This window comes from Carcharodon carcharias, chromosome 2 (assembly GCF_017639515.1).
Source record: "Carcharodon carcharias isolate sCarCar2 chromosome 2, sCarCar2.pri, whole genome shotgun sequence".
Classification (NCBI taxonomy): domain Eukaryota; kingdom Metazoa; phylum Chordata; class Chondrichthyes; order Lamniformes; family Lamnidae; genus Carcharodon; species Carcharodon carcharias.
In genome coordinates this window covers 198,886,273-199,030,451 of record NC_054468.1, presented here as the reverse complement: position 1 = coordinate 199,030,451, position 144,179 = coordinate 198,886,273, and the positions used below count along the sequence as shown (strand labels likewise).

Sequence of the window (144,179 nt, the reverse complement as noted above, 5' to 3'; positions counted from 1 at the left end):
TCCCCTCCTTGAGGCTATGATGGGACGTGGGCAAGACTCACGTCCGAGTTTTCTGTCAAGAGTACGCGAAGGGGTCGACAAAGAGACGCAAATCCAGGGTCGAGGAGTTGGAGAAGGAGGTGCTCGACCTGGAGGCACGTTTCCGTCAGCCCGACGCGGACCCGGCCCTGTGGTCGGTGTACGATGAGAAGAAGGGCGCGCTGCGGGACCTGCAACTGGTCGGGTCTCGGGGCGCGTTCGTGAGATCGCGGATCTGTTTCCTTAAGGGGATGGACCGTGGCTCTCCCTTCTTCTACTCGCTGGAAAAAAGGCACGGGGTCCGTAAGCAGCTCCTTACGCTGCTGGCCAACGACGGATCCCTTGTCTCGGATCCGGAGGGCATCAGGGCCATTGCCCGAGATTACTACACTGCCCTGTTATCTCCGGATCCGTCCAGTGAGGAAGCTTGCAGAGTTTTGTGGGAGGACCTGCCGCAGGTCGGCCCGGAGTGCGCCGGAAAGCTCGACTCCCCTATAAGTCTGGGGGAGCTGACTGGCGCACTCAATGGTCTTTCTAGGGGCACAACCCCGGGACTAGACGGGCTGACCGTGGAGTTCTTCAGGGCGTTCTGGGACGTCTTGGGGAGCAACTTCGCGGGGGTCCTGGGGGAGAGCATTGCTACCGGGGAGATGCCCCTTTCGTGGCGCAGGGCCGTGATTGCCCTGCTGCCGAAGAAGGGGGATCTCCGCCTTCTTAAAAACTGGCGCCCGGTCTCCCTCCTCAGCACGGACTACAAAATCTTCACCCGAGCCGTGTCTTCTCAGCTCGGCACCATGCTGGACCACATGATCCACCCTGACCCGGTCCTACACCGTCCCGGACCGAACCAATTATGATAACATCCATCTGGTCCGGGACATCATCCACCATTCCCAGAGGGCTGGTCTGTCGAGCGCCTTCCTGTCTCTCGATCAGGAGAAGGCGTTCGACAGTGTGGATCACGAATACTTACTCGGAACTCTGCGAGCTTTCGGGTTCGGGACGCATTTTGTCGCCCGGATCCGACTTCTGTACACCGCCGCGGTGTGTCTAGTGAAGGTTAACGGGTCCCTGATGGCGCCCCTTCGCTTTGGGAGAGGGGTACGTCAGGGCTGCCCCCCTGTCTGGCCAGTTGTATTCTATTTGCGTGGAGCCTTTCCTGCGCCTCTTGCGGAGGAGGTTGTCGGGATTGGTTCTGCGCGGGCCGGGCATCGGGGTGGTCCTTTCGGCTTACGCCGATGACGTGCTCCTTATGTTTAGTGACCCGGCTGACCTGCAGAGGATGCGCGAGTGCCAGGAGGTCTACGCTGCCGCTTCTTCTGCCAGGATCAACTGGGGTAAATGCTCTGGACTCCTGGTCGGTCAGTGGCAGATGGATCCCCTACCCGAGGAGCTCAGGCCTTTCACCTGGAGCAGGACCAGCCTCTACCTGGGGGTCCATCTCTGCCCCGCTGAGGAATCCTGGCCGGCAAACTGGCAGGAACTGGAGACGAAAGTCACCGTTCGCCTGCGGAGCCGGACAGGACTGCTCCGAGTGCTATCTTACCGAGGTCGAGTTCTGGTCATAAACCAGCTGATCGCCGCCATGTTGTGGTATCGGTTGGTCACTTTGACCCCTCCCCCGGACTTTGTCACAAGAATCCAGAGATTGTTAGTCGACTTCTTCTGGGACAAAAGATTGCACTGGGTCGCTGCCGAGGTTCTGTGTCTCCCGCTTAGGGAGGGTGGTCAGGCGCTAGTGTGCCTAAGCACACAGGTGGCGACTTTCCGCTTTCAGACCCTGCAGCGATACCTCTACGTCGAGCCTCCTAGATGGTGTGCCCTGACGACGTATTTCTTCCGTCAGGTGCACGGCCTGAATTATGACGTGCAGCTCCTGTTTATAGAACAGCTGGGCCTCGGTGGCTCCTTGCAGGCGTTGCCCGTCTTTTACCAGGACCTGATCAAAGTCTGGAAAGTGGTCACCTCGCGACGCAGCTCTCTCCCGTCAGGAGTAGCGGCTATTGTCAGAGAGCCGCTGCTCAGGAATCCGCCCCTCCGTCCTTTTCAGTGGTTGGCGGAGAGGAGGGCTGTGGCCGCAGGGGTGACCAGGATCGGGGACGTGCTGGGTGGCGGAGGACTGGGCTGGATGCTCCCGCAGGAGTTGGCGCGACGCGCGTCTGTGAATGTCCAGGTCGCAGCCGATGCCATCCAAGACCTGAGAACGGTCGTGCTCGGACCCGACGTTATTTTGGGTCTTGAGGTGGCCCAGGTGCGCGGTGGTCTTCCGTCTGAACATTCCCCTGTTCGGACAGAATTCCACATTGACCCCAAGCCCCGAACCCTCCCTCGGGTGCTGGTGCCCCGCAATATGAGCCGCCTCGGGGACATGCCCTCCGTGCCTTTTGGCACGGCAAAGAGGGGCTTTTTGTACGGACTGCTGCTGCACACCTTCCATTTTCTCGCCCTTGTCCGTCGCCCGGACACGCCCTGGCGTGCCTTGTTGCCGTCCGGCGGCGGAGGCCCCCGATGGGAGGCCCTCTACGGAGGTGTCCTCCCCCTTTCTATCGGGGACCTGTGTTGGAGGGTGTTGCATGCAGCAGTCCCCTATAATAAGAGGATGCATAGGTTCACGGACTCTCAGGACACGTGCCCTTTTTGCGGTCTTGTGGAGTCCGTGAACCATGTATACATAGGGTGTTGTAGGCTGCACTCCCTTTTTAGTTACTTGAAAAACCTTTTATTGATGTTTTGTTTGCACTTCAGCCCCACGCTCCTGATCTATGGGCACCCGATGCGGAAGGGGGTCGGGAAGGAGGAGGACCTCCTCGTGAACCTGCTCCTGGGCCTGGCCAAGTTGGCCATTAACAGGTCCAGGCAGCGGGCGATCGACGGGGGAGTCCCGCCCGATTGTTTGTCCCTCTTCCGCGGCTACGTTCGCTGCCGGATGTCCTTGGAGAGGGAGCACGCGGTGTCTGCTGGCACTCTCGAGGCCTTCCATGCTCGGTGGGCACCGCGGGGACTGGGGTGTTTTGTTAACCCCTTTAATCACATTTTGATTTAAAGTTTGTAAGGTTCCTTTAAATTTTTGTCCTTTGTTTTACAGCTGACCTGAATTAGGGGCTGTGCCTGATTTATCCCAATTTTGTTGATTTGGTTTTCATTTATAAGATTATCAAGAGTTCAAATCTCACAATGGCAAACTATGCTTTATTTTGCATCAGAGCAACCCAAATTATAACCGTGCTAAAACCGCTGGTCCAGTAGTGGGAAAAATGGTTGCTCTGGAACAAACATTGCTGAACAATGTTTTGTGAGCAATTTATTCATGAAACAGGAACCTACAGTGCAAACATTCCAAAATGGTTTACTATTGTGACGGTTTCAACAGCATTTCTGTGGCAAATCAAAAAATGTAACATTTTGTTTATTCAGAAAAAACCTGTAGGGAAAGTTAAATACAGCATTTTCATCAACATTTGGGAATGGACAGGGAAAAGAGTGCTATGGTAAAATGCTGTCCCTCCAGTATCTTACTTACTCCAGCGATTAAAATGTTATTTCAGTCAGCAATTGAAACTCACTTTCATTGGCAAAACAGCTGCCAATTTCTTGTTCACTAATATGCTTGATGCACCCTCACAAAAAAAATGCCTTGCTTCTTTTACAGTTTCATCATTGAATGTACTGTCTGTGACCTAGTGTGCTTGCTCAACCATGTAGACCACGAAGATCCCAGGTTAGACCCCAGTACTGAGTTTACATAGGGGAGGATTTTCCCCTCATCGGGCAAGCCTGGGAGCAGCTGTGCCACAGTCCACCGCCTGCAATCGGGCCCTGACCGCGATTTAACGCTGGCTGGCCAATTAATGGCCAACCAAAGTAAATTGTGTGCTGAAGCACTCAGCTGCCTGGGTAGGGGGCAGGGGGGGAGAAGGGCAAGCGCGGAAGTCACTGCATATGCACGGGTGCACTCAGTGAAAGCTCCCTGAAGGCACAGAGCTGCATCGGGAGCTGGGGATTTTTAACATTAAAAATAAAGAATGGAAAGATAAGGGAAACATGGGACATGTTAAAAATGAGTTTTAAAAGCTTTTTAAAAAATCAGTGATTGAAACCTCATCCCTGTGGATGAGGTTTTGCAGAAAATGTGAAGGTGGCTTGGCCTATTCACCCGCCTACCAACCGAAATGCTGGATGGGCCGCAAAAAATTCAATTTAATTAACTGATTAAGGGTCTTGATAGGATTCTTAATTGTCAGCGGGTGCGCTGCCGCCTCTCGCATGCGCCTGCTGAGTGAAATATCACGAGAATGCGCGCTGACATCGGGACGCTCACCCGACATCATCACGCACTACTTTGCTCCCTTTCAGTTCGGGCACATGTGTGGGAAAAATTCTGCCCGTAGTATGGCACAGAAACAGGCCATTCAGCCCAACGAGTCCATGCCGGTGTTTGTGCTTCACTTGAGTCTCCTCCCATCTTTCCTTATCTAAATTTATCATTGTAACCATCGATTCCCATCTCCCTCACATGCTTGTGAAGATTCACCTTAAATGCATCTTCACTTCAACCATTCTCTGTGGTAGTGAGTTCCACATTCTTAGCATTTTTTGGGTAAAGAGGTTTCTTCTGAATTCCCAATTGGATTTCTTATATATTTACGGCCTTTATTATGCTCTTACCCGCAAGTTAACCAATGCCAGTGAGGGAACTGGTATTGGTGTGCTATGGTGAACGCCTGTTAAATCATATCCTGTCATTTGTCTGCAGCCTCATGAGAGAAGAGTGGAAAAGGAAAGAGAGTAGAAATTTCTTTAGTCCCATTCTCAGGGCACAATGGGCAGAACACATATCCCAACCAAGATACACAAAGCCAGCCTGTAATTGGGCCTCGGGCCTCAAGAATGTTGTTTGGCCACCTTTTTAAAGAGAATATCAAGCTTCCTTGCTTGCTGGAATTTGGCCAGAATTTAAGTCCTGGATGGGGGCCAACCAGGAGTACTGTGGAGATGGTCTGCTCCTCCTTGCTCCGCAAGAATGATTTTTGAAGTTTAGAAATAAAAGCCTACTCTCTGTTGGCAGTGGTTACTTCAGTCTCAGTGGCTGCTGAGGGTTCCTGAGGGAAGCAGGCCAGGCTGTGGCTCTGGCTCCTCTCATCACTATCCAATGTCCCAAAGGGGTCAAAGACAGGTACCTAATGTTCATTCATCTAATGCCTCTTTTAGACTGCCACCAGAAATGCCTGAAAAATGGCCTAAATCAATACTGGAACAGACATCATTCAAGCGTCTTTTGGCCATGGGATGTTGTTCTTGAAATTACTTCTCATTGTGCCCATTTTATAAAAATAAAGATAGACACAACAATGGCCAATTTCTTTGTCAACATAAGAACATAAGGACATATGAAATAGGAGCAGGAGTAGGCCATTTTACACCTCAAGTCTGCACTCCACCATTCCATAAGATTATGGTTGATCTGATGGTGGCTTTAACTCCACTTTCCTGCCTGCCCCCTTAACTCTTGATTCCCTTATAGAGCAACAATCTGTCTAACTCAGCCTTGAATATATTCAATGACCCAGCTTCCATTTTCCTCTGGAGTGATGAATTCCAAAGGTTAACGACCCTCTGAGAGAATAAATTCCTGCTTATCTCGATCTTAAATGGGAGACCCCCTTATTTTTAAACTGTGGCCCCAGTTCAATGAGGAGAGATGCTTGCCTTATGAGAAGAGATTGAGCAGTTTAGGCCTATACTTGCTAGAGTTTAGAAGGATGAGAGGAGATCTAATTGAGGTATATAAGATGCTAAAGGGGATAGACAAAGTAGACGTAGAGCAGATGTTTCCCTTGTGGGGCATTTTAGAATGAGAGGCCATAGTTTTAGGCTAAGGGGTGGTAGATTTAAATCAGAGATTAGGAGGAATTATTTTTCTCAAGGGGTCGTGAATCTGTGGAAATCACTACCTCAGAGTGCAGTGGTTGCCGGGATGCTGAATAAATTTAAGGAGGAGATAGACAGATTTTTAATTAGTAATGGGTTGAAAGGCTATGGGGAGAGGGCGGCAAATTGGATTTGAGGCTGAAATGAGATCAGTCATGATCGTATTGAATGGCGGGGCAGGCTCGAGGGGCTGAATTGCCTACTCCTGCTCCTAGTTCTTATGTTCTAGATTTCCCCACAAGGGGAAACATCCTCTCAGCATGTATCCTTTCAAGTCCCCTCAGAATCTTAAATGTTTCAATAGGATCACCTCTCATTATTTTAAACTCCAATGTGAATAGGCCAACCTGGTCAATCTTTCCTCATAAAACAATCCTTGGAATCAACTGACTGAACCTTCTTATCTCCAGTGCAAGTATATTCCTCCTTAAGTAAGCAGACCAAATCTGTACATGGTACTCGAGGTGTGGTCTCACCAATGCCCTACAGTTGTAGCGAGGCTTCACTACTTTATCCCCGCCCCTTTTTAAAGGCTGACATTCCATTTGAGTTCCTAATTACTTGCTGTACCTGCAAGCTAACTTTTTGTGATTCGTGTGCAAGACAGCCAGATCCCTTTGTACCTCAGCATTTTGCTGTTTCTCGCCATTTAAATAATATTCTGCTTTTCTATTCTTGCTGCCAAACAGACAACCACACATCCTCCCAGTCCATCTGTCAAATTTTTTCCCAATTGCTTAACCTAACTCTATCCCTTTGCAGACTCTTGTGCCCTCCTAACTTGCTTTCCTGGTTGTAGGCTCTTCGTTCAAGTATGTCCAAGCTGTAGTGATTTCAAAGGTTACATGTTTTACAGCTGAACCTATGCTAAAGGATTTGATTACAATGGAGGAAGGGTGTGTGTTGTTGCCCTCACCCTCTCCGCTGCCTTTGCACGATCCCAGAGGCAAGGAGGATCCAAGACATCTGCGTTAGTTTGGTAGCTGTGATAAATGGCCAGTACAGGGTGATTCTCTACTTTCACCCTTTTCTGCAGTAAACAGGGTTGTTAACGGAGCAAGGCAAGGAAGTAGGCCCCAAGACCTATCTCAGCCAGTCCTGGGATTGAATCCATGCTGTTCGTTGTATTCTGTACCATATTCTTAGCCAAATGAGCTAACTGGCCCTTGATTTGCTACCCTATGTTGGAGGGAGCAAGAACCTATATATTTCCATTGGATTATAGTTTGAATTGCCAGATTGCTTCAGAAACTTCAGAGAATACATTAGAGCATGTTTTCAATTATGTAGAACTTTGTCAGTTCAATGTGCCGTACTGAATGAAGTAAATGGTTACTTGCAGTTGAAACTAAAAGGATGCTGTAGCATTTTGATAGGTGTAGGGGCTCCTTTTTCTAGAAAAGAAAAAAACTGTGAAGTGATCAGAAACAGGTCCTTAAACTTATAAAGTGCTTTGATGGGAAGGATGTAGGAAATGTGGCCCTGATAATAACAAGGAGGCAGGAAGGCAGCAGTGGGGAGATAATAATGATTGGAAATTGGAACTAACCCGGCTGTCAGGCTAGTAGGCCTGTGGTGCTAGGCCATGGGGGAAGTCATTCTGTGGCTAGTCAGATCACGAGGTGAGGAGGGAGGGTTTTGGACAGATCACTGGCTGTGGGATGGCGGGGGGGGGGTCACCATGTTGGTCACCAAAACGTTAAGGGAGGGGGGCATTCTGGTGACCATTGCTCCCCCGGCGGTCAACGGCTAGGGTACACATGCAAAAGAAGCAAAGGTAAGAGGGAAAAATGACTCCCAAGCTCAGTCCTCCTCAGGCTATCCTGGAAATAAGGAACAAAAGGCATCTCATAAGGGATGCGGGGCAAACAGTCAAAATAAGGGACAATACCTTAAGGTATGGGACAATTGGTCACCCTAGGCAGATGAGCTTTCAAGGTACTCCTGTAGCACAGAAAACTCAGCAACAATGCTGGCCGATGCAGAGAAGTTAACCAATGAATAGACCAAGTACTTTTGATTCACTGAGGATAATTTTCACTGAAGTGTACAGTACTATTATCCGGGATGTGAATTAAAAAATTCTATGCAATCCTGTGGGTTTCCCACTCCGTTAGTTAGGTTAAAAATATTCCACACAGATTTTGGATCATAAGGGTGTTTGGCATAGCAAGAGTTAATGTGGGACTGGAGAACAGTACTGCCCAGAGTATGATGTAGAGTCACATGACAGGAGACAGAGTTGTATGGAGAGACCCGAATAGAAGTCAGCATGAAGTTAGCTCCTAATCTGGGCTATCCTTTGTACATATGTACACAGTTATGTGTTACCAATAAACGCTAATGTTCAATCATACAAGTCCCTGAACCACTTTGTGAGACCTACTGAATAAATACTTACAACATGGTGGCAGTCAATGAACGAACCCAGAACCAAATGAGCTGGTGAAGGATCCAGAATCTGAAAAACTAAAGGAACAGCATCCTCACCTGAATGGAGTGCACCTGAACCAAATACACAGATAGAAATCACCTAAAAAGAAGCTCCATTGCAGACATGAAGCTGAAGGGCAGAGGAAAAATCCACTGTGCAGCTAAAGAACTCCAGAGCATATGGAGGTCCATGAATTGCAGAATCTGTTTAAGAATCCCTGTTTAAGAAGGGAGTGAGGCAAAAGACGGGAAATTACAGGCCGATTAGCCTGACCTCGGTCATTGGTAAGATTTTAGAGTCCATTAATAAGGATGAGATTTCCGAATACTTGGAAGTGCATAGTAAAATAGGGCAAAGTCAGCATGGTTTCATCAAGGGGAGGTCATGCCTGAAAAATCTGTTAGAATTCTTTGAGGAGGTAACGAGTAGGTTAGACAAAGGAGAGCCAATGGGTGTTATCTACTTGGACTTCCAGAAGGCCTTTGACAAGGTACCGCACAGGAGGCTGCTCAGTAAGATAAGAGCCCATGGTGTTAGAGGCAAGGTACTAGCATGGATAGAAGATTGGCTGTCTGGCAGGAGGCAGAGAGTGGGGATAAGGGGTTCCTTTTCAGGATGGCAGCCGGTGACTAGTGGAGTTCCGCAGGGGTCAGTGTTGGGACCACAACTTTTTTCTTTATACATTAATGATCTAGATGAAGGAACTGAGGGCTTCCTGGCTAAGTTTGCAGATGATACAAAGATAGGTGGAGGGATAGATAGTATTGAGGAGGCGGGGAGGCTGCAGAAGGATTTGGACAGGTGCGGAGAATGGGCAAAGAAGTGGCAGATGGAATACAACGTGGGGAAATGTGAGGTCATGCACTTTGGTAGGAAGAATAGAGGCATAGACTATTTTCTAAATGGGGAGAGAATTCAGAAATCTGGAGTGCAAAGGGAATTGGGAGTCCTAGTCCAGGATTCTCTTAAGGTTAACTTGCAGGTTGAGTCGGTAGCTAGGAAGGCAAATGCAATGTTGGCATTTATTTCGAGAGGACTAGAATATAAAAGCAGGGATGTGTTGCTGAGGCTTTATAAGGCTCTGGTCAGATCACATTTAGAATATTGTGAGCAATTTTGGGCCCCATACCTCAGGAAGGATGTTCTGGCCCTGGAGATGGTCGAGAGGAGGTTCATGAGAACGATCCCAGGAATGAAAGGCTTAACATATGAGGAACGTTTGAGGACTCTGGGTCTACACTCGATGGAGTTTAGAAGGATGAGGGGGGATCTGATTGAAACTTACAGAATACTGAAAGTCCTGGATAGAGTGGAAGTGGGGAAGATGTTTCTATTAGTAGGAGAGACTAGGACCCGAGGGCACAGCCTCAGAGTAAAGGGAAGACCTTTTAGAACAGAGATGAGGAGAAACTTCTTTAGACAGAGAGTGGTGAATCTATGGAATTCATTGCCACAGAAGGCTGTGGAGGCCAGGTCATTGAGTGTATTTAAGACCGAGATGGATAGGTTCTTGACTGGTAAGGTGATCAAAGGTTACGGGGCGAAGGTGGGAGAATGGGGTTGAGAAATTTATCAGCCATGATTGAATGGTGGAGCAGACTCGATGGGCCGAATGGCCTAATTTCTGCTCCTATGTCTTATGGTCTTATAATCAAATGACCTAGCAAGGTTGAGCAAAAATTCAGTTCTACAGGCTATTAATCAGTCAGAGTAGTCTGTTTCATTAATCACCACAGCCAGCCCGGGTTCATGCTGACTTCTATTCAGGTCTCTACATACAACTCTGTCTCCTGTCTACTGTCATGTGACTCCGTACATCATACTCTGGGCAGTACTGTTCTCCAGTCCTACGTTAACTCTTGCTATGCCGAACACCCGGGTTCAGAGCTGGCATCATACCACGTGGCAGCCGAGCTCTGTTTGGAAAAAAAATGAAATTTTAAAAACTCAGCTAAAGCGGGGAAATCACCTTTCAATTACCCTACTCTGAAAACGTTCTGTAGTGCCCAAATTAGAAAATTTGCTGCAAGAAGTCAATCCCTTTGAAGTTGGGTCCATGATTGCTGCAGCAGCCCGCCAAATCACGACAAGCGTGGGAAGAAGCATTGAAAAAACTGCAGTGCCATCTTTAAAAGTGAAACAGCATTTAATGCTGTACCTGCATGAGCTGAATAGCAAAACATGGTTAATAAATCAACCCTATCAGACCAATTTGGGCTGATACAAAGACCAGATCAGTTGCAGAATTGGAGGCTTTGGCAAAAAAGATTTTCAAGATATATGGTAGCTTCAGGTTTATATAAGATAGGCTGAATAAATAAATACACTACTGTAGTCAATAAGCCCGACTGCTGATGACATAATTACAAGGCAAGGAATAAATGAATCTTCAGATAAGTTTGATGAGATTCCGGAATCCATTGATACCTACTTTAAGAGGTAAGAAAATGTTATATTGTGCAAAGTTCAACAAGTGAATCCAAGAGCCTGGAGAATGTGTTGACTCTTTCATAAATGGATTATAAAGATTAGCTGAAGGTTGCGACTACATCAACCTTAAGTCAGAGCTCATGGGAGACCAAATAGTAGTCGAAGTGATGATGCCCTCTCAGACATATGACAGGCAAAAGAAGATTTGACTCTAGAAAAGGCAATCCAATTAGTCAGGCAGTCTGAAATTCATGAACAACTGATCCATTATATGAGATGAGATTAAGCCATAGCATAGAGCAACCCCAAATGTCAACTCCTAAAGCAAGAAAAAGGGCAGGGAGACTTCAAGCTATGGAAGACAATACTCAAACAGATGACACGATGGTGGGAGACCATGTCAACACTGTGGAGCCAAAAGATCTCACAAGTAAGAGCAATGTCCAGCAATCTGCGCAGTGTATCAACTGCAACTGGCTGGGACACTTTGGAAAGCTATGCAAGTTTAAGACATGGGGAAAACCCCAAAACAGTCCACGAGATTAAGGCACCACACCAGGAAGCAGCCCAACTATGTTTCTTGGGTGACATCAAGCGTTCTGGATTCTTCTTTTGGAATGTTGACATCTTTCTAAACAATTACCTCACCAGTTTCAAATTTGACACGGGAGCCAGTGTTACGGTCATCCCAGATAAGGAAGCATGACTGGTGAAGAATGCCTGATGCCACCTAAAGCACAGCTGTACGCGCAGGTGGCATTAAGCTCCTAGTTAAAGGTACATTACAAGCCACAATTCAATGCAAAAACAAATACAGGAGACGTTATTTGTACTCCACAATCAATAATTTTCCCTCTTGAGCAAGCAAGCCTGTGTCAACTTCAATCTCCTTCAGAAAATTGACGAGGTTAACCAGCAAGGGTCTGGTTCCAATTTTACAAAAGAGTTTTCAAAACTTTTCACTGGATTGGGGCGACTGAAGACCACATACAGTATTATATTGAGAGAGGATGCCAAACCCATGTGCATGTACACACCACAGAAAATACTGCACCCACTTATGAAGCAGGTGCAGCACAACTGGACGAGTTGATTAAAATGGGGGTCATCTCCCCCATCACTCAGCTGATGGAATGGTGTTCTGGGATAGTCCCAGCTCCAAACCCATACAGATCCATTCGCATTTGTGTCAACCTGACACAATTCAACAAAGCAGTGGTGAGAGAAGTCCACCCGATGTCCTCGGTGGACAACAGCCTGACCAAGCTCTCCAGAATCACAGTGTTTTCAAAGCTCAATGCCAACAGTGATTTATGGCAACTGCCACTAGGTGAGGATTGCTGACTACGTTTATCACCCCATTTGTCAGATTCTGTTTCAACCACTTGCCCTTCAGCATTACCTTAGCACCCAAAATTTTTCAATGCACAACATCAGCCATCTTACAAGGCCTGGAGGATGGGGACCTGATGGTGTAGTGGTATTGTTGCTGGAATAGTAATCCCGACACCCAGGGTAATGCTCTGGGGCCCAGGTTCAAATCCTGCCACAGCAGATGGTGGAATTTGAATTCAATAAACTTTTGGAATTAAAAGTCAAACGATGATCATGAAACCATTGTCGATTGTTGTAAAAACCCATCTGGTTCACTAATGTCCTTTAAGGAAGGAAATCTGTTGTCCTTACCTGGTCTGGCCTACATGTGACTCCAGACCCACAGCAATGTGACTGACTCTTAACTACCCTCTGAAATGGCCTGGCAAGCCATTCAGCTGTAACAAACCACTACAAAGTCACAAAAAAAGAATAAAACTGGACCGACCACCCGGCATTGATCTGGGCACCAGAAACAACAATGGCAATCTCACCCCTGGTAACCCAGCAAAGTCCTCCTTACTAACATCTGGGGACTAGTGCCAAAATTCAGATAGCTGCCTCATAGGCTAGTCAAGCAACAGCCTGACAGTCATCCTCACGGAATCATACCTTACAGATAATGTCCTAGACACCACCATCACCATCCCTGTGGCAGCACAAAGGTAAACAGTTGGGAGGGAGTTGCCCTGGGAGTCGTCAACATCAGCTCTGGACCCCGTGAAGTCTCATGGCATCAGGTCAAACATGGACAAGGAAACCTCCTGCTGATTACCATGTACTGCCCTCCCTCAGCTGATAAATCAGTGCTCCTCCATTTTGAACACCATTTGGAGGAAACACTCAGGGTGGCAAGGGCGTCGAATGTACTCTGGGCGGGGGACTTCAGTGTCCATCACCAAGAGTGGTTCAGTAGCACCGCTACTGACCCAGCTGGCTGAGTCCTAAATGCTAGACTGGGTCAATAGCAGGTGGTGAGGGAACCAACAAGAGGGAAAAACATACTTGACCTCATCCTCACCAACCTGCCTGCCGCAGATGCATATGTCCTTGAAAGTATCGGTAGGAGTGACCACTGCACAGCCATTGTGGAGACGAAGTCCCGTCTTCACATTGGGGATACTCTCCATCGTGTTGTGTGGCACTACCACCATGCTAAATGGGATAGATTTTCATACAGATCTAGCAACTCAAGACTGGGCATCCATGAGGCGCTGTGGGCCATCAGCAGCAGCAGAATTGTACTTGAACACAATCAGTAACCACATGGCCTGGCATATCCCCCAGTCTACCATTACCATCAAGCGAGGGGATCAACCCTGGTTCAATGAAGAGTGCAGGAGGTCCTGCCAGGAGCAGCACCAGGCATACCTTAAAATGAGGTATCAACCTGGTGAAGCTATAATACAGGACTACTTGTGTGCCAATCAGCATAAGCATCAAGTGATAGACAGGGCTAAGCGATCCCACAACCAACGGATAGATCCAAGCTCTGCAGTACTGCCACATCCAGTTGTGAATCGTGATGGACAATTAAACAACTCACTGGAGGAGGAGGCTCGACAAATATCCCCATCCTCAATGACAGGAGGAGCCCAGCACATCAGTACAAAAGATAAGGCTGAAGCATTTGCTACAATCTTCAGCCAGAAGTGCCGAATGGATGATCCACCTCAGCCTCCTCCGGCGGTCCCCAGCATCACAGATGCCAGTCTGAAGGCACTTGATAGTGCAAAGGCCATGGGCCCTGACAACATTCCAGCAATAGTCCTGAAGACTTGTGCTCCAGAACTTGTCCAGCCAAGCTGTTCCATTACAGCTACAACACTGGCATCTACCTGGCTATATGGAAAATTGCCCAGGTATGGCCTGTACACAAAAAGCAGGACAAATCCAACCCAGCCAATTATCGTCCCATCAGTCTACTCCATCATCAGTAAAGTAATGAAAGGGATCATCAGCCGTGCTATCAAGCGGCACTTGCTTAGCAAAAACCTGCTCACTGATGCTCAGTTTGGGTTCCACCAGGGCCATTCAGCTCCTGACCTTATAACAGCCTTGGTTCAAACATGGACAAAAGAGCTGAGCTTCCAAGGTGAGGTGAGAGTGACTGCCCCTGACGTCAAGGCAGCATTTGACTGAGTGTGGCATCAAGGAGCCCAAGCAAAACTGGAGTCAATGGGAATCAGGGGGAAAACTCTCCACTGGTTGGAGTCATACCTAGCGCAAAGGAAGATGGTTGTGGTTGTTGGAGGTCAGGCATCTCAGCTCCAGGACATCACTGCTGGAGATCCTCAGGTTAGTGTCCTCGGCCCAATCATCTTCAGCTTCCTCATCAATGACTTTACTTCCATCATAAGGTCAGAAGTGTGGATGTTCACTGATGATTGCACAATGTTTAGCACCATTTGCGACTCCTCAGCTACTGATGGCAGTCCATGTCCAAATGCAGCAAGACCTGGATAATATCCAGGCTTGTGCTGACAAGTGGCAAGTAAAATTCGCGCCACACAAGTGTCAGGCAATGACCATCTCCAACAAGAGAGAATCCAACCATCGCCTCTTGATGTTCAATGGCATTGCCATCACTGCATCCCCCACTATCAACCTCCGGGGGGTTACCATTGACCAGAAACTGAACTGGACTAGCCATATAAATAATGTGGCTACAAGAGCAGGTCAGAGGCTAGGAATCATGCGATGTGTAACCCACCTCCTGACTTCCCAAAACCTGTCCACCATCTACAAAGCACAAATCAGGAGTGTGATGGAATACTCCCCAGTTGCCTGGATGAATGCGGCTCCCATAACACTCAAGAAGCTTGACCTTGTCCAGGACAAAGCAGTCCACTTGATTGGCACCACATCCACAAACATTCACTCCCTCCAGCACTGACGCACAGTAACAGCAATGTGTACCATCTACAAGATGCACGGCAGGAATTCACCAAGGCTCCTTTGACAGCACCTTCCCAACACACGACCAGTACCATCTAGCAGGACAAGGGCAGCAGATAGATGGGAACACCACCACTTGGAAGTTCCCCTCTAAATCACTCACCATCCTGACTTGGAAATATATCACCGTTCTTTCACTGTCGCTGGGTCAAAATCCTGGAACTCCCTTCCTAACAGTGCTATACCACATGGACTGCAGCGGTTCAAGAAGGCAGCTTACCCCACTTTCTCAAGGGCAAGTAGGGATGGGCAATAAATGCTTGCCCTACCAGCAAAGCCCACAGCCCATGAATGAATAAAAAAAAAAGCTACCATTTGGATGATGTTTTTGTCCATGGTATGGCTGCTAAGGAGAACAAGTGGAGGCTCATGGCTGTCTTAGTATGCTTGCAGGAAGCAGGGCAGACACTGAACAAGAAATGTGAGTTTCCTTAAGACCTCTATTCAGTTCTTAGGTTATAATGTGAGCAACAAAGGCCTCATGGTAGACCCACGCAAAACAAAGGTAATCAGCAAGTTCCCAACTCCATCATCTATTCCAGACCTCCAAAGATTCCTGAGCATGGTGAACCAGCTGGCAAAATTTCTGCCCGACCTGGTGCAGGTCACAGAGACCCTGCGGTACCTTCTCAAAAAGGGCCAGGCATGGAGCAAGCCTTTAGTCACATCATTGGTATGCTGCTCTCACCTGATATCCTAGCTCACTACAACCCATTCCTGCCCACTAAATAGCAGTGGATGCCTCCTACACAGACCTCGTGGCATATTTATTCCAGAATCAAGTGGATATATGTCACTGACCAGTGTATTGCGCATCTAGAGAACTATTTGTCACAAAGATACACTATGCAGTTATTGAAAAGGAAGCTCTCACAATCATGTGTCCTTTAAGAATTTCTCTGACTAAATTTTTGGCCTGTAAGTCACCATTGAAACGGATCATAAACCCCTGGTTTCACTGTCAGATGAGAAGGAATTTGCAAAGCTGACCCCCAGAATTCAGAGATTCTGCTAGTGTCTCATGCACTTTGTATATATGGTGTATGTTCAAGGGAAACATCACATGACTGCAGACACTACCCGGGGCCACAGTCGACCTTCCTGCAACACGTGATGTCAACCTGGTCGATGAGCTCGAGTTGTATTCCCAATTGGTGAGAAAATAACTGCAAAGCAAAGCAACTGAGTCTACTACTCCTCCAAGTGTGACCAGAACAAGATCTGGAAGAATTGTCAAGCCTCCAGACTGTCTGAATTTATAAAGTCAGAGACTTGAGGGGGGTGAAGGGGTAGCACATAAAGAAAGATTGTACTGTAAATATGTTGGTAAAGACTTGAATTGAGGTGTAGTATAAGGGTCACAAATAAAAACAGAAAATGCTGGAAAAACTCAGGATGGCCTAGCAGCATCTGTGGAGAGAGAAACATAATTAACGTTTTGAGTCCGTATGACACTTCTTCAGAGCTGAAAAAAAGCTCAGTGCTGCTGGAGTGAGAGCGGGAGGAGGATGGGCGATGACGTTAACTCAGGTGTGGGCGAGTGGTGAGAGAAAGCTCCCTGAAGACAGAGTGCTGCCTCAGGGAGCTGCAGACCCAAAAATGTTTCAAAGTTTTAAAAAGCAGAAAAAGAATGGGCAGAATTTAGCCCTAGGCTGGCGGGCGGACAGCCGAACCCCGCTGCTGAAACGGGGCCCACCGCCATTTTGAGTGGGCGGGCCAATTAAGGCCCACCCAGCGGCCTGCCCAACAGGAAGTGCTATGTGCTCCCTGTTCCGGGGGGGGGGAATCCCCAACTGTCAAAGTGCACTCTTTCACACTTGTGGGCGAAAGAGCACACTGCTCCCTGAAGCAAAATCCTGTCTCAGGGAGTTTAGTGAAAGGTAAGTAAAGTCAAAAAATAGAGACATTTCAAAATTATTAACATGTGCCCCTCATGTGACAATGTCACACGAGATGGGATGTGTTAATAACAAACTCATAAAATTTATTAAATTTTTGCAAAACAGTAATGAAACTTCATCCCGCCAGTGGAAGAAGTTTCATTAATAATCTACAGGCTGCTGGGGCTCCTGGCCTGCCCGCCCACCTTAAGGTTGGCCGGGCAGGGCATTTAACTATCTTAATGAGCCTGTCAATGGCCTTAATTGGCCATTGACAGGTTGGCTGGCGAACAGCTGATTTTGCTATCCGCCCGCCTTCCTTAAGATTTAAATGGCCCAGGATGACGTCGGGGATTCCTCCCGACATCATCCCGGGTCATCTTCCCCTCAGCGAGTGGGCCCCGCCCCAAATCGCCGAGGGGAAAATCCTGGCCAATGTCTGAGCATCACAATCAGGCATTTGATAAAAATGCTGCCCACAGCATTTTATTTCATTACGGAAAGATCTTTCCGCACTTGGATGAGGTTTCATAAAAAATGTAAGGGCTGCCTGGCTGATTCGCCCGTCTGCCAACTGTAATGTTGGATGGGTGATGAAAAATAGCAGACAATTCGCCGTTAATGGGCTTAACTGCCCTCTTAATTGTTAACAGGTCGCTTCCAACTTCTGTGTGCGCCTGCTGAGCAAAATATTGCCCAAGTGCACAATGACGTTGGAATGCTCGCCCGATGTTTTCTCACGCCCGATCGGATCGGGGGCGCGCCTGCCCGAGCAACATAAAATTCAGCCCATGTTTGTGGTACATTTTTATTTTCTTGCCCTGATGGCGCAGAAGTGTTGAAGGTGATGACAAAATGGAGGCAACACACCTTGGTGAAAATATGTCATGAAGCTATCTGGTATCACATGGTGAATGATAATGTAATAAAATGTATATTTTTAGTAGTTTACTAGTTTTTGAGCCATCCAGTATGTTAGAAAGCATTTAGCTGTCATACAACTTTACGATGCCAGCAACCACAAAAATTAACATTTGTGCCCCAATGGTGCATACCAAATACTCCATGTGGTGAAGGCAATGTTTTTATTTTTCTTCTCTTTGCTAAAATTGCCTTTCAGGAATTCTGATGTGCCAAGATAATTATTCTGAAATTCAGCTGCAGCACAAATAAACTTAGGAGATTTAAATCACTTGGACCCCATTTATGCCCTTCTAAGGCTCTTCCAATTCTGGTCTCTTGTATATCCCTGATTTTAATTGCTCCACGATTGATAGCCATGCATTCGGCTGCCTGGGCCCGAGGTTCTGGCATTCCTTACCTAAACCTCTCTATACTCTACATCTGTTTCCACCCTCTTGGGGTGTCATAATCAAGGCAACCCATCTCACATGCAAGAGGCAATTGCTTTGTTGTTGGAGAATAGCAAACCACATGAGACTGAAACCTCAAAAGTGCAATGCTATGGAATTGTATTTTATGCACAACCCCCCGATTCCCCTCTCATCAGACGATGCTGAGTTTGCACAACAAGCGTGCATTAAACTATCAGAAATCGACATGCAAAGTGATCTCAGATAGGGTTACCTAGTGTGTGAAATGCTTAAGAGAGCAAATGGAAGCAGTCACATGCTAAATTTTCTCAAGTAGCAGAAGCTGCTGACCTATTCACTATGTTTAATAGATAGGTAAGACCCATTGTTGAATAGGCAATGCCTGTTTGTAATGCTGGACTTAGCAAAGAGCATGTGAACAAGCTCAAAAGTGTTCAGAAACAAGCACGCAAACTGATCCTAGGTAACATGTACCAAAGCTACTTTGACATAATCAAACAACTGAATATGCATTCCCTTGCTGAAAGGTGGGAAAAGGTTTGTTTGGATAGAAAACTCTGGAATGCCACCTCCCATTGCCACTATTTCTTGCCACAGCCAGACAAAAATAAATGTGCGATGGAGTTAAGGAGAAAATATACCATTCTGCAAATAAGATGTAGAACAAATAGACAATCAGACAGCCCAATTCGCTACTTTATAAAACTTATAAGTAGTATGTAAATGTTGAGAATTTAGTGAACTCAACCTGACAGCATGTGGGAACTCCTGGATGCCAATTTCCAGGGCAAACATGTCTGTAGTAAGTGTTTGCGGCTCGAGGAACTTTGGTTCAGAGTCATTGAGCTGGAGGCCGAGCTGCGGACACTGCAACACATCAGGGAGGGGGAAAGTAACCTGGATGCTTTGTACCAGGAGGCAGTCAGAACCCTGAGGATGGGGTCTTCTGATTTTGTCAATGGTGAGGGACAGGATGATGTAACTGTGAGTGAAGTAGGTAAAGGGACCCAGAGGGCAGGACTGCCAGAACCTCAGCCTTTGCAGTTGTCCAAAAGGTTTGAGGTTCTCTCAACTTGTTTGGATGAGGATGAGGGCTGCAGGGTGGATGAGCTGACTGACCAAGGCACCATGGCACAGGAAGCCTTTCAAGCAGGGGCAGTAAAAAGGAATATTGTGGGAGCAGCAAGGAGTATAGTCAGGGGGATTGACACTTCTCTGCAGCAAAGAGCAAGTGTCCAGGTGGCCGTGATGGCTGCCCAGTGCCAGGGTTGGTATATCTACTCAGGACTGGGGAGGAACTTACAGTGGGAGGGAGAGGATCCAGTCATTGTAGTCCCTGTTAGTACCTGTGACATAGGTAGAAATAGGAAAGAGGTTCGACATAGTCAGTATGAGGAGCTAGGCATTGAAGTAAAAAGTAGATCCTCAAAGGTAATAATCTCTGGATTATTACCTGAACCACGTGCAGATTGACATAAAATAAGAGAGATGAATGCATGGTTCAAAGACTGGTGTGGGAGAAGTTGGTTCTGGTTCGTGGGGCACTGAGACCAGTACAGGGGAAAGTGGGGCCTGTACCATTGGGACGGTCTACACCTGAACCGTGCTGGGACTAATGTTCTAGTGAGCCGCATAACTATGGAAGTAGAGAGGGCTCTAAGTTAAATAGTGTGGGCAAGGGATTAAATTTGAGAAGATGTTTTAAACCAAAGAGCACAGACAAGGCAAGGGAAAAGGGTATTAACGTAGGAAAAGATAAACAGACTATGACAGGAAGGGACAGAGTACTAATCTAAGAGTAAATCAGCAGATAGTGCTAGAAGTTGCAAAATTAATAATAGGACAAAACTAAAGGCTCTGTATGCATGTAGCATTCAAAACAAAACATATGAACTGATAGCCCTAATAGAAATAAATAAGTACGATCTGATAGCCATTACAGAGACATGACTGCAGGATTACATAGATTGGGACCTGAATATTGAAGGGCACTTGAAATTTAGGAAGGACAGGAAGCTAGGAAAAGGTGGAGGAGTGGCTCTCTTAATTAAGGATGGTATTAGCACAATAGAGAGGAGTGACCTAAGTTCAGGAAACCAGGAAGTAGAAGCGATTTGGGTAGAGATGAAAAATGATAAAGGCAAGTCACTTGTAGGAGTGGTGTACAGACCCCCTACCAGTAATCATATGGTAGGACAGGGTATAAGGGAGGAAAGAATGGAAGCTTATCAGAAAGGTATGACGATAATCGTGGGGGATTTTAATCTACATATAGACTGGAAAAATCAGATGGACAAAGCTAGCAAAGCTGAGGAATTCACAGGATGCTTACAGCATAGTTTCTTAGAACAGTACATTCTGGCACCAACCAGATAGCAGGCTATACTAGACCTGGTATTGTGCAGTGGGGTAGGTTTAATTAATGACCTCATAGTGAAGGCACCCCTAGGTGTCAGCAATCATAATATGATTGAGTTTTACATTCTATTTGAGGGGCAGAAGAGTGGGTCTAAAACTAGTATTTAAACTTAAATAAGGGCAATTATGAGGGTATGAAAACAGAGTTAGCTAAAGTGAACTGGAAGATTAGGTTAAAGGATAGGTCCATGGAGATGCAATGCAGACATTTAAGGGGATATTTCAGAATACACAGAATAGATACATTCCAACGAGAAAGAAAAATTTCAAGGGGAGGACCTAACATATGCGGTTTACTAAAAAAGTTAAAGATAGTATCAAGCTTAAAGAAAAAGCATATATTTGTGCAAAGATGGGTGGCAGGTCAGAAGTCTGGACAGAATATAAAAAAAAAGTACAGCATGACTAGAAGATAGGGAAGGAAAAATTAGAGTAAGAAAGAAAGCTAGCTGTCAATGTATCAGCAATTACATTGTCAAGTCCAATAACAATCATCTTGTTGACTGGCAATTACATTGTATAGCAATTACATTGTTAAAACAGGTGATGAGCATTGGCTCACCCATAAATGGGTACAGCTGTGATACTCCAGGGGCGAAAGAAACTAGGAATCTGTCACTTTGTTGAGCTGGCTGAAGAATAAACTTGCTTGAGATATAAGACCTGCTTTAGACTCATTCTTCCCTTATGTACAATTTTTGGGGTTAACACTAGCTAGAAATATAAAGACAGATAGTAAGAGTTTTTTAATATTTTTAAAAGAAATGAGTTAATGAAGTGAGTGTTGGTTCCAAAGAAAGCAAGTCTGAAGAATTAATAATGGAAAATAAGGAGACGGCAGATGAATTGAATAGGTATTTTGCATTGGTCTTCACTACAGAGGATACAAGTAACATCCCAAATATAGCTGTAAATCAGGAAATGGAAGGAAGGGAGGAACTCCAGAAAATTATAATCACCAGGGAAATGGTACTGAGAAAATTGTTAGAGCTCGGGCTGAATTCTCGAGTCCTGATGGGCTTCATCCTAGGATCTTAAAAGAAGTGGCTAGGGAGATAGTTGATGCGTTGGCTTTAATTTTTTAAAATTCCCTAGATTCGGGGAATGTTCCATTAAATTGGAAAATAGCGAATATAACTCCTTTATTCAAAAAGGGAGACAGAAAGCAGGAAAATATAAAAGCAAAATACTGCGGATGCTGGAGATCTGAAACAAAAACAAAAATTGCAGGAAAAGCTCAGCGGGTCTGACAGCATCTGTGGAGAGAAAGACAGAGTTAACATTTTGAGTCTGTATGACTCTTCATCAGAACTTAAGAGAATTAGAAATGTGGGGGATTGGGACAGATGAAGCTGGATAGAGGGGCAGTAATAGGTGGAGGCAAAGGAGCGATTGCCAAAGATATCATAAACAAAGGGGTCAAAGGGGTGTTGACGGTGGTAATATTAGCTAAAGGATGTGCTAATGGTGACATTAAGGATGGAAAGCAGGATGAGCAAGTGACAGATGGCCCTAGTGGGGGTGGGGTAGGGGGAGGGGGATCGAAAGAGGCTAAATGGTGGGTATAAAACAAGGAAATAAATTTTTTAAATAATAATAGAAATTGGTGGGAAAATTAAAATATATTTTTACCAAAAAAAATTAAAAAATAAAAATAAGAAAATATATAATAATTATTAGAAAAAGGGGATCAAAAAGGGGTGAGGATGGAGGAGAGAGTTCATGATCTGAAGTTGTTGAACTCAATGTTAAGTCCGGAAGGCTGTAAAGTGCCTAATCGGAAGATGAGGTGCTGTTCCTCCAGTTTGCGTTGAGCTTCACTAGGACATTGCAGCAGGCCAAGGATAGACAAGTGGGCATGAGAACAGGGTGATGTGTTGAAATGGCAAGCGACAGGAAGGTCTGGGTCATGCTTGCGGACAGACTGAAGGTGTTCCAGTCTGCGTTTGGTCTCTCCAATGTAGATGAGACTGCATTGGGAGCAGCAAATGCAGTAGACTAAATTGAGGGAAGTGCAAATGAAGTGCTGCTTCACTTGAAAGGAGTGTTTGGGCCATTGAACGATGAGGAGGGGGGAGTAAAGGGGCAGGTGTTGCACCTTCTGCGGTTGCATGGGAAGGTGCCGTGGGAGGGGGTTGAGGTGTAGGGGGTGATAGAGGAGTGGACCAGGGTGTCCTGGAGGGAACGGTCCCAACGGAATGCCGACAGGAGGGGTGAAGGGAAGATGTGTTTCGTGGTGGCATCACGCTGGAGTTGGCGGAAATGGCGGAGAATGATCCATTGAATGCGGAGACTGGTGGGAAAATATAGGCCAGTTAGCTTAACACCTGTTGTGGGGAAATTTTAGAAGCTAATATCAAAGATCTTATATGTATGCAGGGCACTTAGAAAGATTGAAGGCCAAGTCAACATGGTTTTGTGAAAGGGAAATCATGTTTAACCAATTTACTGGGCTTCTTTGAAGAAATAACATATGTTGTGGATAAGGGGGAACCAGTGGATGTACTGTGCTTAGATTTCCAGAAGGCATTTGATAAGGTGCCACATCAAAGGTTATTGTGAACAATAAAAGCTCATGGTGAAAGGGATAAGATATAGCATGGATAGAAGACTGGCTAGCTATCAGGAAACAGAGGCATAAATGGGTCATTTTCTGGTTGGCAACATGTAATGAGTAGTTGCCATAGGGATCAGTGCTGGGGCCTCAACCTTTTACAATTTATGTAAATTACTTGTATGGTATGGTTGCTAAATTTGCTGAAATCACAAAGATAGGCAGGAAAGTGAAGAGGACATAAGGAGGCTACAAAAGGATCTAGATGGGTTATGTGAGTGGGCAAAGATCTGGTAAATGGAGTATAATGTGGGAAAATGTGAAATTTCCCATTTTGGCAGGAAGAATAAAAAAGAAGCATATTCTCTAAATGGTGGGAAATTGCAGAGCTCTGAGATTCAGAGGGATCTAGGTGTCCTAGTGCACGAATCACAAAAAGCTAGTTTGCAGTACAGCAAGTAATCAGGAAAGCTAATAGAATGTTATTGTTTATTACAAGAGGAATTGAATGCAAAAGTAGGGAGGTTGTTCTTCAGTTATATAGGGCATTGGTGAGACCACATCTGGAGTACTGTGTACAGCATTTTATTTTTATTCACTCATGGAATGTGGGCATCACTGGCTAGGCCAGCATTTATTGCCCATCCCTAACTGCCCTTATTCAGAGGACATTTTAAGAGTCAACCAGATTGCTGTGGGTCTGGAGCCACATGTCGGCCAGACAAGGTAAGGACAGCAGATTCCCTTCCCTAAAGAACATTCGTGAACCAGATGGGTTTTTACAACAATTGGCAATAGTTTCATGGTCGTCAGCAGATTTTTAATTCCAGATTTTTATTGAATTCAAATTTCATCATCTGCCGTGGTGGGATTCGAACCTGAGTCCCCAGAGCATTACCCTGGGTCTAGTCCAGTGACAATGCCACTAGGGGTCACTGTTTAAAAATAAGGGGTCACCCATTTAAGCCAGAGGCGAGGAGAAATTTTTTCTCTTGGAAGGTCATGAGTCTTTGGAACTCTCTTCCTCAAGAGACGGTGGAAGCAGAGTCTTTGAATATTTTTAAGGCAGAGCTAGATAGATCCTTGATAACGAAGAGGGTGAAAGGTTATAGGGGATAAGTGGGAACATAGAGTTAAGGTTATAATCACATCAGCCATGATCTTATTAAATGGTGGAGCAGGCTTGAGGGGTCGAGTGGCCTACTCCTGCTCCTAATTCATTTGTTCGTAAGATACGACCTATGGACTTTAATATAAAATGCAGAGTGCAGTGGACCTTTCATTTTCATTCTGTGAATTAAGGAGACCTACATTTTGCAAAGTATTGTAATTATTTGGATGCTGAAATGTTCATAACTGCAAGCTTTTTATTATTTTACACTTTATTTTGTTATTTTAATGATTGTTTACGGCTATATTATGAATTCCGTTTACTTGTTTTATTTGTATCATCATCACAATTCAGCAGCCACTGCCATGATGGTTTTCAAATAAGCCAATTATTTATCTATCTTTAAGGTGTTCCTTAAAACCTGTCTCTTTGACCAATCTTTTTTGTCACCTGCCCTAATATCTTTATGCAGCTTGATGTAAAATTATGGGCAGAATCTTCCGGTCGGTGTGTGGGGGCGGGCCAGACACGCTACAGTGTAAAATGATGCACAGTGGCAATATTTTGTTCGGCGGGCACATGTTGGAGTCGGCTGTGCACCCGCCAAAATGTAAATGGCCTATTAAGGCCATTAAGAGCACTGCCCGTCCCACCTTAAGGTCCAAGCGGCCTTCGAGTTTTTCAGGAAAACTCATCCATGAGCGGGATGAGGTTTTCTGAAGCTTTTATTAAATAAATAATTTTTCATAAATATAAATACATGCGCCCACTCATGTGACACAGTCACATGAGGGGACATGTTTAAATAAATTTTAAAATCAATTCTTTTATTATTTTTATATCCATTCAACCTCCTTGAGGCAGCTCCGTGCCTCAGAGAGATTGCTGCGCTCTTTCACACGCATGCGCGCTGGCCCTGACTCTCCCTCCTTCCCCTGCCTGCACAGGTAGCACTGAGCACTACCGGCCTCATATTACGCTCAGCGGGCCTTAATTGGCTCACTCACGTAAAATGTTGGTGCGCAGCCAATCATGGGCGGCGATCAGCTCCATGCCTGCCCCTGCCCACCAGAGGAAAAACCCTAACCTATGTTTCATAACACTCCTGTGAAGCATCTTAGATTTTTTTTTTTACATATAAATAGAAGTTGTTTGTGTTGTTGTCATTTAAAGAGGTCATGTTTCCGGTTTAGGAGCAAGGTGAGGTGGTGAGAAGGAGGAAGAGCGAAGCACTGAAATAGGCATGTACTATTTTCATTGCGATGAGAACACATTGCAACAGATTTTTCAGGCAAGCACAAGAATGATTTTAATATTATAGAAACTGAGTAAAGTAAATATAATCACCTATACCATTAGTAATATATAACAGTCACTTTCATGTTTTGTATCTTAACTTCATAACAGAAATCAAAGTCAGACCAAATTTCCAAAAAATCTGCAGTAAATTCTGTCAGGACCATCATAGGATGTTCCTACTTGTTATCACTGTCAGTATTGACTCAGTGGTAGCACACTTGCCTTTGAGTCAGAATATATTCCTGGGATTTGAGCACATGGTTTAGGTTAGGTCCAGCACTGAGAGAAAAGTGCACCATCAGAGATATCACCTTTAGGGTGAGAGGTTAACCTGACTATTATACTATGCCAATGGACATGGCCTGAAAGTTAAAATAGCCCAGGTCTCATTCCTGGAGCATTGGATGAGTTTCCAGCTCACCTCACCACCCACCTCATGACCAGGATTTTATGGCCCCACCCCGGCGTATCTCTATCCGGCAGATGAGGCGAGCCATTTAAATCTCCATTCAGTTCAATGGGACCATAATGTCCCGCTGGGTGGGAAGGGTCGTAAAATCTTAAACCATATCTACCAACAGTTAATACCAGGCTTTAGTTCAAATTGGAATCTGAAAATAATTTGCCTCATTTCAAATCATTCCCCTTATCTTCAGAAATCTGTAGAATAATTTTAGATGAAGGGTTAGAATAACTGAGTATTAATTGCTTTCAGAAGTACTAAAGCAACACAAGAAAGCAAATGAGTTATTTATAAACTCTCTCCTGATGTTCCTTGTGGTTTCATTGAGTAACTCAAATGGAATGGAATGAGTCATTTTCAGTCTTACTTCCTCCTTATTTCAGTACTCATTAGCCACAAGAAATTAAGTTTTATTTCATCCATGCTAATGGGATTAGCATCCTCATTTCACCAGTGGATAATGTCTTGGTTTAGATTTACTTGCATTATACCATTCTGCAGCATTAATTAACATTGGGTTTCAATCAAACTTCAGATAGAACCAAGATTTCCTGCTGGAGAGGGCCAATTGTGCACAGTTTGGCCAAGCTGTTAACAGCCTTTGAAAAATTCACCTTAGTCATCTTATTTTGGGGGTTCTAACTTTTGCTGGCATACAGTTACAAAGATGTTGGCAGCTCAAGTGTACCTATTGTGTCTTTCTTTTTCATGAACTGGAACATGGCCTGTCAGCAGACTTGTGAACTGCAGACAACATCAAAGCTGAACCCAATCTGATGTTCTCCTCATACCTACGCACATATTTTACAGCAGCTATCACTGAGCAGCTTAGGATAAAGAAGGGGCAGATAACCGTCACTTATAGTCTTAATCCTGCATCGTCTAATATAAAAGGTTTAGTCCCAGGATCTGAGGAGCAGCCTAATAATAACTGAACTATATCATAGAAGCAAACAACTCAGTAAGGAAGTCCTTCAGCCTATCGGGCTTATGCAGGCATTGGGAAAGAGCACTTTGTTCCCACTGTCCATTTTTTCCCCATAGTCCTTTAATCGCTGATTACCTTTATTATCAATGTTGTTTGATTGCCAATACCACACTCTCCCCCCCGCCTCCACCCCATCACCCCCACCAGCCCAATCCTGATCTACCGCTATCAAAATTCCTTTTAATTTTGAACACACCTATCAAATATCCCCCAATTTTCTTTTCCCCAAAGAGAAAAATTCTGGCTTCTCCAGTCTCTCCACATAACTGAAACCCTGTATACCTGGTACCATTCTGGTCAATCTCTTCTACAGCCTCTCTAAGGCCTTACCAACATTCCTAAAGTGTGGTGCTCAGAATTGGCACATAGGAGCAAGAACTTGATTTTTCTCTTCTCTCCACGCCAAACACATGATAATTCACTAGTAGCCCCCCTACCATCACCCTGGCTAAGAATCAGCAAACTCAACAAAGATCTGGGGCCAGTCCTGGAAATGTACAGTTCATTAACCCATTGGGAGATACACTTACCCATTGAGTCCCAGGGAGAGCTCAGGGCATATTTAAACTACATAAATAGTAATAAATGAAAGGAAATAACAATCAGTCAGAAAAGTCCCTTAATGACATCAACACAACAAGTTCAGAGCTGAAATCAAGAGGACATGTTGAAGCAAGGAATGATTAGTTGCTGGGATGGTTTTCCAAGTTGGGTGGTGGAGCCAAAAACTTTTGAATAATTAAAGTTGCAGTTGAATTTTGTGCTGGAACGACTGCAGTTTTCCATGGAGGGTTGAGCCAGCTACTAGCCTCTTTAACACTTAACTTTGTGAAGAGAAACAGTATCAATGGATACAAAAATATGATATCTAGGAGGTACTTTGAACTCCTTTGGCATTATAAATTTGCTGCTATATGTCTTCTGCTGGCCTAATTGGTGAAAGGACTGCCCTATGTGGCACAGACCAAAGGTTCCGAGTTGGATATCTAATCTAGGTTGAGCTGAGCTAGCAGATCGCTTCAGGGCAGCCAAGAGGGATGGAAGTTCTCTGCTCCTGGTTGCTATGCAGAGTCATTTTCCTTAGAAGTGCACACATGGACGTTGAGTGAGGAGAGGATGAGGCATTATGTAATGTGTCCAACAGTAAGTTGGCTTGTTGGTGCTCTCTGCCCAGGATCAACCTTTGAAGAAAGCCTCTTGGGTTTTGGTTTCTGGCATCTATAATCTGTACTCAAGCAAAACATCTTTGTGGTTTGAAGAGCAGAATGGCCTATTCCAGTTCCTGTGTTCAGGACAGGAAGGGAGAAAACTGGTAAAGCATAAATCTGTTGCCTCATTCAAAGCAGCAGAGTGTATTTCGCTCACAATGGAACATTTCTGTTTAAATACTAAATAAATTAAACATTAAATGAATTGCTTCTGCTTAGGGCAACACGGAGACCTATCAAATGAGACCACCATTTTGCTGGCACGTGCACAGGTAGCTATGCCTTTGGTACAGAAGATAAACATTGTCACCAGTAGGAGACACTTCCATCTTTCTCTCCATGGATGCACTGAGCAGTCAGCTTATTTATATAGGTCAGTCATACATGTAAACATTGGGGAGGGAATGTGGATCCCTCTTAATAGTTTTTGCATTAAGCAATGTCCTCCTTTCCCCTTCTTCAAATCTTGAATTGTTCCTGATAATTCCCCAGGATCTTATGTGATCTGAAAACAGTTATTTATTTTTAAAGTTAGTTGTCTATACAGACTTCTCTAGCTTCTAAGGTGGGTCAAGTGATCATTAAACAAAATCTGAAAAAATGTTCTTTAAGTAAGTGTGCATAGGGAAGCTGTTGCTTCAGCTCTGTGAAATCTATCTTGCAATATAAAGGGAGTGATTGCACAGAATTAGCCATGGTCTAAATTTCAGATCCAATCTTTAATAGAAGTTGCTTTTCGACATAAACAGGCTTGAGACTGACTAACTGGGCATGGACCAGGAATTAACTTTGGGACTTTCTTGGTCTCATATGGCTCAGACTCACACTGCATAGTGCTTTTATTCACTAACCAGCCCTTCAACCATTTTATTCCAACCTTAACGACTCAATAATTGTTAAACCATATTGATTCTCATTTTTCCATGATATGAACAGATGTAATCCCCAAAATATTGATTAACCCCCACTTTTAAAAATGGGATTTGCCTTTTTCTGTCACCATGAACCAGTGAACCAGCTGATGAATAGTTTGTTCTTGTTCTACTTCCTGTAAAAAGTCCAAGCTCTCAGTGACTTCCTCCTTCATTGTAGCCCTCGATGCCATTCCATGATGCACTTTGCTCATGCCAAGCAGTTAACCTAATGTATTATACACTATCTTGCACCACAGTAAGGTACTCACTTCAAGAGGCTTAGGAAGATGTTGGGATGAGTATTGCATGTGTGGGCTATAGGATAAGTGCCAAGCCACCAAGATGTGATTGGCCTGAGGCTTGGTCCTTTGTAACTTTAGAGTGTCATTAATATTTAAAAGGTGGGCAGTCATCCTCATCGCCTAAAGAATCAAGCATTCCACTCAGATACACCATGATTTTTCCTTAACATTTTGGACCAGAACTTCCGAGAGGTAGCAGTCACATTTGGATTGCTACTCTGCTCCTTTTTACTTATCTTTGTTGGGTGCTGCACATTTTTCACCCAGCCTTCCATGTGAGAATATTGTAGTGCGGCAGGTTCCTGAGATCTTTGACCTAGGGCAGCAACTTCGGGGGAAATGAAGCCATGCCTGCTTTTTACAGCACTAGCTGCCGTAAAACAGGTAATTTTAAAGGTCCCAGCCACTTTGAGAAGCTAGGGGGAAGGTAAGTGCATAAGGTAAGTGAGTAGAATGGGGGTGGGGGTGGGGGGTGGGGGGTGGGGGGTGGTGGGGGAGTAGTAAGATGGGTTGGAGAAGGTAAAATGGATTGGGTGATAATGAGTGGGTCAGGAGGGTGGGTGTGTAGTCAGGAGGGTAGTCAGGTGTCTGTGGGTAGTTGGGGTAGTCAGGGGTCTGGAGGGTGGTTGGAGGGGGTAGCCCGGCATGGTGGAAGGGTAGTCAGGAAGTGGGATGTACTCAGGGTGTCAGAAGGGTAGTCATGGTGTTGGGGTGGTAGTCGGAGAGTAGGGTGTAGTTGGTGGGGTGGGGGTGTAGTCAGGGGTCGGGGGGATGGTCTGTGGTTGGGGTGGGGGGTATATTAGTATTATAGCCATCCAGGAGTTAGAGGTGGTTTTAATCCTTCTAACTTTTCCTGGTTACTATTCCGCAAAGAGAATTGGAACTATCTGAAGTCTCTGATTTAAATCAGATGGTTCCCAGTGCAGGGTAATTGCCCATCAGAAGTTTGAATTTCCTGGGCAATTCCCCTGTGTTCCTTCCATGGGGACTCATGGGGAGGGTCCATCAGTGTACATTATGGGCTACCTCCTGAGTACGAGCCCTTGGCCCCCACGCCAGAGCTGGGAAGTTATGGGCATTTATATTCAACAACTCTGGAACATTTTCTGGCAGCAAACATAAATCAGAGAACTATAAGCAAAATACTGCGGATGTTGGAAATCTGAAACAAAAACAAAAATAGCTGGAAAAACTCTGCAGGTCTGACAGCATCTGTGGAGGGGAACACAGTTGACGTTTCGAGTCCATATGACTCATTTGATGAAGAGTCATATGGACTCGAAACGTCAACTGTGTTCCTCTCCGCAGATGCTGTCAGACCTGCGGAGTTTTTCCAGCTATTTTTGTTTTTGTTTTTGTTTTTAAATCAGAGGCCTGCCTCCCTCTCTTAATTAATGCATGCATGGAGGTCCTGATGGAGGAAGAAGAGGGAGCTAGGAAGGACATTCTTTCCCCAGCAAATGTGGGAGCATACTAAAAACACTGTAAAGTAGGGTGAGAGGGTCAGTGCCAGCAATATTACACTCAGACCTGGATTCAATTAGAACAATACTCAATGAACTCAGAACAGCTGTTGGAGTCAATGCAGCTCTTCACCACTCTTGCTACAGACTGAGATTTGGAAGAACTGAAACCCCTTTTCCCTTATTGTCCACAATCAGTGTGTTTTTTTGAAAAGGCTGATATGGATGGATATTTCTTTACCTCTGAGTGTATGGTCAATTTGAATAACCAGCAGCAGGTTTTTGTGGGTTTAAATAAAAAGAATTATTTATTCACACATTCACCCTGAAAATCTAATGCTATGTCACTCACTCACCACACCAACACACACATACATGCACTCTTTCTCTCTCAAAGGAAAAAATTTATTTAAAGAGGATAGTGAACAAGTTACAAACAAAGGAATAGTTCATAAGTCATGTGATTAGCTCATCTCGTTACAAGCCTGGTCTCAAGCTCCGCTCTGAAGAGGGGTAATGCAGACTCAGAACGTTAACTCTGTTTCTCTCTCCACAGATGCTGCCAGACTTGCTGAGTTTTTCCAGCATTTTCTATTTTTGTTTCAGATTTCCAGCATTCACAGTATTTTGATTTTATCTGGTGAAGAAGAGATTCTTTTCTACTCAGAAGTGTATCTAGGTGTCTTCAATAACTGACGTCATATATCAAAGCCATTGCAGGATTCCTTTGAAGAGGTGGATTTTCACCAGGTCACAAAGTTAGTTGCTTGTAGTCTGATTACCAGGAGGTCAGTTTTCTATATGGTGGACTTGAAAAGCTATAGGCTTGAATATCTTACAATTTTGCAGTCTCCAGTTATAAGACATAGATGTTGCTGCTTTTGCTGCTGCTGCTGTTTCTTGCCATGTTGCTTGTAGACTGAGTGGTTTCTCCCTAGTTTTTGGTGTTATAAGTGTCATTATCTGGAGTCAGTTTCAGTCATGTGACAGTATGATCAATACTTCTATTGTCCACCCAGAATAATTTGAAGTTAGAAGCCATTGCTACACAATGGGGAATAGATGGTGGCCATTCATACCTACCTATGATGAACTGGTTTCTCTACAGCTCTCTTCATCAAGTTTCAAGCTTAGGGAAAGTGAGTCTAGGAGTCCGTAGATTTTGATTTTTGGCTAAGTCCACAAATGCTAGAAGGTGTGAATTCTACAAATGGTTTTGGCTTAGTATATCCAATCAAGGAGGGCATCCCTCCCATGGTCATTCAATTAGGAACTTTCCAGATACTTGATATCATTCTGAGTCAATGTAGAAATTGCAAAAGTTACCTGACCTTCAGCAGCTATCTTATGAGCCTTTTAATGTCCATGTTTAAAAGAAAAGGCAATCCCAGACAATTATACTGAATGCAGTCCATGCTTAAAGTCAGGAATATGACATGGGAGGTCTTTTGGCACAGTGGTAGCATTCCTACCTCTGGGCCAGAAGCTCTGGGTTCAAGTTTCACGCCAGGACTTGTGGACCACAGAAGGAACATTCCTGACGTGGTTCAATAGGCTCATAATCCTTCCATCACTTCTCCACTCTCCCCAAAAGAGCGAAAAAGAATGTGTGTATGTGTGTGTGTATGTGAAGACATGCTTAAAAAAATGTCATGCCTTTACATGACACTCTCATCGTCATGTCACAATATACCCCTCACCTCTGTTGCTCCCGCTCCCAACTTGGGCCGTCACATCCTTTAACATGCAATTGCAAGGGCACACAAGACAATTCTCTTGTTCATTACAAACATTCATCTGTTCCTTAGCTCTCTTCACACCACACATGGGAAAGCTGTTTTAGATCCAGTTCTTTATTCTTTCATGGGATGTGGACATCACTGGCAAGGTCTGCATTTATTGCCCATCCCTAATTGTCTTTGAACTGAATGGCTTGCTGGGCCCCTTCAGAGGGTAGTTCCACATTGCTGTGGATCTGGAGTCACATGTGGACTAGAACAGGTTAGGTGGCAGATATTTTCCCTAAAGGGGAACCAGATGGGTTTTTAAAACAATCAATGATAGTTTCATGGTCATTGTCACTGAGACTAGCTTTTAATTTCAGATGTATTAATTGAATTTAAACCCAATCAGTTGCCATAGTGGAATTTGAACCCATGTCCACAGAACATGAGCCTGGGTCTCTAGATTGCTAGTCTAGTGACATTATCACTGTGCCACCATTTCCCCTTAGTATTAGGTTAAGTAGTAATGTCAGAGTAAATAGCAACCATAATACAATTTAATTCCACGTTAAGTTTGAGTATGACATACTCTAATCACAAACAATATTCTTAAATTTAAACAAAGCCAATTACATAGGCATGAGGGAAGAACTGGCTAAGGTTGATTGAGTAAATAGGTTCCAAGGTATGGTGGTAAATTAATAGTGGGGAATATTTAAAGAAACAATTCAAAATGTTCAACAAAAACACATTTCATTATAAAAACAAAAACTCAGCAAGAAAGACCCATCCTTGGCTCACTCAGGAAGTTGAGGATTAAATTTGATTAAAAGAAGAGGCTTATAGTGTTGAAAAGAACAGTAGCAAGTCTGAGGTCTGGGAGCGCTCTAGAAACCAACATAGGCCACCAAAAAATTGATATAAAGGGCAAAAATAGAATATATTCATAAACTAGCCAGGAATGTAAAAAGCGATTATAAGAGCTTTTACAAATGTATTAAAAAAGAATAGCTAAAGTAAATGTTGGTTCCTTTGAAGCAGAGACAGGAAAGCTATCATGGGGAATGAAGAAATTGCAGAGGAATTGAACAACTTTGTGTCTGTCATCACAGTTGAAGGCACAGGTTGCACACCAGAAATAGAGGGTAACCAATGGGCTAAAAAGAGTGAGGACAATAAGATAATTAATACCAGCAGAGAAAAAATACTGATGAAATTGAAGGGATTACAATCTGACAAATGCCCAGGACCTGATGGCCTACACCTTCAGATTCTGAAAGAGATAGCTGCAGAGATAGTGGATGCGCTGGCTCTGATTTTCTAAAATTCCTTTGATTCGGGAATGATCCCATTGTTTGGGAAATTGGCAAATGTCACACTGCTTTTCAAGGAAGGAGGGGGATTCAAAACATGGGACTGACTACAGGCCAGCTAGCCCAACATCAGTTTTTGGGAAAATGTTGGAATCTATTATTAAGAATGTCTAAAGGCATTCAAAAAGCATAGTATGATTAGAACAAGTCAACATAGTTTTATGAAAGGGAAATCCTGTTTGACAAATTTATTAGTTTTTTGAGGTTGTAACTAGTAGGTCGATAAAGAGGAACCAATAGATGTAGGATACCTGGATTTCCGAAAAACATTTGATAAGTTGCCAGACAAAAGGTTAATAAACAATATAAGGGTTCAAGGAGTTGGTGGTAGTATATTAGCATGCATAGAGGATTGGTTAACAGACAGGAATCAAAAAGTAGACACGGCATTCTCAAGTTGCCAGGCAGTGACTAGTGCCACAAGGAGCAGTGCTGGGGCTTCGGCTATTTACAATCTATATTAATAATTTAGAAGAACAGACAGAAAGTAATGTATCAAGTTTGCAGACAATACAAAGTTAGGTAGAAATGGAAGCTGTGAGGAGGACACAGAGGCATAAACAAGTTAAACAAGTGAGCAATAAGATGGCAGGTGGAGTGTAATGTAAGTGTAAGGTTATTCACTATGTAAGAATAGAAAAGTAGAATATTTTATGAAAGTTGTGAAACTTGTAAATGTTGATGTTCAGAGAGACTTGGGTGTGCTCATACAAGGGACACAAAAGTTGGCATGCAGGTACAATGAGCAATTAATAAGGCAAATGGCATGTTGGCCTTTATTGTAAGGAAATTGGGGTACAGGAATATAGAAGTCTTGAGACAATTGTACACAGCTTTGATAAGACCACACCTGGAATACTGTTTGAAGTTTTGGCCTCCGTATTTAAGGACAGATATACTTGCATTGGAGGCAATACAACGAAGGTTTATGAGATTGGTTCCTGGGATAAGAGGGTTGTTCTATGATGAGACACTGAGTAAATTAGGTCTATATTTTCTGGAGTTTAGAAGAATGAGAGGCGATCTCATTGAAACATACAAAATTCTGAAGGGGCTTGACAGGGTAGATGCTGCGAGATTGTTTCACCTGGCTGGGGCATCTAAAGCACAGGACACAGTCTAGATAAGGGGCCGATCATTTAGGACAGAGACGAGGAGAAATTATTTCACACTAAGGGTTGTGAATCTTTGGAATTCTCTAACCCAGGGGCCTGTGGATACTCCATCATTGAATACATTTAACAGATTTTTGGTCTGTCAGGGAATCGAGGGATATGGGAAGTGGTTGTGAAAGTTGATTTAAAGCCTGAGGTCAGCCATGAATGTATTGAATGGTGGAGCAGGCTCGACGGGCCACATGGTTTTCTCCTGCTCCTATTTCTTGTGCTCTTCCGTTCACAAACCACCATTCTCTTGTCATATCTTAGCACTTTGACAACCAACTCATCCCAGCGCTCTTGCCTCACATAACATTAGACACATTAGGATTTACATTGATGAGCTCTCTATTTCACCTTGTTTCTTTTCCAACTCAGTACATACACCATTTCCATAAATCATGTACATCTTTTCAACGCATACTTGCCATCTCGCACCCTTTTTCTGCACAAAACTTTGATCATAATACAAAGGGGAAGAACAGGACATTTATCGGGGTCTCTAACATCATTGCCCTCACACACACAAAGCTGTAAGCACTGGAGATCCCTGGCTCAGGCAGGGCACAAGCGTTGGGCCAGGAGAGGCTGGTCAAGTACCCAGAATGTTACTTTATTCCATCATTTAACTTAACACAGTTTCAACAAACTTAGCAACTTCAGTCTGCATTCTCCATAGTATTACTTGATCAAGTCTGTTGTGTTATTATAATAGTATAATACCTTGGACTTATTCACTGTACAAAACACAAGGCACCAATCACTCATAAGGGATTGGGTAAACACATTGTGGGCTCATTTGTTAAGATGAGGCACATGAGAACAGTTATATTAGATATAAAGCCTGAAGGCACCAGAGCTGTGTGCTGTACTCTGCTCAAAGCAAAAACGAAACTAAGGTGTGATCAGGTGTCATGACAGCAGATCACAGACTGAATTACTTACGGACATACTGAGCTTGTTTTAAGGAACACGTGTTTTTAAAAAGACCTACAAGCAAAAGCTGGCTGAGAATGTAAGGTAACCATTTGTGGAAAATTCCTAGGTGGATTACATTTGACTGACTAGTCCAGAGAGAACAGAATGTCGCACCTAAAATATGTCAAGGCAGAAACACTTGAAAGGGAGAGATGCAATGCAAAAGGCTGAACTCTAATCTCCTGTGGTTGCAGAGACAATGGAGACTGATTACCATCTCAGCAGGAACCATCTCCTGTTGAGTTATATCTTAGAATGTGGAAATGGTCCAAGTTGAAAGAAAGCAGATTCAAGGTGAAAGACATGTTTGCTCTTTCCCTTTCAGGAATACACAAGAAGAGGGGTTAAAAAGCCTGCAAACTTGGTCTGTGTGTGCTAGTTCTGGTATGCTAGTGTGTGCTGTGAAGCTCACAGCTGAAGAACATCAACTAGGCAGCCCTGCAGTTTGCAGATTTAAAAAAAGTGTTTCTCTATTGCTGGAGGCAAGTCACAGGTCAGCAAAGCCAGTCAAAAAGGAAATAAGACAACTCCTTCAGCTAACCTGCAAAACTAAGCATCTCCAAACCAACTGCTCAACTGCTAAGTCAGCACTACCGGAATCACCCAACTTAATGGCTGCAACGTTTTGCCATCTGTTCCTCACAAACAAGCTAAAGACTGATTTGCATTTTTTTTTAACTTTTATTTTTGGACTCAACTTCTCATTTCTTCCTGTGATGTGTGTTGAATTTTTATTATTTTTTCTCGGGTTTTCAGTAACTAATAAATTTGCTCTTTCTTTGACTCAAGAAAACCTGGCTAAATGGCTCCTTCTAAAACATAAATACATTTGGACTGGGAAAAGGTATCCATGAGGGAAGGGATCCTTTTTAAGTTAATCTTTCTGCAACCAATAGAGGGGGTTGAATAAAGAAGGGAAGCCAATTCATCCCTCCTCACCCGGGAGCATAACAATTTGGAGTATTTAGTCTGGGATCATAACAAATTAAGGGACCTTGCCTGGGGACTGCTTGTAACACATGACACCAATTTCCCTTCTAATAATGTCATGCTGATATCCCTCAAAGGCATATTACAACACTGTCCAACATCTTACTCACATCCTAACTCCTCCTTTCTCTCCCTTCTAGGGTCTTCTCAAGAACAAGAGGCTCCTACAGAAGGATGGACCTTGGAAAGGAATAATCCTTCTGAGGATGTTCCATCAGGCGTTCTACCACTTCCAATTCTGACAATGGACTCAACATGGGATGCATATAGTGATATAAAGGGGTCTGCGTGTGGAGAGACACTCACCAATTAATAGGAGGTTTGTATATAGAAACATAGAAAATAGGAGCAGGAGTAGGCCACTTGGCCCTTCAAGCCAGTTCCGCCATTCATTATAATCATGGCTGATCATCCAGCTCAATAGCCTGCTCCCGCTTTCTCCCCATATCCTTTGACCTCTTTCGCCCCAAGAGTTATACCTAACTCCTTCTTGAAAACATACAATGTTTTGGCCTCAACTACTTTATGTGGTAGCAAATTCCACAGACTCACCACTCTCTGGGTGAAGAAATTTTTCCTCGTCTCAGTCCTAAATGGCCTACTCCGTATCCTCAGACTGTGACCCCTGGTTCTGTACTCCACCACTATCGGGAACATCCTTCCTGCATCTACCCTGTCTAGTCCTGTTGGAATTTTATAGGTTTCTATGAGATCCCCCCTCATTCTTCTGATCTCCAGTGAATATAATCCTAAACGACTCAATCTCTCTTCATATGTCAGTCCCGCCATCCCAGGAATCAGTCTGGTAAACCTTCGCTGCACTCCCTCTATAGCAAGAACATCCTTCCTTAGATAAGGAGACCAAAACTGTACACAACATTCCAGGTGTGGTCTCACCAAAGCCTTGGTGACGAGGAGAAATTTCTTCACCCAGACAGTGGTGAGTCTGTGGAATTTGCTGCCACCAAAGCCTTGTACAATTGCAGCAAGACATCCCTGCTCCTGTATTCAAATCCTCTCACTATGAAGGCCAACAAAACATTTGCCTTCTTTACCACCTGCTGCACCTGCATGCTTACCTTCAGCAACTGGTGTAGGAGGACCCCAGGTCTCGTTGCACATTCCCCTCTCTCAATTTATAGCCACTCAGCCAATAATCTGCCTTCCTGTTTTTGCTACCAAAGTGGATAAGCTCACACTTATCCACATTGTACTGCATTTACCATGCATTTGCCCACACATTGGCATCTCCCCTCAACCAATCCACACATTGGCCTCTCCCCTCAGCCAATACCCGACATGATGCCAACAAGTTGACTACTTCCAGAGAAGTCTGGCCCAGCTGACTTAGAATCATAGAATAATTCAGCACAAAACAAGGCCATTCAGCCTGTGCTGGTGCTTTAGCCAAACTATTCAATTAGTCTCACTCTCTTGCTATTACCCCATAGCTCTGCAAATATCTCCTTTTCAAGGAAATATCTAAATCCCATTGGAAAATTACCATTGTACCTGCTTCCATCACCCTTTCAGGCAATGAATTCAAGGTTAAAATAATTTGTTGTGTAATTCTTGGTGTTCTGGCCAATATTTATCTCTCAATCAACATCATCATTTCCCCTTTGATGTTTTTGCCAATTATCTTAAATCTGTCTCTTCCTATTTACCCCATCAAATCCCCTCACTACTTGAACATGGCTAATAAGCATCCGTTTAATATCTGTTCTGAACTATTTCTGCTCTAACAGCCTCTCCAGAATCTCCGGGTAATTGATATAAAAATTGTCGGAATGGTTTGATCAGCGTGTTAGCCATAGTTGGTACACTCTTGTCTCTGAGTTACAAGGTTTTGGCTTCAAGTGTCACTCCAGAGCTTGAGTACAGATGTCAAGTACAGTACTGAGGGAGAATTGCACTGTCTTTTGGATGAGATGTTCAACTATGGCCTCATCTGCCTGTCTGAGTGGATGTAAAAGATCGCAAAATACTATGTAGGAGAAGAGTGGGGGAGTCATTCTTGGTGTTCTGGCCAACATTTATCTCTCAATCAACATTACAAAAACAGATTACCTGGTCATTATCACAGCAACCATTTTTGGCCCCCGTTTCCTAGTTCCTGACTCCATCCCTCTCCCTGGCAGCAGGCTGAGATTACATTAGTCTGCTCACAGGTTTGATGTCACATTTGATCTCGAGGTGAGCTTCTGACCTCATTTTTGTCCCATCATTAAGACCACCTGTTTCCACCTCCATAAAATCACCCTAATTTACCCGTCATAGCTCATTCATGGCTCTAGACTCAATTATTCCAACACACTCCAGGTTGGTGTCTCATATTCGTAAACTCTGTAAACTTGAGGTCATCCAAAGCTCTGCTGCCCATGTCTTATCTTGCAGAAAGTCCTGTTCCCTTATCATCCCTGTGTTCGCTGACCCACATTGGCTCCTGGTCATGCAATATCTTGATTTTAAAATTCCCATCCTTGTATTCAAATCCCTCCATGGCCTCACCCCTCCCTAGCTCTGTAATCTTCTCCAGCCCCACAGCCCTTGAAGATATTTTTTTAAAGTGTATTTTCACACACACAGACACAATCATTTTGTTTATCCCTTTTTGGGGAATAGTGGGGAAGTGCGGAAGGATCCCCAGGCTGACTATCAATCCGTTGAACTGCACCATGGCCAATAAGCCGTGGTTGGGACTTAAACCCGGAGCTTCTAGCCCAGAGGTAAGGACATTACCACTGCACCACAAGACCTCCTAACCCTTGGAGATAACTGCATTCCTCTAATTTTGGCCAGTTATGAATCCCCAATTTTAATTGCTCCACCAACAGTGACTGCACCTTTAATTGCCTAGGCACAAAACTCTGGAATACCCTCCCTAAACTTCTCCACCTCTCTCTACCTCACTTTTCTCCTTTTAAGGTACTCCGTAAAACCTTCCTCTTTGACCAAGCTTTTGATCATCTGACCTAGGTCTTCGATTGTCCTTATAATGCCGCAGTGAAGCGCCTTGGGAAGGTTCATAATGTTATAGGTGCTGTATAAATGTAAGTTGTTGTTGTTATCACATTGCTGTTTGTGGAAACTTGCTGCGCACATATTGACTACCGAATTCCTATGTTATAACTGCGAGCTCCCAGATGAAAAGCACTATACAAATGCAAGTCTTTCTTCACATGTTCTTTAAAACAGGTTGAAGGGAATGAGAAAAAATGTGTTCTAGTCTGCAAATTTTCAGGGCAGGGTGTAAGAAGCTCCGTAGAATCACTGAGCTGTGAGTTGACCCCTGACATCTCTTGTTGCAAAGCACTGATGTTCCCCTCCTTTTTCTGCTGCTTCATCTCCATCCCCCAGGTATTCCTCACTTGGCAGCGACTGCTGCAGCTGCTCTTGAGAGCAGCACTTCGACCTTTTAATTAGGACCCCACTTGCCTGGGGTAGGTGCCTGGCATGCAGCCACAAACAGTTCAGTTAAAATGGTGGAGAGGCACCACAGATGCCTCCCCCCACCTTCTCTGCACCTAGTGCACAGGGTGAGGTGGGGGTGTCAATAATTGGCTCTAAACATTCAGATTTGAATCTAGAAAGCTTTCACTTCCTTAAAAGATTGAATAACCTCCAGAAGCAGTGTGCCACAGGAATATTAACTCAACTTTGGAAATATCCTTCTTACTTTAGGCTTATAAAGGAAATCTAGCCTGAGGCAAAGTCAGCCAGTATCCCCCGTGAATACTAAACTTTGAGCAGCAGGGAGGCTAGGAGGCAAATGATGCTGCTGCTTTGTAAAGAAAAGCTAAAAGATATAAAACACCATGAGCAGATCACAAAGTATACTGTAAACGGTGTCACCTAAAGGTACAAAGCAGTTGTGAATCGAGATCTACTCCTGATCCAATTCGTCCTTGGCTCTCTGCTGTGGCAACTGAGCTATGGTATGGTTATGTTTGCCAGTGCTGTGGAATGTGCAGAGAATGTGCCAAACAAAATGATTTCTCTCAGTGTACATAAAGAGCTCCAAGGACCTTTTTATTTTCAACTCACAGAATTAAGCCAGTTTGTGTCCAGCCACCAGAAAACAATTTACATTATTTAAAATGTCCAATTACCTCTCCATTTATATTGTTAACATCAGACGTTTTAATTTTTAGCATGGGATGAACATTATTCTGTTAATAAATGCTTCCCATTAAGGCCTGCAATGTTATAGTACTTACCGCAAGTCAAAAATGCCAGACTTACGTGTGGTTTTCAACAATAAAAATACCAATGAGGAATCATTTTCAGCACTCAAAACTGTTAAAATCATCTTGAAGACCACTTGTCCATTTAAAAAGTGCTATGATGATTTCTGTATCTCGTATTTTACACTACAGGTAAACACTACTGAATAGGAACTACTTCAATTATTATTAACAATCTATGCCATTAGCATTTCATGAGGAGTGTGAGAGAAATATCTGTGCAACCGACAAAAGCATTCTCTTATCTTGGCAGAATATAATAATTCCCAGATTTAATTCTGAATATAATTATTACTCAGAGATCGGGTGACTGCAGCCACCATCCTTTTAACTTTGTCAGCAGTTCAAATCCAAACGAATTAACTGAAAGTCATTTCTCCAGTTGGTGTTAAGCATTCAAAGTGAAACTCAGAAACAGATTTGGAGTATATAAGTCTAGTTTACAATAGCTGTAAATTCTCAGCACAGAAATGCCTTTAATTTCCCTTTGAGTTGACAATTTCACTCAGTAGCAATAAGGATGATTCTTATGGGAAATTGAATCTATCACATTGATCCACTGAAGGGTAACTTATGCTTTCATAATTCCCTGTAACTGTGACTATAAAGCTGTATAAATAATGAGTTATATAAAATGACTGAATATTACTCCTAGAATGAATTCGCAATGAGCAAATGTTGACGGTAGTTTTAACTTCTCTTGGTGGGCAGCTAAAACAACCACTGCCCATGTTCCTCTCAACCCTCCCACTCGAGTCGATTAACTGCCCTGGAGTCTCTGGGAGTTGAATGGCTGGAATTTCATCACAAGCAGTAAGGACGTCCTCCTAAGCCAGTGGGGCCTACACGCTCATCGGGCCCTGATGACATTAATGGGACTTGGCTGCAATTTTTACTCATAGACCTCAGCAGAAAGCACAATACTTTGAAGATTTAAATTTGAATTATTCCCGCAGGGAATACGACCCAAGCGTCAGGTACTTTACTTCTGTATTGTGAAAAAAAGGTTTTGATTCCATTCATCACTTTCTGTGCTTACTGTTCAGGCACAGTTACACAGCACCCATGATTTCTGTGAGCTGTTCTTCTCTTGTTTGCCTTTCTTTTTATCACAGCTGGAAACTAAAGGCTGCACAGAAGGTGCAGACGCACACAGTTAATGAATAGAAAGATGTGAATCTGGCCCCATGTATTTAGATTCAAGTACAACTCTTACAGTAGTTCATGGCACCTACAAAAAGGATAGGTCTCTGCTGCAATTAGGGCCCTGGACTTCTCCCACTTTATATAACAGTGTTGTCACAGTGGGACAACTTTGCACTTGCCATCGAAGGCACTCCATCAACATAAAAGTGCCTTTAAGTAGTGCATCCATTCAGGTATTGATGAATCAACGAGACCCATTCTTGTTTGATAATCCTCTTTACTACAGCCTTAGTGATGAAGCCACGGATACAGATTTGAAAGCCTTTTTTCTCACACTGCATATCCTGTTTGAGAAGCTGAAGGGCAATTCAATCTCCTCTTCTGAAGTGCATATGGCTTAAGTGCATAAAATTAAAGTCTTCAAACAAATTCCTGTACCGTTCCACATTCACTGTTCTCCCTCAGTTTTCCCTAATACACATTCTGCTTAAAGAGGGAGTCAGAAAACACCAGGATCGATTTTCACATATCACATTGTTATTTGTTTTGGTTAAGCAATAAGTGCTGATGACGCTTTCAAGCGTAAAGGGGTTATAATCTAAAGGGAACAACTGAATTAGCATTTTACCAGCTAAAGCTGAAGTACCCTGGGTCACTGGTTATCAGCACCAAATGTTTTAATTCAGCTCTTTTTCACTGTAGGAATAAGTAAACCATCTACTCCAACTCACCATTTTCCCTTACGAAGTGAACAGAGAAAGATTGGAAAAGACTAAACTTATGATTGATGCTTTGATTTTCTTTTCTAATTAGCTCCTCTTTCTTGAGAGGGGTAAATGATGAGAGGGTATGGTATTAAGAGCATCAGAATTTGAATGAATACAACTGGTCACTTGACATATTCTGACGAAAGGTCAGCGACCTGAAATGTTAACTCTGTTTCTCCGTCCGCAGCTAATGCTAGATTTGCTGAATATTTCCAGTATTTTACTCTGTATTTGAGCCTGGTTACTGAGCATTCAAAGTCTGAGCATTCATCAGTTCTGTTGAAGGATCATGAGGATTCGAAACGTCAACTCTTTTCTTCTCCGCCGATGCTGCCAGACCTGCTGAGTTTTTCCAGGTAATTCTGTTTTTGTTTTGGATTTCCAGCATCCGCAGTTTTTTGTTTTTATTCAAAGTCTATGTGGATACAGGGACCATTAAAACCAACCCAATTCTTTTAAAGCATGGCCATGCACGCACTTTCAGTCACAGCCAATGAATAATGATCAGCAGGAGGGAACCTTCTTCAATTTTTTCATTCCTGACCTAGACATACGAGCGCTGACTGCTTCCTGCACTACATCGACGAATACAGTAAACAGGTCCCTCTATAATCACATGCTCCCGGTGCTAACTGGGAGTATAGATCTGAGGCAGGCCTTGAATGCGTAGTCACAATTATCTGATCCTGCTCCCTGTTAACGTGACTTCCCATGAAATGTGGGATGGTGGGATTGCCACTTAAGTGTTCAACTTCTGATCTTCATGGTCCATTAATTTAATATCACATCAAAAAAACTTGCATTTATATATCACCATTTACAACCTCAGGACATCCCAAAGTGCTTTACAGCTAATGAATTACTTCTGAATTGTAGTTACTGTTTAAATGTCAGGAACACAGCAGCTAATTTTATGCACAGCAAGCTCCCACAAGCAGCAACGTGATACTGACCAGATAATCTTTCTTCTAGTGATGTTGATTGAGACATAACTATTGGTCAGGACACCAGGCAGCACTGTCCTCTACTTCTTCAAAATAATGCCATGAGATATTTCAGGCCTAATTGAGAGACCGGACTTTGATTTAACATCTTATCCGTGAACGTCAAATGATCAATCAACCCAGTGAAATATTGGGTAGGATTTTCCTCCCCGTTGTGGGGGGAAGTTGAAGTGTTGGCGGGCGGAGGTGCACCTTCAGGAGGCATGCCGCTATTTTATGTGGATGGGCCAGTTAAGGCCTGCCCAGCGTGATGTCCGCATGGAAGCACTGCACGCTCCCTGTGCGGGGGGAATGAAATCCCTAAACCCGAGAGTGCGCTCTTTCGCGCATGCGCACAAAAGATCGCATTCATCTCCCTGAGGCTAAGTGCTGCCTCAGGGAGATCAGCTCCACAGTAAAAAAAAATTAAAAATAGAAAAAAAAAATCCTTGACGTGTCCCCTTGTGACACTGCCACATGAGTTGGGACATGTCCATAACTTTTTCAAAAAATTTAATTAAACTTTTTAAAACCTACATGAAATCTCATCCTGCCTGTGGATGAGGTTTCATGCTTTTTCTAATGCCCGCCAGGGCTCCTGGCGTGCCCGCCAATCTTCATGTTGGATGGACAGGTCCATTAATTAATTAAATGTCTCTGTCAATGGCCTCAATTGGCCATTGACAGATCAGCAGGCGCACAGCTGATTTTGCTGAGTCCCTGCCTACCTGCAAATTTAAACAGGGCGCGGTGACGTCGGGACCCCCTGCTCGCCAACGGGAATATCCTGCCCATTATGATGGGGATGGGGCATGGTGTCGATTATAATTCTTTGTACTGTGCGGGCTTCTGGCCTGTGAGGCTCTCTCTTTAAGTCCATGCATTCATGAATTTGTAAGTTGTGAGTATCTGTGAATGAAAGGGTACTTTGATAAGTTATATCTAATTTCATTGTGTGGTTTGTTGACATTTCTTATACAAGTTAGGGCTCCATTTTGAAATTTTCACCCTGCACAATGAAATTCTGCATGTCATTCTGCCACAAATTGTTTTTTAAGGCATAATGGATAAAATCGCATGACGTAAGATCCCAGATGGCTAAGTGGGTACCCTTATGCACTATTAAAATTTGAAAGCTTTCTTTCCACACATTGCATATCCTGTTTGAGAAGCTGCAGGGCAATTCAATCCTCTCCTCTGAAGTACATATGGCTCAAGTGCATACAATTAAAGTCTTCAAACAAATTCCTGTATAGTTCCACATTCTCTGTCCTCCTTCGGTGTATACTAAATAGATGTTCTGCTTAAGGAGGAAGTCAGAAAGCACTTGGATTGATTTTCACATTTCCCATTGATTTCTTTAATCATTTTTTTGTTTAAAAGTGACTGCTGAATGCATTGTCAGAGGAATGTCTCAGGGGATTTACAAATTGAGGGGATGACCAACTTAACATATATCCAAATAAAGCTGGAGTTCACACATGCTGCTAAGTGATGTTAGTTCACTGAAGGAATGAATAAACTCTCCAAACCATGGGACATCAAGTAATGTTATCAGGCTGAACTCATGAAATTATGCTGTTCCAAAAAGGTTTGGACACAATGCTTTGTATGCACCCTCGTCTAAATCTTTTTGCTCCTCCATAGGTCCTAGTTTCTCACCGTTAAGCAAATCTTCTGTTTTGTCTTTCTTCAATCCAAAGTGGGTGACCTCACACTTCCCCACATTTGAACTCCATCCATTCTAGTTTTTTTTTTCCCATTCCCTTTGTCTATGTCCCTTTACAGCATTGTGCTCCCATCTTATACTGCCTCCAAACTTTGTGTCATTTGCCAACATGGAAACATTTCTTCATTTGCATGACGGACAAATGTAGTGAAAAGCTGAGGCCTGAGCACTGATCGTTGTGGATCAGTTTACTGTGATCAATTAATTTCTCATCTCTGAAGTTCGCCTTACTGAAATTGAAACAAAATCAAAATATTGCAGTTGCTGGAAATCTGAAATAAAAGCAGAGAAACAGAAAATGATGCACCAGATCAGGTCAGACAGCTTCTTTATATATATATATATATATATATATATATATATATATATTTGTTCATAGGATGTGGGTGTCGCTGGCGAGGCCAGCATTTACTAACCACCCCTAATTGCCCTTGAGAAGGTGGTGGTGAGCTGCCTTCTTCAACTGCTGCAGTCCGTGTGGTGTAGGTACACCCACAGTGCTGTTAGGGAGGGAGTTCCAGGATTCTGACTCAGCAACAGTGAAGGAACGATGATAAAGTTCCAAGCCAGGAAGGTGCGTGGCTCGGAGGTGATGGTGGTTTTCCCAAGCAAATGTCACCCTTGTCTTTCAAAGTGCTAAAGGTCATCAGTTTGGAAGGTTTTGGAAGGAGACTTAGTGAGCTGCTGCTGTGCATCTAATAGGTGGTACACACTGCTGCCACTGTGCATTGGTGGCGGGGGGAGTGAATATTTATTGTGGTGGATGGAATACCAATCAAGCGGGCTGCTTTGTCCTGGATGGTATCAAGCTTCATGAGTGTTGTTGGAGTTGCACTCATCCAGGCAAGTGGAGAGTATTCCATCATACACCTGACTTCTGCCTGGTAGATGGTGGATAGGCTTTGGGGAGTCAAGAGGTGAGCTACTCTCTGCAGAATTCCCAGCCTCTGACCTGCTCTTGTAGCACCAATTTCACTGCCAGGTTGTGCAGAGTGCTGCATACCACCTCTATGCAGATACCCTTGAAGGGCCTTATTGGAAGCTGCCCCCAGAATGTTCAAAGCACTGGGACCGCATTTCAAGCAAACCAGTGGCCTGCTCAAGATAGCCTTGGACGTCAAATGGTGCTGTTGTATCTCTCGTGGGCCTCTGTCGGAGGTTCAGTCACAATCATCAACCATATCTTCAGCAGATACCCCTTGAAACCCCAGAGCCATCTGGGTTGTGATGGACTGAAAAGTTGAGACACCTGAGACTGCGTCAGTATGAAGGCACCATGGCAGCTGCCCAGAAACCTTACACACCCTTGTAGGGTCATTTTGCTGTGGTCACATAGCAGCTGGATGTTGAAAAAGTGGAATTCCTTCCTATTTTCAAATACACCTGTTCGATCTAACAGTGCCCTGATGGCCACAAGGGTACAGTCTATCACACCCTGCACCCAAGGAAATTGGAGGTGAATGTGACAGCCCTCTGGGTCTGTCTGGCGCCATCTGTTCTGGACCTGATGTAGTCTGATGATGTCGCATACAAGACACCCGGGACCTGAGTAATGCAGATATGGATGGCAGATTGCGAGATCCTGCAGATGTCAGCAGCTAACCCCTGGAATGTTCCTGACACAGAGAAATTCAATGTCACAGTCACCTTGACCACCATGGCCAAGGGGTGTCCACCTGATCCTTCTGGCCTCAGGACCTCTCCCAAAAGGGAAGAGATTTGCGATAATCTGCTGTGAGAGCCATGGCCTTCAGAGGCACTCAGCTCGGAGAGGTCCAGGAAGCTAACACTTTACCTGCATGCCCTATGTTGAGGGTAGTGCCTTCTTCTATCTCCTGCTCTGTGGGCAACCACTGCTGCATCCAGCTGCATGTAGCTGCATTGCATGCTCCGGCGCTGCTTCTCTTCGAGTTGCTGACCCTCCCTTTGTGTCTGATGATTTGGCTAACACTGCAGCTCTTCCTCAGCAGTCCTCCTGACTTCAAAATATGTGGACCCCATGTCTCTGTGCAGGCTCAAAGACACAAGGGTACAAAAACTCTGTTGAGTTGTGAAATGATGCTGTCGGAAGCAGCAATGTCAATGAGCTACTCCTGTGACCAGCCTCTGCCTGCAGCTGATCTCAGCCTTGTCACTTTCCCTTTTTATAGTACTGAGTTCTTGTCAGTTTCTGGCCTCAATGTCTTTCCGCTGTGCTCTCACCTCCCCTAACTTGCTGAATTAAAGATGTTGCGTGTGAGCTGTATGCTGCTGCTAAAAAGCAATTGTCATGGGAAAATGGCCCCTAACTGGGTCTTTAAATACTTTAAAAAAAAAACAAAAAACTGGGGCTGCTGGAAATACAAAACAAAAACAGAATTACCTGGAAAAACTCAGCAGGTCTGGCAGCATTGGCGGAGAAGAAAAGAGTTGACGTTTTGAGTCCTCATGACCCTTCGACAGAACAGTCTGTTGAAGGGTCATGAGGACTCGAAACGTTAACTCGTTTCTTCTCCGCCGATGCTGCCAGACCTGCTGAGTTTTTCCAGTTAATTCTCTTTAAATACTTTAGTTGGCTTCCTGCTACTGCTATGAGTTGTCATTAGGTCATCCAACCTGCTGCTGGCAGGCAGAAAGACGTCAGGATATCAGCCCAATGCCTTGTATTCTTATTTTCCAGCCTCACACTTTACCTCCAAACTTGTCTTCAATGGTCTGGGAAATTTCCCCCCAAAATTAATAGGCAGAATCTTGATGAGGTGTCAGGGGCCTTGCCTATTGGCTGCAGAGTTGGCAAGAGACCTGTGCTGCCTCTTTTTGGAAAGGCCCGCCGAACCACATACCAATGAGACAGTGGCAAGGCCAGCAGTGTGCCTTCCCCTGGATCAAGATCATGGACAGAAGCCTTGCCTACTGAGAGCTGTTAGCCAATCAGAGGCTGGCAGCTCTTGTGCTCAGCAGCACCACTGGGGAGGTCATGGCTGCTGATGGGAGGACAGCACAGGAGTCCCAGTATTGCGGAGTGACTCAGGCTACAGGTAAGTGATGTGAGAGTGGGGCAGGTGGATTTGTGGGGTGTTGAGTCAAGGGGAGGGGCTGGAGGGGGTCGGCAGCAAGGGCAGTGGGGTGGTTCTCAGCGTGCCACCCATTCCCAATGTCCAGTCCCCCAGATCAAGCATGGCGTGCCTTTGATTGGGCCCCTCAACCCAGGAGGTGACAAGCTGGATGCATGGTTTTAGCTGTTTGTGCATGCCACATGGCGACAGGCTCACCTACAGTTAGGCTAATACTAGTGATGGTGGGACGAGGCCCTTAAGTGGTCATTAATTGGCTGCTTAATGGCCTCAATAGGCAGCGGGGTGGGAAGTTCGATTTTGGGCCTTCCTGCCCAGAATTTAATTCAGCCAGAGGTGGGAACGCGGTGGGGTTCCAGTATGCCATCATCCCGTTTAATTATATGCCCTTCCCTCCTCCAAGTTTGCCATCAGAGAGAGCAGAAGATTCCACCCAATGCTTCAGGCTGATGACCTTTTATCTGAGGAAATGTCACTGACCTTAAATTTAAAACCTTGATTTGTGACTTCCCTTCTCCCTCATCAACTTAAAGGCTCAAAATTTGCTGTGGCAAACTAAGGAACATTGGCCACTGACTTGTCTTTATCTGTTTAATGTTGACAACATTTTGTCCTGCAAGTTGCTGTAAGGAAGAGGGATGCAGTGCACCCCGCTCTTTATCGAGGATCCAAGTGAACAAGGCAAGCATTTGTGTGTATCTCATTAACCAATCAGATTGAAGAATTGTGAAGGTCTGGAAGTATAAGTTACAATGGTGAATTCAATGCCAAATCAGGTACAGAAAGAGAATAGAATGGGAAAGGAAAGCTTGATTAAGAAAGCGCGAAAAATGAGACAGAAATAAGAAAAATTAACACCAACGACAATTAAAACTTGAAGGAATGCAATGTGATAATTCATTTTCAGTGCCAGAGAGGTAGACTGAAAGTAATTAACACTTAATACATTGCTCATAGGGTACTCAGAATTGGAATGACTTGATTTAACTTTCTGTTGTCAGCTTACTTTTTGTTTACCATGTAAGTACAGCAACTTCATGTGACTCCATATATTTGAATAGAGTGCTAGACATGTGAAATGCTGTTTCTGTGATGTGATTGCAGAGTGATACATCTCTGACAGCAGCATTTCAATTTCCGCATTTAATCACGCATCTGTCCTTGTCTGAAGTTGTTGTGGCATTTGTGCATAAACAAAGGTGAATGGTATTAGCGCTGTCATTACTTTAGCAGGAATTTTTGGGCCAATATCGAGTTCAATCATATTATGGTCACTAGTCATAAGATATTCTCCTACTGTCAGATTATTAATTAATTCTGGTTTGTTACTGGTCACTAAATCTAGTATGTTCTATTCCCTTGTAAGTTCTTCAACGTATTGTTCGGAATACAATTTAAATATTCATTGACTTTACAACTTAAGTAATTTGTTTCTGTAGGCCACATCTACAAAAGGAACATCCACCCTCTGACTACAGAAACCCTACAGTCACTAGTTACCTATTCTTGCTACCTGCACAGTTTCCTCCAAGGGTAATCACTCGCTCCCCTGTACCGCATGCCGCTGCTCATGGTTACCCTTTCCAGTCGTCCACGTCATTGGCCTGATTCTGCCACAAGTATTTATGTATTCAGCACAACAGAAATTATTTTGAACTATTGCTTAGTAAATTACTATTTCTATTCTGATTCTGGATATATTCACCAATGAAACATGGTGTTAATAGCCCTTTCCAGATCTCAAAATGCAAATAAAACAGAGTTGCCTGAAGTCAAAGGCTGAATTCAATGGCTCAGGGTCCTCACAGCCCATAGGCCACATGCCCCTGGTTGCCTATGGGCTGTGTGGAAATCACTGGGCTATATGACAATAGAGACTATTATAATCAAGGTTGACATTATCCATATACAGTAAATATGCACATCTAAAAAGCAGTCACTGGTTAATGATCAAGTGTGGTGTTGATTCAGCTTTCCCTACTCTTTGCCTAGGGTCATGAGGGCTAACTTCCATGGCCCAAAAACCATAGTTGACGTCATCTGACTGGGAACTTCCTGATCTTCCTGATGGTTCAAAGCTGCTCCAAACATCCCTGTAAGTTCTCAGACTTGATCCAAATGAATTAGCTGATCTTAGTCAGGGCAGGGATATTAAATTTGGTTTTGAACCTCTCACGTTAACAAAGAGAAACAATCCAACAAAGGGACCTGCCCCAGTCAGTAGTTTGTGCTGAACAGTGTGCACATTGGGTAAACCCAGGATCAGGCTTGGTTGTGATATCTCACAACATCCCACCATTGCACAGTACCACAAATAGTCCTATGTATGTGGTTCATTATGACCTCATTATTTATTCAACTATTGTTCCAAGACTAGGAAGGTGCCAGACTTGATTCCCAAACTGTTAGGATAGATAAGAAGAAGACATTTCCTCTCCTGGGAGAATCTAGAACAAGGGGCCATAACCTTCAAATTAGGTCTAGACCATTCAGGGATGATGTCTGAAAGCATTCTTTCACACAGAAGGTTGTGGAAATCTGGAGTTCTTTCTTGCAAAAATGCTGTTGAGACTAAGTCAATTGAAAATTTCAAAATTGAGCTTGACAAATATTTGTTAGGCAAGAATATTAAGGGTTATGGAACCAAGACAAGCAGATGGAGTTAAGATACAGATCAGACATGATGTAAGTGAATGCAGAACATGCTCAAGGGGATGTATGACCTACTTCTGTTCCCACGTCCCTATGTTCCTTCCTACCTTCCTTCTTATGGTCTGAGCTAAGCTAACTGACCTTAGCCAGAGCAGAAGTGGGAGTACAGGTGGAGTCTCCTATATCGGAAACACTCGGGGCTGATTGAATTTTAGATTTCAGATAAATTTGGTTTTTGGATACCACATAAACTTACATTACAATAGCCTAAGCCTAGAATAGCTATAGTCGAAAGTAAATCAAATGGCTAGAAAAGTAAGACGTATCAGTGAATAATAAATACAGGATACCTGTATTTTTGACATGCTCACTACAAAAATCCCAAGGTAAACAATGCAGGTACTAATTTATCTCGAGAGCCAGCTAGGCTAGTGAGAAGAAAAAGGTCCACAAAGATTCCTGTCACAATCACTACCCAGTCAGTGACAGGAACCACCACCCCCCACAACCCTCACCTACCATCCACACCCCCTCCCACTAAAATGTTAGAAAATATGTATGTGTTGGTCTTTGATGTAATCCCCTCCACAGATGTATAGACATCTTGATGTGAACCATTGGATACCAACTACAAACTTCACTTACTCACTGAGTCATTGAGTGATCTTCAAAACTTTAAGGCTTTACACCTCGCAGTCAAATAAGAGGACTATGAATTCTAAAGAGACCTGGATTTTTTTCCATTATTCTGCCCAAAATCAGGTGATATCATGATAATGGAATAAGGAAAATGGAATAAGGTGATAGTGCTGACACCCAACTCCTGAAGCCACAGCCAGGAATATTCCTCACTGCCACCAACCACTACCACCCCCTCACCCCCAAACCTTTATGCCACCCTCCAATAAGGAACTTAGTTGCCTGGTCCTAGATGGTGCACTGCAATGAAATGATAGTGAAGAGCAGGGCTAATGGCTAGTTTCCCTGTCTTCTGCCTGAATTATCACCAACCCCAGATACTGGCAGAAGAATGTTAGTGCTAAAGGGGAAAACACATTGATGGCTCTGCTAGAGAGAGCATAGTAGTAGTCATGCCTCCCTCTTTTCTGCTCCCATACTTGGTTTGGGAGGAGACCTCTCTTGGTCAGGTTCTCTTCCTGAATCTTTTTTTAAAAACTGCACTGTGCTTTCACCTCCTAATCTAGCATTTCAAATTCCTTGGCACTGGTGAATTGCATATGAGTAGTGGTGATCCCACCCTTAAGTTTCTAATGAGCTCCATCCCAAAAACTGCCTTGGGTTATGGCGGAGTCAGATGGCAGATAAAAGCACCACCTCAACCACCTCTAGCGACAACACTGCATAAGAGGGAGAAAGTGTTCAGAAAATACTTTATTCATTTGGGATAAAGTTCCTTACATTCTTTTCAGAATTATATAATACACACAATATATTTCAAAGTAATATATGTCTTTGTATCTATCTAAAAAGGGACAGAAAAGGTTTACCAAACTTTCTTTTAATTATGCAGACCCTTTTACTCTCTGCACAAAACCAACGTACAACCTTGGTTCCATCTTTGATTTAAAGAAAAAAAATGCACAAAATTTGAGGTACTGTTCTCCAGGATGAGGTTATGACAAAAGAAATATATTACCAAAATCTAAGATATTTGACCTCTTTAGTTATGTTTTTTTTTGACAAGATTAAAGCTGTACCTCATTCTGCCACACAAGTTCACCTTTGCCTTTCATAATGTCTGACATTGGGAAAGGGTCTTTGTGATGTTAAGACATTGCAGCAGGCAGACAATCTAATGTATATATCATTGCCGTAGGTATCTACATTCTTTTGAGGTCCTGTTTTAGGCTGGCTGGAAGAGATCCTTACAAACTCTGTTCAGTTTATATTTACATAGTGGTGAAACCCTATGTGCAGCTTGAGATGTTTATCCTGCTTAGCATTCTGATCTTCTCTGGAACTTTGGGGCATTTTGTAACCTTTCCTTCATCACCAGCTGTTTCAGAAATCACAATTTTCAAAATTCAAGAAGTGCAAAGTATTCCTTTCACTATTAAATATTGGTCAAATATGGGAAAGTATTGCCCACATTTAAATCCAAAATGTGAAACCTGGGACTTTTTTTTGACCAGAATGGGGTATATCACACTGCAGTACACAATGGATCTACAAGCTAAAGAGACAGGGTGATATATGGCATGATTTTTCAAAATATTCCTGGCAGAGTTTCTACTTCAGGTGCAATGCAATCAGGAAATTGCACCCGAAATGTGCTCAAAATTGCGTTGGTTAGGTTAAAGTTCAAGTTACTGATAAAATTCATTTGCATAACCACAAAAAAAATCTCCAAAGTTGGACAGTGTAACACAATGTAATTGTTTCTATTTTTTCTTCCCATTAAAAAGCGTTCCTTGATGTATTTAACAGTGGTACCCTGGTGCATTTTTACTAATACAGCTGAAAATGGTTTCATCATCAAAAATAAGCATTGTAAGTGTGTCCAGTCCTCCATTTGTGAGTAACCTGATTTAAAATTGCTGAAAATAACTAACTTTCCATATAAGAACTGTACTGAAACACTTAATAGTTTCATTAGTGTACATTAGTCAGCTTCTTCGTAAATTAATTATTTTTGGATTGAGAAATGCGTTGCGCCTAAGAACACAATTTCCAAACCAATGCAAGGGTCGGGAGGGAGCATGGGGGGAAGATCTCACAGTCTCATCTGAGGTGTGGCTAGGATTGCACGTGGTGTTTAATTCAAGCAAATTGAATCTTAAATCAGCATAGAAAATCACAGAAAACACAAATGTAAGTGGCTTGGGGCATATATGACTTAGATTTAAAACTCCCTGACCTTTGCGTTGGTTTGGTTAATTTCGCCTCGAATGCACTGGAATTACTGGTGACTCTTCTCCTTTAAATGAATCTCTTGATTTGTCTTAGCAAAAAAATGGGCAACGTTGAAACAGGATCATGTGATATTTGCAAAACTGATATTTATAAACTTGAAATGACACTATTCTAATTATAGTCAGAATTATGTGAGCGCTGTGGTTACTTCATTAAATTTCACCCATCCCACCCCTAAATTATGCACATCACCCACTTTCTACCCTCCTCTCTTGAATACATTGATTCAGGCTGAGTTGTAGTTTTATGAGCATTCAAGGCTCTACTAAGGTAGCAATTTTCCTTGGGTAATATAGCCTAATGTTCTTGGGGCTAGACAAGCAACCCAAAGGTTGTAAGTTCAAAATCCCACTGTATTTTTGTCACTGGAGAAATAGTTATACATGGGCAAGCTGTGAATATAAATTCACAATTTGTGGATTGGTACCAGAAAATTGACCACAAAAGTTGGCAACTTGTTGCAAAAATCTAACTGATTCATTAATGTCCTTCAGGGATGGGAAGCTTCTACTCCTACTCGGTCTGGCTTATACATGACTCCAATCTCACAATATGTGGTCACTCATATTTCAAGAACAAATGTAAAAATGTGTTCTGAAGAAGAGTCATACGGACTCGAAATGTTAACTCTGTATTTCTCTCCACAGATGCTGTCAGACCTGCTGAGGTTTTCCAGCACTTCTTGTTTTTGTTTCCGATTTCCAGCATCCGCAGTATTTTGCTTTTATAAAAATGTGTGAACTGGACCATGGATGTCAGCAGTTCAGTCAACAGTGGGCCCTCAGAGCTGAGTTTCAAAGTAGCAAAGACTTGCATTTGTATAGCCCCTTTCTAACATATGCCTGTGTGCTGCTCTTTTTACACCAGCACAGTGGGCTGAATGGCCTTCTTCTGTGCTGTAAATCTTTTTTATGTTTCTGTTTCTATGACCTCATCATTTTACAGCCAAAGAAGTGCTTTTGAAGTGTAGCTAGACCGTGTTTTAATGTGGGAATTGCTACCACTTAACACACTGCAAGCATCAGCAATGTGATAATTATCAGCTAGTCTGTTGTTGTGATGTCGTTTGAGGATAAATATTGGCCAGGACACCATGGGTAGAACAACTCTACTCTTCTCCAAAAAAGTGCCATATTTTGCATCTACCTGAGAGAGCAGATGAGGTCTTTTCTCATCTGAAAGAGGGTACCTCTGACAATGCAGCACATGGTGCTGCACTAGAATGTCAACCTAGATTTTGTGTTCAAATCTCTGGAGCGAGACTTAAACCCCCAACCTTCTGACTCAGAGGAAGAGTGCTACCAACTGAACGATGACTATACTTTTGGTAGCACTTGACATTCATACATTCCAGGAGGGATGGCAGGAGTAGTAGCACTGACTAACTTCTGCTTCCTAGTCCAGAGGTACTGAGGCCAGTGTCAGCAGTTAAAATCAGCCTCATAGTTTCTTCTTCATGAGCATGAATAAGCAGACATGGCCTTGATTTAATGTCTCATCTGAAAATGCAGCACTAAAACTCAAACGAGATGACGTATCGGTACCCAGGAGTGAAATATGAAACTACACCCTTCTAATTCAGAGATAACAGTGTTACCACAGAACCAACCTAACATTTGGCAACCTTAACATCCTCAGTCTAGGGAATATAACAACTTGTATTTATATAGTGCCTTTAAAGCAGCAAAAATGTCCAAAGGAGTTTAATCTAAATTTACTGAGGAAATTTACAACAGGGTTTGTTTTACTGAACCTAGGACTCTTCTGGTCTGTACTGCTTAAATATTCACTGCATGAACTGGGTCATTTGGGAGAGCATACACTCCAAAAGCACATGATTTTACTTAGTGCATGCTATATGCGTGGTTGAGAAAAATTATTTCCTATCGATCTCCAGCATATCATTCACTATAAAGAAAAATTTTATGACTCCTATGCACCATGATCACTCAAGAATGACTAAGCAATATTAGCAGAAACAGCCACTGAGTGTGGATGGGTGTGTTAAAATCATTGGGCTGAATTTTGCCGTCGGCTCCCCGCCTGCCAGAGATTGGGTTGGGCCCGCCCGCCCAGTAGGCAGAAAATTCTGCCCAATATTAGTTCTGGATTGACACCATTGTGACTCAATGGACACAGCACTAGGATAACATTAAAGTTGTGCTGCATTTAATAGTGAGCTGTATACTTTTTTTATATATAATCCAACCCTCCAGGTGCGAAAAATAGATGGCAGGGCAATACATTAACCTATTATACTGACATGTTTTGTAGCTTGGGGACATTCATAATAAGACTGATTACAGCATGTTTTCAGATTCACATTTGTACTGTTTCAACTTCACACTCACTGTCAATGTAATTTCCGTGAAATGGCCTTATCATTGGTTTGTACAAAGGTCAAAATTTTGATACATTTTACAGGATTCATTATAATCACAAGAAAGCTTCAGTCAGAGAAATACATTTTATTGATTAATTTGATGCCAATAATGAGAGATTCTTATGCAAATTTCACACTGGAATTGAATATATATTGGGAATTCTTTCAGAGTCAAAAGGGAACAACTATATGGAGCAGTCATCAGAGTTCATTAACTCCATTGCTATCAGAATCTGTTAGGGACACAGCCACGGAAGGAAGAAATTTATGTTGCTTTTGACCTTTGTACATGTCAACCCATTGGGCCATTTCACAAGGGTACATCTGATTGTGAGTAATCCAGGTATGTTATTTTGTTGACCTAATTCCATGAGTTCATGCAATAGGTGGTACTGAAGCCAATGTTTAATTTTTCTTTGACACAATCAAGATAATTATGAATGAGGAAGCTTCCTCCTTGCTGGACATTTTGCCTCAAACATTTATAGCAATTCAGCTAATATGGAGCTTCACTCTGAGTATCCACTTCTAAAATTCTTGAACACCTATTACTTCCTTCTTTGCCAATCTCCTTAGGCTCCCCAGTAAATCAGCTCCAGGATGATGGCCTGATTCTGAAGTCAGCAGCAATGAAAGGGAGACAGAGGTGTCAGTTTGAATCTGGTGCCAAGTAAAGGGGATCACCAGGCACCCAGCAACAGTAATGACTTCGAGGTGGGCAAGCAGCTACTCAAATTGAAGTATTCTTACAAACAGCAAACCAGGAAGTAAAATACACAGATGTTCTTCACATTCAAATAAATTTTACCGAGAGCAAATTAAGTGTCTAGGACATGCACAAGGGATTAAGGTAGAAGCTGAAATATCATAAACAAACTTCAAAAAAATATTGGACAGAATTGAATGCCTTTCATGTTGTGGATTAGGTGGCAGGGAGGCATTTAATCGGGTGGGAGTGAGCTGGGTGGGGACTCCATTGCCTCCCTGCCTCTTCCCTAATTAAGCCCATGGCGGGAAGGCCCTTGGATGGCTTTCCCACCCCACTGCTAATTGAGGGAAATGAAGTAATATCCACTTAAGGGTCTCATCCTGCTGACACTGGTATTCACCTAGCAGAAAACGGGGTCTCACCATATGGAAAGCCTGAAAAGCAAACCCTGTCGGCTTGCTTATGGGCTTCTAGGATGGTCCCTCAGTCAAAGGCACTCAGTGCCTAACCGAGGGACTCAACATTGGAAAAGAAAGACTTAGAGCCAACCACCTGCCCTCGCTGCTGATCCCACCAGCTTTCCCTTAATGCTGCCCCCAAACCCTTAATCACCCCTCTCCTGCCACCATTAATTTGTGGCTGGGTCCATCAGTGATTCTGGGCCTCCAGTGGGTGCATTACCGGCAGCAGCTACTCCCTCTCCACTGGTGCTGCTGAGCAATGATGCGCTGCCTGCCTTGGACTGACTGCCAGCTCCCAGCGGGTGAATCCTCCATCCCCAGGGTCCTTGATTCGGGGGAATGCCTGCTGCTGCCCAGTTAATTGCTTGATAATTCAGTGGGCCTTCCTGAAAAGAGGCAAAACGGGTCTCTCGCTGGCTTTTCAGCTGGCGGGCAAGACCCCCGTCGCCTCCATTAAAGGTCGTCCATTATTTTAAGAATGTAAAATTCTTCATCAAATGGAGAAATTTGACATTCTAAAAATATAAAATTAGTTTTCCAGGGCCAGAGGGGCTTTACAACAGTAATCATGAACTTAGTATGATTTTACAAACTTAGTAACGGCTCATTCAACAGGGCATAAATTTTTCAAGGGTTTTTACAAGACTAAGGGCATAAAGGGCAAGTGATTTCTACTTGATTATGCCCTGGGAGAACATCAAGAGTGTATCCTTTGGGGAACCGTAGAATCACTGACAGCAACTTCTGGATTTCCGCATTTAACTAGATATGTGCAGTCTCTAGAAGTTGCTGTCTGTTTCAGAGAAATAATGACGGTAAATGCTGACAGCTTCGTCATCATTACTACCACAAAATTTTGACCACCTGAGTCTCTCCACAGCCCTATTCCAACCAAGGTGAGCAGTTTTCACTGGTTATACATCCCTCACCCTCACTCTCTGTTCCGGTTATATTCCCATTAGGATTTCGGGCAAGGATAGGAGTTGGCAATGCTGTGATCTGCCCCAGTAAAAGAGACTGCTGATCCACTGATGAGACTGATATGAAAAATGACACTGAGTAAGGCACCAGGAGTCTGTGATTGAAGCACACTGCAGTATGATTCCTGATTCTAACCTTGTGGTCTGACAAGAATGGAGCATGCTATGTGTTAAAATAGGGGCACAGTACTTACCTCTTGATTCACATTGCACTGCTGCTCAGGTTTTGGGAGACATAAATATTCACTACAGGATGGTGAGGGGCCTCATAACTATTCAAAGGTTGGGATACAGTGAAACGTTTGGGATCCCGAACACGATTTTAATCTCACGGAAGTGAGTCATGTGCTTTGCTGACGGCACCAGGCAAATTTGGCTGCAGATAGATTAGAATTAGAAGAGTCATTTGCAAGATAAGTCTTTTTTATTTAGTTTTACTGGTTTCCTTGGGGAAGAGGAGGAGCATGGGATCCTCATCCATGGCTCCCATAAGGAAACCATAAATCTTCCTTCATTTCACTGATAGCAATTGCTTCACAACTACCCTGCACTTCCACCACCTGCTCCCCCCACCCCAAACCATAGTGACTGACCTTAGTGCCGGGGACTGTTCGCACCACTTTGGCAGTGGTCTCCAGCCATCTGAAATTCTGCCCCCACCTGTTGGGCAGGGAATGGTTCCAGCTTAGCTTGAGCAAAAAACTTGGCTTCAGGACATGGATGAAGCCTGAGGGCTAAGATAATCTAGGCTACACACATCATGACCTGGCGAGCTTGACACTCGCCCCATTCTCACTCCTCCCCCATCCTTACCAATGGTATTATGCCACGAGTTAAAATTGGTGCTAAGATGTTGTTAACATTGCAGCTTTGGAAAGTTGATGTGGCCGGCAGAAAATGACTTTGTAATCATGCCATTATCAGCAGTGATTTATTGAAGCTGACAACTTGTCCCCACTAATCATTACGTAAGGCAACTGTAGGTTATACATTAACACATCCATTCATACATAGTTCAGTAATATTTTTTTTTAATTCATTTACAGGATGTGGGCCTTGCTGGCTAGGCCAGCATTTATTGTCCATCCCTAATTGTCCTTGAGAAGGCTTGAATCGCTGCAGTCCGTGTGGTGTAGGTACACCCGCATTGCTGTTAGGGAGGGAGTTCCAGGATTTTGACCCAGTAACAATGAAGGAACGGCAATATATTTCCAAATCAGGATGGTGAGTGGCTTGGAGAGGAGCTTCCAGGTTGTGGTGTTCCCATCTATCTGCTGTCCTTGTCCTTCTAGGTGGTAGTGGTCATGGGTTTGGAAAATGTTGTCCAAGGAGCCTTGGTGTGTTTCTACAGTAGCATACAGGTCTTGTGACATTCAATACAGGTGTGATGACTAAAAGGCAAAATCAACTTTATCAGTCTTCCACCCTAATTTTTATTTGGCAATATATCACACATCAAACATAGTACTATGTGGAATTTTAAAAACTTTGGAAGAAAATTTGAAAAGACTCAAAAATAGGCTCAGGGATCATGGTACAGTATTAACCTGTGGCTATTTTTTGCAATGCAGACAACATATCAAGTTTGTGCTACCTGCTAATTTAAATGATAGTATTATGCAGCCTAGCACTAAATGCGCTGCTGAGCAGTTGCACCTCTCAGCAGGGGGACCAAGTTTATGTAATTCTAGCACCACTTAAAGCAAATCTCCATTATTTGAAGCCAGCCTGCACTTCTTATAGGGGGAGGTCTGGCTACAGCAGGTGCTGGAAGTGGCTGGGGAAGAGTATCTGACCTGCAAGAAGAGCGAATATGGCAGAATGTGCTCCAAGGGTCTCTGATGCAACACTGAAGGCCTTGCTGCAGGAGAAGGATGAGAGGAGAGAGCTCCTTTGCCTACAGGGGCCCAGGAGGCCCTCCAGAGAAACTGAAATGACAGCGGAAGCAGATACTATTGGGGTCATGCAATCTCAGCTTGGTGCCATACAAGTGCACCTTGCTGTCATGTGTGGATACTCAAATGGCCTTGCAGGTTCTTACAGTTGTCAAGCAATCTGTCCTCCAACAGTTTACCAGGATTGCTGAGGTGTCACCCTGGGGGACTAGCAGTGGTTCTGTGGATATGAATCTGCTATTCTTTCTCAGGATGATAATGTTCTTCCTCCCACTGCCATGCCATCAATACCCCTTTTTTTGCCAGTCAGTCAGCCAGCCAACCCTGACTGCTGCCGCCCTTCCCAAGCTGGTACAGTGCCAGGGAATGCTGCTGGGTGCTTGATAGGTTGTGGTGCATTGAACAGTGAGAGACGGTGGTGTTGTGTGTATGAGAAGTAAAAAAAAAAATGAGTTGCCACTTGTGTGAGGACATTGTACTTCTGACACTGCTGCCATGCCCTTGGGGCCAGACAATGGGCACTGGTCTCCCTTGCAACATGCTCCCATTCTCTTCTGAAGCTGGTATGTGAGGACTTCCTACCTCCCAGGGTATATTGCCTCACTCCACCTGGTTCACCAGAGCCTTCAAGGCTGTGTCATTAAATATTTCAGTCCTCTCCCTTGACAGATGTGCTAGGCTTCTTCAACTTTGTCTTCCCAAATGATTTTCTAGCAGCCTTCAGTTCATGTGTGCAACGTTCCTTTAATAGGGAGTGAGCCTTTAAAAAAAGCAAACTGGCTGCAGCACCCGTTTTGTGAGCAACACTACTTGGCTTCCCAGCTGAGTGCAGAGGAAGTTGGGAAAAGAAGCAGGGTTGGATTCGCTCGGCCAGACACTACACTCCCGCAAATGAAATGTTGGTCATCTCAACCTGAATGGGGTTGGGCAGCTTGTGATTGATGACCCCCGTGCGAAAAAAACGTCACTGACCTATTTTTACCCTGTTATTCCTACTTTTCTGCACAATACACTGGTTTTAACATGTTCCTTTTAGTTGTTTATTTAATCATGCAGGCCTTTTGGCCAAGATGAAGTGTAGTATCTGTTCTTATCAGTTTAATATCTGATAAGTCCCTTATCTGGGGACTATATATTAAATATGCAACATGCAACAATCACATATGGGATGCCACAAACACACTGCATTCTTTAAGCAATGCCACCCATGTTGGGCATTATACCATGTAACTGATCGTAAGAAAGAGAAAAAGGTTTGCATTTATATTTGTACTAGTTGAAGAAACTAAAACTTTAGGATCTTTTTTAGCACTACTCCTGTCTCTAGGCATTTTATTAAAACTTGGATAGCAATGTTCTTCTGAACTTTTGCCCTTCCTTTCACTTCAATGGAATGAAAATCTGTGGGTTCTATAGCAACTGAATTCTTTTTATTCATTCATGGGATTTGGGTGTCTCTGGCCAGCCTGTGTTGCCCATCCCTAGTTGCCCTTGAAGTGGTGGTGAGTTACTTTCTTGAACTGAAGCAGCCTGTTTGGTAAAGGTACTTTGTTAGGCCAGGAGTTCCAGGATTTTGACTCTGAGGCAATAAAGGAATGGTGATATTGTTCCATCAGGATGGTTATCAATGGACCCGAATTCATATCTTGCTCTAATTCCTCTCCCATCTCCTTTCACACGGTCTCCAAGATTATCTTGTCCATGGCACTGACCCACTGCTCCCTCAGCTCCATTTCCACTAAACTCTTGATGACCTACATTCCTTCCTGGCCATAATGCTGGTTGATGCTGCAAATGTTTTTCACTCCTCATTGTTCCATTCCCTTTCAAAGTATGGATGTTGCAATTGGTCACATCACCATGGTGTTTAGAGTGGAAAGAAGCTGCCTGCCTTAATTGTTCATTACCTCATGTGTATGGACATATGTCTACTGGGACTCAGTTGTAACTCTCTTGCCTCTGAGCCAGAAAGTTGTGGGTTCATAATCCCACTCCAGAGATTTGAGCACAAAATCATGCTGACATTCCAGTGGAGTACCAAGATAGTGCTGCAGTGTTGGAGGTGGCATTTTTCAAGTGAGGTGTAAAACCGAGGCCCTGTCTGCCCCCTCAGGTGGACTAAAAGACCCTATGGCACTTTTCAAAGAAGAAGAACTGGGGAGTTCTCCCCAGTGTCCTGGCCAATATTTATTACTGTTTTTAGTAGCTTCCTGAGTGCAAATTGCCTGCTTGGGATTTCAGTTACAAGAATCCTGAGGTTGTGAAAGACATTATATAAATGTAAGTCTTTCTTTCTTGAGGTGAAGACAGCTTTAGTTGTGCCTTCCGTGGACTCTCATACAGCGCTTGGAAGAGTACTGCATGGTGTGCTCTTAGGAGCAAACTGGATAAAATAAACGACAAATTGTTACTTTGTCAAATGTTAGAGGCTGGAATTCAGTTCAATAATTGTGCTGAAATTGCAACTGTGAGTGAAATCTGAGTGGCTTATTAATGTCGGCACAACCCTGTGCTTGAACTATGTTCTTAAACACACTATCAGCTATTTCTAATTCTATGAAATGCATCATAGACATTTTATTTTTAAAAAAATCATAAATATTTCTTCTCTACTTTTTGTATAGCACATGATTGATCAGTGGAGGGAGCATAAGTAAAAAGTTAATGAAAATGACAGTGACATTAAAATAAGAAAGCTGTTTTTGCAACAGGTTCTTGTTAAATTAAGCATCATAACTTACTGATATTCTGTGTGTAGACCCAGCCAGACTCTTCCTTTTTTGAGGATATTTTCTTTTCGTTTTCCAAACTGATTGCCAAGACACAACAAAGGCCTAAGACTTCACTCCTACTGTGTCCTTAAAAAAATTCGAAACACTTTTTAAAATGGTGATGTGTGTTAACTTAAAATTGCTCAATGCAGCGTAATGAATTACAATGATTGTCATTGAGAACATACTTTATTAGCAAACTCGCACATTATTTGCTGTATCTAGTTTATCCTTAGCTCTTTATGTACTCTATTTTAAGCTTTCACTGCAGTTCAACCTCCCAAAGACTCAGTTCCCAAAGACTCAGTTAGTTTTCCCAGTGGTTAATTGTGCTATTTAGACTTTCTCAGCTTAGATCTTTGGTCTCCAGTGATTTAGCTGACCTGAGCTCTGATAATGAAATTGGCTTCAGTGCTTTAGGGGTGCATGCGGAGGTGGGGTTGCAGAGGGGTAGCAGGTTGAAACTTCTGTAACTGTTATGCGACCTGATCCTCCTCTGCCTCCTATCATCATCATTGAGCATGATGAGGGTACACAATGAACTACTCTGCTCCCCCTCTCCATCATCATCATTTTCCTTCTCCTTGTGCCCCTCTTGCTGTGATGGGTGTGCAGGAAGCCTTTGACTCTGTCAACCTTGAAGGCTTATGGAGTATCCTTCTCAAATTTGGCTGCCTTCAGAAATTTGTCACCATCTTTCATCTACTCCACAATGACATGTAAGCTGTGACCCTCACCAACAGAACCACCATAAACCCTATCTCAGTGAAACTGGGGTTGAACAAGGTTGTGTCATTGCACAAACTCTCTTGTCCATTTTCCTCGCTGCAATATTGCACCTTATTTCCAGCAAATTACTCAAAGACGTAGAGATAATCTACAGAACAGATGAGAAGCTGGTCACCCTACACCACCTTCAATCCAAAACCAAAACCACTCCAACCTCAGCCATTGAGCTTCAGTATTGTTATGACCAGGTGGGAAAAAGTGAACTGGCTCCCCTCTATTCAACCTCCTTGGTTGGTCACAACAAAAAAATGTTTTAAATTTCTTTCCTGAATCCAAATGTAATTTTTTTTTTTACTATTTATGCAGCGAACAATAAGCCAATCAAACATGATTTTCTTGAGTCAAGGAAAGAGCAAGCTTATTAGCCATTAAACCCAAGAAAAAATAACAAAAGACACGATGTCACACAATAAGCAGGTATCAGAAGTAAGGAAAGTTAGAGTCCAAATAAAAGTTAAAAGAATATACAATTAGATGCTCTTTGCTTGTATTTGAGACATAGACTGTTAAATGTTGTGGCCAATTTAAGTTATCTACTTCCTTTGAGCAGGTAGATGTAGAAAATGTTGCAATTCTTACAAGATCTCGGTTTGTTGGATTTTGGGTACCCTGATTTATGGAACCGAGTGCTGTACTTATTCCTGGGGCAGGGGGGAGAGAGAGGGAGATATCTGTTAGCCTGAATCTCTGCTGAAGTCTTTTCCAAAATCTCTCTGATGGTATCTGCTTTGACTTGGTAAAACCCAGTTCTTAAAGCCCTGCTGTAGATGTATATCCCAAAAGAATTTGATTACCATACCTGCTGTCGTCATTGTTGTAGAACAAGTTTTGATGTCTCAACTCAGGAACTTTTGACATGTTTCAAGATAGCAGAAAGCAACAGGAAATGGGGTTCTTTCTTCCTCCGCAGGGATTTTGAGTGTCTATGGGTTGCATATCCTGGCTGGCCAGCAGTTCTCTGTTGTGTTAATAATATTACAGTTGATTAATGTCCAGCACTTTGTATTTTTAATATCTCTCTTCGTGTCTCAACATTTGTAGATTACCAGAAATCTCTCTCTCGCCTCACACTCCCTTGGTGCGGTCTTGTTTGCTTTTCTCACCTTCACCTTGGAAGGTGGCCTCGCATTTTAAAGCTGTTTGTACTCTCATTTTAAATTCCAGAATTTCAGTTGAAGGTTTTTTTTAAAATCAATTTTTCAAAAAAGCACTGTAATTTCATGACAGTTTGCAGATGATGCTTGTGTGTGCGCTTACTCAGAAAATGAGCTCCAGGTCATTGTCGACTCCTTTTCTGAAGCATGTAAGAAAATGGGCCTTTCGCTAAACACACAAAAAACTAAGGTCCTCTTCCCCACAGCACAACACCTTCCCCAGTCGATTAAGATCAATGGCAAGATCCTGGAAAATGTGGACCATTTTCTGTACCTTGGGAGCCTCTTCTCAATGGAGACAGATATGGATAGTGAAATTCACCCCCAGTGTGCCAGTTCAGCCTTTGACTGACTGAGGTAAAGAGTTTTTGCAGGTCAGGAATTCAAACCCGAGGTCATAGTTTACTGGGCTAAAATGCCCCCACGTTCCTATGTGCTTCAGAGACTTGGACAACCTACAGCAGGCACCTCAGAGCCATGGAGAAGCACCACCAGTGGTGCCCTCACAATATCCTTCAAATCTGGTAGCCAGCAAGGCGGTCCGACAGCAGCATCCTCTCCCAGGCCTACTTGCCAAGCTTTGAGGCACTAAGCACTCAAAACCACCTTTTACTGGGTGTGACATGTCATTGGTATGCCTGACACCAGACTTCTGCAGCAATTGCTCTACTCGGAACATGTTCATGGCAGAAGAATCCCAGGAGGATAGCTGAAACACTTTAGGGAAGTCCTTAAAGCATCTTTTTAAAATATTTTTTCATGGGATGTGGGCATCGCTGGCTAGGCCAGCATTTATTGACCATCCCTAATTGCCCTTGAAAAGGTGGTGGTGAGCCACATTCTTGGAATGCTGGAAGTCTGTCTGGTGTAGGTACACCCATAGTGCTATTAGGAAAGGCATTCCAGGATTTTGACCCAGTGACAGTGAGAGAACAGCAGTATATTTGCAAGTCAGGATGGTGTGTGGCTTGGAGGCAAACTTGCAGGTGGTGGCGTTCTCATGTATCTGCTGCCCTTGTCCTTCTGAAGTAGCAGAGGTCATGGGTTTGGAAGATGCTGTTGAAGAAGGCTTGGTGAGTTGTTACCATGCATCTTGTAGATGGTACACACTGCTGCTACTGTGCGTCAGTGGTGGAGGGAGTGGATGTTTGTGGACGTGGTACCAATCAAGCGGGTTGCTTTGTCCTGGACAGTGTCAAGGTTCTGAAGTGTTGTTGGTGGTGCACTCATCCAGGCAACTGGGGAGTATTCCATCACATGCCTGATGTGTGCCTTGTGCTCCATGCAGAATTCCCAGCTTTTGACATGCTCTTATAGCCACAGTATTTACATAGCTAGTCCAGTTCAGTTTCTAGTCAATGGTAATCCCCAGGATGTTGATAGTGGGGGATTCAGCGATGGTAATGCTATTGAATGTCAGGGGGAGATGGTCATTGCTTGGGCCTTGTGTTGTGCGAATGTAACTTGCCACTTATCAGCTCAAGCCTGAAATGTTGTCCAGATCTTGCTGCATATGGACATGGACTGCTGAGGAGTTATGAATGGTGCTGAACATTGTACAATCATCAGCAAACACCCCCACTTCTGATCTTATGATGGAGGAAAGGTCCTTTATGAAGCAGCTGAGGATTATTGGGCTGAGGACACTACCCTGAGGAACACCTGCAGCTATGCCCCAGGACTGATTTGATTGACCTCCAACAACCACAATCATCTTCCTTTGTGCTAGGTATAACTCCAACCAGTGGAGAGTTTTCCCCCTGATTCCATTTACTTCAGTTTTGCTAGAGTTCATTGATGCCACACTCAATCAAATGCTGCCTTAATGTCAAGGGCAGCACTCACCTCACTTTTGAAGAGGTCAGACATACCTGTCAACACATGGGAGTCCCTGGCTTGTAACTGATCAAAATGGAGAAAGCTCATTTGGAAAGGCACTAAACACATTGAGAAGCTTAGATAAAAGCAAAATACTGCGGATGCTGGAAATCTGAAATAAAAACAGAAAATGCTGGAAAAACTCATCAGGTCTGACAGCACCTGTGGAGAGAGAAACAGAGTTAACGTTCTGAGTCCGTAAGACTTCTTCAGAGCTAAAGAGAAGTAGAAAGTGATGGAATTTATACTATTTAAGGGGGTGGAGCAGGTAAAGCAGGATAGGTGGGGGTTAAGGTGAGATTCACAAAGATGTCATGGTCAACAACTTCAGACCATGAACTCTTTCCTCCACCTTCACCCCTTTTTTAATCCCCTTTTTAAATTTATTTTTTATTTACTTATTTTTATTTTTAATTTATTCATTGTTTTATCCCCCTTTTTTACCCCCTTTTTATCCATTTTTCTATCCTTTTTCCCCAACCACCGCCCCCCCACCACCCCACCCCCAAAAGGGCCATCTGTCACTTGTTCTATGTTGTTCTTTCACAGACCCTTGTTCTGCCATTCACATGTTTGGTATTGTCCAAAATCTTGGCGTGGGGTTATTTTGGACAGCTCTTTCAAAGGGCGGGCGCAGGCACATCAAATTGAATAACTGCTTTCCGTGTTGTAAGATGCTATGATTCTATATGGGTGCCAGTGAGGACATAATTGGCATGGGTGGTGGTGCTCTAGCAGTCACTATGCAGATTCCTATCTGAAGAAAGACCATTTTATGTACTGGGGTGACGCTGGCTAGCATATAACCATACCCTAAACAGAGTCATTATTGACTTCAAAATAGTTAAAAATCTGGAGAGGGAAACAAAATGATAGGAAAAGTAAAGCTAGATCAGCATTAACCTGATAATAGCTGTCCAAATATATAATCACCCGTAATGGAACTTTAGCAAAAAGCCACAATTTTCACCAAATGTAGGTGTTTTTATGTGTGCCAAATGCATCACACAGGGATTTAAAGAAGGCCTACATTGTTTGCAGTGATTCAGCAGCAGTCTTGAGTTTTTTTGGCAAAGGTTCAAAATTTTTTGTGACTGTCAGGAAATCCTTTTACTAATCCATCACAGAAAGTTAAAATAATGTTGCTTCCAGATTTAAAAAAATCAGAGTTCGAATTGAACAGAGTATCAGTTTTCTTACCTTCATCATACCTTTAGAATGACCCAATTCAGAGTTTAGTAGGATATTATGTGGCAAGAAGCAATTGAAAACTTTTTGCAGTCACATGCTTCGATAGATGTAGAGTCAGTAATTGAGTAGACCCTTCTTTTAGTTGTAAATTTGTTTAACTAGAAGATGAGATTATGTTGTCTGTTCATGATGTAAATCCTATGATTTCAGTTAAGCTTTTAAGAAATTAAAACTCTCTTGGGTATTTTGGAATGAATTTGGTTGTCAGTCAGTAGAAAGCATGGAAAACACCATATGTTCTTTTACCTCCTAATAATCTGCTTTTATGTCTCTTCCAGAACCAATTATTTTTACTTTCTTCCCCTTTAGGCTCTTTCTTTCTTTCACTTCTCTCTCTCTTTCTTCCCTCCTTTCCCCACCACATCACCAATCCCCCACCTCCACAACTCCTCCTCTGTCACAGTAATGTACTGCCCAGGGTCCTGATGCCCAATATCCATTTGGATTGTGGCATCCAATTGATCTGCCATTTTGTAGGTCTTTGGACCTCCAATTTCAGCCTAGTCAACTGTGAGATGTTGCTTCAGCTCAGTGACTCCTGAATGTGTGTGAACAGTGAATTCCAAGGTGGAAAAGAAACAAAAGCATGGTCAAACTCATGTATCTTATACAGATAAGTTACATCCTGTTGAGGGTGTTGCAGCCATTTACTGTCACCCACATGGGTCAGGAAATCGCTTGATATTTCAGGGATGAGTTTCTATTGGGGAGCTCCTGCTCATCTGCCAAAACCCTAGAAAAGTGATACATGGTTTATCCAGGGTTTCGGGGTGTATCATCTGCTGGAGTTATAGCGGATTATCAGAAGAATTGCAGTAGAAATTCACATCAATAGTGTGTAGGGAGCTTAAAAGAAGATGCAAGATACTTAGAAAGAATCAATTGACAGCAGGGATGCAGATTCTTGTAGTAGTCATCATAATTAGGGCAAACTTACCAGGTATCCAAATGAGTGTAATTCCAGGAGGTACCAGCAGACAGCAGTCAGACTGATCTTTTTTCTGACTGGCCTATGGCCATTGAGGCTAACTGTTGCATCCTTTGTCTTGGTAATTCAGCACAAATCAGACATTCAATGTAAACCTTGCAAAATCTGTATGATTAGGCTATATCCTGCAAAGAATTTTCTCATTAAACCACTGGGGGTGCTCTTAAGGGAATATTTATGTCTATATACAGTGGAGTTCCTTTGAAATTGAGATGGCTCCAGGATGGTTTGCCTGGCAATGGAAAGTTGGATTTGATTCAAGCCTCTGTGGTCGACTTAGTAATCAAATGCCTGAGCTAGGCAGCTCAGCAGTACCTCAAGGCACTGTTGTTGATTGACCATCCAGTTTGGCCCATTTGTGGAAATTGATGGAGTAGATCGGCCACTTGTATCTGGGATTATTGGCACTTGTCTCTAAATAATCCTGCTAACCAAAGTGCTAACAAGTAAAGTAGTCCTAATGAATAAACAACAGGAGGCTTACCAGTATAGGAGTATATCTGATTAAATTCCAGTAATACTATTGGACATACTTAGGCTTGCCTCAGCTTTGGCTCATGCCACTCCACCTAAACACTCTAGAACTGTGTAAGTGAAACATGTTCCTATGAAGGGATGCTCTGCTCTCTATATTGCACAAACAGAAACTGCATCTGTGTGAATTTCTCACCAGTTTGATTTGAATCTCTTACATACAGTAATGGGGGCTTTTCAGAGCTAACCAAAAAAAAGGTTAGAATTAACTGCATTCCATTTATGTCCTGATTGTTTATTCACTTCACCCCAATATCATACCTAGTTTGAATCAGAGTGGTTCATTTCAGCAGGCAGTCAAGAGTCAATCACAATATTGTGGATCATTTTGAAGGGTCGGCTCTCATGATGATTAAACTACACCCTCCCTGATGTGGGATGGTTTTCCGAATAACAGGAAAAATAAAGCAGCAGCCAAGAAACATGCTGACTGGGTGTTTTCTCATGCACTTCCCCAGTCGCTGTTAGTATGATTGTTTCACACGCACTTTTAATGAAATGCTTGTATGAAGAAACATTAGCAAACACATGCATGTGCTCCCTGTGCATATATGTATCATACTTGTGTTTGCAATTTTTAATTTTTTTTCCTCTTGCACTTTTCATACAGTTGGAAAAAAACATCATTTTTCGAACCACAAATTCATCCACTGCATTGTGAATATAAAGGTAGCAGAAGGATGTTGTCCAGTTAGGCTGGCACTGGCCCTAGTTTTTGGTTGCCAATTCCTTTACTTCTAGTACTGCTATTGAGAAGGGGAAGTCTGCAAGTTGAATTGGTAACTTTGACTTTTGAAAACTGATTTAAGTTACAGGGGCCCCACTTTTAATTCTGGACCTGTTTGGTTGAGTGGGTAGCACTGAAACCCAGTGGCCTGTTGGCTCAGTTTTATTTTTTGTTATATTGGGTGACCTTGAACTCAATTGTCCAGTGGTCTATTATTTTTTTATTTGTGGGATGTGAGCATTGCTGGCAAGGCCAGCATTTATTGCCCGTGCCTAATTGCCTTTGGCTGCCTTCTTGAATTGCTGCAATCCATGTGGTGTAGGTAAATTCACAATGTTTTTTTGTATAGTGGTTTGACATAACTGGTGTGCTGCACAATTTCAGCAAGCAGTTAAGAGTCAGTCATAATGCTGTGGATCTGGAGTCATGTGTAGGCCAGACTGCGTAAGGATGGCAGATTTCCTCCCTTGAAGGTCACTAGTGAATCTGATGGCTTTTTACGACAATCTGGTAATTTTATTATCATTAGTGAGACAAGCATTTTATTCCCAATTTATTAATTAAATTTGAATTCCCTCAGCTGCCATAATTGGATTTGAATTCCTATCTGCAGAGCATTAGCCTGGGCCTTTGGATTATAGTCCAGTAACATTACCACTATGCTACTGTCCCCCAAATTATCCATTAAGGATTTAATGGTTAAATAAAATAAAAGTCTCCGGAATGTATTCAGAACCTTAAATAATAGAAACCGATGTGCTAGTTTTATTTCAGTAGTAAATATTAAAGCCAGAGGAATTTTCTAATGTGATACTTAATTCACCTTGAGAATATTACTGAGGCCATGGTTTCATAATTGAACTGGTTTTATGATTTTAAAAAATTTATTCACGGGATATGGTCTTTGCTGGCTGGGCCAGCATTTATTGCCCATTCCTAGTTGCCCTTGAGAAGGTGGTGGTGAGCTGCCTTCTTAAATTGCTGCAGTCCATGTTGCGTAGGTACACCCACAGTGCTGTTAGGAACAGAGTTCCAGGATTTTGACCCAGCGACAGTGAAGGAATGCTGATATATTTCCAAGTCAGGATGGTGAATGACTTGGAGGGAAACTTCTAGGCGGTGGTGTTCCTATCTATCCTTCTTCTCCTTCTAGATGGTAGTGTTTGTGGGTTTGGAAGGTGCTGTCGAAGGAGCCTTGGTGAATTCCTGCATTGCATCTTGTAGATGGTACACACTGCTGCTATTGTGCGTTGGTGGTGGAGGGAATGAATGTTTACGAATGTGGTGCCTATAAAGCGGGCTGTTTTGTCCTGGACGGTGTCAAGCTTCTTGAGTGTTGTGAGAGCTGCACACATCCAGGCGAGTGGGGAGTATTCCATCATACTACTGACTTGTGCCTTGTAGATGGTGGACAGACTTTGGGAAGTCAGAAGTTGAGCTACTCATTGCAGGATTACTAACCTCTGACCTGTTCTTGTAGCCACAGTGTTTATATGACTAGTCCAGTTCTGTTTCTGGTCAATGGTAACCCCAGGATTTTGATAGTGGGGGATTCAGTGATGGTAATGTCATTGAACATCAAGGGAGATGGTTGGATTCTCTCTTGTTGAAGATGGTCATTGCCTGCCACTTGTGTGGTGCGAATGTTACTTGCCACTTGTCAGCCCAAGCCTGGATATTGTCCAGGTCTTGCTGCATTTGGACATGGACTACATCAGTATCTAAGGAGTCACGATTGGTGCTGAACGTTGTGCAAGCATGAGCGTACATCCCCACTTCTGATCTTATGATGGAAGGAAGGTCATTGATGAAGCAGCTGAAGATGGTTGGGCCTAGGACACCACCCAAAGGAACTCCTGCAGTGATGTCCTGGAGCTGAGATGACTGACCTGCAACAACTACAGCAATCTTCCTTTGTGCTAGATATGACTCCAACCAGTGGAGAGATTTCCCCCTGATTCCCATTGACTCCAGTTTTGCTAGGGCTCTTTGATGCCAGTCAGTCAAATGCTGCCTTGATGTTAGGGGCAGTTACTCTCACCTCACATTGGGAGCTCAGCTCTTTGTCCATGTTTGAACCAAGGCTGTTATAAGATCAGGAGCTGAATGACCCTGGCGGAACCCAAACTAAGCATCAGTGAGCAGGTTTTTGCTAAGCAGGTGCCGCTTGATAGCACTGCTGATGATCCCTTCCATTACTTTACTGATGGTGGAGAGTAGACTGATGGGGCGGTACTTGGTCGGGTTGGATTTGTCCTGCTTTTTGTGCACAGGACATATATGGGCAATTTTCCACATAGCTGAGTAGATGCCAGTGTTGTAGCTATACTGGAACAGCTTGGCTAGGGGGCGTGGCAAGTTCTGGAGCACAAGTCTTCAGTATTATAACTGGAATATTGTCAGGGCCCATGGCCTTTGCACTATCCAGTGCCTCCAGCCGTTTCTTGATATCATGTGGAGTGAATCGAATTGGTTGAAGACTGGCATCTGTGATGCTGTAGCCCTCTGGGCTCCTCCATTATAATTGAGGATTGGGGTATTTGTGGAGCCTCCTCCCCCAGTGAGTTGTTTAATGGTCCATCACGATTCACAACTGGATGTGGCAGGACTGCAGAGCTTAGATCTGATCTGTTGGTTGTGGGATCGCTTAGCTCTGTCTATCACTTGCTGCTTATGATGTTTGGCATGCAAGTAGTCCTGTGCTGGAACTTCACCAGGTTGACACCTCATTTTTAGGTATGCCTGATGCTGCTCCTGGCATGCCCACCTGCACTCTTCATTGAACCAGGGTTGATCCACTGGCTTGATGGTAATGGTGGAGTGGGGGATATGCTGGGCCATGAGATTACAGATTGTGTTTGAGTACAATTCTGCTGCTGCTGATGACCCACAGTGCTTCATGGATGCCCAGTCTTGAGTTGCTAGATCTGTTCGAAATCTATCCCATTTAGCACGGTGTTAGTACCACACAACACGGTGGAGGGTATCCTCAATTTGAAGGTGGGTCTTCGCCTCCACAACAACTGTGCGGTGGTCACTCCTACCAATGCTGTCCTGGACAGATGCATCTGCAGCAGGCAGATTGGTGAGGATGAGGTCATGTATATTTTTCCCTCTAGTTGGTTCCCTCACCAGCTGCCATAGACCCAGTCTAATAGCTATGTCATTTAGGACTCGGCCAGCTGCGTCAGTAGTGGTGCTACCAAGCCACCCTTGGCGATGGACATCAAAGTCTCCAACCCAGAGTACATTCTGTGCCCTTGCCATCCTCAGTGCTTCCTCCAAGTGGTATTCAACACGGAGGAGCACTAATTCATCAGATGAGGGAGGGCGATACGTGGTAATCAGCAGGAGGTGTCCTTGCCCATGTTTGACCTGATGCCATGAGAATTCATGAGATCCGGAATCGATGTTGAGTACTCCCAGGGCCACTCCCTCCCATTGTATACCACTGTGCCACCACCTCTACTGGGTCTGTCCTGCTAGTGGGACAGGACATACCCAGGGATGGTGATGGTGGTTTCTGGGACATTATCTGCAAGGTATGATTCTGTGGGGATGACTATGTCAGGCTGTTGCTTGACTGGTCTGTGAGACAGCTCTCCCAATTTTGGCACTAGCCCCCAGATGTTAGTAAGGAGGACTTTTCAGGGTCAACAGGGCTGGGATTGCCATTGTCGTTTCTGGGCCCAGGTCAATGCCTGGTGTTCTGTTCGGTTTCATTCCTTTTTTGTGACTTTGTAGCGGTTTGATACAACTGAGTGGTTTGTTAGGCCATTTTAGAGGATAGTTAAGAGTCAACCACATTACTGTGGTCACATGTAGGCCAGACTAGGTAAGGACGACAGATTTCCTTCCCTGAAGGACGATAGTGAACCAGATGGGTTTTTACAACAATCGACAATGGTTTCATGATCATCATCAGACTTTTAATTACAGATTTTTATAGACTTTAAATTCCACTATCTGCTGTGGCGGGATTCGAACCTGCATCCCCAGTGCATTACTCTTGTTCTCTGGATTAAAGAAAGGAGATAGTTACTTCATGAGGTGAAGGATAACATTTCATTAAGCTTGAGGTCTCATTTCAATCAGTTGATCATTCATTATAATCATGAATACATCATCCTGAAACTTTTCTGTTAATGAAGCTTTACTTTATTGCTTGCTTTTGTTTTCAGTTAATGTTTAGGATTTAGAAATTTCCCCTTGGACTGCAATTGTTGTTTTGTTCTTTTCTAGCGTGACAAGTCCTAATGAATTTGATTCACCATAAACACCAGAGTTGATTCATGGCCTTTGCTGAATTAGCAAATCTTAGCTAAAGCAGCTGGTGGCAGAAGCACTGCAATCCAGGTCTTGGGAGAACTGGGCTTCTGCCCTGCTCTTATACTTCAGAAAACCGATTGGTGAAGGATAGAACTGAAGTCAATCTTTACACACATCTATAAACATTTATTTACAGACTTGCACATTACAAGCATACATCTCCTAACCCAACAACCACAGTTTCAGCCTGTGTCTAAATACCCACCACCTGCATACAATTAAATGCAATTAATACACAATTAACACCCTGTTTAGGTTTGTGATATGCAGCAAGTCTTCCTATTAGCCAGCCATACTGGCAGGCCCAGCCTCACCAATTGAAGGCTGGCCTGGGTTTGGTCACAACAGAGATTATGGAGACATTCACGAGTTGTGAAATCATAATACAATGTCATCAACTAAACCTTTACTGACCTGAAAGAGTTAAAAATTATGGATAGAAGTATGTGTGCACAGGTGGAGAATGCATGTATCCAACAAAGTTTCCTCACACAAGCAATTCATTGAAAGTGCATATGAAACTACTGTACTAACAGGACCAGGGAAGTGAGAAATCATATTTGCAAGACTAACCGTAGCTAAGAACACCCAGTGAAAAATGTGTCTCCCTTGTCAATCCAAGAAATAAATCTGGCCGGTGTATGTCTGATGTGGCTGCCAGCTGCAGAAAGTCTTTGGTGTGGGAGCTGACAGCCAAGGAATATGAAAACAGCTTTAACTGACCTCAGCCTACCTAGGTTAGAATAGGGAACTGGGGGCAGCCAGGATTTCTGCTCCCAGTCACTGTTAATGATCCCTAATAGTCTTTGTGAGTGGGTGGCAGGCTATAACAAGATTGGACTTGATTAAGATGATTCCTGTGGCTGAATAATCTGATACCACCCTCTGCCTACTTCAAGTGTGAAGAATTGCTGCTTGGCCAACATACTGGTGAGTTGCTGGGGTCATTGATCTGAATCCCAGTAATAAGCAGTGCCTTTAGGAAAGAAAAAGGACAAAAAGGGTACAATCCTCACTCTGTGTATTTTGACAGACATTAATGACAATTGACCAGCTGAACATAAATAATTCCAGCCTTACATTTCTGAAGACATGGGGACAGGTTTTCTTTTTGTTGCACTAGGGTGTAAAGAATCAGATGTTCTGAGGGAAATCAGTTGAGCGGATCAGACACTTATAATCATAGAATCGTAGAATAGTTACTGCACAGGCAGAGGCTATTCAGCCCATCGCGTACATGCCGGCTCTCTTCAAGAGTAACTCATCTAGTTTCACTCCCCACTTTTCCCCCGTAGCTCTGCAAATTTTTTTCTCTCCTGATAATTATCCCATTTCTATTTGAAATCCCTGACTGACTCTACTTCTAGTACACGCTCAGGCAGTGCATTCCAGATCTTAACCACTTAGTACGTAAAACAATTTTTCTTCACGACTCTGTTGCTGCATTTGCCAAACACCTTAAATTGGTGTCCTCCGGTTCTCAATTCTTCCGCCAATGGTCACAGTTTCACTCTATCAACTCTGTCCCAACCCCTTATGATTTCCAACACAAATCAGCTCTTAATCTTCTCTTCTCCAAGATAAACAGCCCCGGCTTTCCCTTATATCCATCCAATTGAAGTTCGTCATCTCTGGAACTGTTCTGATGAATTCACATCCTTCCTAAGGTGTGGTGCCTAGAACTGACACAATACTCTAGTTGACTCTGAACCAGTGTCTTATACAGGTTTATCATAACTTAATTGCTTATGTACTCTGTACACTTTATTAAACGCACTCACAACCTGTCTTGCCACCTTCAATGATTTGTGCACATATACCCCCAGATCTGATTTGAGTTGGTCCAAGTCGAATGGAATACCTGAAGTTGTGGCTGCAGCTAAGGGCAATGTGTCCCACAAGGCATCGAAACAGTCGCTGACTAAAGTCATCAAGAAGCCGCCCAAGAAGTGGAGGAAATATTGCAAGCAGAGCTATTCCACTTACGTGTACAAGGTGCTGACCCAGGTCCACCCTTCCACCAGGATCTCATCGAAGGCCATGAGTGTTATGAACTCCTTCGTTGTCGACATTTTCGAGTGCATCACCTCTGAAGCCTCGCACCTCATTCACTACAAGTGCCGCACCATCTCGGCTTGGGAGATCCAGAGCGCCATCTGCCTCGTGCTGCCAGGAAAACTGGCCAAACATGCTGTCTCCAACGGCATGAAAGCGGTCATCAAGTACACCAACTCCATTTAGGTCGATCATTCTAAAGGTTATACCCCCAGGTCCCTCTGTTCCTGCACCTCCTTTAGAAGTGTATCTTATTTTATATTGCCTTTCCTCATTCTTCCTACTGAAGTGAATCGCTTCATCCTTCTCTGCATTAAATTTCATCTGCCACTTTTCCACCCATTCCACCAGCCAGTCCATGTTCTTATGAAGTTTATCATTACCCTCTTCACAGCTCACAATGCTTCCAAGTGTTGTGTCATCCGCAAATTTAGAAATTGTGTCCTGTATACCCAAGTCTGGGTCATTAGTTTATATCAAGCAAAGCAGGTGTCCTGACACCGACTTCCGGGGAACCCCACCATATATCTTCTTCCAATCTGAAAAGCAACCATTCACAACTACTCTTTGTTTCCTGTTACTCAGCCAATTTTATATCCATGCTGCTACTGTCCCATTTTTCCCATGGGCTCTAACTTTGTTCACAAGTCTGTTATGTGGCACTTTATTAAATGCCCAGTACATGACATCAGCCACATTACCTACATCAACCCTCCCAGTTACTTCATCAAAAAAACTCAAACAATTTAGTTAAACATGATTTTCCCTTACCAAATCCATGCTGGTTTTCCTTATTATTCCACGCTTATCCAAGTGACTGTTAATTTTGTCCCAAATTATTGTTTCTAAAACCTTTTCTACCACTGAGGTTAAACTGACTGACCTGTAGATGCTGGGCTTATCCTTGCAATTTGCAATTGTTCAGTTTGGCACCACCCCAGTATCTAAGGAGGATTGGAAGATTATGGGCAGTGCATCCACAATCTACTCTCACTTCACCCAGTATTCTTGGATGTATCGAATCTGCTGACTTATCAGCTTTAAGCACAGCTAGCCAATCCAATAACTCCTCTTTTTCAATTTTTAGTCCACTTAGTGTCGCAACTATCTCCTGTTTCACTGTGACTTGGGCAGCATCCTCTCCCTTGGTAAAGGCAGATACAAAGCACTCATTTAGTACCTCAGCGACATCCCCTGTAGGTAATTCCCCTTTTTGGCTCCTAATTGGCCTCTGTTACGATGTATATACCTATAGAAGACATTTGGATTTCCTTTTATGTTAGCTACCAGTCTGCCCTTATACTCTCCCTTTGGATCTCATTTCTTTTTTTACTTCTGAACTTTCTATATCCAGTCTTGTGCTCAATAGTATTATCCACCTGGCATCAGTCATATACTCCCTTTTATGGTTCATCTTAATCTCTATCTCTTTTGTCACTCAGGGAGCTCTGGATTGTTTGCCCTACCTTCCACCGCCACACTCCCCCATCCCCCCACAGTGGGACTGTACCTGAACCATTTAGTTACAGTTTTGCCTGCCAATCTTTGATTCCAATTTGCCTGGGTCAGATCTGTTCTTACCCCATTGAAGATGGCCCTCCCCTAATTAATTAATTTGACTCTGGATTGCTCCTTGTCCTTTTCCATAAACAACCTAAACCTTATAATACAATGATCACTGTCCCTTAAATGTTCCACGCTGACACTTGGTCCCGTTGGCCCACCTCATCCCCAAGTACCTGATCCAGTGAGCCTCTTTCTTTGCTGGACTGGAAACATACTGATGTAGAAAATTCTCCTGAACACACTCTGGCCTTTACACTATTATTATCCCAGTCTATATTAGGATAATTAAACCCCCCACCCCCCCATTATAACTATTCTATAATTCTTGCAACTCTCTATAAGTTCCTTGCAAATTTGTTCCTCCATATCTTTCCTGCTAGTCGGTGGCTTGGACTTAACAGTTGCAGCTTTTGTGCTGCAATGTTATGTCCAAGCTGAGTAAGAGAATGTGGAACCTGAATCAGTAGAATCAGTGGAATCAGTAACCTGAAACACTAAACTGTGAGTCTATCAAGCCTGCACCCTCAGCACACCCATCCACAGTGATTAAGCAAGAGAAAAAGCTGAACAATTTCCACCTTTGCTATCTGAGAGATATCCTCACATTTCTTGGCAGGACAAAGTTAACAACTCAGAGGTCCAGGAGCATGTTAATTCCATCAGTATGAACTCATTGCTAAGCCAATGACATCTGCCCTGGCTCAGCTACGTTCATCAGATGGATGAAGGTGGTATACCAGAAGAACTTCTGTATGATGAACTGGCCACTGGATCACGACCTCCTGGGTGTTCTTACCTGTGATACAAGGACACCTACAAGCATGATATGAAGGTGGCAGACATTGACACTGACAACTGGGAGACAGTCGCCAATAGCCATGACCTCTCAAGACTGACTGTTTGGGAGGGCATTGGAAGAAGCAAGTGGAAATGAAAAGCTAAGCTGGCTGAGAAGAGGCCCAGAGAAAGCAGAGTCAGTGAATTGTGTACCTTGCGATAAGTTTGATTAATTAATTGAACATTGATTATAAACTATCAAATTGATTTAACCTTACTTTGGAGTTAACTAATTTAAATAGAATTGTATTAAAATAAAAATTCAAGGTTTACCAGTTTACTCACCCAAGTGACTACTCTGCATCACTCTGGCACTGCTCCTATCTCTTCCGCCATGCTTTGTTGCTCTGTCGGTGTTTCCCATGCTGTTTTTAAAGGCTCCCATCTCCCGTTGTGCTTTGCTGCTTTTCTGTAATGATCTTCTATTCATTAATGAACAGGAAATCGGATGGGCTCCAAAATGATCATGAAAACCTAGATCTGCCTCACTGACTTATGTCGTGGTACCATGGGAACCAGTGGACTCCAGCATTTTACTTAACTGGCGATCTCTCAAATGTAAGGCTCACCAATAAGGCATCACAAACAAAACAAACCTGTTCTCACCCTTCTTTCTAGCAGGGTTCATTGGACGTAAATCAGGAACAGGAGCCTTGCCTGTGTTTTTTTCTCTCTCAGTTGAATTAATTTTTGTGAAAACTGTTCATACAATAATTTTTGCAAACTCATTAACTAGTGCAGTGAAGGAGGAATGTGGACAATATTTCTCAGATTTATACCTGGAGTCATACCTAGCACAAAGGTTGTGGTTTTGGAGGCCAATCTTCTCAGTACCAGGATATCACTACAATGGTTCCTCAGGGTAATGTCCTTGACCCAAACAGCTTCAGCTACTTAGTCAGATCTTCACTCCACCATAAGGATGAAGTGTGGATCTGCACTGACAATTGCCCAGCATTCAGTTGCATTCTCAACCCTTCAGATATTGAAGCAGCCTGTGCCCACTTGCAGCAAGATTTGCAACATTCAGGCTTGGGCTGATCAGTGGCAAGTAATTTAGATGTCATACAAGTGTCAGGTAATTATCAACTCCAACCTAAGGGTCCAACCACCTCCCTTTGACAATTAACTGCATTACCATCATGAATCCCCATCATCAACATGCTGGAGTTACCATTGACCAGAAACACCATGGACTGCAGTGATTCAAACAGGCAGATCACCACCACCTTCTCAAGGAGACTTAGGGATGGACAATAAATGCTGGCTCTGCCAATGACACCTGAATGCTGTACTGGGTATTCTGTAGCAAGAAACTCACCTCCTGACTCCCCGAAGCCTTTCTTTCATCTCAAGGCCCATGTTAAGGTGTGATGGAATACTCTCCACTTGTCTGGATGCGTGCAACTCCGACAACACTCAAGCATGAAATCATTCTGACCAAAGCAGCCTGGTTGATTGGCACCTCGTACACCATATTAAACATTCATTCTCTCCACCAAAGGCACACTGTGACTGCAGTATGTACCATCTACAAGATGCACTACAGCGCTGCCAAGTTTTCTTTAACAGAACCTTTCAACCTTGAACCTATCGAACCTGTACCACCGGGAAGAACAGGGCAGCAGGTGCATGGGAACACCACCACATGCAAGTTTCCCCTCAAGCTGCACATCATCCTGGCTTGGAAATATATCATGTCTGGGTCAAAATCCTGCACTTTGGGTGTACCTACACCACGTGGACTGCAGTGGTTCAAGCAGGCAGATCACCGCCACCTTCTCAAGGAGAATTAGGGATGGACAATAAATGTTGGCTCTGCCAATGACACATCCTTTGAATGAATAATAAAATATAAGCCTCACTTGTTAAAGAGATAACCTCGTAAAAATGCATCTTTTAAGATCCGTTACAAGATTTGTTAACGCAATCGCTGATTATGTCAGGGACTATGAGGCAAAATTTGATGTGGATAAAGTGCATTAAAGCACATTAGCATTGAAATCAATCATAGTGCTACTTCTGTCACTACTGCTAAGATCAACTAATTCAGCAAAGTTAAGGAATTGGTTCCTCACTAAATGTTAATTCACAAACTCAGCCATTTTGGGGGCTGCATTACAATTTTCTCCATAGGCACAGAACAGGCATTTAATGTCCAGACTCCCCAAAGCCATGATTGGTCCTTCTAGAAAGAAAGTTTTTAACATACAACTCAAGGTGCTGTTTGTTTGTTTCAATTGCTGCCAGAATTATGCAGTTATTTCAAGTTTTGTCTTTTACTCCAAGGAACACAGTAAGCACAGATGGTAGGAATTACCATTTCCTGTTTGAGGACTGGTAAATATCATAAGTGAAATGGGCTCAAGCAATCTCCATCCATTGAGCAAAACTGCCCTCACATTTGGAAAATGGAACAAAAGTAATGACTAACAGAGGGTAGGCTTCAGGGCACTGGAATGTTTTTTTTCTATTTGGAGGACTGAAGTTAGCCTGATAAGTCTAGTACTTTGAAGTCGCAAATGTGTTACAGTCCCTGATGCCTTCTGGTTCAATTACCTGGGTGGCAATACTGTTTTCATTCTTCAGTAATTCGATAATTACCCGCAGAAAGCTAAAAATAATAGGCAAAATGTTCAATCTGCTTGGATGTTTATACTGGCACCCTGGGTTAGGAAGGGCACGGTTGAATGGTCATACTGACACCTTAGATTAGGAAGGGGAAAAGCTCCTGATTACTATGCTGCAGGGAGTCCGTGTTTGAACATTGCATGAGGATCGAAGTGAGCTTGCCTGTATTAACCTCATTGTTGAAATATTGAAATGCACTGTCAGGACTTACACACGAATAATTACTACTGGGGGTGAGGATTAAGAGGGTGATGAGCATCTGTGGAAAAGTACCCCAGCAAAGAATCAAAACCTTCTGGAGAGGAGAGGAATGAACATCAATGGCAATGATTGTAAACAAGTTAAATAACATAATATCAATTGAGTAACCCTTATGTACTGGCTATTCTTTTGGATAGCATGAAGCAGAACACAGGGTACAATAATGCTTTCTAGGTTTTGAATCTGCTGCTTCCCTTTCCTCTTTCTGAAAAAACAAAACCTACTTGCAGCCTTTCCGTAGCCGAGCTTGAATCCCTGTCTCGTTCTAGCTTCTCTCCTATCTTTTCTTCTATGGTGGTATTGTGGTGTTATCACTAGGCTAGTTTTCTAGAGACCAAGGCTAATGCTCTGGGGACCCAGGTTCAAATCCAACAACATCAGATGGTAAAATTTGTATCTAATAGAAATCTGGAATTTAAAGTCTGATGACACTACCCTGATCATCTCCTACAGCAATGTCCCGGACCTGAGGCAATTGACCTCCAACAACTACAACCATCTTCCTTTGTGTTAGCTATGACACCAAACAGTGAAGAGTTTTCCCCCGATTCTCATTGACTTGGTTTTTCTAGGGCTCCTTGATGCCACACTCAGTCAAATGCTACCTTCATGTCATCTCTTGAGTTCAGTTTTCCTGTCAGTGTTTGGACCAAGGCTGTAATAAGGTCAGGAGCTGAATGGCCCTGGCAGAACCCAAGCTGAGCATCAGTGAGCAGGTTATTGCTGAGTAAGTGCAGTTTGATAGCACTGTCAATGACAGCTTCCATCACTTTGCTGATGATTGAGAGTAGGCTGATGGGGGAGTAATTGACCAGGTTTGATATGTCCTGCTTTTCGTGAACAGGGCAATTCTCCACATTGGCAGGCAGCTGCCAGTATTACAGCTGTACTGGAACAGCTTGGCTGGGGGTGCAGCTAGTTCTGGAGCACAAGTCTTCAGTACTATTGCCAGAATGTTGTCAGGACCCATAGCATTTGTAGAATCCAGTGCCTTCAGGTGTTTCTTGATAACACGTGGAGTGAATCAAACTGGCTGAAGTCTGGTATCTGTGGTGCTGGGGACCTCAGGAAGAGGCTGAGATGGATCATCCACTTGGCATTTCTGGCTGAAGACGGTTGCAAGTGTTTCAGACTTGTCTTTTGTACTGATTTGCTGGGCTCCCCCATCATTGAGGCTGAAGATATTTGTGGAGCTTCTTCCTTCTGTTAGTTGTTTAATTGTCCAGATGTAGCAGGACTGCAGAGCTTAGATCTGATCCATTGGTTGTGGGATTGCTTAGCTCTGTCTATCGCATGCTGCTTTCACTGTTGGAATGCAGGTAGTCCTGTGTTGCAGCTTCACCAGGTTGACATCTCATTTTTTGGTATGCCTGGTGCTGCTCTTAGCATGCTTTGTACTCTTCATTGAACCAGGGTTGATCCCTGGCTTGATGGCAATGGTAGAGTAGGGTTCTGCTGAGCCATAAGGTTACGGATTGTGATTGAATACAATTATGCTGCTGCTGATGGCCCGCAGCACCTCATGGATGCCCAGTGTTGCTAGACCTGTTCAAAGTGTATTCCATTTACCACAGTGGTAGTACCACACACCACAATGGAGGGTTTCTTCAATGTGAAGACAGGATTTCATCTCCACAAGGACTGTGCAGTGGTCACTCTATCAATACTGGACAGAAGCATCTGCAACAGGTAGATTGATGAGGACGAGGTCCAATAGGTTTTTCACTCTTATTAGTTCCCTCTCCATCTTCTGCAGACCCAGTCTAGCAGCTAGGTCCTTTAGAACTTGGCCAGCTGAGTCACTAGTGCTACTGAGCCACTCTTGGTGATGGGCATTTAAGTCCCTCACCCAGAATACAATCTGTTCCCTTGCCAACCTCAGTGCTTTCTTCAATTGGTGTTCAACATGGAAGAATACTGATTTATCAGCTGAGGTTGGGGGGTGGAGGGTGGCAGTCAGCGGTAATCAGCAGAAGAATTTCTTGCTCATGTTTGACTTCATGCCATGAGACTTACTGGGGTCCGGAGGACCCACAGGACAATTCCTCCTGACTGCATACCACTGTGCTGACACCTCTGGTGTGTCTGTCCTGCTAGTGGGACAGGGCATACCCCGGGATGGTGATGGTTGTGTCTGTAAGGCATGATTCGGTTAGTTTGACTACATCAGGCTGTTGCTTGACTAGCCTGTGCGAGAGCTCTCATGATGTTATTAAGGAAGACTTTTCAGGGCTTGATTTGCCGATAATGTTTCGAGTCTGCATGACTCTTCAACAGAACTAAGGAAAAATAGAAAAGGGGTGAAATATAAGCTGGTTTAAGTGGGGAGTGGGACAAGAAGAGCTGGATAGAGTGCCAGTGATAGGTGGAGATAACCAAAAGATGTCACAGACAAAAGGACAAAGAGGTGTTGAAGGTGGTGATATTATCTAAAGGAAAGTGCTAATTAAGAGTAGAAAGCAGGACGAGCAAGGGACAGATAGCCCTAGTGGGGGTGGGGTGGGGTGAAGGAATCGAAAAAGGCTAATAGGTAGAGATAAAACAATGGTTGGAAATACATTTAAAAATAATGGAAATAGGTGGGAAAAGAAAAATCTATATAAATTATTGGAAAAAACAAAAAGGAGGGGAAAAATCGGAAAGGGGGTGGGGATGGAGGAGAGAGTTCATGATCTAAAATTGTTGAACTCAATATTCAGTCCGGAAGGCTGTAAAGTGCTTAATCTGAGGCTGAGCGTCAACTCGCAGACACTTCCTCCTACCTCTCCCTGGACCATGACCCCACCACTAAACATCAAGCCATTGTTTCCAGGACTGTTACTGACCTCATCACCTCTTGAGATCTTCCTTCCACAGCTTCCAACCTGATAGTCTCCCAACCTCGGACGGCCCGCTTCTACATCCTAACCAAAATCCACAAACAGGACTGTCCCGGAAGACTGATCATGTCAGCCTTTTCCTGTCCCACAGAACTCATTTCTTGCTATCTTGACTCCATTCTCTCTCCCCTTGTCCAGTACTTTCCCACCTATATCCGTGATTCCTCTGACACCCTACATCATATCAACAATTTCCAGTTCCCTGGCCCCAACCACCTCCTCTTCACCATGGACGTCCAATCCCTCTACCCCTCCATCCCCCACTGGGATGGTCTGTTGGCTCTCTGCTTCTTCCTCGAACAGAGGCCCAAACAATCCCCATCCACCAATACTCTCCTCCGTCTGGCTGAATTTGTTCTCACACTGAGCAATTTCTACTTAAACTCCTCTCACTTCCTCCAAATAAAAGGTGTGGCCAAGGGTACCTGCATGGGCCCCAGCTATGCCTGTTTCTTTATGGGGTATGTGGAACATTCCTTGTTCCAGTCCTACTCCAGCTCCCTCCCACAACTCTTTCTCTGGTACATTGATGATTACTTCGGTGCTGCTTCATGCTCTCGTCTGGATCTGGAAAAATTTATTAATTTTGCTTCCAATTTCCACCCCTCCATCATTTCCACATGGTCCATCTCTGACACTTCCCTTCCCTTCCTTGACCTCTCTGTCCCAATTTCTGGTGATAGACTGTCCACCAATATCCATTACAAGCCTACCGACTCCCACAGCTACCTCGAATACAGCTCCTCACAGCCGCTTCCTGTAAGGACTCCATCCCATTCTCTCAGTTCCTTCGCCTCCGCCGCATCTGTTCTGATGATGCCACTTTCAAAAACAGTTCCTCTGACATGTCCTCCTTCTTCCTTAACCGAGGTTTTCCACCCACGGTCGTTGACAGGGCCCTCAACCATGTCCGGCCCATATCCCGCGCATCCGCCCTCACACCTTCTTCTCCCTCCCAGAAACATGATAGGGTCCCCCTTGTCCTCACTTATCACCCCACCAGCCTGCGCATTCAATGGATCATCCTCCGCCATTTCCGCCAACTCCAGCATGATGCCACCACCAAACACATCTTCCCTTCACCCCACGCCCCCCCCCACCACCCCCCCAACCCCCTGACAGCATTCCGCTGGGATCATTCCCTCTGTGACACCCTGGTCCACTCCTCCATCACCCCCTACTCCTCAACCCCCTCCCACGGCACCTTCCCATGCAACCACAGAAGATGCAACGCCTGCCCCTTCACTTCCCCTCTCCTCACTGTCCAAGGGCCCAAACACTCATTTCAAGTGAAGGAGCATTTCACTTGCACTTCCCTCAACTTAGTCTACTGTATTCGTTGCTCCCAATGCAGTTTCCTCTACATTGGAGAGACCAAACGCAGACTGGGCGACCGCTTTGCAGAACACCCTAGTTCTGTCTGCAAGCATTACCCAGACCTCCCTGGCGCTTGCCATTTCAACACTCCACCCTGCTCTCATGCCCACATGTCTGTCCTTGGCTTGCAGCATTGTTCCAGTGAAGCTCAACGCAAACTGGAGTAACAGCACCTCATCTTCCGACTAGGCACTTTACAGCCATCCGGACTGAATATTGAGTTCAACAATTTTAAATCAGGAACTCTCTCCTCCATCCCCATCCCCTTTCCGATTATCCCCCTCCTTTTTGTTTTTTCCAATAATTTATATAGATTTTTCTTTTCCCACCTATTTCCATTATTTTTAAATGTATTTCCATCCATTGTTTTATCTCTACCTTTTAGCCCTTTTCGATTCCTTCACCCCACCCCACCCCCACTAGGGCTATCTGTACCCTGCTCATCCTGCTTTCTACCCTTAATTAGCACATTTCTTTAAATAATATCACCACCTTCAACACCTCTTTGTCCTATTGTCTGTGACATCTTTTGGTTATCTCCACCTATCACTGGCCCTCTATCCAACTCTTCTTGTCCCACCCCACCCCCCTTATACCAGCTTATATTTCACCCCTTTTCTATTTTTCCTTAGTTCTGTTGAAGAGTCATGCGGACTCGAAACGTTAACTGCGCTCCTCTCTACAGATGCTGCCAGACCTGCTGAGTTTTTCCAGGTATGTTTGTTTTTGTTTTGGATTTCCAGCATCCATAGTTTTTTGCTTTTATCTTTGATTTGCCGTTGTCATTTCCAGTGCCTAGGCTCATGCTGGTTGGTCCATCTGGTTTTATTCCTTTTAGGAATCGTAGCATTTTTGGTGCAACTGAGTACAAATGGTTTCCTAGGCCATTCAGTGTTCAACTACATTGCTATGAGTCTGGAGTCACATGGAGGCCAGGCCAGGTAAGGACAGCAGAATTCCTTCTCTACAGGGCATTAGTGACCCAGATTTGTTTTATGACAATCAATTCATGGTCACCATTACTGAGACTAGCTTTAAATTCCAGTTTTATTAATTAAACTTCAACCAGCTGCTGCAGTGGCACTTGAACCTGCGTCCCAAAGTATTAGTCAGGGCCTCTGGATTACTAGTCCAGTGATATCACCACTATGTCACGGCCTCCCCCATTGATCACCAAAGCCAGATCAGGGAATGATTGCTAAAGACATTTGACCTGAAGCTACAATGGGATATTAATGTGCAAAAACTTCAGCATTCTTCTGGAATTCATCCCTCAAATATTTTAAAGAAGAAATAAATTTGTGAAAGCCAAAATAGAGCGAGTGCTGCACTATCTGAGGTGCTGCATTTCAAATGAGACACGAGACTGAGGCCCCCACTGCCCTCTAAGCTGGTGTGAAATATCCTATAGCACTACTTGAAGGACAACAAGAAATTTCTCTCGATGTCCTGGCTAACACTTATTTGTCGAAATATCACTGAAAACAGATTATCTTGTTATTATCTCAATTGCTGTCTCTAGGATCTTGCTGTGTGCAAACTGGCTCTTGTGTTTCCTCCATTACAACAGTGACTCCACTTCAAAAGTACTTGATAGGCAGAGGCCTCCGGAGGTGCTGAGGAATAGCTCAGCTTTCTGGAGGTGGCCTCCTGGCAGTAGACTGGGGTGGGGTAGTGGGGGGTGAGGTGGCGGCAGCACACCAGGCAGGCTTTGAGGCATTCTCTGCTGCTTCAGACCACAAGACGTAAGAGCAGAAGTAGGCCATTCGGCCTATCGAGTCTGCTCCACCATTCAATAAGATCATGGCTGATCTCATAATCCTCAACTCCACTTTCCTGCCTTTACCCCATAACACTTGATCTCCTTACTGATTAAAAATCTGTCTATCTCAGCCCTGAATAAACCTAACGACTGAGCCTCTACAGCCCTCTGCGGTAAAGAATTCCACAGATTGACTACCCTCTGAGAGAAGAAATTCCTCCTGATCCCTGTCTTAAATGGGCTCTGAGATTATGGCATCTGGCCCTAGACTCTCCCACAAGGGGAAACAACCTCTCAGCATCTACCCTGTCAACCCCCCTAAGAATCTTTTACGTTTCAATAAGTTCGCATCTCGTTCTTCAAAACCCAGATGAGTACAGGCCCAATCGACTCAATCTCTCCTCATAAGGAAATCCCTCCATCCCCAGGATCAACCTATTGAACCTTCTCTGGACTACCTCCAATGCCAGTATATCTTTCCCTAAATAAGGGGACCAAAACAGTATTCTAGGTGTGGTCTAACTAGTGCCTTTTATAGTTTTAGCGAGACACCCCTATTTTTATATTCTATTCCCCTTGAAATAAAGGTCAACATTCCATTTGCTTTTCCTATTACCTGCTGAGCTTGTATGCTAGCTTTTTGGGATTCATGCACAAGGACTCACAAATCCCTCTGTGCTGCACTTTTCTTCAGTCTTTCTCCATTTAAATAATATTCAACTTCTCTAATCTTAATGTAAAAGTGCATAACCTCAAGTTTTCCCTCATTATATTCCATCTGCCACATTTTAGTCCACTCACTTAACCTGCCGATATCATTCTGTAGACTCTTTGTGTCATCCTCGCCACATGCATTCCCATCTATTTTTGTGTCATCCACAAACTTGGTGATAGTACATTCACTTCCCTCATCCAAGTCATTAATATATATCGTAAATAATTGTGGCCCCAGCACTGATCCCTGTGGCACTCCGCTAATTACAGGCTGCCATTCTGAAAATGCCCCGTGTATCCCAACCCTCTGTTGTCTATTAGTTAGCCAGTCCTCTATCCATGCTAATATACTACCTCCAACACCATGGGCTATCTTATGAAGTAGCCCTATATGTGGTTGCAGCCACAGGCCATCCTGTTGTGGGGTTCTCCTCTACAATGGTGGCCTGGCTGCTAAAGGTATTTTTTATTTTAAAGTTTAAAATTGGAAGGAGGGCACCTTCATCTCTCTTTTAACTGAAAATGCAGCCCTGCTGTTTCTTTAGTGCTGGAGGAAGCTTCCATAGCCAGCCCACTGTCTTTAATTGGTCAATCTGGGGAAAATTACAGCTGCGTGACTGCTCCCCAGTCCTCTGGCCACCCTGACCTCAGGGTTGCGATGCCTGCAGGGGAAATCCTACCCCAGATTTTCCTGCCAGGCCTATGTGAACTCCCAATTGAAGGTGCAAAAAGCAATGATGAGCCCACCATCAGTGCTAAAAATAAGCAGTGCAGGAGAAAAGGCACTGAGTTGGGCTCAGGGTAGGGAGTAAGAATGGTGGATGGAAGTGCAGACGTGAAGCTCTAGCTGTCACTAAAAAGAGATTTAGTTCCACATGTTTTTAAGGGAGGTATTTTCTATTTTGTTACTGAGCTTATTGTCATATGTTGCACATCCCACTTCTGTAGGCAGAAGATGAACAACAAACTTGGATCCAATGAAGAAAATACATTAAAACATAAACATACCTTTACTAAATAAGTGATGGTCCTAAAGGAATTTAGCAACAAGTAGCCCATGATGTTGGCTAACTGTTTTGGATTAGAAGTTGGATTTTGAGAAAATGACATGTATATAATAACCCTATTTAATGCTCAATCTATCAAAGATTTTGCCACTACTGTATTCAAAGAAAAAATACAAACTGAACACTTGCTCTCTGGTTCTGCTTAACTGTGCGGAATAGGACAAATACACTGCAATTTAATAGATTTAATTAGAATTACTATTTTTGTGCTCTGTGAAATATGCTTTTTGGGTGACATTAACATCAATGGAAAGTAATTGTGCAAAATAATCAATTTAGCTGACTATTATTTAAAATGTTAGGAGGCAGCCTATTCATATGTCATGGCTCCATAACATTTAAAGCGAGTAGTTTCAACATCACATCTAATTAATGACTTCAGTTACCAAACCCAGAATCTCATCCCATTCTTACGGGGAGTAGAACCACATGTTAGCTTAGTAATAGTATGCTATCCTGGAGCCTATTATTTATTTACTAGTTTCAAAACTAGAAACATGTGGCAATAGTTAGTGCCTTAATTTTTGTTTAAGCTGTTACATATTTGGAAAAAAGACGTATGAAATGTGAACTGACTAATCAATTGCTGCAGTTTTTCATGTGTTTATTCAGTCTTTTTGACAGTACAACTGGGTTTGATTCCACCTCATTTACACCATAAAAACCCACGTTGTTAATGAACCAGGAGAAAGTATGTAGTCATTTGATATATAATGAACACAAGGCTACACAAAGATCTCAATGTTAGCTTGTGCTTTACTTGTGAATTTATTACCTGCTTAAACTTACAATTTAGAAATCCATATTTGGTTACTAAATGTCAATCATTTGTGGTCCGATTATCTGGGCTGTTTAAGAACTGCCCACAAGGCTCTTCACTAGATCACCAAAATGGAAGCTCTTACAGTGACCAACTGGCGCTCTTGAGTGTAAGTACACATAATTATATATAATTTCCTTGAATGAGACAGAGATATTTGGACATGATCTGAGAGAGGAAAAGGTCTTATTCCACCTTTTCCCCTTCATGTCGGGGTTTAGCACAAGAACAACATAACTGTCGGCCAAGTTTAACATTGCCAAAAATTTCCACCATCTGCCGCTGTCTGATATTTGTCCAAAAGTTTTCAAACAGTGTTTTGTTTTCTTGCTAGCCTAGAACACTTCCTATTGTATGAAGAGGGTTAATGTAGATGCCAGATGGACCACCATCATCTACGATTATGATATATGGCATAGTGAGTTGCAAGCATCAACTTCTTTTAACATTAGATCTGGGTGTCAGGAAATGCCTCTTTATTTCAGACAACAGATCTCCCTCAAACAGTATGATGTCTATACATATACAGACAAGCATACAGATTTCCCCTCCCCCTCCCCCACCCCCACCTGTTTAGCTCTTAGCAGCACTTGTGTTGTTATGTCTTGTACTCAAAACACCCAGGCACAACAAAGCAGATCTTTCATAAAGTAGTGCAGACATGTGCCAAACCATGCCACAACAAAGTGAAAGAACTGAAATGCTTTCAGTGAGAGAGAGAAATAGGGCTTGCTTGTTTCAGCTCTTACTGTGCATTTAGCCACCCAATCATCCTAAAAATGTTTCATTACTGTCAAACAAATCCACATGACATTATTAAACAAATTTCTTCATGAAAGTGGATCTATTTCAAAACAATAAAACTAATAATCCTACTTCAGCATCAATTACATATTGATAGAATATTTCTATAATTGAAAATAATTCATTTGTAAAGTGGCTATATATTCAGGTCTGGTGGTACACTGGGTAGTGTCCCTGCCCTTAGGCCAGTCATTCTAGGTTTGAGTCCCACCCATGCAGGACTTGATGGCCAAGTAAACTGTGTTCATAATGGAGACAAATAGATATCAACCTAAAAATCTTTCCAACACACACAAATGCTAGGTGGTATGAGTGGGAGAGCTTCCTGCTTGGTCATGTGATGGAAAGAAAGTTGGAGCCTCTATCATAGCTCCAGGCTACAACATGCATGCTGTCACAGTGACTTAGACTCCTTGAGTGAACTGTAATACAACACCAACAAGTGGTTATATTTCACTGAATCCTTTTCCAGGAGCCTACATGATAAACCCTCCAGCATAATATAACCGCCATTAAAACTCCATCTCTTCATTTCCAAATTTTGTTTTCACAGCAGCAAGTTATTTTAATATAGCGTCTTTAAGTAATAAGATATCCCAAGGTGCTCCACAGAAGAATTATAAAGCAAAGTTTGACACTAAGCCACAAGAGGTAGGTTTTAAGGATTATCTTAAAAGAGAAAAGAGAGGAAGCGAGATAGGGGGATTTAAGGCGGAGAAGTCTAGACCTTAGGGCCTATGGCAGCTGTAGGCATGATCACCAATAATGGAGCAATTAAAATTGGGGCTGCTCATGAGGCCAAAATTAGATGAGTGCAAACATTTTAGCATTTGTAGAACTGGAGGAGATTACAGACATAAGGGGTAAGGTCATGCAGTGATTTGAAGACAAGCATGAGAATTTTAAAATCAAGGCACTGCTTGACATAGAACCAGTGTGCGTCACTGAGCACAGGGGTGATGGGTGAACAGGACTTCATGTGAGTTAGGACATAGGAAGCAGACTTTTTGATGATCTCAAGTTTATGGAAGGAAGAATGTGGGAGACCAGTTGGGAGTGATTGGAATAGTCAAGTCAAGAGGTAACAAATGCATCGATGTGGGTTTCAGCAGCAGATGCGCTAATACAGGAATAATAATGGGATATGGCCAAGTAGTCCAGTAGATTATGAGATTGAATGATAAATTTGATTGGCTTCCCAACTTGCCTAATCTTTTTGGGAGTTTCCATAGATCCAAGCAGTTACCTTTTCTTCTCCAGGTATCATCATTGATTATTTGAGGGTCGCCAAAACAGGGCTTACGATGGTGCAGGGCAAGGAGGCAGGCCACAAGTCTTCTTCAGCTGACGCAGAGATCGATTTCCATGTCACTAATGTTATTCTTAACCAAACTGCGTTTAGTCAACTGAGTTAACCAGCCCCCCAACCAGGTATTAAATGGACTTGACATGGTAGGAGAGCACTCAAATTCAGGAGGTAAACAATAGATGTCACCTTTTAATAACCAATATTAGAGTAGCACAGATGGACGTTATGGTGATGTTCACAGTCAAGATTAATTTCCTGCAAACCTCACCTGTCCTTCCCAAACTTTTTTTATTCATTCCTGGGATGTGGACATCAGCATTTGTTCTCACCCCCAACTGCCCTACAGAAGGTGATGGTGAGCTGCCTTCTTGAACTGCTGCTTTCCATCTGGTGTTGGTAAACCTACAGTGCATGTAGGGAGGGAGTTGCAGGATTTTGACCCAGCGATAGAAGAAAATGTGATATAGTTCCAAGTCAGGATGGTGTGTGGCTTGGAGGGGAACTTGCAGGTGTTGGTGTTCCCATGTGCCTGTTGCCATTGTCCTTCCTTACTAGGCACCAGCCAATGAAACTAACCTTTGAGGGGATTTAATTAGTGAGCCTGAGTATGGTACCAATTCACAATGTAAGTGGAAAGGTGAAGATTGAAGGTTAGATAGCAGTCATTTTTGGCCAGAGGGATAGGAAACATTAGTCTTCAACTAAGAAGCCCCAGCGGCCTGACCTCAGAGGTCCATCTAGATCAAGTGAAATTTTCAAGACTGAGATTGCTAGATTTTTGTTTGGGAACAGAATGTAGGGATTTGCAGTAAAGGCAAATAAATTGAGGCACAGACCAACCATAACCTAATTGAATGGTGGAAGGCATGAGGTGCTGGATGGCCTAATCCTGGCCCTATCTACCTTTGAAAATTTTTTGAGCCACGGCAGGACCTGGAACCACTAGGTCAGGTAGGAGATGGTTTCAATACAGCTCAGTTTTCCATTACGCCTTTTCATGAGTGTTGCTTTGTTGGAGGTGCTGAATTTGGATGAGATGTTAAACCGAGGTCCCACCTGCCTGCTCGGGTTGATGTAAAAGATTACATGGTTCTATTTATGAGAAGAGCAGGAGAGTTATCCCCGGCGTCATGACCAACATTTATCCCTCAATCAAAATCACAAAAACAAGTCCATTATCACACTGCTATTTGTGGGAGTTTGCTGTCAGCGGATAGGCTGCTCTGTTTCCTACATTACGACAGTGACTTCAAAAGCACTTCATTGACTGTAAAGCACTTTGAGACTTCTGGTAGCCATGAAAAGCAATATAGAAATGCAAGTCTTTCTTTCTTTCTCCGTCAGTTATTTTGATCCCAGGTTCAGAAGATCATTAGCATTGCCTCAGTAAACATTTCCATTCTTCCACATCCTCATACCTTCTCATAGTGTTGTAATTGGGACTGCCCAAACTCATTCATTTGTGACTTTTATGGCAGTCAGAGAAAGGAGACTTTCATCCCAATTATCTAGCTTGGATTCAATCCAGGGCAATGCTGAACTCCCTGCCCCATGCAATACAAATGATGTCTGATAAAATACGAAAGGTTACTTAAGGTTGAGCAAATTTTAAAGGCATTACTACATTAATTTTCTTTGTCTTACAGAACAGTGATGTCAGTCAACTTTGACCGTGGTTAAACCATTCACACAGACATCACCAGAGGACTATGTTAAGTGAGAATATTTTTTAAAACTTTTTCATTCCACACAGTCTGATGCCCTGGAGTCATGTGATATCACAGTAATAAAGCCCCATTATTATAATATTAATAAATTGGTAAAATTATGAAAATTTAGTTTTTTTTATTCACTCATGGGATGTGGGCATTGCTGGCATTATTGCCCATCTCCAATTGTCCTCATTCAGAGTGCTTTTTTTTTTAAGAGTCAATCACATTGCTGTGGGTCTGGAGTACATGTAGGTCAGGATGGCAGATTTCTTTCCCTAAAGGGCATCAGTGAACCAGATGGGTTTTTACAACAATTAGCAATGGTTTCATGGTCATCATCAGACTTTTAATTCCAGATTTTCATTGGATTCAAATTTCACCATCTGCTCCCCAGAGCATCACCCTGGGTCTCTAGAATACTAATCCAGCGATAATGACACCATGCCACCACCTCTCCTTAAAACTATTCAAAATCATTTTTTAACTCCTTTCTTTCAGGTATCATTTTCTTTTTTTTAACTTTTTTTTTCCATTTTTCCACAACTTTCCCTCCTCTTCTCCTGAAGTTGACACATTCCAGGATGTGACTTTATTGGGGCTGGTAGCCATACAGTGCCCTCTGTTCCAAGCCCTGCACCTAACATACTCCACCACACCAACATCCATTTATATAGTTCCTCTAGCATAGTAACATGTCCCAAGAAGCTTCACAAGAGCATTATCAAACAAAATTTGGTACCCAGCCACATAAAGAGACATTAGGACAAATGAACAAAGGCTTTTTTTCTTAATTCTTTGGGGGATACAGGCAACACTGATAAGGACAATATTTGTTGCCCATCCCTGATTACACTTGAACTGAAGGCAGTTAAGAGTAAACCAGATTGCTGGGTCTGGAGCAGCGTGATCAACACCCAGCAAAAAATTTAAGGGACACTTTGACATTTGGGGGGGTGAGGGGGGTGAATGTGTGAGTTTGGTGGTGTGGGGGCTGCTGCTGGACCTGTAAGAGCAGGGGATTGGATGTGGGGGAGGAGTGAGGGGTCTACTCACTATCAGCACATCCATTCAGTCACAGGACATCCCAGAACTCAAGCTACTTACATGCCAGGCCCAAGGCGTGCACAGAAACAAAGGGCAAAATCATCCCAGATTTGCACAAAGTGTGGTAGCAGACGGGGAAAAGGACGTTTTACCTGCCACCTGCAATGGCGGGTTTTCCTGCCATATGGTCCCATTATTGGCGCATCCCGCCTCATTAATAATGCATTCCCAGGAAACACACTGGATCACTGGCGGGGCAGCCTCTGATTTGCCCACCTCGCCGTCACCTCAATCCTTCAGTAATCAGGGTGCCATATTTAAAGGACACCCCTGCACAGAGATAGTTCTTTCTACGGGATCAGAAGCTGCTGCAAAGTCATGGCTGCCAAAGGGAGGCCCCCAAATTTAGCAATGCCTCCCCCTGGTAGGGGGAAGCCCGCTGTGAAGACCTCTACCCCTGCTTTGGTGAAGACCAGCAAGCAAGTTCACCAATCCAGCATGGGAGGTGATGGCAGCAGTGGTCAGCGCCAGTGTCCTGCAGAAGAGGACAGCCACCCAGTGCCGAAAGAGGATGGAGTGATCTCTGTTCTGCCAGGGTAAGTCACTCTTCTCATCACACAACTCACACACTCACAAACCCATCACACATCCACAGGGATCTCACTCACTGCCAGCTCAAGGTATATCACCACTCACTCACTCACATACACCTTCATCTGCCCTGCAGATCGTGTCCTCATCCTGTCCATGGCACCACCCACACATGCCATGCATCCTTCTCATCTGTCTTCATGTAGGACAAGCTGGCACGCAACAAAAAGGAGGGGCTGCAGACTGGTGGAGGAATGCCCGACATTGAGATCCTCACAGACTTTGAAAATAGAGTCATCGAGCTGACTGGTGACAATCTGGACAACCTGTGCTGACGGTGAGGTCGTCGGAGCTCAACCAAGTGAGGATCCAGCAGTGCAACTTCCTTCGGATAACCATACTGTGAGTAGGTTCCCCTGTTGCACAATTCCCTGAAATGCACTAATTATCTCTCCTTGCTTTTGCAGGCACATCTGGGAAGCAGCTGAGGGGGTCCATGAGCTAGGTCTTCAACTCAAGCCACGAAGACAACTTGGAAGAAGAATCTGATAACACCCTCATTGAAGACCTGTCACAGCGCTCACCCAAACACTCCAGCAGCATAGAAACACACACCTCGGTGGAACCTAGTTCTGGAGTAGCCTCAGGGTCACAATCCGGTGAGCAAATAGCACTGTCTGATCCACAGCAGGTGGCGACAGGGACCTCCTAGTTTTCCAAAACTCAGAGGACTGCTGGAGGCTGGAAACGTGTTGAATCAGAGTCAGATGACGAGCCTCTGGACTCTGTCATACCTCAGTTGCTGCAGCTGCAAAGGCAAGCTCGGGAACATCAGGAAGTGATGTCCGTTGCATTCCTCAAATTGCAAGCCACAATGGAGGAGCTCATCCTCCTTCAGTCTGGGGTGAGAGTGCCGGCATGCCAATGCAGTGAGGTCAACATTGGCAGGATGGCAGCCACCGTGGAGACCTTGGTCCTGAACATCAGTCCTGCACTGCTGCGCAGGCTGAATCCATTGCTGATGCCATAGTTGACTTCTAACAGTGTCAATGCGAGAGGGGTGTGGGGCAGCTCAATCTCACTCCAGCTTCCCCTTCTCCTCAAGGAGTCAGCCAGGGGTCCTTGGACATCCTTGGAGAGGAGGACCAGCAGCTCGACACCCCAGGGCCATCCACCCAGGCAACTCCAGGAACGTACGGCCAATCCAAATCTCCTCTTCTTGTGATCCCAGTAGCTCCAGTTCTACAGACCGAGGAGGGTGCACCTGACTTAAAGTTTCACGGCTACATCTCCATGATATAACCCTGATCACAGAGTGCAAGTGAGCTGCCCTCAGCCAGACAGGAATCAGACGTTCACAGAGGCAATGTGTAGGTCTATGGAGTGTCTTTATTGCATGTCATCAGCATCCTCTGAATCTTGCGACAATTAGGGCCTCCACTGCGTCTCCATGACATGAGCCTGAGCACTGAGGGTATGTGCGCTGCCGTCAGCAACACAGGAGTCAAACATTCACAGATGCAAAGAAAGGATGTCAGAACTGTACTCACTGCATCTCGTCATCATCCTCCACGAATATTGTGGCTATTAAGGACTCATGAACGCATCTGACCTGTCTGGCCAGTGCGATGGCCTCATCGCTGGCATCCTTGCCTTCAAGGACCTCATCACCCTCACTCCTTTTGCTTCTCCTCATCAGAGGACACGTGCAGCTCTTCCATCTCCTCCCCAGCCAGGTCCACCGGCAGTTGCAGCATCAGGTTGTGTAATTCACATCAAGTTACGATGATATGCGACACCCGCAGCGGACTGTATTGCAGTGCCCCACCAGACCTCTCGAGGCACCGGAACCTCATTTTCATCGTTTGCTCCACCAAAGTCCGGGTTGCAGCCCGAGCCTCATTATACCGTCGCTCTGCTGCAGTCCAAGGCCGCCGCACAGGCTTCATCAGACTTGTCCTCTATGGGTAGCCCTTGTCCCCAAGGAGCCAACCCTGCAACATCTCTGGACCGTGGAAGATGTCAGGAATCTGAGATCTTCTAAGGATGTGGGAGTTGCCGGCATGCTGGGGCTATCACCTCAGAATAAAGGCAGATGGATTCCTCCATTGCCCTTGCAATCTGAGGAGTGCACCAGACATCCTTTCCTGATGTTCCCATGATTGCCTTTGCAGCTCCAACAACTGATTGAGGACTGAGCCCAGAGGCTCTTCAAAGACTCAGATTCAGCAGATTCCTTGCCTCCAGCTGTCCTCTTAGTGTGGCAACCTCGGTTGTGCCTGTCTTTGCCTGCTGTGGAACAGACTGTGTGCTGTGCTCACCGAATTGTGATACTGCAGCTGCTCTATATCTAGGTCCTGCCAAGGTGTGTGTCGCGCTGGTGGAGGGTGTAGATGAGTGCCTTAACGGCTTTTCAATGGTGCTGCCCTCAGGGTCGTCATCCAAGGTGCTCTTGGCACAGGGATTGGGGTCAAGGTTGCTTGAGGGGGCGACGTGTCAGATGTGCCTAGGAAAGTGGAGATTATTAGTGCTTTTCAGCTGCATTATCACAGAGCAGTAGCCTCAGAATAGCATTGGCAGAGGGATGATGTGGTACGAGATCCTCACGTGGATGTTGCCACTGATCTCACCATCACCACAGGAACAATCCACATCATCTCCGGCCAGCTCCAATGCGCGACTCTCAAACAGAGTGAAGACTTGATGTTCAGCATTTCACCCCCGGTCTGGGACCTCTCCTGTTGATTGTGCGCAATCTTGTCCTATATAAAGACAGATGGAGAGAGTGTGAGCAAGACGCATGCCAGGCCAAAAGAGAGGGATGTCAGGCACGCGTGTGTGCTAAATGGAACCATAGACTGAATGAGGAGGCAAGCACCAAAGGAGATGAGGCCAGGTGGAGATGTGAGAGTGTGTGAGAGAGTGAGCGGTGATGTCCCTTGAGCTGGCAGTGAGTAAGATGCCAGTGAATGTGTGGTAACCTTGTGAATGTGTGAGTTTAGCATGATAAGGTGGTTGCCTTACCCTGGTGGCATGGATGAGATCATTTGTTCTTTTTCTGCACTGGATGGCCGAGCTCTTGTGTGCAGCATTGGCACTGACCACCATTTCGACCACCTCCTAAGCCGGAGTGGTGAGACTGATGAACTTACTGTGGCCAGAGCTATGGTGGAGGACAGAGCGGCAGGTCTCCACGGTATCCAGAAAGCTTCGCAGGGATGTGCCACTGAATTAGAAGGTTGCAATCTTATTGGCTTTTCAGGCCATATCTTAATTGGAGAAGTCCTTGAGAAGTGTGCACGCGTGGTTGCAGTTTAAATATGGCGCCCAGAGTGAGGAAACAGTGTCAATGGCAAATTGGAGGCTGGCTGCCAACGATCCGATGTGTTTCCTGTGACTGCATAATTTATGAGGTGGGAAGAGGACGATACAGCGTGAAAATCCATCATTACAGCCAGGGGGTAAAACTTCTTTTCATGCCTGCTACCACGTTTAGTGCAAATCTGGGACAATTCCGCCCTTACTGTAATGCAGTGACCAGAACTGTATGTAGTGCTAAAGTTGTGATATAACTAGTCCTCCAAACAGTTCTGGTACAACTTCCCTGCTCTTATATTCTATGCCTTGGCTAATGAAGGAAAGTATCCCGTATGTCTTCTGAACCGCCTTACCTACCTGCCCTGCTACCTTCAGGGACCGGCGAACATGCACTACAAGGTTCCAATTGTTGTGTATTCCTTGCCTTTTTTGCCCTCCTCAAATGCATAACTTCAGGTTGAATTGTATTTGCCACTCCCCTGCCTACCTGCCCAATTTCCGTATCACCTACAAATTTCATAGTCATGCCCCCTATATTTAAGTCTAAATCATTGTTCTTTAAACTACAAAAAGCAATGGATCCATTATTGGGACCCCTTTAGAAACATCCTTTTGGTCACAAAACATCCATCAATCATTATCCTTTGCTTTCTGCCACTGAGCCAATTTTGGATCCAATTTTTCGCTTTTGCCTGCATCCCATGTGCTTTTAATGTTTTGAGCAGCCTACCAAGTGGCACTTTATCAAAAGCTTTGCTAAAATCCAGGTAGACTACATAAAACGTGCTATCCTCATCGACTCTCCTTGTCACCTTCTCAAAACTTTCCATCAAGTTAGAGCCAACATGTAGTGACTTAGACCTGTTGGTGGTTACAGTCTTGAATGATAGTTGACAAATGATGGAAGGAAGTCAGAGAAGGGTGAGGTAAAATTCCTCCCATAGCTGTCTGTTTGACTAAGTCCCCCCTCAACTTCAGCTGCCATCAATGATCCTTTCACCCTTTCTCTGCACTTGATAAGTAATTGACATTTGTAAATCATTAGCCTGTATACTGAAATCCCAAGGTTTCTTGTCTTACTGTCAAAGGGCATCTGTTTTCCTAGTGAAATTCAAGGAGCCTTTCCTAGCAGTCAGCTCCAATTACTTGTTTGTGAGGAAAGAAAAATTTTCTTTCATGTAACAAAAATGTATTTATGGTAGTAGACAGCGAAAGACCCAACCCTGCTATTAGATGACGTTCTGGTGATTTTTCTTTCTCATTCCTTGCATACACCACAGAGCAGCAAGGGATATTAAAAATACATCGTTCCAAAGTGATTCAGCTGGTTATGACACAAATATTGGGAAGGCCTTGTTAAAGATATGAAAAGAAACTATTGTGGTCTTTGTGTGATCAAAACTGGGTCACCGTGATTATAAATGATGTTGTCATTGACAGTATTTTTCATTTGGGCTTGCCTATAGCTGTGAAAGCACTCACACTGCTCAAGTGATTACAAGCAACGAAGGACACACTGCCACCTGCAATTTAGAATCAAAACTTTATTTTTATTTTGTGTGGTGGGTTTGCTTAGACAGAAGTAGAGGCAGAAATTTAACTCCCAGTAATGGGTGGGCTGGGAGCGGGTAGTGGGTAAAAGGTATTGACTCTTAAAATAGGAGTGCAATCCAGCTTCAGTGCACCCACTTCCAGGTTTAAAAGCATGTTTGGATGCTAATGAGAAACCTATTCGCAAAAGTCAGGAATGTCCTAATTGGAAGTGGACAAGATGCTTATTGGTATAATTAAATGTCAGTAAATGTAAATGACCCAGAAGGAAAAACCAGTACAACTTGGAAATGACTGGTACTGGTCCAAACCGGAGTTCCAGTTTAAGGTATACATGACCAGTCGGACCATTCACTTCTCACGGTTTACTCTTTTATCCTTTGGGAGGTATTTTAAAATTATTTTTAGCTTAGCTCCAAATTTTGCTCAAGAAACGCAGATTTCCTGGGGCTTGGGAAACTTACCATGGAGAAGGAGATGAGTTGGAGCAGCAGTTCATGTGGAGATTTTAACTTGTCATTGGCTCACCTGAATAAAACCGCACTTGTTGCTATCTCAGTTCCCGCTGGCAAATGTCTGGCAAAGAGTTCTTGTGTGGATTTCAACCTTTCAGCTTTTTTCAACTTTTGAAGATTTCCAATTGACAAGATCAGGATGCAAGGCTCTTTGGATGGGTTTGGAAGCATGACAGAAGAGGAAAGCCATCGCCATCCAAAACAATGATGGTGTGCTGTTGTGGGATCAGCAAGTGCATAAGAGAGAAGTTTGCAGCTGGAGGAGGATGAAAGGGCTCAACACTCACTTCTGAAGAGAACATAGAGGAGGAAGAAGAGCAGGAGGAGGAGGATGAAGCTGGGTGATCCATTGCCAGATCAGCTGCCAGGAATACCTTAATATCACAAAAATTTGACAAACATATCCAGTGAAATTCTGTGGTCTGCCTCCACCAACAGAACTAACCCCCACCCCCCACTTCCTTTGCACTAAACATCTCTTCATCAACCCATTGTTTACTTGCCCAGTGGGTCCCTGCATGTATGAACATTTGTCATGAAACAAGTGAGAGTGTGAGTTGGAGCTTGTGATGCAATGACTGGCAAGGTGTGGATAATCAATAAATTTAAAATGGCATGATAAAAAAATGGCAACTCAGCAACATAACATTTCATCAAATACCAATGTGCACACTCGTAAGTGAATTATAAATGCTTCAACATTTGAAGCAGCCCATGTCCAAATGCAGCAACACCTGGACAATGTCCAGGCTTGGGAGAACAGGTGGCAAGTAACATTTACACCACATAAGTGCCAGGCAATGATCACCTTCTACAAGAGAGAGTCTAACTATCTCTTCTTGACATTCAATGGCATTACTATCACCATTATCAACATCCTGAGCATTACTATTGACCAGAAACTGATCTGGACTAGCCATATAAATACTGTGGCTTCAAGAGCAGGTCAAAAGCAATGAATCCTGTGGTGACTAACTCACCTCCTGACACCAAAAGTCTGTCCGCAAGGCACAAATCAGGAGTGTGATGGAATGCTCTCCACTTGCCTGGATGAGTGCAACTCCAACAGCACTCAAGAAGCTTGACATCATCCAGGACAAAGCAGCCCGCTTGATTGGCACCCCATCCACAAACATTCACTTCCTCCACTACTGATGTACAGTGGCAGCAGTGTGTACCATCTACAAGATGCACTGCAGGAACTCACCAAGGCTCCTTGGACAACACCTTCCAAACACATAACCGCCACCATCCAGAAGGACAAGGGCAGCAGACACATGGGAACACCACCACCTGGAAGTTCCCCTCCAAGCCAGTCACCATCCTGACTTGGAAGTATATCACTGTTCCTTCACTGTCGCTGGGTCAAAATCCTGGAACTGCTCTCCCCACCCCCCCCCCCCCAACACACACACAACAGCACACTGGGTGTACATACACCACATGGATTGCAGTGGTTCAAGAAGGCAGTTCACTACCACCTTCCCAAGGGCAATTTGGGATGGGCAATAAATACTGGCCTAGCCAATGATGCCCACACCCCATGAATGGTCATGGCCAGCATGGACTCATTTGCAAATCATGCTTGAAACTTCCTGCTCTCTCAATGGCAGATACTCTCACTAATCACTATACTGGTAATCCACTAGTGAACAAGCTGGGCTCATCCATGCCCTCCACTATTTTGGAGAACCTGCATGGATTAGCTGTTAATATGTGGCTAAGCTGCTAATGCACCTCTAGGATTCTTTTCCTTAGGGATAGCCCTGGATGTTTAGCATCTGTGTCCAGCTGAGCAAAGCTTGGAGAGGATTATGCGCCCTCTTCCCCCACACCCCCTTCTCCCCACCACCCCACCTAATGCAGACTCTACCCACCCGTTTCTGCCACCAGTATCTGTTCGTGATCACTTGGGAGGTGTGAATCACCAGGTACAAACCTAAGTGTCTAAGAGGGCCCACTGAATTGTGAGTATCTGCTTTGCTGCATGGCAGTATGTCTTTTGATGTTGTATCCATAGAAGGAATGAGGAATGCGGAATCATCCTCATTGATGTCCTTCAACACTTGCCATATGTATGAGGCTCTGGAAAAAAAAAGAAAGGGAGATGATTTAGTTGTGACAAGGTCACAAACTTGGTAATCACCATACTTGGTCTGCTCATAGCTCAGTCATGATTAAATAGAATCAGCATATGTGCACAGAGATATTTGTAACTTTGTCATTTGCCTATCTCTCTATCTCTGTGTGAGAGAAATGCAGATGTGCCACTTATCCCAAGGCATCCTCCTCCATCAGTGATCTGGACTATTTGTGGTGGCCCACCTCAGTTCTCTCCTACTCTAGTATTTTTCATCCCCTTCTACAAAGGGTGAAACAACATACCTGTGAGTGAATGGAAGTGAGGTATTCATCTGATGGAGGCAGTGCATTTGGTAAAAGTGGCTAAGAGATGCATTTGCCAGTCATGCTTGAAACTTCAAGCATCACTTTACATAAGTATTGCAGTGAATGTCAACAATGGATAAATAAACGTAATATGGGGCAGAATTTTACATCCTGCAGGTAGACATGCGCCCAACCCAATTGGGCGTAAAATAGTGCACAGTGACGTCAGGCAGGCGACCCGAGTCATCACGCACTCGAGCAATATTTCGATCAGCGGGCGCACACGAGAAAGAATTAAGAGGCCTATTAAAGTCCTTAATTAATTAATTAAAAGCAATTTTTTGCTGCCCATCCAATCTTACGGTTGGTGGGCAGGCGACTCGGCCAGGCGGCCTTTGGATTTTTTACGAACCCTTATCCACGGGTAGGATGAGGTTTCCAACAGTAATTTTTTAAAAAAATTAAAATTCTCCTATTGTTACTGAGTTCTATGTCGAGACATGTTTTTGATATTTTTAAAATCTTTCTTTTTGATTGTATAATTCTTCAGCTCCCTGCCTTCAGGGAGCTTTCAGTGCATGCTCCCCCACGTATGCGTAGACTTTTGGTCTTGCACCCCTCCTGCCCCCACCCCAACAGCGCTGAGCTTCTCAGCATGCATTTCACGCTGGCTGGCATGAAATCGCGGTCAGGGGCCGATTGCGGGTGGCAGAGTGTTTCCTGGCTGCTCCGAGGCCTGTCCGCCGCACCCGCCCCTGATGACCGAAAAGTCTTGCCCATCATGCAGTACATAGAAAGTGAAGGCTGGGTGCTGCTGAAAATTGAGTGGGTGTGAGAAGTGATTGATGGAAAGCACTTAGCAAGACAAAGTGAAAGGGTGCGGGAGTGGTGGGTTTGAAACACAGGATGCAGTTGAATGTAAGCATTTCTCTTGACCTAGTTAGGTCATTAAACTGCTTCCTACTTTGTATCCATAACCTGGGAACCATGCTTCTGCTGCTCACTTCCTCAGCTATCTCCAACTATACCTTGTTGGTGAGAGTGGCAGGTTTCTTCCTCCCATTGCTGGGAAAAAGTAGGCCCCTCTTGCTTCTGCCTGTATCCAGCAGTAATTTCAGCAATGCATCATTAAAACTGAGTGCTGCCCATATCTTATATCCACCATACATCCTGAATACCTCCAATTTCCATTTGTGCTCTGTCCCTTTAAATCATCTCCCTTTCGTTTTATCTTCCAGAGCCCTCATGCACACAGCAAGTGTTGAAGGACATGTATGAGGATGATTCCACAGAGAACCTCACTCCTTCGGCAGGTGCACCATCAAAGGGCATACAAATACAGCTGAGCCCATGTATGTGCATGTGCATCATGCTCACTTTGCAGCTGAGATGTGTAATCCTGAAGTCAAAATTAATTGGCACAATTGAGTTGAGATCGCAGATTATGATCAGCTCTGTTGATTTCTGTGTTTTCGTCATGAAAATCCAAACCCCTCCTCTGCACAGAAGCTGTCTTCAGGATTATATTGGAGTCAAGGTAACTTTCAAGCATCAGTGTTCACCTTGGGCCACTTAAGCAGTACATATTATCCCAAAGTTTTTAAATTGTCACAGGGAGAACAATGAAAATCCTTTAGGTCATATTTTATCTAAACAATTATTGCATTTAAAATCCCACCTTGCAGGAATAACTACTGCGTTATTAGCTCAATGTTTAAAAGACTGTTATCATCAGGATTTTGGGCTTGGAGAAAACAATTTTATGTAAACCACAAAATTCCAGCATCCAAGCAGTGGCCAAAACAGTGTATTTTCAAAATCATTATGATTTCAAGATCACACAATTTATAAGGACATTGTTTTGTGAAAGAACATTTAAGAAACCTTGTATTATTTGCATATAAACATATGATGGACTGACTTAGAAATATCATTGTATCAGTTATGTGCAACATTGTTGTGATAAAAACAATTGGCTATTCTCATTCCCAAACAAAATAAGATTAACCATACAGTTTCATTGAGACAGTGGCGGTAATTTAATGAGCCCAGCTCTCCTGGTGGGAAACTGGATGCAACACTGGGTTATACCCATCCTAAATTTACAGTTGATCAGGAATAATATTGGGTGTGGCATAAAACTGTCATTCCCAGCTGATCCCATGCATTTCCCATTCCTGAGTTAGATTAAAATTATCTCAATATCCCTTTGGCCAGTTCAGAAATAGGAAAGGTCAGTTGCGCTTACAGCCCACCATTCTGCATTGTTCATTGCTGCTAACTTAAGCTGTAACATTGCCCAACTTCACACCATCTCAGCTCATCTGCTGCTGACACCCTCATCCATGCCTTTGTTATCTCTAGACTTGACCATTTCAATGGACCCCTGGCTGGTCTTCCACATTCTTCTCGCTGTAAACTTGAGGTTATCCAAAACTTTGCTGCCTGTGTCTTAATTTGCACCAAGTCCCATTCACCTTTCACCCCTGTGCTCACTGACCCACATTGGCTCCTGGTCAAGCAAGGTCTTGATTTTAAAATTCTCATCCTTGTTTTCAAATCCCTCCATGACCATGCCTCTCCCTATCTCTGTAATTTCCTCCAACTCCACAACCACCTGAGATATCTGTGCTCATCTAATTCTGGCCTCCTATGCATCTCCACTTATAATTTCTCCACCATTGGTGGCCATGCCTTCAGTTGCGTAGGCGCAGGCTCTAACATTTCTCCCACCCCACACTTCTCTGCTGCTCTATCTACTTTTCTTCCTTTAAGACATTTGTTAAACTTACCTCATTGACCAGGTTTTTGGTCATCGGACCTAATGTCTCCTTGTGACTCAGTGTCATACTTTGCTTGAAAAATTTCTTGTGAAGCGCATTAGGATGTTTCATTATGTTAAAGGTGCTATATAAATATTAGTTGTTGTTTTTGCTGTTGTTCCTAAATCAGGTAATTGCCTCCATAACTGATTATTAGTAATATAGACCTTGAAATTGAATAATCCCTTTTTTTGGGCCTGGGGTCACAATTTACACCCTGACCATGCCTGTTCAGGTTGAGATGGGCAACTGACAAATTTGCCATACCCACTTCATCTGAAAGGTTATAGCATATACCTCTGTAGCACCTAGGCTGCTCTCCTCTCTGTGCTCAGCAGGCAGTATTATTTGGAAACTGTGAGTTACAGCCAGCATTCCCTTCAAAAAAGCAGGCTTTACCTCTTGCACAGAATAAAGTTGGGGCAAATTAAAACATCAGAAAATTGACCACTAGGGCTGAGAGGGGGTTCCAGAATAACGGATGTGTTGCTGGAGGCTTTAGTGGTGGGTGTGGGCAGGCGGATCCTCAAGGATGGTCCTCAGAAGAGAGTGGAGCAGTTGGCCAGGGAGGTTAACTCCCGGGCTCTGGACCCAAGAGCTTGGCAGCGTTGCCACATGAGGTCTAATGATCTCACACAGATGGTCAAGGTCAGTGAATGCATCTTTGTATGTTATCCCCTACTCACCACAACACCAACTTCTTACACTGCTCAATGTACCATGCTCCCATTAGTTACCCAGGAGCACTCCCTGGGGCTCAGGATTTATACCCAACATCCAGATACTCACCCTCACACATCTACCAATGTTGCCAAGCTAACACCCTGCTCTTACTGCCCCCACATGCCTCCAGCTATTTAACAATGGCAGGCACCCAAACACAGCGCTACATAATCACTAACATTCTGCCTCCCTTTTTGCAGAATAAAGTGGCATAAATAGAAAGGAGCAGAGCAGAGACAATACGGGGCACCTCCTGAACCCTACAGAGGAGATGGTTCTCTGTATCATGTGGCCGGCTGTGATGGGGCACCTGGCATCCAGTGGCACTGAGAACATTGAGGATGATGGTATGTTCCTGCCTTATGCCCTTTCTGAACTCCCAGCTCACCCTCACCCTGCTCTATGGCTTGATGAGCAAGCTGCTGATGATGTGGATGTGGACCTCTTACTTTAGACCCCAAAAAACTTCCCTCACATCAACCTTTCCCTTCTGATTCCTGCTTACAGATACCCAAGAACTGCCACCTGCCCAGCCACCGCAGCCCAAGGAAGAAGTGAGAGAGAACAACAGCACAGCACTGATGAAGGGGCCCCACCCCTTGTCTGACACTCACAATGCCAGCTCAGGGATTGGTATTGCAGATACCCTGAAGGCTAATATAGAAATTAGCATGTGTTGAGTCACTCAGGCACGCTTGCACTTCAGCCAGGCTAAGGACAAATGGTTGTTCACTTGCCAGCATACCAGAGGTCATAGACATGTTGGACAGCAGAGCCCTCAAAATAAGGGCCTTGATGGGATGGCATACAAGAGAGTGCTGATGGGCATGCACACTGAGATGCTGGGTGGATTGGCAGATCTAACAGTCAGCTTCCTGTCACTGACCAAGGAGCATGGAAGAGTCTGGCTGCTACTTGACAGGGGGCATCACGCAGAGCCTGCCCTTTCAGCAGTCTCTGCTGCATTTCCCTATCATGCTGCAGACCCAGAGGCACTGCCCCTGCTGCCCCCATACCTTTTGCAGCTTTTGTATGGATAGGTCACTCCATTCTGCCCTCCCTGTGAGGATAGGGCAACACTCTGCAGCAAAATCCATGAGCTCAACACAAAAGACCTCCGGAAACATTCCAGAGGACTTCTAGACACTTTGCAATTGGAAATGTAGCCAAAAACGTCCTTATCTTCAATTTGGGAGCCTGACCCTTTAAGGAATTCTGTTGTAAGGCTCCGTCTTGCAGCCTTCCACTGGATCTTTGAAGGTGGATGAATAAATCTGCGTAGTCTGAATTTGGAATCCTGGCATCACATCAGTTGGTTGTCTGTGTGACGTACAGACAATGCTAATTTAAAGTCTTCCAGTGCACAGGGGATGCACCTGTGTCTGCCCTCCCTCTATGGCAATATCATGTGGGCTGCACAGGAGGCATCCAGCAATGCATCACCCCCAGGGAAGTGGCAGTCAGCCTCCAAATAGCTGTCTGAAGTGATCAAATTTCCTGCCTAAAATTCAAGAAGCAAAACAAAGCCACAAGACCTGGATGATATGATCTCAGGTCTTTGCTGAACTGCTGCATCTCAACAGATAGTGGTAAAGAGTCTACTGGTGACCTAAGTACAAGCTTGGGTTTCTGTTTGTCATCATTAACTAGCATCTCCCATTGTGGAGTACCTTTGTCTGGGCAACAGGACACAGGATTGGGCTTGGCTCAATGGTCAGATAGCCTGTTGAAAGCTTGGGTCACTTTGATGGAGTGCCACAGGACGGATGGAATCCTTGAGATCATATCGCACAAGTCAGCACCTCCAGGAGGTGGGAAAGAAAATTGGAGAAAAATATTTCAAAAAGATAACTTCTAGGTTTAAATAGAACAGAATCAGGATTCTTGAATTAGGGCAGCAATAGTAAAATACTGTGAATGCTGGAAATCCGAAATAGGAACAGAAAATGCTAGGAAAACTCAGCAGGTCTCGCAGTGTCTGCAGTGTGAGAAGCAGAGTTAATATTTTAGACCTTTCATCTGAACATCTTGAATGGACAACTAATGCTGCTTACAACCAAACACTTATTAGCTATAATGTTACTGAGAGCACTGGGACTTGAGAATGTTTTGCCTTCCTCATGACATGACGAGGAATTTCCTTGTATCAGGATTACATGCAAATATTTACAATATAATTTACACAAATTGACTAACAGATCCTGAGGGTAGCTGAGAACAGAACGTGCATAATAGCTATGCCACTGATTGCTCTGATCCCCGGAAAACAAATTCTCTGGGCTCCATGCCAGTGATACAGGCGCTGACTAGTAGAACATATGACTAGTGAGCTTTGAAACGCCCTGTTCCTGACCTTTTGACTAGTTTATGATTATTCTTCTTACCCCATCCCAGCTAATTAGCGTGGCCGCTAGAGGAGTGGAATAAGTCCTCGTGAACTCTGTTTACACAATGCTGTTCCGAGACACATTGCAGTAATTGACTGGGGGAGGAAGAAATAACAAAAGAATCTAGAAACATGTGGAAACACCTCCTAACATCCTTAAGTTGCAAAATACAGACAGCGGGTGCAACTTTTCTCTCTTCACATTTTCCGCTCCTGCTTTTAGTGAAGGTGCTGACTATTGTTTGAACAATGAGAAGACCAAAGTCATTGTCTTTGCACCAACCGGCAACACCCACCTCCAACCCATACATTCGGATTCCCTCCCCCTCTCTGACCATTGAACCAGGTTGAACCAGACTTTTCCCAGCTTTGTTGCCCTAATTGACTAAAAGGTGAGCTTCTGAACTCATATCCATCACAAATGATTACCTACTTCACCTTTTGTAACACTGTCCATCTCTGAGTAGAGAGAGGGTTGTAGAATCAGAGGCAATTACAGAGATAGGGATGGGTGAGGGCATGGAAGGATTTGAAAACAACAATGGGGAGGGGGTTTATATTGAGGCTGGATGGGAACCAACTTAGGTCAAAAGCACAGGGGTAATTGGTGAAGGAATTTGGTATGAGTTAGAGTTTGGTCAGCAATATTTTGGATGAAAACAGGCCCATTGGCCTTCTTTTGTGTTGGACACTTCTATGGTTCCAAGGTTCTTGGAGATCATTTTAACTTTACTCAACAGCAAAAATGGCTGATAGAACTGGCTGGCCATTTTACATCTCAACTGATAAGAAAATCGGGAGGGGTGTAAACCAGGCGGCCAATTTACAATCACCTGCGTTTTGCCCAACTATGAAAGTTTAGGAATCCTATCAGGTTTAGCCTTAAAGATCAGGCAGAGAGAGAGGTTAAACCCCTGCCTGTTGCATAAATATTTTTGTGGGAGCCAAACAGGACGTCTTAAGTCTTGCCAACATTGAGCTGGAAAAGTAAGGGTTTGCTTCTTCGATGACCTTTGCAGCTGAAGTCAGTGATGGGTAAGAGAGTTCCAGACTGATCTCCCGGTGCCCCTTGGTCTGCTGGTGCTAATATTATGTAGACTTGGAAATAATATAGACTTGCGCCCATGGCTTCTAGGTTTTGTATTGATGGTGCCTTTAGTTAAAAAAGTACTGGGAATTTGCCTAGAAGGAAGAGTCTGGTGGCTTTCCTTCAAGGGGGAGCCTATAAGGACGATAGTTTTATTTACTTTAGTTGGATAATTCAGTAATTTGGCTTTGGAATTACTACCAGATGACGAGTTGGGAGTTGATGGGCCTAGATCCACTCTGGACCCAGTACGAATGCAGCTTTTGATATCCACACACACATTCTTTGCAGCAGGGTCATTAGATAATGATCAATAGCTGACATAAACTCTCCTTGGCCTAAGGGTGCTATTCAATTATCCCTACACTTCATTATTTTGGGCACTCAGGGATCAATAATGCCTCAGTTTCATGACACTCATCTTTCCAATACTAAAGGAATAGGGAAAACTTGAAACAATGTTCTGAATATTCTCTTCACCAATTTATTAACAAGACAAAGTAAACTCCTATCAGCAAGTAAAATGTTAAGATAATGTCTTGTCTAAGCGCAAAACTAAAAAGGGTAGGATAAAAATAATTAAAGCAATTATTCTAATTTGTTAACTAAGGTTCACCTCTGCTCCAACAATGCCACTAAGTCCTTTTGTATAAGGTCCTTGAGATTTAACCAATAAAAGACTTCTGGTCATAGAACCAGCAGCATTTGAATCAACTAGTATTGTCCAAGTTCACAGTAGATTCCAGGCTTTGCTTTTGTTGTACTGCTACACCTGCACTTGAATCAAAGCGTGTAATTTTTAACCTAACCTCTACAAGTATTGTTGTTTACTGTCATGTTGGAGACAGCTTCACTGATATGAAAGAATGTGCTTAATGTAGCATTAACATACAGGTCAGCTGGGGCAACCCACCATATAGTTTCCCACTATCTATGCTCTTAAACATCTAGCTTTCCTATTGTGCAATTCTTGGCACTTTTCCCTAAATGCAGTAAAGGAATGATTACAAAATACCGGCAGCAGACAATACCTTTGAAATAATAGCCTTTTGAACAATAGAGGTTGAATCACAGGTTAATGTTTGATTCAAACTCAGAAATAACTGCCCTGAACAGTATGATTTCAAGCCAACATTTGGAATTCTGTAAAGGAATTCATGCGGTCACATCAAATGCATCACATTGGAATCAGCTGTGAGTTGGGTGACATAAGGTAAAATGGTACAGGACCTACTGTCAGTTATGCACACAATGTATGCACACACAGCTAAACTTATACATCAATTTAATGCAGTACTGAAGGAGTGCAGAACTATGGAAGTGTTCTCTTTCAGTAGGCACTATTCAAAGAAGAGAGGGATGCTCTTCGGTTGCCCAAGCCAATATTTATTCCTCAGCCAACACCTAACAATCAAACATTATTTGATTATTGTTTGTGGGAGCCTGTTGTGAGCAAATTAGCTACCATGTGTTCCTATATTACAACAGTGACTACACTTTGAAAGTACTTCATTGGTTTAAAGTACCTTGGGATGTCCTGAGTTTGTGAAAGGTGCTGTATAAATGCAAGTTTTTTTTATAACAACTTCCAATTCCTTAGAGCCCTGCACATACTGGTAGGTGCCTCAAAGCACTTTTCATTGAGGAGGGAAAATAGATACTGAAGAAAGGAAGAAAGTGGAGATGACTGTGAGGACAGAGTGTAGAGTTTTAGGCAGGCATTTGAAAGTAGAGAGGAAGATGGCAAGTGGAGGATTTTGCTCGGGAGCTCCAAAGAGACAAACCATAAGCCCTGATATTTACAGGGAGGTGGGGGAAGAAACGCGGAAATGTCAGGCGGTCCTGCAAAAGTTAACAGTAGAACCTCATTAACATTTTATTTCTGTTCCCCAGCTGGCTGCCAGTCATATTGAGAGGCTGGGCGGCTGCTTGGCAAGAAAGCTGGTGATAGATGGTCTGCCGAGTTAGGGTCCAGCGTTTGAAGATTGGGAGGAAGGTGGCGGGGAGGCAGACTTGAAGAATGGGAGGGAGGGAGAGATTGCAGCCAAAGCTTTGCTTGAATGCCCAGGGGAAGCGCTCCTCCTCCTCCTGGCCCACAAGCAGTGCTAAAAAAAGGCACTTACTTGCTCCTTCCTGCTTTTAGCTGCCTGGTTTCCAAGGTTCTGGGAAAACCAGCCACTAAACGTTAAACTCAAATGGTTCCTAAAATACGAGGAACAGAACCTCATTGAAATATTACAATGAGAGAGCTGCTTGGAAGCACTAAAAACCTCTGCTATTAAATCTGATATAGGTGCATTCAAAGTGGGCTAGGATCAGGATTTCACACGTTTACAACTTAACCCCCACCCCCAAGTCACCCCACCGACATCGCCACCTGCACCGCAGCCCCCCCAAACCCCGCCCCACTGACCTTCTCCTCCTTATTATGGGAGGATTTAAAATTTCCCCAAATAAAGTTTGAATGAGCAGATATTAATGGTGGAGTGGAGACAGTGAGAAAGGTGGAGCAACCCACTCTCAGAGGTGCAAAAAATGCACTAGTTATTCAACCTGCTCACAAACCACAGGTGGCAAAAGCCAGCGATGTTTAAAGGGATCTTCAGCTGCTCTCAGGTCAAATGCTGGAAAATTCCAGCGGGCATTTTACTTCCACTTGTGGTTTTTGGCTACAGATGATTTCAAGGTACAGCTAAATGCCCTTGGAACATTGTGCTTTCTTAAACAGCTCCTGGCAATGCACTTTTATCATCACGAGGTGTCTTTGGCAAGATGAGGAGGAAGACATGAATTTTGAGGAAGAAGCAAACAGAGTTTCAAAAGAGCAAATAAAAGAAGGTACTCTCAGAGAAAATCTGGCCCTGTCAATAAAGAACTATAAATGTACGTACTATCCTGAGCAGCAATGCTTCGGGTACTTCTGTTAGGAGGCTGCCACCATGCCTGGAATAAGAACTGCAACCAACTGCTGCAGCCACAACACATTACCTGTTGCAATGAAGGTCACTGCAGCTGTCAACTTCTTTATCTTGGGCCTCTTCCAGGATGTCACCAAGAATATCCATAGCCGTTCATACTTCCACTATGCTGGTTTTAATGCTGGTGCCTGGAAGGTCAAGAACAGTGCACATTTAGGAGTGTTCTTCACCTCATCGCATATTGTAGCAAGGCCCAAGGTATCTGGTGAACCTAGAAAGGGAGGAGAGGGAAAATGGTTAGTAGTTAATGGCACGATGAAGATGTATCAGGTGAGCAGTGCAATGCAGCACTAGATTATGGTCATGCACACTGCGTGAGCGAGAGAGTTATGCATAAAGGGAGGATGGGAGAAAGTCCAAATATCCTGCTGTGCTTGGCCTCCAATCTCACCATCTCCAATGCTGTGTTCTCTCTCTGCCAACTATTCCATTGGCTGTCTCTTCGAACTAGGAAGGGTCCCCTCCTGTCCTTGCTCTCCCCCTTCTGTTGTGTGTAAGTTTCTCCTGCAGGATGAGTGGAAGTTTGTCGTGTGTGCACTGTTGAAGGATTGTGAAGATAGTGAGGATTAGAGTGTAGATAATGCAAGGAAAAAGCATGAGAAAGTATAGTGCGGAAGTAGTTGTGAGGGCAGTAGAAGATTCTGGGTGTGCAAATACAAACAGAAAGAAGTGCGGTGAAATACTTCATTGCGATTGGAGGGCAGCCTGGGAAGAGGATAAGGAAGGGTTATTAGTGCTGAGGTGGCTAATGACTGGGGAGCAGATAAGATAGATGTGATGAGGATCAAATCATATGTTGGCAGTCCTTAAGAGGCTGTTACATTCCTGCGCTGTTGGCAGGTCCTGGGTGTGAGGCTGCTAAGATTAAACATAGAAACATAGAAAATAGGAGCAGGAGTAGGCTATTTGGCCCTTCGAGCCTGATCCGCCATTCATCATGAGCATGGCTCATCATCCAACTCAATAACCTGCTCTCGCTTTCTCCCCATATCCTTTGATCCCATTCACTCCAAGAGCTATATCTAACTCCTTCTTGGCCTCTACTACTTTCTGTGGTAGTGAATTCCACAGGCTCACCACTCTAGGTGAAGAAATTTCTCCTTATCTCAGTCCTAAGTGGTCTACCCTGTATCCTCAGACTGTGATCCCTGGTTCTGTACTCCCCCACCATTGGGAATATCCTTCCTGCATCTACCCTGTCTAGTCCTGTTAGAATTTTATAGGTTTCTATGATATCCCCCCCCATTCTTCTGAACTCCAGCAAATATAATCCTAATCGACTCAACCTCTCCTCATATGTCAGACCTGCCATCCCAGGAATCAGTCTGGTAAATCTTCGCTGCACTCCCTCTATAGCAAGAACATCCTTCCTCAGATAAGGAGACCAAAACTGCACATAATATTCCAGGTGTGGTCTCACCAAGGCCCTGTACAATTGCAGCAAGACATCCCTGTTCCTGTACTTGAACCCTCTCGCTATGAAGGCCAATATACCAATTGCCTTCTTTACCACCTGCTGCACCTGCATGCTTACCTTCAGCAACTGATGTACGAGGACACCCAGGTCTTGTTGCACATTCCCCTCTCTCAATTTATAGCCATTCAGATAATAATCTGCCTTCCTGTTTTTGCTACCAAAGTGGATAACTTCACATTTATCCACATTATACTGCATCTGCCATGCATTTGCCCACTCACTCAGTTTGTCCAAATCACACTGAAGCATCTCTGCATCCTCCTCATAGCTCACCCTCCCACCCAGCTTTGTGTCATCTGTAAATTTGGAGATATTACATTTAGTTCCCTCATCTAAATCATTAATATATATCGTGAATAGCTAGGGTCCCAGCAGTGATCCTGCAGTACCCCACTAGTTACTGCCTGCCATTCGGAAAAAGACCTGTTTATTCCTACCCTTTGTTTCCTGCCAATCAATTTTAAATCCATCTCAATACACTACCCCCAATCCCATGCGCTTTAATTTTATACGCTAATCTCTTATGTGGGACTTTGTTGAAAGTCTTCTGAAAGTCCAAATAAACCACATCCACTGGCTCCCCCTCATCAACTCTACTAGTTACATCCTCAAAAAATTCCAGTAGATTTGTCAAGCATGATTTCCCTTTCATAAATCCATGCCTACTCTGCCTGATTCTGCCACTGTTTTCCACGTCCTCAGCTATTAAATCTTTTATAATGGACTCTAGAATTTTCCCCACTACCAATGTCAGGCTATAATTCCCTGTTTTCTCTCTACCTCCCTTTTTAAATAGTGGGGTTACATTAACTACCCTCCAATCTGTAGGAACTGTTCCAGGGTCTATGGAATCTTGGAAGATGACCACCAATGCATCCACTATTTCTAGGGGTACTTCCTTAAATACTCTGGGATGTAGATTATCAGGCCCTGGGGATTTATCAGCCTTCAATCCCATTAATTTCCCCTACACCATTTCCTACTAAGACTGATTTCTTTCAGTTCCTCCCTCTCACTAAACCCTGTGTTCCCCAACACTTCTGGTATGTTATTTATGTCCTCCTTTGTGAAGACAGAACCAAAGTATGTATTTAATTAGTCAGCCATTTCTTTGTTCCACATTATAAATTCCCCTGTTTCTGACTATAAGGGACCTACATTTGTCTTCACCAATCTTTTTCCCTTCACATATCTATAGAAACTTTTACAGTCAGTTTTTATGTTTCCCGCAAGCTTACATTCGTACTCTATTTTCCCCTTCTTAATCAATCCCCTGGTCCTTCTTTGCTGAATTCTAATCTGCTTCCAATCCTCAGGTCTGTTGTTTTTTCTGGCCAATTTGTATGCCTCTTCCTTGGATCTAATACTATCTCTAATTTTTCTTGTAAGCCATAGTTTGGCCACCTTTCCTGTTTTACTTTTGCACCAGACAGGAATAAATAATTGTTGCAGTTCACCCATGCGCTCTTTGAATGTTTGCCATTGCCTATACACTGTCATTCTTTTAAGTAACATTTCACAATCCATCATAGCCAACTTGCACCTCATACCATCGTAGTTTCCTTTATTACGATGCAGGACCCTAGTCTCAGAATCAACTACGTCACTGTCCATCTTGATGAAGAATTCTATCATATTATGGTCGCTCATCCCCAAGGGGCCTCGCACAACTAGATTGCCAATTATTCCCTTCTCATTACACAATACCCAGTCTAAGATGGCCTGTTCTCTAGTTGGTTCCTCAACGTGTTGGTCCAGAAAACCATCCCGTATACACTCCAGGAATTCCTCTTCTACACTATTGTTACTAATTTGATTTGCCCAATCTATGTGCAGATTAAAGTCACCCATAATTACAGATGCTCCTTTATTGCATGTTTCTCTAATTTCCTGTTTAATGCCATTCCCAACATCACCACTGTAGTTTGGGGGTCTATATACAACCCCCACGAACGTTTTTTGGCTCTTAGTGTATGGGTCAGATCTCCCATACAGATTCCACATCATCGGAGCTAATATCTTTCCTCACTATTGCGTTAATTTCCTCTTTAATCAACAATGCAACTTCACTGCTTTTTCCCTTTTGTCTGTCTATCCTAAATACTGAATGCCCCTGGATGTTCAGTTTCCATTCCCTGGTCACCCTGCAGCCATCTCTCCGTAATCCCGACTATATCATACCTGTTTACATCTATTTGAGTGCTTAATTCATCCACTTTATTGTGAATGCTCCTTGCATTAAGTCACAAAGCCTTAAGGCTTGTCTTTTTAGCATTACTTGTCCCGTTCCCACTACTTTTCATCTGAGGCCCTGTTTGATTCTTGCCCTTGATTTCTCTGCCTATCACTTTTCTTATTCCCCTTTCTGTCTCTTGTTCTTGTCCTTGATTCCCCCTCCTCTGACTCCTTGCATAGGTTCCCATCCCCCTGCCATTTTAGTTTAAACCCTCCCCATCCACCCTAGCAAATATTCCCCCTTGGACATCAGTCCTGGTCTTGCCCAGATGTAATCTGCCCAGTTTGTACTGGTCCCACCTCCCCCAGAACCGGTCCCAATGTCCCAGGAATCTGAAACCTTGCCCCTCACACCATCTCTTCAGCCACATATTCATCAGATATATCCTGCTATTTCTACTCTGGCTAGAACGTGGTACTGATAGTAATCCTGAGATCACTACCTTTGAGGTCCTACTTTTCAACTTACTTCCTAACTCCCTAAAAAGGTCTGCCACCTCTCTCTTGTTGTTGCCAAATTTACTGGGGACCCAATACCCAAAGCGAAGAGGACCTTCTTCTTGCTGCTTACTTGCTGTATCTGCACAACCATTGAATCTCCAGAATGTCTGAAGGCCCTGAATGAAATAATTCCGTCAGCAGATTCAGAAATTGCCACATACCAGCATTGAAAACTGCACCTCCCTTTTAAGAAGTCCACGTTGTCTTTAGTGCAAGGCTTTGCTGGAAACATTATTCTCCTAATCAGTGAGTGCCCAGCAGAACTGTGATGCCTACCGGCCAGTTGCCAATTACCTTCAAATGAGGCCTGACCATGGAAATACTGCCTCATCCACACCACAATCAATTACCGCTTCCTGCCAAAATTGACCTCACTGATTCTCCAGATCTCCCAATATATAGAAAAAAGAACTTATATTTATATAGCACCTATCAAGGACAACGCAAAGCACTTCACAGCCAGTGAGTTACTTTTGAGGCCTAGAATGACCAATGGTGTCGTGGGATATTAACACCAGACCGCTGCATATCTTTTAAAACTGCCATGGGGTGCTGAGTAATGATAGTTAACATGCACCTAACAGACAAATGGGGCCTTATAAACACATCACAGCCTAACTCTCCAACACTTTGAATCAAATTGAATGGTGAATATGCAAGGAGAAGCTGGGAATTTGAAGAGAGGAGGTGCAGAGAGCTGGCTTAACAGTTTATTGAAAAACATAATTGCACATGATTACTCAGGGCAAGGCTGCATTCTCTAATTAACAACTCAAAGGCACATAGATACTGTTGTCTGATTGAGAGCAAGGCGGCTGCTTAGATTTGCAATAAAACTTACTGCACGGTTCGCCTGCTGTCTGTACTGCACCCAGCCATGACGTATAGCTTGCTTACTAGCTTCTATGTGTGAAGAATTCTCATTGGCAGGCTGTCAGTACCAAAGGAACTGTAACCAAGCATTAGTCACCCATGACCTTTAGCAGACAAGCGAGACAAATAAGAAGGGAAAAAGGTGTACTAGCTCTTTGATAGAGTTTACATGCAGGTAAGATTTAAATGATCTGGTGCATGAAGAAATCTTGCCCCTTGTATTCTCTGTACTGAAGATATTTTATGTTGCTTGCAGAAGTAATAAATGGGTTGTGTACTTATCACGGTGACCGCCCTTCTTTACTCCTAAACTGCTACCAATCACATGATACACAGCCCAAGGACAAAGACTGGAGCTAAGAACCATAATCTCTAAGTACATACAATTTACTGATTGATAGCAATCTCAGCTGCAAACAAAGTTGATTCTCTTCAAAATAAATGATGTGAGAAACATATTTTTCAAGGTAGGTTGTTTCAGCTCATACCTATTCTTGGTTAACTGCCCTTTCACATTTCCAATGCTTGAGTAGTATCTGCTGATTCCAAACTTACCCCCTTTAAAGGGTGTGGCGAAATTCAGCAACAATACACAAACTGCACATTCAATCTTCAGATTGCACAGTTTTGATGAACGTAACTTTAATTTTACTGTGCGTGCGTGAGTCTCACCCAAGCACAGCTAGTAAGTCACATTTGAAATGTTGGCGTTCTACGTGCTAACTTCCCCTGATATCAAATAAAGGCCCACACTGGCCAGTAATGTGGAACATGAGCATAGCTAAAATGAAAGACATAGTCCACATGATACAGCAGAATTTATGTTCCATGGCAATTTCAGTCAGGGGCAAGAAACAAAGCAGGAATGCGCTATTGCTTTTAACAGCAGGAGTGTCGGGTTGCTTATGCTAATCAACATCACAGATTCGTGGATTATGTCTAGTCAGAGTCGCAAGTTTCTGCCATGGGTCTTCATGTGATTGAACAGACTGATTCTTGACCCGCAGGTCTATGGACACATGGGGCAGGACATCCCACTGCTTCCTTTTCTTCTCTGCCATCACTGTGCTTTATCAATAAGAAGTTGTAACTCAAAGTATGATACAGCTTGATGGACAGTTGCTGCCATTTTGAACAATTCTGAACAAGCTGCTCCCAGTCATTAATGCCAATGCTACTGCGCTTCATGGAGAGCTTCAGATCAAGTGTCTTTGAAGCATTTTCTTTGTCCTTCCCTGGAAAGTTGGCCATTTGAGAGTTGAAACAGGACCTGGTGGTTTTCAGCCATTCAGACAGTGTCCAGTCCATGGAAATTGATTTTGCAGGAGCTTTGCCTGAATGCTTGCTGGCTTCAAGAAGGACACTAGCGTTTGTTTGACGCTCTTCCCATTGAACCCAAAGGATGCGGCGGTGGTATTGCTGATGGAATTCCTCTGGCGCTCATATATAGCGCTGATACACAGTTGAGGTCTCAGTGAAGTCCAGGATTGTGATGATGACAACTGCTCTGTACACTAGAGCTTTGGTTTATTTGTGGAAGTCTTTCTTGTCAAATTCTCGCTACTGTAGTTTGTAGAAGGCTGAGCTGATGCAACTGATCCAGTGTTGGATTTCTGTCAATGGTGGCCTTTTGAGAGAGGTGGCTGCCAAAGTATGGGAAGTGCTGAACATATTTCAGAGTCTCTCCTTCAACACACATGGGAGGTGGAATATTTGGCTGATCAAGTCTGCATCGACATATAAGTTTTGTTTTGGCAGCATTCAAAGACAGGCTGAGTTTCTTTTATGCAGAATTGAAGAGATTGAGAGTGTCTTGCAAATCTGACGCAGAATGGACAATGACACTGCAGTCATCTGCAAACTGTAGAATATGTACTTTTTTAGTGGTCAGTTTAGTTTTGGCACAGAGGCGACTGAGGTTAAAAGGTTTTCCACCAATTTCTATTTAATGCTGACACCAGTGGGGAGTTTATCTTTGCTGCAGTGAAAAACCGCTGTCAGGTACATTGTGAGTAGTATGGGGGCTATCACACAGGGTTGCTTGACCTCAGTCCGGATTTTGAAGACATCTCTTTCACACTCAAGATAGTCAGCCATGTCATCATGAAGCAATTGCAAGATTGTGATGAAGTTTCTTGGCTTCTAAATCATTGAAGCACAATCCACAGAGCTTCGCAATTTACTGAGTCAAATGCTTTGGTTAGATTGACTGATGCGATGAAGCATTCCTGGCGTTTTTCTCAACATTTTTCTTGGACTTGCCTGGCAACAAAGATCCTCTGGAAGGCCTAAAGCCACGCTGTGCTCCTGGGGCAATTTCCTCAGCCATAGGAAGCAGGTGATTCAGGAGAATTCATGTCAGGATTTTCCCTGCTGTGGACAAGAGAGAAATAACTTGATAGTTCCGACAGTGTGATCTATCTCCCTTCTTAACAGATACAATTGCTGTTTTATGAAGTCAAGGGGGTAGGGGGTGGTTGGGGGGAGGCTGGGGTGGGGGAGTGGGAGATTTCTTTTTCTGCCCAAATCCAAAGGGTGAGTGCATGGTATCTTGATGTGAGCAAACATCTGTCAGTTTTGAAGATTTCAGTTGGAATACCATTAGGTATTCCAAAGTAGACCTTCTTGTTTTTCATCTGTTTGATTGCTTAAAAAACTCTCCCATCTGGTTTACCGATGGATTTTAGGGACATCTGTTTTCTTCTTTCCTGGAATGTGGGCATCACTAGAAAGATCAGCATTTGTTGCCCAATCTCTAATTGCCCTTGTTAAATGGCTTGCTAGGCTATTTCAGAAGGCAATTAAGAGGCAAGCACATTGCTCTGGGTCTGAAGCACATCTACGCCAGATTGAGTAAGGATGGCAGTTTCCTTCTCTAAATGGCATTAATGAACTAGATGGGATTTTACAACAATTGATGATAGTTGACATTGTCACCATTACTGAGACTAGCTTTATTAATTCAATTTAAATCCCACCAGCTGATGTTGTGTAATTTGAACCCATGTTCTCAAAACATTAGTTTGGACTCTGTATTACTTGTCCAGTGACATTGCAACTACTATTTTGTTTGAGCCGATTCTGAAATTGAGTTGGATGTGCGAGGGTTTTCCAGATTGGTCGTGAGTTGCACTTGGAATTCTTGTCTTCGTCCAGGCTGTTTCAAGGCTGAGACATTGATCTTCTTTCTCTTGGACTTTTGGGCCTTGCGATGTTTGGTGCCAAGTGGATGTTCACCATTGATTGAATATGTCAATGATCTGTTCAACAGGCATGGATACCCTGCATGGATTGAGTGATACAGACATCACTTGGATCTTTGACCTGAACAATAACGTAATCCAGAAGGTGCCAGTGCTTTGACCTAGCATACGTCCATATGGTTTTGTATTTGTCCTTCTGGTAGAAGAAGGGTAGGTTGTAATGAGGCCAGGTTGAACACACATTGTCAGCAGGAGAACACCATTTGCACTGGCTTTTCCCACCCCGTTTTTCCCAATGGTTCCACTCAAGATATTGGAGTCTGTCATTAAACTCCCCCAGAAAAACTAGCCATGATTTTACTGAATGGTGGAGTGTGCTCAAAGGGCTGAATGGCCTACGTCTGCTCCAATTTGTTATATTCTTATGTTCATTTGAAGCTACGCATATGGAATATCTGATGAAGATTCGTCCTGAAGGTGCCGCATGGGCATGGCATTATTAGTGACTATGCATGTTATGGCTTTGATTTGACTGATTTTCCATTTTAAAAGTGTACCGAACAATTCTTTCAACAAACATCCCAGAAGTGGAATGGGACTGCATGTCAATATATTGGTCATGTATTCAGTAATTCTGCAACTGCATGATTTTTTGCATCAAATCTCACTTGTTATTTCAGAAGAAAATAAATGTGTTGCCTATTGTAACAACCCCTGCAATTACTGATGCTTCAGACTCGAGTATGACTTTACACCTTTAAGTACTTTGTTTGCAGATGCAACTGCTATGCTGTTTGAATATGCCAGCAGGTTTTTCAGGGTTAACGCTTCTGGATAATGTTCCATTATTTTAAAAAGTACAACAGCCAAAGGAACAAAAATGAGTACACCAATGTTGCAGAAATGCAGTCATTTAACATTGCTTCCCTTGATGGTTCAGTTTTACAAATGCATTAAAAATTTTGAAACAGAGTCACTCAAACCAGCAAGATCTTAGATTTCACTTCAAACCCTGGACTGTGCTGAATTAGCTCAATTCTGCTGCAATAGCTACCTTTTGACCGTATTCATCCCTAGCCTATAGGCAGCAGAGGGGAAATCAACAAGGGCTTCCACTTCTGGTTGCTATCAATGACATCTGTTGGAAAATGAGAGCTTATCGAGAGTGAAGATAATGGGTGGAATCGTCCCAGATTTGCACTAAGTGCAGTAGTGGTAGGAAAAATGACGTTTTTCCTGCCAGCCACAATGGGGGCTTCTCACATCTTATCAGCCCAAACCCACCGCATTAATTATGCATTCTCAGGAAACACACCGTTTTGATGGCAGGTGGGCTTTCATTTGCCCATCACTTCACTGCTTCATCACGCTGGGCGCCACATTTCAAGTACAGCCATGTGCACACCACTCAGTGCTTCCAGCCCAGGACTGCTGCAAAGAAGACATGACCCCAAAAGGCAAGAAAACTGCAGCCCCCAGGTTTAGTGATGCATCCCTTGTGCACCTTTTGGACGCTATGGATGCCCGCTGTGATGTCCTCTGCCTTCGCTTTGGGCACAGGAAGGGAAGGAACATTACCACTCCAGCTTGGTAGGCGATGGCATTGGTGATCAATGCCAATGTTGCACAGAAGATGCAGATCCAGTGCAGATAGAGAATGAACGACCTCAAGGTAGGTAAACAAACCCTGAAGTCCTGAGCAACATGCAGCCCACCAAGTGCACACCTTATATAAGCTGTTGTGAAACATGTTGGCGTGTTTTCCTGCTGACATGGGCAGACTATCCAGCGTGGGGGAATGATTCCAGCGGGATGGCCTTATAATGATATGCAGACGTATTACAATGAGGTTCCTGATGTTCAATGGCGGGAAACATGGACTGACATCGATGGACTGAGCAGATGATCGCAAACTGGCTTCGTGATATTGTGAAACTGATTTTTGGCCTCCTTGCCACATTGCCCGCTCACATTGCCAAACACGACCAACGCCAATGGGCACGGAAAATTCCACCCAATATCAGGCTGCTTGTTATTGCTGTTGTGGTAAAATTCAGTGGGCTTGACTCGTACATGAAGAGATGCATCTTGGATCAGGCCAGTGGCCAGTCACAGGAGCCTATGGAGCTGTATCTCTGTATGACTCAAGGTCTTCAGCAGGAGAGAGATAAAGAAAAACTCTACTGATACAGTCCAACCTAGCTGGCTAATAAAAGGGAATGCTGTATCTACAAAGGGACACTGTAAGTTTCATTCATTCCATTTTGATACTGCAAATAAAACAAATACAAATATGTGCATTTGCTAAAAGCTGTGCATCCCAACTTTCATTTCTTTTCAGATGTCCAGGGATTGCACACACAGCCAACAGATCGAAAACAATATTGTTATGACTGAACTCGGCATTTAGCTCCCATTTAAAGTTACAACAGCTGCTATTTTGTATCTGCGACAAAAATGCAATTTCCATGCATAAACAAATTTAGCCAAGGTGCATTCGAAAGCTGGTGTGCAGACACAATGGCCCCGAAAATTTATGGAGTGGGATAAGTACTCCTGGTTTTCCATCATAGCGCTGGGATTATCACCAGTCTATTTGGCAAAGTTACAGCAAGAAACCAAGAGAACCACCCACACCAGGATTTTGGGGCTAATTCCCAATTGAAGCAACTCTCTCTCCTGAATTTAGTGTTACATATCTCTGCTGATTAAAACTTGGAGTTAGGCTAATAGATGCAGGGGAAGAAAATTTAAAACCAACATTGAGCAACAGGACCAAAGTAAAAAAGGAGCATTAGAACTTATCATAGCACTAAACATACTTATAAAACTAACACCCACAAAGCAGGGGCAGGTTGGTTGGGGTTTGGGTATGCCCGTTAAGATGACTTCTTAATGTGCAAAATGAATTTCGTAGCATCTATCGCATGGTACAAATAGAAAATTCACTCATGTTTGATTTCAGCCCAGACTGACACTTATAGGGATCCTTGGTGAAATGCTAATGGGCAGACTCAGTCCTGATCCTGGTTGAGCTAGAGTCCACTGTTAAAAAAAAATCCAGAAATAAGTCTTAAATTCAGAATCTTACTAAGCAAAGGCAGTATCAACTTCCCACTTGATATTCAGAACTCAGTCCAAAACACGTAACAAAAATGTTACTCGTATAAAGCTATTTTACTGGTTGAAATTCACACCTCATTCAAAAGAAGCTGCCTTACTGCAAAATGCTTTTGGTTCCAGGGTTTTGGGAATAGAACACCAAATGAACGAGATAGGGGAAGCTTTAAAACACCTGTAAGCTGTAGCAATTATGATTGCAACATTTGAGTCACTGCAATAAACACATTAGTTCACACACATTAATTTTATAATTCACAAAGCCTCAGTTGAGTTATGTCAATTCCTTCCTTACATTGTGCTAAACAGATTGGTACTGTGTCAAGCTGAGTGCAAAGGATTTACTGCACTGAGGTGTACATGAGGTGTACATCAACAATCGAACATTGTGTTGAAGAATAGCAATCTAAATTAGCAAGTCTACAATTATATCTGAGCTTTATCAGAGATGTGTGTTTATGTGGATGGGTGGAGGACCCAATATTTGTTTTAATAACTACTGATACCTATTGTAACTTTATCATTAACCACTCGTACTCTGCAGTCTTTCCATTTTGCTGAATGAAGAGCTTTGCAAAACTCATGTGTCAGTTTTTAATGTCTCATCACCTAAATGGCAACTCAGACCACGCATCATCCTTTCAGTACTGCAATGACGTGTCAGCCGAGATTATGTTCTCAAGTCTGTAGTGGGGCCCTGAACATGCTCTCCTGACTCTAAAATAGAATACTGTCACTGAGCCAAGCTGACACTTGAAAAAGATTAGATGGAACTTCTGGAGTACATAAGCACATTTCTTCATTTGGTTACTGAATTGTCATTATTATTGTCACTATTATTCATTTATTCATATTAATGTAACTTATCATGCAAATTAGAGGATAAGCAATTAATACACTACATACAAGTTGTTTTGCACACATCTTCAATCCTTGCAATTCTACTTCCTCCCTCCTAAATAAATCTACTTACATCCTCATATATATAGTGAGTTGCTATTTGTTAAATGGTCACCCTTAGGAGTTTTAGCTTTACACTGTTCACTAGCCCTGTTCCTATGGCATTGAGTCTACTTGAGATGTCCAGATTAGTACAGTTCATGGTTAATACCAAGAAAATACAACCATTAAAGATGCTATATAAATGTAAACCATTCATTTTCTTTCTTCTGGCATAAATTGGAATGAAATTTTGGCATTTAAGTAAATGTTGTTATGGAAAATGTTTGCTTGTTAAGATTATTCGGGATATAGGTCCTATGAGAAATGTGGCTTTTAATTCTAACAATGACAACAAACTATCAAACTCATGCTTATTTGAAGCTGGCATCCACACAGTGAAAAGAATCAGACTTGCCTTGAATATATATATATATATATTCATAACCTCAAGCTGCCCCAGAGGGCTTTCCTTTATTTAATTTAGGGAAACAGGGGTTTCCAGTTGAATCCATGAATCTTGAGTAATTTTTAAATTCTGTGGCCTGAGGCTATCGAAACCAACTGATTGTGTTGTCTCCTTTACAGGTCTTGTGGAGATTGGCAAAATAATTGGAAATGAGAGATGGAGGCTGAGACTTCCTTGGGGAGTATGGTAAAAATTATGTCCAGCAGAAGCATTTCAACTGGTGGAAGCTTGGTGAATGGGCCTGAAAAATTGGCTATTTACAGCGTTTATGCAGATCTCCAGCTGAAGTAATGGCGGATGTTTGGGGAGAAACCTCTCCTTTGCCCACTGACCATCTAATTTCTTAACTGTCAGCATTGTTTATCACCCACCTGCCTATCCCACCCCCTTCCCCTTGGTTCCGAGCCCGAATGACAGTTAGGGTTATAGATTTTAGTGATAACATTCCTCTAAAACAGAATATGTTACTGTCTAACAAGGATGGAGGTGCAGAAGAGATATAAGAACAGAAAGATCTTTTGCTGGATACCAGCTGGTGCAGTTTTATGGGTTTATGCTGTTGTACCCAAAATGTGACAGGAAAATATGGCTTAGGAGGTGGCTGAAGATCAAAGTAAGGTTTGTCACATCTTGATCAAATGGGTCTATGCACATAAATGAGGGGAAATGAAAAGCAAGTACACCTGTGCACTGAATGTATGGAATTAGAACCTGGGCTGCAGAATCTGGTGGAACAGACACCATCTGCTCCGAGAATGCAGCTGATCACTTTATTATCCAAAGGTGCACATTACTGCTTGCTTTAGAAGCAAAATGATCGTTCACATGTAATTATTGGTTGCAGCACTGGTGCTTTTACATCTAAATATTGAGTCATTTGAATGAGTTTAATTCATAGTAATATTAGTTAATTGGAAATTACTTGAGTAGATTGTCAGAAGAACTTCTTGTCAGAGGTTTTTTCACTTTGTCTGCTATCAGTCCTGTTCAAAACCTCTTGCAATTGCGTGTTGACTTGGGGTGGGCTCAATGGCAAATTTGGAGTGTGAATTTATTATTTTTCTCTTTTTCATGAAATACCAAACATATCAATAATAATTAGTGGTCTAGTGTTCTGTGTTGCTCCATTTCAAAACCTGCAAAGTGTGTTTTCTCTCCCAGCTCTCCAAAAGTTCTTGCTCCTGATAGAGTATAATTCCCTATGGTCAACTATCTCCTGGAACCCTCACCCAATTTGCCTATTTTCATCAATAACCCCGGTAGCAATTAATGGACAACAATCAGAAGACGTCTGGGTGGATACAACTACAGCAGTACTCAAAAAAAAACACCAGCCAGGACAATGCAACCCTTTAAGTTAGCACTTCACCCAGAATCCATCCCCTTCACTGCTGGCATACCATGGCTGCATGTATACTACCTGCACATTGCACTACAACAACTTGCCAAGGCTCCTTTGGCAACATCTCCCAAGCCTGTGACTTCAATAGACCAAGAGAAGCATTAGATGCATGGAAATACCACCATCTCTAAACTTCCCTACTAGTCTCTCACCTTCTTGACATGAACATATATCACTGTTCCTTCATCATCGCTTGGCCAGAATTCTGGAATGCCATGCCTAACAATATTGTGGGAGCACTTAGCTATATGGACTGCAGCATTTCAAGAAGGTGGCCCAACACTACCTTCTCAAAGACAAGTAAGAGCGGACAATAAATGTCAGTCTTGTCGACAACACAAAATCCTGAAAATTAATTAAGGAAAGAAAGGAAGAATAAGAGGCCTTTTCCAAGTGTTATGTCTGTGTTCTGTATTTCTCTAGTGGTGGAAATGTGTCGGTATTCCCTGGATGTCTAGTAGTTCGTTCATTTTCAGAAAGTTGTTCCCTGCCAGTGAAATTGAGGGAACTCTGTGTCGACATCTTATCAAGGCCGCTGGAGATGTTCCTTGGCGATCTGGTGCATATGTGTATCTTGCTACTCTGCGTGATGTTTCTGCACTGCCTAATCATTTGTGGAAGTTTTTGAGCTATGTCTGCTGCCTGCCTATTTTATATTAGACTATTTGATCATAAAATGGCCTGAGCCTAAATTCAAATGATAAATTTTGTTCAGTGTTTAGTAAGTTCCATAATAACAACTCACATAAGTTTAAAAGCAATGCAGTTATGCTATTAAAGCTGTGTAAAAATTGTGCATATCATTTTGAAAGTATTTCAGCCATGGATTTATAGAGGGTATTGTGTTACAACGTGGAACAGAAATACATCTTCTTACACTGAACAGTGTTTATTTTAAGGGATTGGTTCTGTATTTTGTACTGCCTGTCACAGACTGTAAAATTAAATAGGAAGACCAGTAGTACTTTCTCAAACAAGAATCAATTAGATCCTTCTTGCCTCGAAAAGTGCTACTTGAATTTTTACTCCATGAAATTAAATCAAATGGCTAATTTTGAAGTGTTACATGGTATCTTCATTTGTGAAATTCCTTATTGTGTTCACTTGTCTGGGAAGGGTATGTGGATACATTGTTCTTGTGTAATCTCAGATTGTAATGTGATAGCCAATTGTTGTCATGTATTAAAGTAAATTGAGTGCTATGTGTGAAAACCTCAGGGGTTCCTGTTAAATGCTACAGGATATCATCTCCATTATTTGTAAAGGGAGATTGTTAAATCATCTGCTTTTCCACATCAGAAAAAAATTTCCCTTCTGAAAGAAATTAAGGGAGATAAAAGTTAAATCTTTCTTTGCTTCTTTAGTTGCCACCAGATTTTTGAAAGGTGTCAAACTCCTTCCCTGAGAAATATGTGAAAGGCTTTTTCATTCTGTGAGAAGACGAAAACTAATTCCTGGACAAGCTAGGTATATTAAATATGCTATTTTAAATGTTATAGTGCTATGCCCAATATCTGTGCTTCCATATATTATTTACGCATGAGGCAATCAGATTGATTGTTCGAGATCGATAATGAATCATATGGGATATTGTCTGCCTAGGAAAACATTATCAGGCAAATTGATCAAGAAAACATAGTTTTAGAAATACCAAATTATAACATTGTCTTCTCTCATTCTCAGCATTGCCCTCTGTTACTATAATCATTAATTCATCCACACAATGTAGCTAAGGTCCATTAAATTGCCTCTTCCAGTTTTCTGACATGTAGGCTGTGGTTCAAGTTGGATATAGTTCCATGGGTCCTCCAAATACCTTGCTAGAGTGACAATTAGCTCTCCTCTAAGACCCTCCTTAAAATGCATTGTTTTGACCAAGCCTTTGGCCATCCCTTGTAACCATTCCTAAACATTCATTTCACCTTTGTGAAGCACCTTGGGACTTTTTTTCTAAACTAAAGATAGTATGTAAATGCAGGTTGTTGCTATTACTGTTAGGTAGTAAATATTGGTAATATATTTGCTCAAATAAAGTACCACTTTCAAGACTGACCTTGTCCTGATCAGCATTCAACTAGGATCACTGGATATTGAAGAGCTGTTGAAATGCTTGTCTATTTTCCCCTATTTAGCTCAGTGGTGCTGGGGCCAGTTGCAATTCTTCAACCACTGAATCTGCTAAGATTAGCTAACTTGTCACAGAGCAGGGATCAAGCCATGACATCAATGGTCCAGTTCAACTCAAGGCAGTTTACTAATCAAAATGTTATTGGGAGCCATTGATGATTTTGGTAAGAAAGATTAAAATGCTGAGTTGAGTTAGTAGGAGTATAGTGCCCTCTGCACAGTCAAAAGTGACATGTTCTTTCTTGTTCAAAACAGGTCTTTGGAGTGAGATTGCCTGTCTGAAGTGGTCTTTGTGCTTTGGACTGATGTCCACTGGGAGCAGAGCAAGAACGCCAGCAACTCATTTCACATGTACAGAAAGAATTATTCCTGTTTACACTGGAAATAAAAATAGATGCCTCATGGGAAGGTGCCAGCCCTTTGGCAGATATTGTGCATAGTCTGTAGCAGTAATTCCAGTCACTCTGGTACAGCAGGCACATATAATTACTTAAATTACTCTTGTGATAATGTTTACATGGGCATTTCTACTTCAGTCACTGCCCATGTAAACATACCTTCCTGCCCTACATCCAAAGTGCTAAAGTTTCTCTTACAGTATCAAGCAATTCTATCCAGGGTTGGGACTGAGACTACATTTTAACCAAATATATTTCTTTGCGAACCCGAGAAGCAAATACTACCAATGGACTGCTTACCCTTGAACCTTACTTATTAGTTGCTGTTGCCAAAAGTCAGGAGTCAGGGACACTGAGACTGGACATTGTAATGTCCTTTAATTTCTGCGAGTTGTGTTAGTACTGTACTGACTGGAATGAAGACTTCCCTGTGACCAGTAGTAATCTACAAAGAAGGATAAGCTAGCGCTTCTGCTCTCTAGATGGGGTATTGAGCTCAAAAGGATTGTAAATTGGAGAAACAGGACTACAATGCTGACAGGGATACAGATAGGATTACAAGATTGTGGTGCTGATCCCCAATCAACAATCCCTTATTGTGAGTGCAAAGTTGATCCTAAAATGACTTTCAAGCCATTATTTGAGCATCAGCCATGACTCAGTTGCTAACCCTTTTATCTCTGAGTCCAAAAGTTGTGGGTTCAAGTCTCACTCCAGAGAATTAAACACAAGAATCAAGGTTGACTTCCAGTGTCCTAATGAGGGACCCCTGCACTGGTGGAGTGTGTCCTTCAGATGAGATGTTAAACTGAGGCCCCATCCATCCTCTCAGGTGGATGCAAAAGGTCCCTTAACACAATTTAGAAGAAGAGCAGGGGACTTATCCCTAGTGTCCTGGACAATATTACTCCCTCCATAACCCCGGTCACAAGAACAAACTATCTGGTCATTATCACGTTACTATTTATGGGAGCTTGCTGCATTCAAATTGGCTGCCATATATTACCACAGTGGCTGCACTTCAAAAATATACTTCATTGGCTGTAAAACACTTTGGGATGTCTGGTGGTTTTGAAAGGTGCCATATAAATGCAAGTCTTTCTTTCATATTTTTTACTTAGGCATGGGCTGACAATATAATATTGGTCAGGCAGCATCTAGAATCAAAGCTAACATTTCAGGTCGATGACCTTTTACATGACATGCTGAGTATTTTCAGTATTTTCTGTTTTTGTTTCAGATTTCCAGCATCTGCTGTAATTTGCTTCTGCTCCTCCCCCTAACTGGTTACCAATAGCAAGTTGCATTCTGAAAGGCCACAAGGATCAGAATTGGAAAATATATACACTGGTAATGCAGTGAGTGCTTTTCTGAAATTTACAATGAGGTAATGTTACAGGATCTACAACGTGGAGGCAGTTTTGCATTCAGGAAATGCAGAAGAATGGGTTTCCCTCATTTTCTGCTGAATTTAATGGCAGGATCTAGTTAACCTTTTTTGTCTGTTTTCAGCCAGCCAGATTGAGAGGCTGCCTGGCTGTCTGGTGGATAGTTATTTGGAACCAAGTTACTACCAGGGAGAGGGGAGGAGAGAGGAGGAGAGAGGGAGGGATCGGAATTAGGCACAGGATGATGAGTGAAATCGTAGGCCTGAGTTTAGGAGGACATTGTAGGTTGATGTTGGGCTCGGGGTGTTGGGGATTCAAAATCGAATGAGTCAGTTTTGTGGGGCAGAAGGGAGTAGATTGGAAGACCAGTCTCAGGGTTAAGGGAGGGTCGGAAGCCAGTTTCGTGGAAGTGGTTGTAAGGGTCAGTGTTTGGCGGGGGTGGGGGGAGTGGAGATTGGTGGCTTGCATTGGTTTGGTGAGGGTGAGATTAGAGGCCGGTGTTGGAGGAGGTGAGATTAGAGGCTGCTGTTGGGTTTTTGTGCAGGGAGAGATCCAAGGCCAGCGTTGTTTAAATAGAGATCAGAGGAGAAGGGCTGGAGTGAGTGTTGAGGGGTGGACAGGGAGATTGGAGGCTGTTGTTGGGATTGGAGGGAGATTGGAAAGTTCAGTGGGTGAGATCAGATAGGCCAGCGGAGGTCGGAGTGAAATACAGTGGAGGTAGGGAGAGATTAGATAGAGGGGAGATTGTAGCTTGGAGGAAGATCAGATTGCAGAAGGGTGTCTGATCGCAGGGTTGGATGGAGGGGAAGCAGTTTAGTTTGTGGGGTTGAGTTATGTATTCCTGCTCCTCCTGGCCCACAAGCAGTGCTTGAAAGGCACTTGACTCTTCCATGCAGTAGTCCTTGCCTCCCTTTAGTTGCTTTGTTCCTGAGACCCAGGAAGAGCAGTTGGCTAGGGTTAAAGCGAAAATGGAGAAAAAGATCTGCAGTACACAGCCTCATTAAAATATTTAAATGAGTCATCCATCTCCTGGGAACAGCTTGGTTGCCCCGTCACTCCTCTGGTAAAACCAGAAGTGGGCCAGTTTGAGGGTTACCATCCCCATCCCCAGTGCCAGCCCTGCCCACATTATCCAAACCCATTTATTTTAGGGGGTTAAAATTCCCTCCATTATAGCCATCATATGAGATGGTTCTATTCCCCACAACTAACATCTCTTGACTTGATAATCACAGAATTTCACTATTCTTTTAATTAAGTAATTAGGCCTTCTGCAAATAGCTGAGCAGGATAGAGAGGTCTCTGATCCAATCCCCAGTATGTGCTGAGTTAGTTTATCTCATGATGATAGGAACATTACCATTAACCTCAGTACCCCTGCCCTGGAGGAGAGTCAGTCAGGATTTCATGCTCTGGATCATTGTCCAGCGACTCCTGGTTAGAAAGTGCTTGATGTGTAAAGACAGGATCAGGGTCATCAGTGATAATTCCCCAACAGCCTGCTTTTTCTCCTCCTTGCTTTCTGTATGTGTGGAACATTAGAGAAATGCAAGGTATTGCTATATTCCTGTCAACATTCAAGAGGACAGCTTGTATGGCAAGGCTGCTGAAACCCAACTGTGCCCCAGCATGAATCAGCACCTTGGGAAATGAGGGGAGCAAGTCGATGAACTGAACTCTGAAACTGCTTTTAGTCATACAGCAATTGGTGACTCAATCAATTGGATTTACTGATAAAACTATGTATTACTGGAATAGAAAAAAGATCAAATACAATTTCAGTCATTTGACCATGTGCATGTGTGCCCAACCAACCTCCGTGAACTAATAAGAGCTCTAAAGAAACATAGAAATCACACATTAATGTGGTAATGTGCACATTAGTCATGAAGGGAAGAGTAAGCCAAGGGACAGACATAAGTTTGCAGGCAACAGAGCAGTTCAGCACCCCGTGGCACAGCTGCTGAAGTGGAGGTTACATAGTATTGTATAGAAATTACAATGCAGAAACACATGGGCATGATTTTCCAGCCCCAACGCTGGCGGGCATTGTCATGGGCAGGATAGGAAAATTTGGCGAGCCGCAACAGAACTGGAACTGTCTTTTTTGTAAATGGACACCTGCCTTGCTTTGATGGCTGCCAAAGGGTCAAGTGACACTTGCAACTGCAACACAAGCTATCTTAAGCTTCTGGGAAGGTCCCAATTGAGTCATCCTGGGTGGAGGTCTTCCCCTTTGAATGGACTTGGCCAGACAATACCCCTCTATGGACTTCACACTTGCCACTGTTTGTGGTTTATTCCAAACACAGAGGGTGGAATCATCCGATTCCATTGGTGGCAAAGATTATGATGGGCAGGGGGACAATTCGGCGTGAGGGACAGAAATCGGTTTCACGCCAGCGTGAAGGCACAGTGGGATCATCCGACAGTGTCCACCATGGCAGAGCACAAATCCCACTGGAGGCCAGCATGAACCTGATTGCAACCCAGTAATGGGATGCAAAGTAAAGCGCGACCAGAATTGTCCCCCACGCCCGAATTACCATTACTCAGGCAGGAAAACACACTGGCCCAGAACATGTCTGGACCAGAGTGACATGCTGAAGTTGAGACTCACCTTTTGGGCCTTGCTCAGATTGTGGACATCTGAGGAGAAGAAGATGCTGGAGCCCTACAGCTACCGGACCTGGAGGAACATGTGCATTGCATGCTGGGTGGATTCTTATGGACATGGCTCCACCACAAAACAGCTTTCAGGGGGTGGGAGATCTCCGTTGATGCTTCGGGTCTGCTTCGGAACATCACGGTCTCGGCCATGGGCTGCTACGGATGATCGGCGAGGGGTGGAGTGAGGAAGTTCCAGCTGTGAATGGAAGAGGAAAGTGTACTGGGGGTGGGGTGGGGGGGGAGGTGGTGGGATGAGGTTGGGAGATGGCGGGACGAAGGTGTCATTGGGTGTGAGGTTGGGGGGGTTGGGCGAAGGTTTGTAAGGCTGGGGTAGGAGGAGGGAGCATGGGGGGAGGAGGGTGTAATGGAGGAGAATGCAGCAAGTGGGGGAGGTAGGTGTAAGGGGAAGGTAGGTATAAGGGATGGAGTTCGGGTAAGGGAAGGAGAGAGTTCAGAAGGGAGAACGTGTCCAGGGGGAGGAGGGAGTTGGGAGGGGGAAGGTGCCCGGGGGAGGAGGGGGAAGGTGTCCGGTGGGGGAGGAGGGAGTAAGTGGGAGGGGAGGATGTCCAGGTGAATGTGCAAGATGGGGTCCGTGGAGTCAATGACTGCCTTCTGGGGCGTGAACTGAGGGATGGTCGTGGTCGGGAATGGTAAGTGTGAGAGGGGGCTAGTAGTGTGAGGGTGCGTCAGTAGCGGTAGAAAGGATGGCAAGGGTAGTTTTTTGGGACTCGGAGGCAGACATGGACCTTGGGGGTGGAGAGGAGGCGGTCAGGGAGGTCAATATGGATGGAAGTGGGATTCTCAGGAGCGTAGGGAATGTGCACATTCACCTGGACATCCTGGAAAGACAAGGGTTCAGATTGCTGGTGACAGTGGGAAGGTGGAAGGCACCCAGGCAGCAACTTACCCACCATGCTGATTGAGGAGATGGCCAGAAGAGGACACTCAGTTCCAGTGCCCAAGTTCAGCGATGCTTCCCTAGGCGTCCTCCTCGACCAAGTAGAGGCCAGCTGGCAGGGGTGGAGCTGGACAGAATCATCGGAGACGGAGAGATTGAATTGTGGCCTCTTTCCAGTAAGGATCCATGCGTGTTATAGAAACCTCAGGATGAAGGGTGCCTCCATGCTGGAGGCAGCTCATGCAGTCACTTGCTCTCACTTACAGGCACAACCAGGATGAGGGCAAAGCCCGAAACTCAGGAAGCACTGTGGAGCTTGAACACTAGCCCGGAGAGGACCAAGGTGGAAGAAAGTGCACCTGTAGAGATGTAACAGCAGTCACCTGCACCCTCCACCAGTCCAGAGAGATACACCTCAGAGGGTATTAGATCTAGCTTAGGAAGGGTCTCACATTCTAGTGGTCACTGTATGGACACTTGTCCGCAGCAGGAGGAGGCAAGGTTAGCCAAGCACACCGGCACCCGGAGGAGTGCTGGGGAAGAGGCAGCTGTGAGGCTTGAGTCCAATGACGAACCTCTGAAACCAGCCTTCAAAGAGATGCTGGAGAGGCAGCAAGAGACAGGGAAAGTCAGGCACAGATGTTGGAGGCCCTCAACAGGGTGGCACACAAGCCGGAGGAGACCGTCTGCCTGCTGGCTGATGAAGTGGTGCTGACCTGTGCATGCATGGAGGCCTCCATGGTGAGAGTGGTGGACTCCATGGAGAGCCTGGTCCAGCAAATTCTGTCGGAGATGCGCGCAGACCTGTACTCCATTACTGTAGCCAACTGCAGTGTTTACGTGAGAGGGGGATGGGACATCTTGACCTCTCTCCAGGTGCCCTTTCCCCTCAAGGAGCCAGGCAGGGGCCCTTGGGTACCTAAAGGGAGGAGGTTGTGCATTTGGAGACCCCTGGGACCTCCACTCAGGACTCCCTGATGGTGTCCGACCCTTCCAAATCCCCTTTGCCTGTGAGCCCTTCAGCCATGTCCTCTGTGACTGCAGAGGGAGCAGCTGCCCCACAGCAAGACAGCCAAAGTAAGCGGGGGCCCTCCAGGCCTCAAGTTTTCAGAGGACTGTTGCCAAGGTTATCCAAGGCAACAGGGTCAACGGGTCAGTGGGCTGCCTCCACCTCTTTTGTGGATGTTGGGGGAGCACATAGAAGAAGTGGTAGGGAAAGGGAAATTATTAAGTTCTGCTTTCACAAGTGGTTGCACAAGTGCATTATGATTGTCACGCGTGAAACTTTTGTAAATTTAGTTCACTTGCACTTTAATCATGTCTAATGTGATTTACTTTCGATAGTCCTTAAGCCTTTGTGCTCCACCCCATCCACCCCCACACCCCAATCCACCCCCCCCACCGCCGAATCCCCAATCATTTTCCCAGGGAGAGCCCACATTCCCTGGAATCAGGCATGTGCAGGGTCCTTTGACAGCGGCCATGTGAGCCATGTGCAAGAAGTCTCCCATGCACACTGAGCTGTTGCCCTTCACACTCTCATCTGTCCCAAGGTCCTAGTATTGTAAATACTACATGCTGGGGTTCCCCTTCAGTTCAAAAACAGAATTACCTGGAAAAACTCAGCAGGTCTGGCAGCATCGGCGGAGAAGAAAAGAGTTGACGTTTCGAGTCCTCATGACCCTTCGACAGAACTTGAGTTCGAGTCCAGGAAAGAGCTGAAATATAAGCTGGTTTAAGGTGTGTGTGTGGGGGGCGGAGAGATAGAGAGACAGAGAGGTGGAGGGGGGGGTGTGGTTGTAGGGACAAACAAGCAGTGATAGAAGCAGATCATCAAAAGATGTCAACGACAATAGTACAATAGAACACATGGGTGTTAAAGTTAAAGTTGGTGATATTATCTAAACGAATGTGCTAATTAAGAATGGATGGTAGGGCACTCAAGGTATAGCTCTAGTGGGGTTTTTTTTATAATGGAAATAGGTGGGAAAAGGAAAATCTTTATAATTTATTGGAAAAAAAAGGAAGGGGGAAACAGAAAGGGGGTGGGGATGGGGGAGGGAGCTCACGACCTAAAGTTGTTGAATTCAATATTCAGTCCGGAAGGCTGTAAAGTCCCTAGTTGGAAGATGAGGTGTTGTTCCTCCAGTTTGCATTGGGCTTCACTGGAACAATGCAGCAAGCCAAGGACAGACATGTGGGCAAGAGAGCAGGGTGGAGTGTTAAAATGGCAAGTGACAGGGAGGTTTGGGTCATTCTTGCGGACAGACCGCAGGTGTTCTGCAAAGCGGTCGCCCAGTTTACGTTTGGTCTCTCCAATGTAGAGGAGACCACATTGGGAGCAACGAATGCAGTAGACTAAGTTGGGGGAAATGCAAGTGAAATGCTGCTTCACTTGAAAGGAGTGTTTGGGTCCTTGGACGGTGAGGAGAGAGGAAGTGAAGGGGCAGGTGTTGCATCTTTTGCGTGGGCATGGGGTTGTGCCATAGGAGGGGGTTGAGGAGTAGGGGGTGATGGAGGAGTGGACCAGGGTGTCCCGGAGGGAGCGATCCCTACGGAATGCCGATAACGGGGGTGAAGGGAAGATGTGTTTGGTGGTGGCATCATGCTGGAGTTGGCGGAAATGGCGGAGGATGATCCTTTGAATGCGGAGGCTGGTGGGGTGATAAGTGAGGACAAGGGGGACCCTATCATGTTTCTGGGAGGGAGGAGAAGGCGTGAGGGCGGATGCGCGGGAGATGGGCCGGACACGGTTGAGGGCCCTGTCAACGACCGTGGGTGGAAAACCTCGGTTAAGGAAGAAGGAGGACATGTCAGAGGAACTGTTTTTGAATGTAGCATCATCGGAACAGATGCGACGGAGGCGAAGGAACTGAGAGAATGGGATGGAGTCCTTACAGGAAGCGGGGTGTGAGGAGCTGTAGTCGAGATAGCTGTGGGAGTCGGTGGGTTTGTAATGGATATTGGTGGACAGTCTATCACCAGAGATTGAAACAGAGAGGTCAAGGAAGGGAAGGGAAGTGTCAGAGATGGACCACGTGAAAATGATGGAGGGGTGGAGATTGGAAGCAAAATTAATAAATTTTTCCAAGTCCTGACGAGAGCATGAAGCGGCACCGAAGTAATCATCGATGTACCGGAGAAAGAGTTGTGGAAGGGGGCCGGAGTAAGACTGCAACAAGGAATGTTCCACATACCCCATAAAGAGACAGGCATAGCTGGGGCCCATGCGGGTACCCATAGCCACACCTTTTATTTGGAGGAAGTGAGAGGAGTTGAAGGAGAAATTGTTCAGCGTGAGAACAAGTTCAGCCAGACGGAGGAGAGTAGTGGTGGATGGGGATTGTTCGGGCCTCTGTTCGAGGAAGAAGCTAAGGGCCCTCAGACCATCCTGGTGGGGGATGGAGGTGTAGAGGGATTGGACGTCCATGGTGAAGAGGAAGCGGTAGGGGCCAGGGAACTGGAAATTGTTGATGTGACGTAAGGTGTCAGAGGAATCACGGATGTAGGTGGGAAGGGACTGGACAAGGGGAGAGAGAAGGGAGTCAAGATAACGAGAAATGAGTTCTGTGGGGCAGGAGCAAGCTGAGACAATCGGTCTACCGGGGCAGTTCTGTTTGTGGATTTTAGGTAGGAGATAGAAGTGGGCCGTCCGAGGTTGGGCGACTATCAGGTTGGAAGCTGTGGGAGGGAGATCCCCAGAGGAGATGAGGTCAGTGACAGTCCTGGAAACAGTGGCTTGATGTTCAGTGGTGGGGTCATGGTCCAGGGAGAGGTAGGAGGAAGTGTCTGCGAGTTGACGCTCAGCCTCCGCGAGGTAGAGGTCAGTGCGCCAGACAACAACAGCACCACCCTTGTCAGCGGGTTTGATGACAATGTCAGGGTTGGACCTGAGAGAATGGAGTGCAGTAAGTTCAGAGAGAGACAGGTTAGAGTGGGTGAGAGGAGCAGAGAAATTGAGACGACTAATGTCGCGCCGACAGTTCTCAATGAAAAGATCGAGAGAAGGTAAGAATCCAGAGGGAGGGGTCCAGGTGGAGGGAGAATATTGGAGATGGGTAAAAGGATCCGTTGAACTGGGAGAGGACTCCTGCCCAAAGAAGTGAGCCCGGAGACGAAGACGGCGGAAGAAGAGTTCAGTATCATGCCGAGCCCGAAATTCATTGAGGTGAGGGCGTAAGGGTATGAAACTAAGTCCTTTGCTGAGCACTGAACGTTCAGCATCGGAGAGGGGAAGGTCAGGGGGTATAGTGAATACACGGCTGGGGTTGGGACTGGAAGAAAGGGTGGGGACGGAGGGACAGGCAGGGGTGGAGGGTCCTAGATGGGTGTTGGTGTCGATGAGTTGTTGGAGCTTGCGTTCCTTAGCACTTGAGAGAAAGAGAAAAAGTTTCTTGTTGAGGCGTCGGATGAGCCGAAGGATAAAATGAAACTGGGGGCACGCGCAGCTTTGAAAAAGGGTACGGCGGTGCTGCTGGAGGGAGAGGTCGAGTGTGTTCATATGGCGGCGCATGGCACTGAGAGTGGATTTCAGAATGTGACGGGAACAGCAGTCCGAGAAACGTTTTATGTCCTGGAGATACCTATAATCCTGGGTGGGTTCGAAACATGAGGGGTGGAATTTCAGTTGAAATCCACATGGGGTAAGTCAGAGACGGAGAAAGGAGATATGGCTGTGAAAGCGGGTTTTAGTAAACACCTTGTCCAGTTGAGTTGACCTGCATCTCCGCCCACCCCTGATGACCTAACTTCCATACAGCACCTCGAGATCTCCACCATAAGGCTCTGCACAATTACGACCAGCCATGGCGGTAGTAACATTTGAGGTTCATTCCAACACCTTTTCCCCTCGCCCTGTCATCCACACCCCCTCCCCCCTCGACAATCATTGACTGCTTCCCACGTGTTACATTTAACCTCCCCACCGTGACCCTTCAAACCTCCACCATCACCATCCGTCCAATCCAGGTAAATGTTGAGGTCCCCTTTCTTCCAGAAAATTCTACCCCCTAACAATAGACACGCACACCTTCATCCTTCTGACTACCCCCACCCCTTCCACCGAATCCGAGTCACTTTACGAATCCCTACCAACAATCCTCAGTGCCCCTTCACATGACATTGTTGCACCCTCAACCTCCCACCCTACTGGCTTCCACTACCCCCCGACTGTCACCATTCCCTCCTACCAACATTACCCTCGGTTTGCCCCCCAGGAATCCACCATTGACTCCACCCTCCCTCTGAACCCCTTTCCCATTGGTAGCCCCCCATGCCCATCAACAGCTTTGCACAAGCCCCCATGCCCCTTCACACCTGCACAAGCATTTGCCGTCCCATAACCCGACAAGGCCCTTCCCACCCTCCCGCTCTGCACCAGTTCACCCATTCCAAGACCCCCCCCCCCCTGCTCAATGCCTCTCTTTCCCATACTACCCCCAAGCTCCCCCACCCACCTCTTGCACCGGCCTGCACACCCGCTCCACCTCTTCATTCCTCTCCATCCCGTCTTCCCCCACCCCCGAGCACAGACACTCACCGCCCAGCAGTACCTCCTGTAGCCTTCTATCCGCAGCTTGATTGTTCAAAGAAGTCGTTGGTTGAACACCCAAACCCTCGAAGAAGTTGCTGTGCTGAGAACAGTGTCCTCCTGGATTCTGCTGTTCGGAGAAGATCAATGTGGTTGATGCTTCACCCACCCACTGCTGCATGTTGTGTTCCAGGATCCAGTCGCAGGAGGCCTCCATCTTCTCCTCACCCCTGCGAGCTTCCCCGGGCCTTCTTCAGGTAAGTACCGACTTTTCCATGTCACATTGGTCCAGGCGAGTTCAGGACTGGTGTGATTTGTCACTGACATCACAGGCAATCGGGCTTGGAGGGGAGGGGGGGGTGGGGTGGGGGTGCGATTCCAGTCGGGCCTTCATCTGCATCCCATTAGCGGGATGCAAATCGGTTTCGCGCTGGCCTCTGGCGGGAATTGCGACCCGCCACAGGTGGCCGGGAGTGGACGATCTCGTCGTCATTTTACACCAGTGGAAAACTGATTTTTGAGCTCCCGCTGCATTTTCCCAGCCCCAACCGCCATTAAAACCTGCATGGGGTGGCGGGGGGGAGGGGACAGGATAATTCCGTCATTTGTCTCCAAGTTTTCAATTTAACAAAAGATAGCTGATGAGACCTGTTACCCACAAGTGCGAAAGACTACATCTATCTACTATTGTGTGTCGTGATGGCTTTGACCTCCAAATCATTCTAGTTAGACAATACCAGTATTCGTCATGTAATCAAAACCAGATTGAGATAACGAGTTTTATCTAAAGATTCAGAGACCTCAGCAGTCTGCAGAAGGACTCTGTGAGCCATAGCAACTGCGGAAAAGGTAGTGTCATCTTTGCCTTGTAAGAACCAGGGGGCTGTAAGTCTTTTAAAAAAGCCTCCCAGCCTGATTGCAAAACTGCAGGTGGATCTCTAAAGAAATTTGACCCCCTAAATACAAAAAACACATGTGTTTAGCTTCATGACCTGCTGAACATTCATCTCTTCCAGGGAATCCTGCAACAATCCGGATATATGACTTCAGCAATTTGAACTCATTTGAACTACAATCCAAGAGTAGAAAAGGATTGGTTTCTCTACTGGGCTCACAATGACTGATATCCAACAACAAACCAAACGTGAACTGTTAACTATTCTTTTGGTTTAACATTTGGAGAATTGTACTATCTTCTTTAATTGATTTTCCTGTGTTTTAAATGCCTAGCGATGCCATGGCATATAAGGCTATGGGCCTAGTGCTGGAAAATGGGATTAGAATAGTTAGGTACTTGTTTGACCGGCGCAGACTCGCTGGGCCAAAGGGCCTTTTTCTGTGCTGTAGACCTCTATGACTCTATGTATCTTTCTTGGATGTGTGGTGCATGAATGACCTAATGTTTAGATTTTTGGGGTGAGTGTCTGAATAAAGAATCCTCGTTGTTTAAACCTACAAACATCTACTGCTGGTTCTTTAAGTTGACCACATGCTAAAGGGAGCTTAGAAGCATACACCTCTACCATTCCAAAATAAAACCTCACACTGATTACGGACAGTAAGCGTGTTCAGCTTATTTCTCCTCCTGCATCTGTAACACTCGTGTTCAAATCCCCTCAACCCTCCCTATCTCTGTAATCTCCTCCATCCATCCAACCCTTTGAGATCTCTGCTCTCCTCCAATTCTGGCCTCTTGCACATCCCCGATTTTAATCGCTCCACTATTGGCAGCCATTCATTCGGCTTCCTAAGTGCTAATTTCTGGAATTCCCTCCCTAAACCTCTCCACCTCTCTAGTCCTCCTTTAAGGCACTCCTCAAAACCTACCTCTTTAATCAAGCTTTTAGTCACCTGTCCTAATATTTCTTTATGGAGCTCATTGTCAATTTTTTTTAACATTCCTGTAAAGCTCCTCGGTGTCTTTTATGACTTTAAAGGTGCTATATAAATGCACCTTGTTCTTGTTCAGCCTAAACAGGTGCTTATTCTTCACACAAGCAATGGCCCCGATTCCATTTGCCTGTTCTTATATCCTGTTAGCCTTCTTCCTTTCATACACCAATCGAACCTATTGTAAAGCGCTGCCATGTGGTT

General features: G+C 44.0%; 1 long non-coding RNA gene and 1 pseudogene across 1 annotated transcript; both read left to right on the top strand.

Annotated features, from left to right (window-relative positions):
- Positions 1–57,868: 57,868 nt before the first annotated feature.
- LOC121289464 lies at positions 57,869–106,149 on the top strand. The gene is made up of 3 exons (XR_005945569.1): positions 57,869–57,906; positions 95,387–95,456; positions 106,098–106,149. It is a non-coding gene; the product is annotated as an uncharacterized LOC121289464 (long non-coding RNA).
- On the top strand, positions 62,280–62,396 carry LOC121275581 (annotated as a pseudogene).
- Positions 106,150–144,179: the final 38,030 nt, after the last annotated feature.